Source organism: Anser cygnoides, chromosome 2 (assembly GCF_040182565.1).
Source record: "Anser cygnoides isolate HZ-2024a breed goose chromosome 2, Taihu_goose_T2T_genome, whole genome shotgun sequence".
NCBI lineage: Eukaryota > Metazoa > Chordata > Aves > Anseriformes > Anatidae > Anser > Anser cygnoides.
In genome coordinates this window covers 31,985,158-32,129,336 of record NC_089874.1, presented here as the reverse complement: position 1 = coordinate 32,129,336, position 144,179 = coordinate 31,985,158, and the positions used below count along the sequence as shown (strand labels likewise).

The 144,179-nt window shown below is 38.0% G+C and overlaps 1 protein-coding gene across 1 annotated transcript; it reads right to left on the bottom strand.

The window, feature by feature from the left end:
* Positions 1 to 73,029: 73,029 nt before the first annotated feature.
* On the bottom strand, positions 73,030 to 136,333 carry AHR (aryl hydrocarbon receptor). The gene is made up of 11 exons (XM_048068336.2): positions 136,091 to 136,333; positions 128,418 to 128,605; positions 95,845 to 95,960; positions 92,021 to 92,110; positions 89,684 to 89,807; positions 84,699 to 84,829; positions 83,580 to 83,782; positions 83,077 to 83,186; positions 81,515 to 81,656; positions 79,473 to 80,742; positions 73,030 to 75,858 (listed from the first exon to the last, which is right to left on the bottom strand). The coding sequence occupies exons 1-11, from the start codon at positions 136,144 to 136,146 to the stop codon at positions 75,703 to 75,705; spliced, it is 2,586 nt and encodes an 861-aa protein (XP_047924293.2). The 5' UTR covers positions 136,147 to 136,333; the 3' UTR covers positions 73,030 to 75,702.
* Between the last annotated feature and the right edge of the window lie 7,846 nt (positions 136,334 to 144,179).

Genomic DNA, 144,179 nt, shown 5'->3' with positions numbered 1-144,179 from the left:
TTGATAAAAGTGAACTGCTGCAGAAAGACTAATACTGAAAAGTATTATCATGTGAAAGAGCTGTAAGTTTCAAGAAAAAACTGTGTTCACTGACTAAATTTCAATGTCTTAATGCTTGCCGAGATTTAAACTTTCTCAGGGGTCTACAGAAACAAGTAATTTATGTTTATGTAAGGAGGAAAGGATTCTTTGCACAAGTACAGCAGTAATAGCTCTGGTATGTGCTTTGAGGTCTGCAAAATTGCTTTTTCTGGGGAAAGCAGTTCATGAAATTTCCATAGCTAAAGCCAGTTTGCACAATCCAAGTAAATGTCCAGGGGTATTCTCTGAGGGTTAAAGGGATGAATACACCCACAGCACCTCCTCCCACCGGCAGCAGTCACGGAGGCTGGGGGTAATAGGCGTCCTCTGTTGCACATCCTATGAAGTCATATCATGTCTGAACCCATCTTCATACCACAGTCACACAGAACTATAATTAGTAATAATTCTAGTTAGCAATATACTATTGTTCAATAACACATAGGCAAAAAGGAGAGTTATTTCCAGTGAGTCAAAGGAAAACATGCATTATATTTAGGGTGGTGGCAAGTTTTCACCCAGTGGGTGTGGACATATTTTGCAGGATTTTGCATTACTTCCCTTGCATTCAGTACACATGGGGAAAGGAGGGGAAGTATATAACTTCTGTCTCTACTGTATACTGTTAAAATACAAAGAATATCCCTCCTTTTTTTTTTTTTTTTTTTTTTGGCTTTGCATTAAGGGTTCGGCTTTCACCCTCCATATTGTCCAACAAACTGCTAAAAATTTCCAGCAGCTACATTTTTCAGTGAAGCCAAGTACAGTATGAGGTTTTCCAAAAGGTGAATGAAACAATCCATCGAAAATGTCAGTCAGAAGCCAGAGTATAATTTTATTTATTTTTTTGATCCTAGTTCAGAATTCCTATGATTAGCATGTGGCAAACTGTAAAATGAAGTGGAACAAAACAGCCTGAAATAAATTTCACCTTGACCTGATTTCCACTTGACTGAATTTGTTGTAGTAAACTGGTGACACATAGTGGATAAACAGTAACACATGTCTGCATTTGAAAAGGGAGAACAGATGGTAAACACACTGATACAAGAACTGTTACACAAGAGCTCTGTGTATAATTCAGAAAGGTCAAATCCCCTGAAAGCCGAAACAAGTTTGATAAGGGAAAGGATTCATTGACGAGAAGGAGTCAAGTGGGCACAACTGAAGAAGATATGGTTTCCTGCTCCTCAGTGGGTTTCACTCAGAAAAGACATCTGGCCACATCTGCCTCCTTTTTTAAAACAACTGTTGAAGGAGTTACTTGAAGGAGTACTTGTTCTGAAAGGCGCTTGCTCAGAGGAAAACAGTTTGCTGGTCCACTGGTTGGATTTGTGTCACTTTCCTAAAAATCACTTCCTGGGCAACAGGCAAATACATGCTTGTTACTGTTTAGCATATATTTTGACCTTCCAAAGACATTGATTTAATGGATAATGGTTTCTCCAGTGTGGATTATCTGCTTCTGTTGGTCTGCTGAGCTGCTTCCACATGACCATGAGTACTGCATTGGGTAAAGGAGTCTAAGCTGAGCTCAGGAAGGATTGGGAAGGCAGCTGTCTTTGAATGTCTTTAGTGTCTTCATGTCCATTGGGCATGTGGGAAGGTTAATGTCCTTATTTCGTATATTGGGACCAAGTAATTTGTCCAGTGGCCACCTGGAATGGAATAAAGAGTGGAATAGACATCTCCCAAGTCCTAGGTAAATTCCCTGCACTTTTGACTGTCTTCTATTGGAAGCACACTGGAAAGATTTGGTCAAGTTGGGCTGGAAAAGGAAAGGAGCTGTTCTACCTCACAGATTATTGAAGCATTCAAGGTCAATACGAGGGAAAAGGAAAGAGAATAAAAAGGTGAAAATCCAAAGAAGAGTTCATTAGCCCATGGCGGTGTTGGTGGTAGGAAGTTCCTAGATCTTTTTTCAGTAGTATGTCTAGAAATCCAAGTTAAAAAAAAAAAAAAAAAAAAAAAAAAGAAAGAAAGCTACACATATGAAAATGACATTTTCTTTACCTGTCTAGGTTTTATCTTATATGTTTCAAAATTATTAAATTTTGCTGCTCACAAATGCACCAAAATATATCTAATATAGAAGATAGATCATAAGTAATTTAGCAGAAAATAATTTCTGTAGAATATGAAGATTTTAGTTTTCAAAACTATTCAAAGAAATTTTATATAAACGTAATTAATGGTATAATAGCTCTTCTCCTTCAAAATTGGGTTGTACTGTTAAAAATATACCTAGAGAGTGTTATTCCTAAACCATGTTTTTTCAATCAATTCTTGGCAGCAGGCTATTAATTTAAAATTGAAGTTGCTCTGTTTAAGGACTCCCAGAAAACAGAGATGGAGTGAAAAATTAGGTGCTGAAGTCAGGCTTGTTGAATTTTCAGCTTGTATCTGTTTTCAAGAATTAACAATGCCAAAGTCATTTCACTTGTGACTTACTTAACAGCTGTCTGCAATTGGAGATCCAAATTTAGTCTCTTATCACATCTTTTACTCTAGGTTCTACTTATTCCCTTAAAAGAAAAGTAGTCCAAGCCAACAATTTTTTCCCAATAATACAGGATTTTCTTTTCAGCTGAGTAGAGACCTTGCTCTATCCCTGCCAAACACCAGACATCTCTCTGCCCCTCATCAATGTGTCTGAAATTTCATTAATGGCTACAGCTCCAAGGCTAAAGGGTTTGTAGTTTTGACATTTGGAGAGCCCAGGATGCATAAAGGTGCTGTTCTGTTTTCCTCCCCAGCTCCTCAAATAGTGGTAAGAAGCCCTTGATCCAGTGCTTCTGTTCCTGGCCACCATTTGGCTTTTCCCCATGGTGACTTTTGCAGGGTGCTGCAAGGATGGCCAAAATTCACAGAATTTGGCACAACTCTGTACTTCCTGAGGAATTTGCATGCTGTGCAGATCAGGAAATTACAATGTGTCTCTCTGTGCGGTTCTCATGCTGCAGCCAACCTGTCTCACCTGTGTGCCTTCCTCTGAGAGATCCTGTGGCTGACACAAGAGCTGTAGGAACTCGCGACTCTCCTCTCTATTCTAGAGCAAGTGGCGTTATTTGTTTGTGAATGATCTACTCTAGAATTAGGTCAGGATTCTTAAGACCTCATCTGTAATATATCCTTCTCTTCAAGGTTACATCTCAAACATGAGCATATTCCTCCTGTGTTTTCATTATTTATTTATATCTTACATTATTTTTCTTTATCATCTATTCGTGGATTTTTTTTTCTTTGAAAACTGTTAGTTGTTTTGCTTGTGTCCTGAGAGACTGTGGAGAAACTGCTGTTTGACTTTCCTCGACTCATTTTCATAAAAATACTTTGCTCTCAGTGCATTGAGTGGAGCTTCTCTTGGATAAAATACAGCTGTTTCACTCCACCTCAGAAAAGGGCGAAATGTAGTGAAATTTGCTCAACTAAAAAGTAGTTAGAGGTTCAATGATTTATGCTAAATCAAGATAACTGGGTAATATTTCATGTATCTATCACTACATGTGGATACATGAAATGCTTTTTCTGACCATTTTCAAAAAATTTTATACATTCTTTATCAGGAACAGTACTGGTAGTATTAGTTCCAGCTTATGGAAGGTCTCTGAAGGTTCAGTCCCACCCAATCCTATTCTTCTCTCAAAGTCCCTGTCCTACTCCTATAGAATTAGTGAATATTTCTATATTCTTCAAAACTACATTTTTTCCTCTTATTAGTTCAGCTTGTGGGAATGACTCGGCCTTTTATAATATAATAGTAGTTCTTTGACTTACTCCAGAATACCATTATTTTCCTACCTCTTCAACAGGATAATTCTGTATTTTAATGGAAATGACATCAATCCCAGAATCTGTAAATCCCTTCAAAATCTCACGAGATACTAAAAATGTCTCAATCTACATCTCCTGCTTTAGGCTGCATTTACACTAGCAAATTTTGCAGTACACTAAGGGCAGATCAGTAGAGACAGATCAGACAGTTGAAATCAAGGATCTGGTGTCCAAATTATGAGAGTTTCAAGATTTTTACCTCAGACTGGCTCTAGTCTGGTCCCAAGGAATGAATCTCTGTTAACAAGGGGAATGCATTTTGTGATCTGCTAATTAGATTCATTAGTAAGTAGTCCAGCTCATGTAACCTGAACCCATTTTTTTCTGTGAACAAAAGCATAAAAAGTGGGAAAACTGTGCAAGTCATTTAAAAAGTGCACTCCTGATCTAAACAGAGCTGAATAAACATTAGCTCTACCCTTACCTACACATCCAACCTGCAAGTGATGAATATCAAAAAGCTCACAATTTTTAGCCTGAAACACATTTGTGCAGAGAAGGTAATAAACGAGAAAATAAATATCAGTCTTTGTGAAGGATTTAGGAGCACAAGGAGTACTGACTTCCTTTGTGTTGTGTATGTGAGAAATTACTTCATTGTCATTAGCAGAGCAGTCGACATATCACAGGAATCCAAATGCCTCTTTCTGCCTCAGCTGAGAGGTCAAGGTGAGTATAATGCCTCTTTCTGCCTCAGCTGAGAGGTCAAGGTGAGTATAATGCCTCTTTCTGCCTCAGCTGAGAGGTCAAGGTGAGTATTTAGACTGTTAATGTATAAATTATACAGCGCTAATATCAACTCTAAAAACAGTTACTAAAAACTTGTCATCTGAACATCAAAACAGTGTTTTAATTTAAGGAAGAAATTAAATAGGTTTTAAGCCCTACAACAGAGAAGCATTTGCTTCAAGGTGAATGTGTGTAGAAGAGATTGCCTCTAAATTAGAGAATATAGAGGGTTTCTGGAATCACACATGCATTTAATAATTGTAATATGTCATATTTCTTTTACAGCATATTAACCTGAACATACTATTACTGTTGTACCTTTATTTTATGAACCTGGAAATACGATCTTTTTTTTTTTTTTTTTTTTTTTCATTAAATGACATTTAAAAGAAAGTATCACCAAGGTTACCTCAATGCTGCTCTTTCAGAACTACTTAATAGTTCTGTCTTTAAAGGTCATGAATAAAGGGTAAAGTTCCTATGTCTCTGCTTTTAAAATATTTTTCCCTTATTTTTACTTAATGGAGGATATTTCAAGTTTCTGTATCTCAAGATAGCAATGTAAAAAAGCATGGCAAGATAAATGGTTGTAAAGCCCACCTTGTATTTTATAGAGGTACCATGTTATCAAAGTATCGTTCAAAATGTTATCAGTGTCCCATAACAGATGTGACATTGCGTTTTTTCTCTTCAATACAGGTATATTCCATCTGTGAATCATACATTTCAATGGCTAGGTTGAATTAATTTTCATTTCAGGCATAAGCGTATAGTAGGAAATACGGCAGAATTTTTGTGTGGCCACAGGAGAACATCATTTAATTTTCAGTAGGTATCTCATCGCTAACATTTGTTGATGTATAACAGGAACCCAGTCTGGACATTGAGAGACTAAAGCTCACTTAATGTTACTTAGATGCATGCAGCTGTACCTGGTGTGCAAGACTAACAGTCCATTTGGGGTGTATCCCAGGCAAAAAGCAGAATGTAAAATAATTCTGATAAAGATTACAAAAAGTCAGGGCCAGGCAGTAAACTATGGCTTCAAAAGGAGCTAGGATAAAGTCACAAAATGATCAATAAAGTCTTTACCAGTTTCTCATATGGAAAATGCTTTTTTTGGTCATCCCCTCCCATCAAATAAAGATGATCGATAAAATTGGTTCAGGTCTCATCTATTTTTCAGATAAATTACATCCTAGTGAGGCCCCATTCAGTGAATAATTACATGCAAAGTTAATATATATGTCTTTCCATAAATGAAGAATGTAAGTAGTGATACATAGATGAAAGATGCAACAACTGATTACATGTTGGATACTCATTACATAAACAGAGCAGAACACAAAAAGATATATTATTCAAGTTGGGTATGCCCCATAGATAATTACCTTTGCAATTAGGGGACCAGAGAAAGAAGCCATTAAAATCTAGAGTCAGAATGGTAATGCTTACAACCATGTATCATCTACAGATCTTTAAAGGTTCAGGGATAATATCACTAACCACATTTACTAAGCTCAGAGCACTCTGTGTGTGAGCTGTGAATATGTAACTTGAGGTCAACTTCTGTGACAAGTTGTATTTACAGGTACCTCTAAGGGTTTTCTTCATGTCTACTAGACAAAAATCTGAAATAAAAGGTTAAAAACTGAATGCATTTGTGGAAACACCATTATGACAATTTTATGAAGTAAATATAAGAAAAAATTACATAGTCATCTTGAATCAAAATATTTGATATATTTGTAGAGCAACCTAAAAGGGCTTTGCTCTATATTACCACACCTAAGATCCTTGAAATGCTTAAGGAATGCTGATTTACATTTAAAAAATTGAATAACTTTTCTTTTTCTAACAAATTGATATTGTTTTTAAACATTAAGATATGCAGCCATCTTCTGCTCTTATCTGTATATTGCAGACACATTTATTATGAGCTATCACTGATAAAAACAAAAACAAGCAAACAAAAACAAAAAACAACAAAAGAAAAATGGTATTCAGCCTGCAGAAAGAAATATTTACTGAAAACAACTACTTTGCTCAGATGAAAATAAAACCAATCCAATATGTCATCAAGATCAACAATTATTTTTGTAACCTCTTTTTATATGAGTACACACTTTTCTTCTAGATAATGATCTGTGCCCTCAGAAGTAAATGTGTTGCCGTTAAATTTTTCACCATGATGTCTACATAAAATCTATTTAAAGAAAGCATGCTTTGCAAAAAATATACTACTATTCTAAATGGTTTCCCTCCTTCCCTTTCTCTTCCTCTCTCTTTCTCTTCTTCTGGAAGAATGCAAACAGGGAATTATGAGAGAAAAAAAAATTTGAAAAGTTTTCTTTTTAAAAGGATGTTGAAATTGTTAGCAGAATTTCTTTAATTACATTAGAACACAAAACCAGGGAGGAAATCAGTGGGACTGTATAATGACAAAAGGTGTAAAATAACGGGGATGATAAGGCCATAGCAGGGAAGCTCCCTGAGTTTTTGAATCAGACCTAAATGCTGAACACACTGGGGAGAACTCTGTATTTAATATATATATCTGTAACACACTGGTCAGAAGAGTATGAAGTGCATGTACAGGAATTATTACATGAAATAGACATTTTAGATGCCAATAGATCACCAAGGTTGGATGAAATTTTCCTGAGAACACTGAAGGAAATCAAATGTAAAATTTTATACCTCCTGACCAGATTGTATTTTCTATAATTACAAGCTGATATTGTGCCAAAAGACTGGCAAATTAATCGTGTCTTTTCCATCTACAAACAAGGCTGTGGGAGTGATCCTGGACACTGCAGAACAATGAGTCTGTTTTCCTTCCCCGATAATATGGTACCATCTATAATAGAGAAAAAGATCAAGGGACACATGAATGTAGATGAAGTACAGGCTGTTGGAAAGGAGTCAGCATGGTTTCTGCAATAGGCAATCTCACCACTTCAGCCTGTGGGTACTCTGAATGCATCGATAAGCATGTGGTAAAGAACAGTCACTGGACATGCAAAACTTGGATTTTCAAAGAGTCTTTGATGAACTTCCACACCACAGGTTCCTGAAGAGTCTTGCCACAAGGTTGGAGCAAACGTAACCTTCAGCCTAGTGTTCAGCTGCTGGTGATACATGTTTCATGCATCGCATCTGTGTGACCTTCTTAGCTCTGTTTTTTCAAGAATATTGTTGTTAAAAGTGAGAGCAGATATATGAACTGAAGGCATAAGAAAAGTAGAAACACAACATATAAGATAAGAAAAGTAGAAACACAACAAAAGAATGAGATGGTAATTGTTGAGATGGTAATTATTAGCAGCTCAAGGACTCAAGTGGAAACCCATGAAGAGGTATATTTTTTTCTAAAGAAAAATAGCTTGACTTTCAGAAAATGGTAAGATCAGCAGGGTTAAGGATTGGCACATTCCAAATTTCAGTGGAGACCTGACTGATGCCTTCTGGGCTAGTTAAGACTCACTGGGTATCTTGCTGGTGCTTAGTGTACTACTACTTAACCTAGTAGTATTTATTTATTGTGTATTTATTGGCTGGGTAAATGATTGGCATGTACTTTCAAGTTCTGTGTATCCTGTTTGCAGAATTACCTTGTGCATGCAAAAAGTTGCAAATGACAAAGTGGGCAGAATAGGAAAGGTTACAGAAGGGTTGTTTTGTGGACTGAAAAAGACTTAAAATGTAGAAAACAAATGGGGTTCTGTTGCTCACTTTTCTGAAAAGTTAATAGTGGCACAATCTTGGGATTACTACAGGGACGAGTTTCATTTAATATCTTCCTCAATAACCTGGAGGAAATACTAAGCCCTTTCGTGTAACCAGATGACATACTCATGGTGATGAACTCCAGAAATGCCTTGCAAAACGTTGTGAACAGCTGAACAAAGCATAGATGTAGATAAATGCAAGGTAATGCACCTAAGGATAGATGTACAATGCCAAATTTGGAAGTAGAAGTCACAACAGAGGTAAGAGATTTCTGAGTTACCACTGAAAACCTTCAGAAATCTTTACTCAATTTACATTGGCTGTCAAGAAACCCACCAGTGTTAAGTAATGAGATGAAGACTTGGAGAAGTAATTTTGCCTTCATATGAAAACCTGTACAACCATGTCTTGATTATTATGTGCAGCTCTGGTCTTCAAGACAGTGGGATGGTTAGGTCAAAAGGTAAAGAGTTCAACTAAAATGATCTAGGGATAAACCAGCTGCCTTCCACAGAGGGACTAGAACAGATGGGATCCCAGTCTGCAGAGCAGAAGGCTGGGGCAGGATGTGATCGAAGTTTATACAGTTGTGAACATTAGATAAACAAAATGTGGAACTATTCTTCACCAAATCTCAAAATACACAGACAAGTGTGAGTAGAATACTAGTAAAGGGAAGTGGATACCAAAAAGAAAGATAGGCATACATTATACTGATGTAGCAATTATGAATGTTGGAGGGATATGAAAAGAGTAGACCACATAAAGTGTCTGTGTTCACTTGTGTTCACTAAATAACCTTATCAGTTGCTGCTCTTTGGTGGGGTTACTGGTGTGGATAGAACATTGATTTGGCTCAGTAGGACATTTCTTACAGTCTTATTCCTCACAAAATTTCCATTAAGTTGCCTGATTCTACATTATTTTGGGTTTCTGAGGCCTAATCAGAGCAGCCATAATATTTTGCAGTAATCCAGTGTTGTGAATGCCATGACATCACTGCTGAGATATTCACACAGTGAAGTTGTGTTGATGATTCATGAGATTTCCATACTGTAGCTCTATTACATCATGGCTTACCAGGAGAAAATAAAGATGTCCAGGAGAACTGTTGTGCCGGATGTCTAACAAAGACAGTTTTTGAATACATAACACCTCCTACATTTTCTGACAAATTTAGTAGTACTGGGTGCTGTTATGGAAGCCTTCTAAATTATTGACTGCATTTTATCTTGTGTAATATTCTTCAAAAAGTCTATGTAAAAAGTTATGTGTGCATTTCTAACAGAACCACAGTAAGTTCCTCATTGTGGTTTTATCTTGATGCCTATATTCAAGACGGCAAATCAAAAAAGAAACGGAAGGAAAAAATCCTAGGCTTAAAAGCTATTTGGACAGATTTTTGAAAGATTTATTGCAACAAAACATAAAAGCCTAAGAATCATGTCTGCAGGAAATTAGCTATGCATTCCAAGAGACTTTTAAAGTGGAAATTTGGGACTGACACTTCTCTACTCTATGAAAATACAAGACTAGAAAAATTTCCTGCCTTTCGTCCAGCCCACTTAAACAGGGAAAAACAAACAAACAAACAAACAAAAAAAAACACCACTTGACAAAGAACACCTTATTTAATCTTCACGTGCAGTAAAAGTACTCTCAGTGTCTGTCAAATATCTAATTAACAGTCTGATGGCATCTTTGAGTCTTTAGGGAAGATTTACCAAGTCACTTCTTAAAGAGGGACTTCATGTGATCCACCACAGCTCTTTTTCTGTTTCTGAGGACACTTAAGTGCACTGTAATGGCTCCTGTAATATTCAGCTGGTGTTGCAGTCCTTTGCAATAAGATACATAAACAAGTGTCTTATTCCTGTGTCTATAGTTACTGAAAGGGACGCTAAATAGAGTTGGAATAAGGAAGAGAATTTATTTATGTTTGATGGAATGTCATTGGTGGAAGTAATGAAAAGGGAAAAATTGAAGGTGCTCATACTACCATAATTGTCTACCTTGGTATTCACTGACACCACCAGCCCATCTTGGCTGGGTATTTCAGAAAAGCCCTGGTCTGGGCCTTGACAGCTGGCGATACCTCAGCCGCTGCTGCTCCTGGTCCAGAGCAATGAAGGGTCTCTCTGCATACCACTCCCCACTGTGAGGCAGACCCAACACCTTCCATTGCCTACCCTTCTGGAAGGCAATCCTTTTCTTTCCCAGCGAAGTACTGTAGCATTCTACTTATGGAATCAATGGGGTCAGGAAAGGGATGAGTGTGATAGGAGGGAATTGTCATAAAGAAGTCAATTTTATATGCTGTCATGCAGCTTGCAAAGGAACCTTGCAGAAGGGCTGAACAAACCCATAAATATGATTAACAGGGCAGATCTCTGTCTCCCTCTGCGACCCTTTGAAACATCTCTCCTTTTTCTGAAACATCTCTCCTCCTCCCCAGGCCATTTTCAAAGATTTAATATTATCATAATGGATGATAGTACTGAACTACTATTTATAGATCCCAGAACCAGAGGAGACTCATATGGCAATGCACCTTAATTTTGATTACAAACTTAACTTGTCTGGCTGACTATAAAATAAAGTGATATATCCAAATCTTTATTAGTTTAAGGATCGAGGATAGCTCTCATCTTGGGGATATAAGGGTCCATCCCCATCAGAATTTTCTAATTTGTAACTTGGTAAAATCTTTCTGGATCTTATTTTCCTCTGCCCCTAGTTGTAGGTGGCACATATACTTGCATCAGTTCTGGCACCAGGACCCATAGAAATGGGAAATACTGCACCTGCATGTCAGCTCTCCATGGGCAGTACCCTGGCTCTGCCTGAAATCACAGTCAGGTATGTGGTAACCAAGGCTGAGTGCAAAAATGAGCATGTAGGAGGAGACGGAATGATTTTTTTTTTTTTGGTTTTGAACATATAACAAATAAATTTGCTTGTCATCTATTACTTTGTTAATGTTTTGCTAATTGCTAATTAGTTTGCATGATGTTGTTCTCTTAAATTCCATTAAATGATATACATGCATGCACAATCCTATTCTATTACTGGGTTTCTTTTCTTTCTTTCTTTCTTTCTTTCTTTCTTTCTTTCTTTCTTTCTTTCTTTCTTTCTTTCTTTCTTTCTTTCTTTCTCTTTTATTTTTATTTTATTTATTTATTTATTTATTTTTAAATCCCTATCAGGTAAAAAGCATTAGAGGTTCCTCAAGTACAGTGCAATGTAAACAGACTAATGGCTTCATGTTACATTTACTACAATTCATCTTTTCTCCAGTGTATTACCATAAACTATTTCCTCTGCTTTAATACTTTCCTGTTACCAGTCTCCATTAGTGTATATGCCAATGGTGTAAGTAAGATCAACATAATTCATGCAACTTGCAAAAATATTCACAGTGATCTTCAGAAACTGGACTCCCGTAGCAGTGCATTGGTTGCAAAAACAAAAGAAATGAAAACTGGTTGCCATGAATATATTAATGCAGTTTGGTATTCTCCATGGCTTGTCTAGGCTCATTTGGGGTGGTTTCAAGCAAATTCTATCCTCTTTTTAGAATTAATATATGTCTAGTCAAGACAGACTGCTAATTTGTTGTAGTCATTGTCACCAGTCTGGGGACAGAAACATAGGCTCTAAAGCAACCTTGGCATGACTTATTTGCCAGAATCCATATTTGGCAGGTTAAAATCAGAAGGTTTATATTTGCTACTGAACAAGCTTGCAAGTTAGCTACCACTAATGAAGACCATTCCTGTTAACAGTGAGGTTCCACAGATATGTCCTTAGGCAGTCTGCATGGGCTTGATGGATCCGTATAAAATGGTAGTCCAGGACTTCCTCTGCAAAGCTGACTCTTGTATGCTCACACCACACGCGTAGTAGTGGTATGTTACAAAGCACTCGCAGAGATGGGAAAAGATTGGATGAGAAGGTTTATGATATAATGCACATGATTAAATAGAGCTGGCTATCATCCAGCTTTGTATGCGACAATCAGTAGCAGGCTAGAAAGGCTGAGTAACAGATGGCTGGTATGGATGTTAGAAAGGTTTGTGTTTAGGCGCCCCATTCTAAGCCAGTTAATCTACTTCACAGATGTCCTTGCTTTTGCAGCTGTTTTCTTTAGATGTCCTTGAAAATTCAAAGTCTGGTCCTAGGCTACTCCTAGATACACCTGATATGACTTGCATTTCATGTAGCTTTCACAGATTGATAAATCCAATGTTCAATATAAGCACTGTGCAGATGAAGTTTGATGTTTGCATTTGTATAAAACTTGCCCCTAGTCCCAACATATGGCCAGGTTGTGAGCTGTATGAACAGTTTTATGAACAGGTTGTATGAAAAATCAGTTATAACTAAGATACTCTAACTAACTACTTACATCTTGAATTGGATTTTTTTTCATGTAACTTGAAAAAATAACATAAATAAAGTGATGTATTTAGTCAAACAGTGTCAGGACAGCACATATGTTGGCTAAGGCAACTGCTACTTAACATAGCATCCTGTCAGGATCTCAGGGTGTCTGGGGGAAACAGGAGATAAAGTAAGATCATAAGAAATGAGGCTAAAGTAGCAAACAACTATCGGTTCTAACCTAGATGTTGAGAACAGATAGTCTTTCTAGCACAACTCTAAAATGTTTGGACATTTCTAGATGAAAGCCCTTATCTAAACAAAGGAAAAATATCTGTAGTGTATGAAGCTTGCAGGTTCAGGTATATCTGTTGGTGCAGAAAGGTCAGTGCTTGCATTGCCAAAGACAATCTTTCTTAAAGTGGGAAGGTCCCATATGGAATGATATTTTAAGTAGTTTTATTGAAACGTTGTTGTCCAAGTACTTAGGTATTTTTGAGAAATGACATGCTGGACTGTGTCTACATGCAAACACTGGTTGATAATCATCCGTTCACAGAATAAAAAGCTGTGGAAATGGCTTCATCACTAGTGAATGAAATCTGCAGAGATTCTCATGTCAGTTAAACTTACACACAGATCTGAGAACTGTGAGGATGTACAGATCTTGGATTTGCAAAGTTCTGCTTGGAAATGTTATCTGTAATCATAGAGTTTTAACTGCCTATTAAGTATTGTGCTCCTTTTCTCTAGGTAGTTTATAGAAAACAGATTTGTGATGTATGAAATGTGTACTCTTACTTACATTTGGGCATACGCTAAAAATATCAGTCTTGTTTTCGTTCTGGAGAACCTCCAGAGAGACAAATCCAAAATTTAAGAATCTTGTAAGGCAAGGCTTCTAGGCAATTTTTAATCATTCTTTTTCTCCACTGAAAATTGGAACCGTTGCTGTATGATTTTCCAGTAAAGAGAACAAGTGTCATAAAAATTTGAATAGTAGGAACAGAATCCATTCCAGCTAGCAAATTCTGTGTAAATGGTAGTTTCTTCTAAGGGTAACACAAAGCCTGGCCTTCATTGATGACTGAAAGAAAAACTACCATGGAGCTTGAAACATACACAAAAAGGTGTTTTGGACAGGAATTCAAATACGGCAACATGAAACACTTCCAGAAAAGACTATCTGTGTATCAGTGCTTAAGTTTTCAACACTGATAATCTATAAAGTTATATATCTTTCTTTTTGTTTAAGTAGATGGTTTAAGGTGTGTCCCTTTTAGACCTGTTGAAACAAGAAATGAAGCTATGCTGGTTTTATCTTTCACCAGAACTCTTTAATTCAGCCTACATTTTAGGTAGCTGAAAGAGAAAGTTAAGGCGATGCTTCCACAAATGAAAATCCAATTATAATTCCAATTCAGATCTCTGTGGAAAGACGTTGCTTAATATTGTTTTACTTAACTCTATATGCAGAAAAAAAAGCTTGTCATTTGGACAATAGAGAAGTAGGGAAAGAAGTGAGTGTCAGAAAAGCTTGCAAAAGCTTGTGTTGTCTGGAGACAGTGGGCTTTGGGGTGGAGGTGTTGGCTGAAGGCTAAGTGTTTATTTCTTCATATGTCCAAGAGAGAAGGATTTTGTACATTTTTTCCATATGCCACAGCCTCAGAACTTGGTAGGAGGCAAGAACTTTTTCTGAAGTTCCAACCACATTAGAGGTGCATCATTTCTACTGCATTTGTGCATTCCACTCCTAGAATTTAGTAGTATTGTTTCTATTCTAACTACAGCTCCTTCAAAGGCAACCAACTCTAGCATCATTTTTTATCCTAATTGAACTATCCCAGCAAAAACTACTATTGGTTAGCCACTCTGCCTAGAAGGGCTACTGCTCTAGCTTTATCAAAACATTTTTGCATAGCATTTTTCACCATGTGCCTAGCAAACTACACACACCCTACAAAAGCTATGAAAAGGGACAGTTGCCTAAGTGTCTTTGAATAAACCAGAACAGTTGAAGAAAGCAAATCACATTAAATGTTTATTATGAGAGTTTGGATGGACAAACACATGAAACTCTAGTTTTGTGAACCAAACCACATTACAGGCTTTCTGTAAAGGAACTGTTTAGCTGACGAACAAGATCACTGCTAGCTTAGAAAGCGAGGATTCAGATCATGGAGCCTTGACTACTGATATGTCACTTCATTTCATGGGTTTATATTCCGAGGGTCACAAAATTTCTGGTCAACTCAGTATACTTTATCTACTCTCCCTTCTCTTTGCCATTACGGTTCTGGTGAAGAGAATTTACTCAGAAGTTGCAAATAGCCACAAGTGCCTTCTGATGACTGATCTGCCAGTAAGCACAGCATTGCACAGCTGTAAAGAAGTCAAACGAACCAATCACATTTTTTGCCCTGTGAAAAATGCACAAAATTCCTAAAGTCAAGAATTACTAGAATGTCAGCTTAAAATCTCCTGTGAAGAAGGGCAGTATCCGCAAGCCAAGCCAGGATAGATATAAATGAACTCCTGGAGAGGAGTTATACTAAATAGCCCTTAACAATGCTTCTTGCAGAGTGGTCATTATTCTTTCCTATTTCTCCTAGGAAATAATATAGGTAAGGATTATATCTGGGAAAGTTTTCTTCAAAAAAAGAAGAAAGCTCTAATATGAGGATGAAAGAAAGCTTAAATTCCCTTTAATTGTTTGTATCAAGGATCCACAAGAAACCCTATGGCAGAGTGGGAGGATGAATCCAGATTCCCTAACTTCTATCTAGGCCTCCAGCACCAAACCATCCTTTTTTTTTTTTTTTTTTTAAAGATATTGCCCTGCCAGAGGTAGGCTTAAAATATGAGAATCACAGGCAGAGGCAGAGGCAGTATGGCTAGTCTCAAGCAGCCTACGTAAGCAGCGTGGGGACAAGGGTGGAGTGGGATTAGTGTAAAATCTTTGGAATTTTAGGGCTAGACCAGAGGGAGCAAAATTAGTGTGGTGATACTGGGACCTATAAGCATGCCATGGTGTTAACCTGCCAGGCATAAAATGTACTTTATTGTTGGGAGTTCATAATTCCACAAAATCCCCAGCAATTTTTGGTTTAAACATCTGAAGGGACCTTGATGTTTACAGCATAGGTTTGTTCATGATCTACTGAGAAATTTCCCCCATTGAGATATGTTACTTGGCAGGTATGACCTTTTGGGGAAGCTGGTAGTCTGGCTTAACATTTTGTTTATTTCTTCTTCAAAGCTGAAAAGTAAGTAACACAGAATACATTTTGCTTTCTCAGGTATTAGAAAAGGTTGTTTTCATTCTTTGCCATTGATAGTTGATTTATTGCAACTATAACAGCATTTGTCTTACCAGCACATGTTTTCAGAAACTAATCTTTTTTGCAGCACCTGAAATGTAATGGGAAAATAATGAAGCTATTTACATATTTTTATTTTATATATATATGTATTCAGATTGAGAGAGTCAAAGTCAGTGTCCTGATTCTTTCTGCTTGCCGTACTTTGGCTAAGATTGTTTCTAGGCCTTCTGAAACTGGATGCCTTTTGGATGAAATTAAACAATGATACGCTTCAGCAGTGGAGAGGATTTGGTCCAGCAATCACTGGGCATTCAGTCTACTGAACCAGTCTACAGATAACCTGAAATAATAAGCAACAAAACATGTAGCTTGTGGGTTTCAGGTCCTTAGCAGCCACTGAGACCAATTACTCAGCAGGTCTACTCCTATTGATCTGCAATATCTCCTAATTTTGGTGTAATCAATATGTCCCTTATGAGACTCTAATGTTACCTCAAGTGATGTAGAAAAAACATGAATTCACAGCTTTTATAGAAAGAGTGACTTCCATTTTAGTTGTTTAGCAGAGTACATTTAGAATGTAGAAGGCTGAGTTTTGCTGAAACATTTCATACATAGGAAGAAAAGGTCTGGGTTTTGATAATTAATAAGTACCGGTATGTGACAAAGTCTGTGCATCAGACAGCCAGGCCATAGCACAGTAAATGGGACTATGTCTACAGCTAAGAATAAACAGTAGCTCAGGTGTTTCCATTGTCCCTTACTCTAGGAAAGTTGCTGCACCATAAAGTGGAATTGGAAGCACACTTTGAATCTGAACTGAAAATAAATCCTCTCCTTTTCCCTATGACCATCATTACATTTCCAGATCAATGTACCTTGGGGAATGATAAACTCATCATACTTTTCTCTCTTTAAGACAAAAATAGAGAATTTGACATATATACACTTACTTAATAGATATACAGCAATACACTTTTGGGAAGAAATACTGAATACAAGCTGTGTATTATTAGGGATTTTAGATCATCCAAATAGTTCCTTAGGATCTTAGTACCAATGAAAATGTTTCCTAGTATTTTAACCAAGTGTGGAGGACTTGTGCTTAAAACTTCATGCTACCTCAGCGTTTGCCTGAAGTTACAAGGTTGAGATCTGTAGAAAGTTATAGTTATAAAACATAACAACCTCCTTATCTTGTCTTTAGAAAATGGCAGAGGGTTATCTGACACAAACACTACACGTAATGTATTTCTTCAAATATACATTATGAAAAATTAAATACATTAAAATCAAATTTTCTGGTTTTGCCAGTAGTTCAATTTATCAGCCAAGAACAAGCTGTGCTTTGTGCAAAAGCTTTTCTAGTTGGGTGGTAGTAATTAATTTCTGGTGTTCCAATAATAATCAGGACACATTATTAAACAATTTCTGTATCAGTACCTTCAATCTAAATAGATCAGACAAAGAAAACAGGAAAGAAAAGAAGATCTGTTGCAGAGCTAGCAAGATTCTTGGTATTATTTTGGCAAACTGCAACCTTTACCATGCATGAAGTGTTCCTAGTGAAGCTATCAGAGACATTTCTTTTGAAAACAGTATGCTTTTAATAAAAGCAAGATAGTACAAAATAATATCTCCCTTTATTTCAAACCAAAGGTACAGCTTCCCCATGCTTAACACACACACACACAAAATAGACAAATAAACAAAAAACCCCAAACCAAAATAATCAAAAGCAAGTACTGCTGCTCATTTAAGATGTCTGTGAACAAAGTTCTGACACTCTCGTAGAGTTGTGGCTTTTTTTCTGATCACAGTTTTGCTTTGAGCTGTATGAAAGCTAACAGAATGCAAATGAAAGCATTTACACTGGTAAATTGGAATTAACTTGGAAAACTGTTTAATAAATTCTATGCAATTGTCCCTGCATAGTAGTAGCTGGAAGGAAAACAGTAATTTCTCTGTAGATACAATAAAAATAATCAGCTGAACATGATTTCAGCTCAACTCTTGTCTCTCAGGCACCTCAATCTTATGCCACATCAACATCTGCCTTAGACTAATACTCTTAAGACATAAAAGCTGTATTTAATTTTACCTAGATCTGACTCTGTACTCCCAAATTTTCTTGTAACATGTCAGGATTGCTCTATTTGTGTACAAAAGTGAGTGTTGTGTTTCGTACAACGTGAAATTACAGCATTTGAATTATATCAATAGTGACTGGTGTTCTTTGAGGGCAAACTGTTAATTTCATAATTACGCTTGTACTCACAACCTCCCATTCCACCGGTCTCTCCTTCAGGTTATGCATCCCATTGTGTGCCACCTAAAATAAATCTGCTTCCTAGAGAACCCATGTCAACCTGAGGTATTTATATATATATATATATATATATATATATATGCAGTGTGTATTTCTCTGATTTTCTTCTGGAAGCTCTGGGACAGCAGTGAACAATCAGCCAAATATTTAACAATCTGCTTTTTTTAACCAATATACCAAAAAATCAGATTTTTTTGTCAATCATTCCCAATTCATTTGGACACTGATCCTTGATTAGACATTCAGAGCTTCTCTTTTCTCCTGAGAGTTGAAAATGTAACCAGATCAGGGGTAAAAAGATTATCACTAGGCCCTTCCTTAGGGAAGAATGTTTGCAAGAACATTCAAGCAGGCACAGGACTTTGGGCACAAGTAATAATCGACCTTCAAAGCAAAGCACCAAGGGGTGATGGAGGCAGGTTTTGGCTGCTGTGACAGCTTCAGGGCCCCATTGTGGTCAGTAAGGATTTCACAGCTCCACATGTTTGTTCATGGTGATTCTATTTTTGTTCCCTTCTACTTACAAAAATAGAGCTTAAAGCTACATTTTCCAGGATAGTATCTTCTCCTTTCTTTGACACACATGGGTCATGACATGTGTGTTTATATATAATCCAAGCCTAGCCAGCAATATGTGCAAAGCAAGGAAAAAGCCACTAGAGCAGGGAGAACTATTATTAGCAAGCAATTGACTCAGCAAATGTCCCTATTTTCTTTTTGTGAGTTACCTATTGGCCCCCACTGGATGATTCCCAAACCCACAATAGTGTTTCTAATGACTGCTGCATGCCTCTGGCATGAGCACTTCAGTGAGCACATAATCCTGACAGCTTCTCATCCCATAAATAACTGCACAGATAAAATGAACATGAAGTTTCACAGGAAGAGAATGAAAAGGAACTTTCAGTCCAAATGACTCAATTGCAGCCTGTATCCAACCAAATTTCCACAACTACTTATTTATTATGTTTGCTACCTACAGAATACTAAGATAATTATACAAGAATGACACAGAACTTATTTCCTTCTACAAGAGCTGGAAAATTTTGAAGTTGAAAACGGCTATGTCTACTACTCAGAGTACTGGAAAGTACATTGGCTAATTCCCTTTTTTACTGAAGTAATGCAATTAAACGTTCTTATTATGGCTAATTATTACTAGGCATATTTTTAAAACATTTCACTGTGGTTCTTTGGCATTTGAAATGCAAAAGCTTGTGTCAATGGCAATGCTTTTATCTTATAAAGTGGTACTGGATGCAGTAGCAATGAAATATTAATGTGGAAAGCTTATTATTTCTCAGTTAAACTAAATTCCTTACTTTACTCACCTGAAAGTAAAAAGTTATTGCTCAGTTTCAGTATAGGGTACCAGTTTGGAGCTAAAGCTCTGACATCAGATCAGCATGATATTGTCTTTATTTTGTGTCTGCTTCTCCCTCTCAACTCTCTCTGTCTCTCTCTCTCCCCCACAGAATCTGGAAAATAAGAAAAAAAATATGGGGGAGCAAGGATAACAAGGATAATAAAAATAAATGCTAGCAAATGGAAGCTGTTCAACTAACCACAAATGTGGCTGATTAGAAAATTAGAGAAAAGTGTCCTACCCTCAGGAGACTTCTGTTCTTGGAAAACAGTGTGGAAGCAGGAGTCTTCAGTATGTTTTTTATTCATTGTCTCCATTAATTACATTAAAATAACTATCACATTTTTTTTTTTGTGCCTGAAGTCCAAGTGGATAGCAGAATACAGTGAATGAAACATCCAACATACAATTAAATATACAAGCCAAGTCAGCCATTAAGAGTTCACTCTCAAGCATCTGGATCCTGAACATACAGTTATACAAGTTGAATTAATATGGTTGTTTACTCACATTCTTCCGGAGCATTTTCAGCCATCAGACCTTTGCAATAATATTACACCCAGCCAGGCTGGAGTCTGGTAACTAGTTATTCTTATGCAGATCCCTAAGTGAACTCCAGAATAAAATAATAATAATAATAAAAAAAAAGTAAAATACAGTACCATTCTTCTTTCCTTGTGTCTGAGATGCAATTAATGGGATTTGAAGTCTATTTAACCTTGAGATATTTGTGTCCTTATATGTATTATATCTAATATATACATTATATATAGCAGAAATGTGGCTAATACAACAATGGTTTAAAGCATTTTGATATTTCCACAATTCTCGATCTCACGGACTTTCCTGAATACAACCAATGTTCAAAATGTTAACTTTATTTGGAAGCAAAACTGAAGCTTATTCTCCAACTGTAGAAATCAAATTATCTCAAATTCTCTCTCTCTCTCTCTCTCTCTTTTTTTTTTTTTTTTTTCCCTGGGATTCTCGAAAAAAATCTACCCTTTCAGGAGATCATGGAAGCTCTAGTCTAGCCTGATGAGTATGGTTGCGAAGACTCTATATGAAAGTTCAGTTACCAGTCCAACCTCTTTTTATCTTACTGTCTTTTTTTTTTTTTTTTTTTTTCTCCCCACAGAGATGTTTCTTCAAGGAATTTTATAATCATTCAAAAAGCTGAAAAAGTCAGGATCATGCGATTTACTTCCTAGTGGAACTTAAATCTGAGATCCATAAGGGTCATCTGAAGAACATCTATTTAAAATATCCAAAATCCATGCCATGTCAATGTCTCAGTAAGCGATTTGATATATAAAAGGAGATAAGGTTTTTAATCAGCACTGAATAGCAGCTGTCTTAATGGCCTTAAAGATAGAATAGACTATTTCAGCTATTATGTACTGTCATCTTTTAAAATATCAATATTAGGATTGGTAAGCAGTGAATGTAAGATACACAGTGTGTTATGAAGTAAAGTGAAAATATTAATCTCAATATAGAAACAAAAATATCATCTGAGATGAAGTTTGGGGATTCTGAAAATAATTTTTATTCTGACACTACTCTTTTAAAACTAATTTTTGTTATTCTCCTTTCTCATGAAGTTTTAATTTTTGAACAAAAATTCTGAAAATGTCAAAGTTTCCAGTGAGATAAAAATTCCAGATTGTGACTAGAGGTTATAGGGAGTCATGATGGACAGGCAGCTATATATCAGCTCCCACTTCAACACTGTAGGTAAGAGCAAATATGGTCAGGTAGGCAAAGAACAGTCAACTTGTTGTGGTGTAGGGAAGATTAAGACAGCAGTGCTATAACCTTGATTTTTATATATCCTATAAGACAGAGTTCAGAAAAATATTTCTTGTGAGGAACATAATGATCCTAATCTATTGATTTAGTCTGAAGCAAAGATTAACTTAGTTATGCATATTTTTGAAAATCAGATTTTAGAGTATGGGGATCTCCAATACAGTTGAAGAAATGTTAACAAGGTCCCATGACTGGAAGGGGAAGCTTGAAAAATTCAGTGATAAGGTGAAGAGCTTTGTGGCTAAGACTGGTTATTTCACTAGCAACATTTAGTTTTTTTGTTTGTTTTTTTTGCAACCGTAGTAATCTTTAAAGAAAAAATTGGAGATCTTCTTAAAAGAGATTCTGTACCCTTCAGACTTCTTGCAGACATGCTCAGGGAAAGCTGAGAGACTTTGCTATCCTGACAAAATTGATGAGGGATTTCAGATTTCAGATCACTCAGAGGATACTAGAGTGGTCACAGAAAGAATTTTTCTTCATTCAGAACTAGCTTACATTATAGTTAGCAACAACAGAAATAAAATGTTCTTCCAGTGACTTGTTCTCCAATTTTTCTCCCTAAAGGAAGAACATACATCTTTTGTCATCAAAGTTGTTCACTGGCTTCCTATGTTATTTATGGTGGGATACAAAATTTTGTTTGTTTTTCTTGAAGACTCCTAGTTTTCCCCTTCCCTCTCTCCCACTTCACATTTATTGACAGCCCATACACTTCCTCCCATCTTCTCTTTTTCTCCTCCTTCAGCTCTCTCTCTTTCTCTGTGTTTACCTTCCTACTTGAGGAAAAAAAGAAAAAAAAAAAAGAAAAAAATAAAAACAAAAAAACTTCCTGTTTGCATTCACCTTCTTCAAAGCAAACATTATGGCTAATTCTCTTTTCATGAACGGTTGCAGCTCTGCACAGTGTCATGTATTTTCATGTATTTGTTACCTACCCCAATTTCCTGAACAGAGACACACAGCAAGATTGCTTTTTAGGATACAAAGCATTATCCTAATGACATTTCTTCCCAGACTGAGAGAAAGACAGAGGGAGAGTGGGTGAATTTTCTGTTTTCCTGCTTCCAGCTTTATCTACTTTAGGATCAACTATTCAATCCAAGCTTAATGAAGTAATTAGGTCACTGCGAGTCAGTTTCCCAAGGGCAGAGCCTTTTGAAATTATGTGTTCTTTCTTAAATGCAGAGATGTTATCCAGTATAGCATAGTTCCTACAAACTCTGCTGTATAATGCAAATTAGTACCTGTGTATAACACAGCACCGCAGCAAGTCATGATTATTCAAATTAAATCTGGTAATATTTCAACATCCCTCCCATTTTTCTCTTACTTTTGGGAAACATTAAGAGTTTCTTTTTCTAGTAAGTATTCTTTTTCTGGTCTTATTACTACCAACAATTCATGGAATTTTCTCAGTGATGAGTAGATTGTGTAATGTGGCTCAGTTAAGTACTTTTCCACTAAATGAATAAATAGTGGCAGTAAATCATCATACTATTGACACAGCAGTGTGCACAAATATGTATCTATATCATATATGACAAAGCAGTTTATAAAAGCAGAATTACTCTATGTAACTAAATGTATTTTCCTATCAGTAACATGATAAAAATTTCCCACGACATTCTGTACATTACTTTTCTGATACAACTGTATAATTGTTGGGTTTTTTTTTTTTTGACATCAATAACAGTCACCTACAGTTTCTACATAAACCAGAAATGCTAGAGTGAAAAAGATACTCTTACATCAGTTTAGCTGTAAAGATTAATTGCTGGAAAGCCATAAAATACTTCTGTGCTAATCAGTTTAAGTACAATAATCTCTTTCTGGAACTAGAAATTCATTAATTAATCATCTCAACCGTAAATGTGGTCTAGGCAGAAAAATCAATAAAAAAACAACCATTCTTTTAAGGTCAGATTTTATCAACAAAAACGCTGCTATTTTACTTATGCAAGACTGCACAGCTAGTCAGAGATAAGGAAACTGCTGCTGAAAAAGATCTTTTACATGTGGGGCTGAATTTTCATACAGGTCTGAAAATAATATTTTCAGTTTTATTGAACTTGCTCGTCCTCCTTCTTCTCACACCATTAGTTTCTTACTATGCACTGCTTGCCTGTAAGCAGGGAAGTAAGATTTTCATGTAGCATAGGGCAAAAGAGCAATTTTGACCATTATTGAATCCATAGTCTTAACAGTTCTCATTCTAAGAAGGATCAGGGAGAGTACGGATATAATTTCTAGACAATGAAAAGTTTTATATATGTTCTGGAAATTCATGAATGATTGGGCAATAGATAATTGTTTCTTATAATGAAGGATGGAGTGGGGGCATTCAAAGAAAAGAGAATAGGTGCAAAACCAGCCAAAGTCTGTATTTTTCACACACCCATAATTACATTGTGGTGCTCACTAACACAAGATGCACTTGGTACTTAAACTGTTACTAGATTTACCTGAATCACAAATAGTTATCTAACAGCAGAATTTTGAAAGAAAAATCTATCCAGGACTGCTAAGCCTGCTTTGGCACGTTAAGTGCCTCAGACACAGATTGTCTGCAGATTTGTGAGACATATATTCTTGTAGTTTTCATGCATTCTTTCCCTAAATATCAGCTTCAGACCTTTGACAGAGGCAGGATCTTTGGCCTTTAGTCTGTATATAACATGAACATTTCTTATCTTCTGCCCTAGCTTTTGTATGGTATGACTCACTCGTCCGTATTTCTGTCAGCAGATGGCATTACTCAATATGACCCATGAGTGTAAACAGAACAAAAGGGAATTAATTGTTTTAGAAAAGGAAGTCTTCATCAGAGTACAATAACAAAGTAGTCTGATACATTTTCAGTTTGGAAATTTCATTCTAAATATTCAGCAAAAGCATAAAAAAATGTTGTTTTTTTTTTCTGGAAAAAATATGAATCGCAAGCAGTCGATCAACCTCAGTATTTGCCTTAAGAATCTTCCTTGAAGTGTAAAATGTAACAACATCTCTCCAGATTCCATCTTTGAGGGCCATGATTGAAGCTTCTGCTGTTGAAATGAATATGCATTGCCAAATAAAAGTGTAATACTATTTAAGGGTAATGAAGAAATCAGCTTACCAGACTAGTGACTATGACCCATTTTTGCCATTCTCACTCATGTTTCAAATGTCTTAATATATGAATACACCTGATGAAATATCTGTGCCAACTTGTCCTGCTAAAGATGTTGAGAATTTGTTCCTTGTTCAGAAATCTGCATAACCATGATTATCAATGGGGAATAGGCATGTGAAGTGGGAAAGACAATGTGTGGCTTTCATTCTCCTAAACAACGCTGATAGATGTTTTATGAATATAATGGTGTTATATAAAGATGTTTTATGAATATAATTCCCCAAAAGAAAAGACCAGGAAGTGAATGTCATCTGAATTGCATGAAAAACTGTTCAAATCAGGATTAAAACATTATGGCTCACCTTTGCCTTTGCTGGATAAACCTATTTGTGGACTTTGAGAGACAACAAAACCTTATAACTGCCCCAAACCCAAAATATTTAGGTTAGTCCCCAAGTGAAGGCTTTCAGAAACTGCTTTTTGCTGATCACGATACTCTCATAATAAACACAAATTGACTTTCAGTCCATGTTTCACCTTGTTTAAGTTGCACATTTGGGAATACTTACAAATACAGGGGATGTGATTGACATTACATGGAACACCAATGCTGTACTGTTCAAACTATTTCAAACATCGAACATTGGTACCACTTCTTCTCTCCTTTCCCCTCCTCCACCTTTCTGCCTTTGAGTACCTTTGAAAAACCAGCCCCTTCCTAGTTCATTGATACACACCTAAGCACCATGCCCAGAATTAAACAAATGCAGATGGTAAAAATACCCATTGGTGTGTAATTGCACATACAGTAGAGACAATAGAGAGCAGTCTCTTTGGGAAAATAGGCTACTAAGAATTTACACACATATGTCATGGTCAACTGAAAGAAAAAATGTTTACTGGGGGAATGTTTTCAGGCAGTTTTTTGTTTGTTTGTTTGTTTGTTTCTTATAAAAAGACCTCACTGAAAATTCGTTGAAAATCTTTTTAAAGAATTTACTTTATTTATGCTGTTTATTTTTCCAAATATTTTTGGTAAATGAGGATGTTCAACGGCATAATGATTACAAAGATTAAAAAAAAAAAAGGGAAAGAACTCCATATTCCAAATATTTAATGTACAGTCATGTTTAAAGGAAGAAAAACTCTTGCAAGTTATCTTTGTTTTTATCTGGATAACTGCAGCTAAATATATTACACTGTTCAGAATTTAATTCACATAGCCACTAAATTCCTGTGTGCAAAACTTAATGCATTTAAGAATGCATCTGGGCAGTATGATTTCAGACTTCATTTTTTCAACTCTGAAAATATTTCTAACTCCTATCTTTATTTCAGGAATTTCTTTCTGAAAGTCTTTTTTTCCTAGACTGTGTCTACATATGAGATAGAACTTTTCTTAGGTTACTATCATGGAAAGAATTGCTGCTGTAATTTTATTTTTGCTTTTGAAAAAAAAAGGTTTATTTAGATGACCATTTTAGGTAAGTTTTGATAAAAGTGGAAATGCTTTGAAAACTTTTGTTGCTCCTACTTTTGCACAGTTTTATGAACATAATTTTACAGAAAGCTTCTTCAAGAAAAAAAGAAAAGAAAAGAAAATGAATCCCATTCAAACATGTGCAGCATTTCTGTGGATTTCTATTTGGCAGATCTTGCAGGGATGATTTTCATAATGTGCTTAGCACCACCCTCAGGAAATCCTTAAGATGTCTCCCCTAAAACTGGAGAAATGTCATATCACTACTTTTTTAAATGGTTGTTTATACTTTTCTATCAGGGACAGCTAATTTTAAGCAACATATGAACAAGCATGAGAAATCATGCATGTTCCAAGTTAAAGAAACCTACAGCTCGGGCAGGAAGAAAAAAAAATAAAAAAAAAAGTATTTCCATGATGGGTAAGATGAGCAGCAGGTGAGAAAAAGATGTACGGGGGTGAAGTGCAGATTATAGCTACCCATAGCTAATTGCTGTTTAGATGAAACATATGCATCTGTTTTCAGCAATTAGTGAGAAGATCAATAGAAAACATATATATTTAATTAGACATATGGTTCAATTTACTATAATTGGAACCCCATGTCACTTCTAGCTCTCCATATGCAGTATGCTCTAAATAGTTTTCTGGGGTGTATTTGTATCATATGGAAGGTGAAGTGCAGACACCAGCTGATACTCAGATCACAGTGTCTCGTGGTTCTGTTAAATGTAGGCATGTTCAGTGACTTAATCAGACCAGAAGCCAATACAATTTTGATTTTGAGTGTCATTTAACCCTTTCGCTAATGACTGGTCACTGCATGTCTTGCAACAACAACAGCTGTTAACACCAGGTCTGTTCACCAATGTTCAAGCTTATCACTACTTGGAAGAAACTACTGTTTCCCAAATCTCGAAGAATTAAAGAGGTTCTGATTTCATACCTTCAGGAAAATAAATAAATAAGTAAATTAAATGGTACATTCAGAATAAGTAAGAATGACAGTGGAATTATGCTACTTTATTCACTGAATGCCTCTTAATCTTTTTTTTTTCAGTAACAAACAAACAAACAAATAAATAAATAAATAATATCTTCCATCAAAGTCTGAGTAGACAATCCCAACCCAGCTCCCCAAATTTACCTGTTTACATAACACTTGGTACTATGGTTACTGTTGCTCAATCTCACATATGTTATACTGTAAATTTTGCAGTGTCCATGAGCATTTATAAAAAAGAACAGAGTCTGAGAGGGAATCAATACAGCTTCTAATTCTCAGTGCCCAAACTGTCTGCTTGTATACATGTGATACAATAAATTGTGTCTCTAAACATTTTCAATGTTTAATTCCAGTATCTAACTTAGACTGTTTTATACGTTAATTTATATGTTCCAATATTGCTTACCAGATTTTTTAATTTAGCAGATATAAAATGGATTAAATAGGAAAAAAATAATTAAAATCACAGCTTTTACAGAGTTCTTGCTTGGAATACTTCACGTTGTAAACATCTGTCTGGTTCAGGCTAGTAGGTCCATTTTAATCAGAACTCTTAGACTTTAATGTTAAAGGTTCTTTGCTCAGTCTAAGAGAGGATGCAGACACCAAAAAATATGGCACTGCATGGCCTAATTTTGAGCAGACCTGACTAGGCTTTCTGGTTTGGGGGCTAGGAAGGAACGTCCAGAGAAGAAGGACATGTCTGAAAGTCAGCTTCCTGCCCAGGCACAGATGCTTCCCCCATCTGGGCCCTAGGGCCTACTTCCAAAGGTAATTGCCAACCATCTGTACTGCTAAGGTTTGCATGATGTTTCTTTGAAAGGATAAATGGGTACCTTTGACATCCTGTTAAATGAACCAGTAGGTAGAACTTATCAACAGGAACTAGGATCTTACAAACAAGAACTAGGATCTGAAGTTAGATCTTCTGTCTGGGCGAAAGTGTTCCAACACACAAGTCAGGAGACCAATTTTGCAACCAGATTTTGAGGTATTGCAGGTGAGGGAAGATTCCAGGCCTTTTGTTTTATGCTCTAATAATGTCAGGAAAGGATTGCAGTTTCATGGGGAGAGAACAGCAAGAGCACTAAAGTGCTGAGTCTTTCTTACCTTCGTATCCCTTCCTCCATATACATTTTATAGGATGGCACATTCAATGTGCATAAACAGCCTTTTTTTTTTTTTTTTTTCCCAGGGTTATGTTTCTGGAACAGGAATCTTTGAACTGAACACTCTAAATTCTGGACTCAAAATGGGATGTTTCCTACCACTGTCCTGCACTGGAATGTCTGATTGTATGTACTAGGAATGCCACTTCCCAGTCTCGTTTGAGTGTAAACTAACCACGCTTTCACTTACTGTAATGTACTGGCCTGAAAACTTCTGAAGGTGCTGAGAAGCTTTTTTGTAAAAGACAGATGGTAAAGATTTGGCATTAAGCAAGATGAATAAATTTAACCTTTCTTTCCAGTTCATAGGGAAATGCTCTAAATTGATAGTAGACACCATCACCACTACATGTTTATGAAGTCTGTCCCTGCGAGACAAGGAGGTCTGCAAATTATTTTCCTTAGGAGTTTTATATGAAGAAATCTCTCTATATCTGGGGAGAAATTAGGCAAAACACTCTTCAGAACAGGGCAAAGTTGGATTTTAAATGTCTAGAGAACATTAGAATAAAGTATTTGCAGACTTAGAGGTAGGTATATCAGGAAGATTCTAGATCACCACCTTGGCTATAGGTCCTGACACTCTCTCCATGCCTCTTTGAAACTTTAAAGTCCTTTTCTTTTTAGAATCATCCCTCTGGAATACTATGCAAGTATCCTAAGATGTTTTTGAGCTGCCTCCTCACTGTCTTTGCGCAATTCTTATTGACCTAAGAAACCTTTGGTCTTAAGGTAACAGCTGTATAAAGACACACTTGCAGTAGGCAAGTCAGCTGCATTAATTTGTTTTGTCAGCAAGTTGCTCTTTGTCTTAATTATATAAATGGGCTCAGAACAGAGCAGACAGGGAGCACGTGTTAGAAATGCCAGGGAACATCACATAGTTCCTTTCTCATGCACTGCTTCAAAGATACACTTTGTCCTGACTAATACTTTTTTTTTTTTTCCCTTCCTGACTCTTTAAAGTGAAACTGTCTAGTTCAGAAGTATTATTTTTGGACTGATGCCTATGAATATTGTCTGTAATCCCACCAGTTAATGGGGATTTTCTATGTACTCTTGTCATTGGATAAATTGCTATCACTCTCTCTATTTTACAAGGGGTAATTTCTTTCACTGTTATCTGAATTCTTGCTTGTCTCATGCTGCAGCCTTGGATGTTGTTGCTGGACAGTGGAGTACATTGAAGGCCAAAAAAAAAAAAAAAAAAAGTACCCATGTAGAAATCTATTGAGATGAAATTGTGTGTGTGAAGTTTTGCATTTGGAGCATTGACAGAAATGCAACTGGTTCGGCCAGGTGACAGGGTGATCTTTGCTGGACTCATAGGTGAGTCCTGGCTGCACAGCAGGACCCCTATTGCCCTTCCTCCCTACAGCCTGGTCACTTTGCTCAGGGAAGGAGAACACATGAGGCCTAAAGAGGAGCACTGGGTCTGCACTGCAGCTGCCAGGGGACCGCCATCTCCCATGCCCTAAAACAGCCCTGCATTGCCTTCCCTTGCTGCACACTACAGTGCCAGTTGCTGAAGACTATCAAGATACATATAGGAGAATTTGTTGCTCTTAGCTGTCTCTCAGCCACTAGCTTCTTTGTGTGCATAAAAAGCATCAGAAAGCTCTCCATGAAAACAGTGCTGCCAGCATCTGTCGCTGTTCTTGCCAGCATCCTGTGCCCTTGAACCAGGGCAAGACACAGGACTGATCCCACACCTTCTGCATGCTACCACCCACACGGAGATTATGCCTCTGTTCAGGCTGAAACGATTACTGTTAACTCAGCCTCTGTAATGGAGTAAATGTTGGCAAATATTGACTTTTTCATGTCTAGCATGCTCTTAAGAATCAAAGAGAAAAGAAACCCAATTAAAAAGCCATGACTCTGTCTTGAGCTTTTTTTTTTTCCTTTTTTTTTTTTTAATTTTGTGTGATTTTAAGATTTTATGAGGATTGATGACCCTGTCCTCTTCTTCTCTTTAAATTTTTAATCCTCTTCTTTTTCTTTAGATTTTAGTGTTCTTTTGGCATCAGAACAGTAATTGCAGAACAGGTAAATGTTTATGGTCATAAGCTGCGTTGCCTAGAGATCAGATATCCATTCTAGGAAATGCACGACTTCTACTTCCCCCTCAGTGAAAAGCCCAGTGCTCGCAGCCATCTCGCTAACAACTCCTCTAAAGATTTAGTTGCTCTGGGGAAACTGGAAAATGTCATCTCCTCCCAGACCACAATTACTTAAATGCTCCAGTGTCAACCAATATTATTCTGCTTTTATGTTTTCCTCCATTAGACAGCTGCTGGCTCTGCCTTTATGGAAAAGCCACCCTTGAAGTCACTTGACCTCTTGGTGCCTTAGTCAACACAGATGGAACATTGAATAAAACCAGGATGTTGCTAGAAATCATATGACTCATTTGAACAGGGGAGGGAGGGTATTTTGGGGAATTTTTTTTCTTTCTACTTGGGTAAATAAGAGTTTTGCTTATCTAACTATATGCAAAGGTGTACAGATTCTGTTTTGCAAATTTGTATTTTCATAGTCTGGCAGTCATCTTTAAAATGCCAACAGTTGTATAAAAAAAAATAGCACATATTTTGTTCCAAAGCAACATCCTGTGCTTCTTGTATTCCTATATGAGGATCACTGTATGGTAGGCATTGGCATATAGACGATATCTGCTTTATTTATCAAGACTTTGACTTGTTTTATATTTCTAGTTAGAAGTGTAACAGACTTCTCATTACATGCAAAAAATTAATGCATTGAATATGCATTTTTTCACTGAGAACTTTACAACCTATAGTAATGACTTTTTCAGTATCATGACCCAGCAGTCTCCCCAAAGAGCTGCCAGCAATTGCCTGGAGGTCATGAGCTTGTTTCCTTCCCTTTTTTCTGGCTTTCTGCCAAGCAGATTTGTTTGAACATTAAAACCAGCTCTGCTTGCTGTTTCAATATACCAGTAATACCTTATCTCCTGCTCCAGAAAATCGCAGAGTGGATCTACTGAAGCACCATGGGAAGCAGATCTAAAGATACGACGTTGCTTCAGAAGTGGGCTGAATATAAAAAATAGGGAGATATGTAATCAAGAATCAAGTGAGAGTGCAGGTGGAATCAGGAGAGTTTGAACCTCAAACTGGAAAAATGCTCACATTACCTATTGATTTATCAGAAGGGCAGAGTCTAACTGTTTTTTTTATGTCTATTTGGTTGATATCAGTTAGGTTCTCCATTGTAAAATATTATACCTTATTGAAAAGATGAGGCATTTAAGTACTGAAATTATTTGAAGCTGTCAAATGGTGAACACTTCCAGACCCTTTAATTTATATGCTTGTAATGCAGACTGGGATGTTCTAGAGAAGCATTATAGGAATTTTAGTGCAACCTCATTGTTATGTATTTGGATACAGGGAATCTCTGCTCACAAGCCAAGATCAAAGTGGCTTTGATCAGAATGCAGTGTTCTACCATCATTCACTACTGCAGTGCACTGCTAACCAGTGTAAGGTCAGGTCTCCTTTTGCAATCCCATAAAAAAACTGCCTTTATTTCGGTGAAAGGAGTCCCCACCTTATCACTCATGATATTATCATTTAGCTTTCACATTTGATTTCAAAATCAGAAAAGATTACATTGAAAACATGCAGTATTTACATTTTTTCTTGACTTTTGTAACCACCAATATATTGTGAAAGGTTTATGATCTTTACTGGGTCAGTTCACAATCCTGGTCTGCACTGTATTCTGTACAGGAAAAGATGGAATTAGGATGATCTCAGAATCCTAAAATGCCTCTGATGCATGCAGTGACCCTTTTAAAACTGTGACATCCATTTATTGGGAGAAATAAATTCTGTAATAATGGCTGTAAAATAAATGACTGAGCGCACAGTATGAGAAAACTGCATATACTGGATGACTTGAAAGTCTATAAAAGCAGCACAGAAGAAACAGATGTGTCAGTGAAACAGAAAACAAAGGGCAACAGTTAATTCCAGAGGAGAGGATACATGAGCAGTTTAAATGGCTGATCTGGATGGAAGTCCAAATTTTAAGAGAAAACCTTTATAGAAAGGGTGGCAGTAGTTAGCATGGCTATAAAGTAGGGACTGCATTCATTCAGTCTTGGGGGTCTACTTGCTTCTGCTCACAAAAATGTTGATGAGTCTACTGAGAAGGGAACAGCCCCCAGAGAGGGCCAAAGCACAGCCCTGTTGTTGGTACATATGCCACATTCACACCACAAGCTCAGGAGTCCTGGGAAGTATTTTCATCTCACCAAATTCCTCTAGGAAAGGTGTGGCTCAAGCTGGAGCTGTGCCTGAATAACACAATTAATCTTGGTGTTAACATGACAGATGCTCTTCAAGTTAATTGTACTCGCAACACGAATTGTATGGATAAGGCTACTTGTTATTTACAGTGTACTCCACTAAATCGCAGCTTGTCTTGTTAGTGATGGGTCCTGTTAAGTACCCTACTCATAAGGCAAATAAAGTTATATTGACCGTCATCACATGTTTGTTTCGTAACCTCTTGCCTATTGTGAAGCACTGGTATGTCTAAGTAATTCAGGGACCTCCCTCTTGACCTACTTCAGTGATAACTGCTTTTTGTTCTGTCCTTTGATAAACATTATTTCACATCTGGAAGACAGTCCCACATGTTTGTGTATCTGTAACAGATGTTTTGCATATAATTTAAAAATAGGTTTTAAGTGAAAGTTTAAAGAGCTGCTGCATATTACTTTTATTGCTGTCCTTATTGAATACAAATAATTTGTAAGTTTGCTTCCTCCACCATTGCAACAGTAGAAATGCACAGTGAATTCTAGTTGAATATAGTAGAGGTTTCTGCCCAGAAGTCACTTAATGACATTTTATTCAATTGTTTTGTTATTAACCATTAATGCAAAATCTTGATGCTTAACTGCCCCCCCAACCCTATGCTAGAAACCTTTCTTTCATACTGAATCTCATTATAAGGTGTGAGAAGGATGAGTATTCCTCACAGGTTGCAGGTAGCCAAAGGTTATTGGTTATCAGCAAATTTCATAAGTAATGCAAACTCTGATATTAATATTACAGCAAGGGTTATTTTGTTTGCAGACATCCATTCTGTAGGCATAAAACTTCCAGTAGACTTCACTTTCTGTTCTATTTTATTGATACTGTCTTTTGCTAACTTTAAAATCTAATTTTTCATGATTTCTCAGTTCCCAGGGAGGCATAACAGAAATCATTGCAGCAGATGATGTCAGTCTGTCTTTATATTTGAAATCTCCAGGAGAAACATTTGAAACATTTGAAATCTCCAGGACAGGGTAAGCATAGGAACAGTGTTATTATTACAGACCTATTTGGTTCTCCGCAAACCACAGCTGAATCACAGTAGTTCTGTTGCATCTGTTCTGTGCATTTTAAAAGCGTTTCAGTGCTCAGTCTACTCTAGATGGTACATGTCATAGGTGTGAACTCCTAAGGAAATGCATTCTCACCCAATATTTGAAGAATAAAGAAAAACCCTCCCTGTTCTGTGTTAAAAAGGGGCAAATTCTGTTACCTAAGCAAAAAATGGTTTCATTCTCTTTCCCTGCATCTATGTCATTATCCAAAAGTATGTCTGCAGAAAATAGTTACTCATAAAGTTGCTGCATTTTTCACTTAATTAGCCAAAGAGATTCAGATCTTTATTGTTAATGGGACCAAAATAGTTATTCACAATCCAAATATCCACTTCCTCAAAACATTAAGGAAAAAAAAAAATCACCATTTTGCAACAATAATAACTTGAATACATACTGGGAAGTTTATTACATTATAAATCACTGTTATAAAAGAGTTTTCTTTGGAACAGTTATACAATAAATTGATGAAAGAAGATAAATAGAATGATTCATATGTTCATGTGAACACTGCTAAGCTACTTACAAAGTGAACGAGAGTCAGTGGTCTATAAGAAGTCACTGCTTTCTTAGCTATGAAGTTTTGGTGTTTGATGGAAGAGTCTGATTGAAAATAATGACCTCATCTACTGATTTACAATTGACCATTCTGTTATTAGGGACATAATGAGACTTTCTGCTAATTAGAGCTTATTGGGGCTTATTATCTAGAGACTGACATTTCCCATAAAATGAGAGGGTATGCTGGAGCCACATATGTCTCAGCTATAGTCTGGCATTCTGGTATCATTTGAAGACTGTAATTTTGAAAAATAAATGAAGAACTCATGGACTGTGAAGAGGAGGAAGCAGACAGTATAAAGGCTGGGCATTGTGCCACTGTAAATACAGAAGTGTTTGCTATCCATCACATCACTGGTCTGGGCAATACCCAGAGTTGTGCCTCCAGGCCAAACTCAAAATCAGGTTTTGTGGCTCTCAAAAGCAATTAACTGAATCTGGTATTTGTTTAACCCTTTATCGCTTATGGAACTAATATGAAATGTGTCCATAGATCAACCAGATAAGTTGGCTGGTGTTCATGTAAACCTAAGAGAAAGTAGGGTTTAGAAAGTGTTCAGATTAAAGACCAATAATGTTGAAAAGTATTTCTTCCTAAATGTGGTATCACAGAGAGATAAGAAAAAAAACATTTGACCCTCAATTGCAATGAACCTTCTAGAATAATTATAAAAATGAAATATTTTCTGACCAATGAAGTCGGTGAGGTTTCTTAGGTCCAACAGAGGTTGAAAAGATATCTTTCTGGGCTTTGTCTTACTTCCTCTTTTGAGGGTAAACCTAGACATCTGGAATTATGAAAAATTCCTGTCAAACTACTTGTATTTTCAAACGTTTATTCTAATATTTGTAAACAATTTGCAGTTTTGGACCTTTTCCTGTTCTAATGGATGATGAGGTGTATACTTGGGGTACAATGTTATCTCTCATGGCCTCCTTCTGAGCAAAACAATGATTAACCATACATTCCTTTTCCTAACTGTATAGAATACCTTGGCAGATTTCCCACCTTCAAGTGTTTGTATGTCTCAGTGGAGGCATGCGGTCTGACAGCACCTTTTAATATTAACACAAACCTTGCCATAGCAACACAAGTGTTGCCATAAAAAGGTCACTCAAGTTACTTAGAGAAATGATTTGAATTACTATGGGGAAAAATCCAGATTAAGCCCAGCTTCCCCAAACTGTTATATGACACACAATTGTTGCTATCCCCAAATGTGGCTCAGTTTTGCATTCCCTGTACATTTGCAAGGAAACAGCTACATTTTTCATTAGATCTTAATATTAAGTAATAATACACAGGACTTTAGCTATAATTGCCAGTAATTTGTAACACTTATGAGTGATTTATGGTGAACAAAGAGAATCACCCCCCTTAACTAAGCCTTGTTAACCTAGACCCTCAGCAGATCTTTTGCTTCACCTCAGCCCTGAGGATTGAGTCACGGTAAGGGTGGCCAACCTTCTCTTCCAAGTGCCTAGGGGTTCAGTGAGAGGATGGAGGGAAGGACTCAGCCAACAGAGCCGCTCCAGTCCATAGTGGGAACCAGCTGGCTGCAATGGTCAATACTTTAGGTGGATCTAGATGGTAAGCTGTAGGACACAGAAGAGGGAATTATTATGAAATGGTAGTCACTGATAAACCTACCAGCTCAGAGCTGAGATCTGGGCCAGGCAACAGACAGTTTTTCATACCCTCTAAGTGCGCCTGACTTTCTCCTCATGTGAAAGCAGAAGGCTGACTTTCTGCCATGGGAGTCTGACCAATGTCTTCATGGCAAAAGCATCAATATTTTCTCAAGCAGCATCTCAAACAGCTGGCACAGCTGAGGTGCACAGAAGCAGAGGAGTGCCCAGGTGCATTACAAACAGTTCACATGATATTTCTCTTAATCCATCCCTTCAGTTACTTTCTGTTCTGTGAATCACCAGCACCTGATTTTCCACAGGAAAAATTTATACGCGAAACCCTTGACCTAAAGAAAATGACACTGAAACCCACCAGCTTCATGCTCATAACTCTTACACAACTCTGTGGTTCCTGAGTTCAGGCCAGAAGACAGCCATAAATACCATGAGAAGCAGTCTCTGGTTAGGCCATGCTGCCATCCCTGCATAAAACCACACCGTGACTCCACAGGCTAAGGTAAATTGTGGAGCGATATTCACTGTGCCCTTTCCTTATCTTGCCCATTAAAGCAGGAACAGAGAAGATATCAAAATACACAGGCAGAGGAGGGATCTCCAGCTGTACTCTGAACTCAGGTACCCTGACGAAACAACCTTTTTCATGCTTTTTGTCATGCCTTTCTGAGAGAACACTAAAGAAGAAGCAACAGGCTTCTGTTCTTAAATGAAATGCACCATAGATTTTAAATACTCATTTTTCAAGCTTTTTAAACTCAAATACCTCCAGAAAGATTTTTCAGAAACAAAATGTAGGCTCTTCAGAGACTCTCTACTTTGGATTGATGATAAAGGTGCAAAATCCCTTTGCCTTTTGAAGTCCACTCATCATTTGTCAAGAAAAGTACCAAAGAAAATTTGTAGGATGTATCTGGTATTTTGGGCAAACATGAAAAGATTTATCAGAAACAAAAGAAACCATAGCATTTACTTTCATCACGTGTTCAAGGATCACAAAAAATATTTCACAAGGATCAAATAGCTGGAATAGGTGTGGCTGATCTGAAGCAGCATGAAAGGACAAGAAAATTCATCTGTGCTAGGATCCTCAACTTCGGCTTGACAAATATTTTGTATGGTGATGAAACTTAATTTTGCATATCCTGAGAGAAAGTGCTACGAATAGCAGCTATGAAATGATCTTATACAGAGAATTTGTCCCCATCACTTTGGCAGCACTGTACACAAGAGTCAACTGTGAAAGTGTTATTATGTAGAAGATGTGGGAACCACTCCCTTCAAGGGACCCTGGAGTGGAAAATTGTCCCAAAGGGATCCTCAAATAGCTAAAAGAAGGCACCATCCTGGACCTGCTACATCTTAAATTCTGATCCTGAAAAAACAAGAAATATAGAAAATTACAGAGCTTTGATGAAGTTATTAAGGCTGTCAACTGAAGCATGCAAAAGGATAATCTTAACAACCCCCCTCATGTTTATATGAAGATAGGGATTTTGACTAGCTAATTTAATTGTTACCAAGACCTGCTAACTTGTTAATTGTACTGGGTGGTGATGAAAAAGCTCAGTTGAAGAAGTCCAGGTCCTGTCAGAGGAACATTCTAGTTGTAATTTGGAGGCACAAAGCCAGAGCCATCTGCATGCTCCCAGATTTCACTAAGCTTGGAGACATACAGATGCAGTCCTACAAAAGCACTACAGTCCTCAGGATCATAGGAAAAATCAAGAAAAAATAATACTCTGTTTTGACTACGGTTGGCAGCAAATATAGTTGAGGAGCTACATCCGTGGAAGACAAATATATATGTTTTCAAGTGAGAAATTGAAACACTGGGGCATATCAAAAATCTGTCTTTTAGCTAGTATTTGAAAGTTGGTAGAAGCTGAAAAGCCTTTTGCCTCCAGAAAAGACTAACAGCAAGCAGAACAAATGTGGAAATATCTGGTGAATCTCTACAGAATTTTCTCACATTTTCTAACGAGGTGAAACCCAAAGATTTCTGTAGTTAGAAGTGATCACTTTTTGTTTAATGTTACCTTTGAGCCCCATTAAAGAGGAAATTCTCAGCCTTGCTAAGAAGGTACAGAGCCACATCCATTTATTTGCTCAAACCTGCTACCTGCTAACTTTATTTTATGATCTTTTTTTTCTTGAAACAGAGACATATAACTTTATTCACTTTCCCCATGTCTCTTACAATTTTACGTCCTATACCACTCCTCAGCTGATAGGTGTCCCCTTGCAAAAACCCAGTCATCATCTACATGCTTTTGAAGGGTGTTCATGACCTTGCTTGTAAATAAGGCCCCTTAGCACCCAGTTATAGTTCTCTTCAGGCAGTTAAGCCTGTTTTCTAGGCAATCATAGATGACACAGCTCTTAAGTAGCCAGTTTGGAGGTGAGAGGAAAATGTCACTAGTTTGGCACAAGGGAACTTTTCAGACATAGATTGAAGCTGACAGAAAGCAGCCAAATTTGTGGGTCTCCTTTTTCTGTCTTCTAAACCCTCAGCTAATGTTTATATCAGAGGGAAAAGTCAAGTTAGGAAAGTTTGGAAAGATTGGTTAAACTTCTCTTTCTGTCCATTCAGTACATGTTCCTTCTTATCATTGGTGCTTACAACCTTCAGTACCTAAATTTGTTCACATTTCTGTCAAAATCTTGACATTGTCAAAAAAATAGGTGGTACCTCATGACTAAGCTCCAGAACATTGCAGAAATATTAGTATGTCTTCCCTCTTAACTGCTTTCTGGAGCCTATCAGATGCCTTTCAAGCAAAACATGCTGATAAAAATCCCATGTCTTCCCCTGTCCTTCATCACTGAGAAGTCAATATTGAGAGGGTGTAGGTTGGATGGGAACGTCCACAGTCAGTTCTTTCCTCTACCATATCTCTCTATGGGATTTAAACACAGATCCTTTAACCACAGCAAAGCTAGAGCTGGTTCAGCTCTGATATCCTCTCAGTCTTTTTCTACTGTGTAAATAATACTTAAATATTCATTGAGTTGGGACAGAGCGTAAAAAATACTATATTTAGAATCCAGCCTCTGGTCATACAGCTACTAATGTGTGTAAAGTGAAACAGCTTCAACAAACAGACTAAGACTGTGCTCAGCTTATTCTACAGTCTAAGTGTAAGGGAGCTCTCCTGGGAAGAAAGCAATTTTATATCAAAGGCTTGCTCCAAATCAGATGTAAGGAGGACATGAACATAAGGGTTAGCTGTTTCAGATGTGATGAAAATTGGTGTTTTTTTTTTTTTAAACAACATTTTTGCATTTGTCCTACTTCTGAAGATGATTCGTGGCAGTGAAGTGCATGTTTAGGGAATCCTCTGTCCCTCTAATCAAAAAAGGTGATGAACCACCTTTTAGATAAAAACTAAATCCTGCCCTTGCCTGGGAATTCCTTTTCAGCCAGCTTAAACTGCCTCACATGCATCTGGCTCTCTTTTTGGAGCCTCCTGGGCGTCAGTTGTTTAAATGCATCCTGTCAGTTGTCTGGCCCCAATTTTGCTGTTGGGGATTGCCCATTTGTACAGCTGTGACTCCATTCCCCCATACACGTTGAGGCCAGCCAGGGGGCAGGGTGATGGGTCTAGTGGTTCTTTGAAGGCTATAGGGACAGCAAGCCTCCTCAGTAGGGTAGAGCACCTGGGGAGGGGAAAAGTTTTGTGAGCCCCTAAGCCATGGTGAGGGGGCACAAGGTATGACACAGCTCACCCCACTCTCTGACAGCACCTGGAACAGAACCCATCCTCTCAACATCAGGCAATTGTGCAAAAGCTACATAGAAAACATATGGAAAGACTCAAATCAGGGAGCCTTATAAAAAGACTGCATTTGGAAAGATGAAAAACATGGAGAAGAACCTGAGAGGCTTAGCCTGAGGCAAAAGTTATAGGTTCTGCCAGTCTTTTTCCTTGCAGCTAGAAACCCTTGGCCAGGGTTTGAGGTATGAGGTGATTGTTAGCAATATTATGCCTAACCAATATCAGATTGGTACACTTGCAATATTTCCATTTTAAAAGGCTTGTTTTTAAGAAACAAGGGGAAGTTAGACTTCCAGAACATCTTGTACTTGATAAATACTAACAAAAACAGTTTGGGACCCTTGAAATTGTTATCCATGTTTTCCTTTCTTGTTCACATCCCTTCACATTCTCATATGGAAGTGCGGTCTCCTAGGCCATTTACAAAGCAGAAACTTCAGGTCACCCCAGACAAACTGTATATCCATTATGTTTGCTGTTGCTATTTCCCTTTATTTGAAAAGACAGAGAGGGATGTGGCTTGCCTCAGTGAATCTGCTCACCGTAGTTCAGCAGAAAGCTAGCAGTATTGTTGCTAAACCAGTGCAGCTCAGCTGTTCTCAAAATACTTGACTAACCCATCAGTTATGGCAGCATGCCTTGCACTCCTTATGGCAATCACAAGCAAAACAAGAGCTAGCAGAGGCATGATGTATGATGTTCATGGCACAGCCACTGCAAGGTTCCATAACTGTTTGTTTTACATGCATAATGTAAATATGAGTGAAAAAGTTTCTTTCTTGGAATACAATTGTCAGTCATCCTTCAAAGCATTAAAATGTTGTAGGTTAGAGTAAATTGTAAGCATGCAATTAATTGACTTATATTTTTGCAACTGAGCTGCCTATCAGATTACATATGTGCTTATATTGCACAGCCTTTTTTATTTTGCTTCCTGTTCTATGTTTGTTTTATGACGTGCATATATCACAGTAAGGGTATTGTCAAGTGATTCATTAAACTAGTATTTTATAATTAATAAATTAGGAATTGATTGTGGGTTGCACAAAATCTTTCTCGGAATCCAACTTAGAACTTTCAGAGTTGATAAGCATACATCACCAGTGAATGAATCTAAGAGTCATTCTCCATAAATAAATCGTTTCTCTAAAATAAGCAAATTTAATAATTTTTCCTAGATAACCAGAAAAACTAGAAGAAATTATTTATGTAAGAAAGATTACTGTTTGATAAAATACAACACACAATTTAAAAAATGGATAAAAGATCACATGTTAAAAAAAACACAGATAAAAAACCCAAACCTATTAAAATTGAAATACTTTGTTCATGCCAAAATAGATTTGAACCTCATTCTATAGTAGCCTTGAAAAGGACTGGATAATATCAACAATAAACTTTCAGCCAGTGCACCTGAAATGCAGTTAATATGTTTTGCTATTATCTGTACCTGTCTAGACTTGCTGCACTACTCCAGGGCTGCTCTCCACACTAGTATGTCTGATGTCTTTGCTTTGAAACTACAAGTCTGTGTTGTGTGAAATAAACAGTTCTGTGGCACACCTACTTTTCTTTTTTTTTTTTTTTTTTTTTTGTTATGCCTGTGTTATCAGAGAAAGAATGTACACATTGCAACCTCTCCTGTTTTCTGTTAATGGAGAATGACTATGGAATTCTTTCTGGATTACTCTGCAATCTGCAAGAACAAGCAATTACAGTAGGTACAAGATATTACCTATCAAACCCAGTGTACTTATCATGTAAGCAGAGAGTGCTTACATGATAGCCATGCTCTGTAACTTAGTTATCTAAAACCCTGCTAAATATTTTAAGGACTCTTTCACAGGGTTCCTCACCAATATCAAGAAAAGAAGGGAAGGGAAGGGAAGGGAAGGGAAGGGAAGGGAAGGGAAGGGAAGGGAAGGGAAGGGAAGGGAAGGGAAGGGAAGGGAAGGGAAGGGAAGGGAAGGGAAGGGGGAAGGGAAGGGAAGGGAAGGGAAGGGAAGGGAAGGGAAGGGAAGGGAAGGGAAGGGAAGGGAAGGGAAGGGAAGGGAAGGGAAGGGAAGAAAACAAGAAAAGAAAAGAAAAGAAAAGAAAAGAAAAGAAAAGAAAAGAAAAGAAAAGAAAAGAAAAGAAAAGAAAAGAAAAGAAAAGAAAAGAAAAGAAAAGAAAAGAAAAGAAAAGAAAAGAAAAGAAAAGAAAAGAAAAGAAAAGAAAAGAAAAGAAAAGAAAAGAAAAGAAAAGAAAAGAAAAGAAAAGAAAAGAAAAGAAAAGAAAAGAAAAGAAAAGAAAAGAAAAGAAAAGAAAAAAGATCAGCAGATGATATGTAGCAGCTGTGCCTTTAGCAGGTCTGGGCACTGAAAAGCACCAAAGATAATGGTTTATGAGACCCAGACTAATTCTTCTCATAAAGCTCTGTGGACTCAACACAGCTAAAACTAAAACTTTTGCTTCAGTAACATAATTGAAGACACCAGAAAAAATAAACCAGTTAGTCATCTAAAAAGACTGCAAGCCATCTTTGATCCTCATTTTGACAGTTCCAGGAGTACATATTTCTTTGTGATCTAAATTACATTGGGACATCTCATTTTTCACACTAGTGTGTTTTGTGCTTTTTTTTAACTCATTAAAAATAGATATTAATAATCACTTTCCCCATTGAAAGCTACTTTTTCTTGCTTTGTAGCCAAGTCCTTACCCATGATAGAATTTTACTATCTATGCTGTTGCCCTTTTTTTGAATTAATACTACCTTAATAAATTTATTTCTCAAAGGACATTATATTCTTTATAGGTGATTCAAAGATTTCTTTCAGCCACTTATTCAGTAATCATATTTTTGTACATTCACTGAGATAGTTCTGATAAACTGAGATTAATTTTCTGCATGAGGAAGACACAAAGGAGGAGTTTAACCACAGTGGTCAGGTACTAGGTGTGCATGAGAGTTCAGGGGCTCTTGTAAAATTACTTTTCAGCTCTCCTGGGAATTTCCAGGGCTTCTTCCACTCATATTTGTAACCCTTTAGAGCCTTTTGCCCACAGGGAGGACCCTCCTTTTGACACGAACCAGGCAAGAAAACATGCTCTTCCCTCTTGCAACTCCTACTGTGCTCTGGGACTGCTGGGGCTTAGGGTACAGGGAGCTGAAAGATGTTCAGACAGTGGAAAAAGAGAGTTTATTACGTTGTTACCAGCTGAAGGATAGCATGTTCTTGCTCAAGAAGTTCTGTGTCCCATATAACATACAGGCATATTATTGAATATAATGAAATAATATATAGTAATTTTGCAATGGCATATGATGTATAAAACACTTATTCTTGAGCCCCCATTGTAAAAAGCCTTCAGCTCAGCATCTTCCATGAGATAACATCTGTCCTTCATTATATTCACATTCGGGTTCTTTCTGATCTGTTTTCGAATAGCTCACTTTTTTTTTTTTTTTCTGTGATAACCCTGACATTACAGGACTCTCACTTACATTAGAAAACAAGGGTTCTTTTTGTTGAATTACAAGAACTGAGTCTTTCAGAGTTATGTTTTTAATGAAAGTTTCCATAGATGGTGGATTTTATTTGGATGGCATTGCACTTCCATAAAAATAAGTAGGTCTTTATTGTTTCCATATATACCTCTTATAGTTGTTTTTTGAGCTGGTCACAGGAAAAGCTGATGTCATGTAAAACTTCTGTGAAGGGACTTGTCCAAATTTTTTTGGATCATTATCACAGAAATAGAACAGAGTAGAAAAGTGTCTGAAAGACCAGAGAAATTTTTACTAACCCACCTTTCTCATGTTAAAGTACAAAGCTTGGATTAGCTGTGCCTGGCTATGTTTGCCCTCACTGAATCAGAAAAATCAGAGAATGTGGTGCACTTTCTACCCATGGTTCATTTTAGTGCTAGGTTTTAAGTTCACCTATTGTCTTGGCAGATATCTACACACAAAATTTCCAGACATCTATATATAATGAGTTCTACAACAGTGTATAGCACTAGCATAACAGATACAAGACCAATTAGTTTCCTATTCCCTAAACTCCATGTATCTGGAGAAGATATGAAGAAATTATTGCTTTCCAAACTTTCTGGAATTACTAAAATAGCTATGAAGAATAGTTTTGATGGTCTTAGGGAAGTGTAAGAAATTTCCAAAGTGACACAGGAGATGGGCTGGATTAATCTCCTATAATTTTAGGTCGCCTAGGCTTCTACAAGCACTAGAGAGAAATAAATACATCCACAGGGCAATTTATCTCACTTGACTTAACAGCCTTTAGGAGCCTAATATTCTTTGGATCTACACTGCCACACTTTTGGGAATAAAATTGTGGTAGGCACCCTTAAAAACATACCTGTACCAACTCTGTTTCCATAAAGCAAGGAAGTCTGCGCTTAGACATAAATGAAAGTCCATCCTTCTTGTTGACATTGATGGATGGATAGCACAATTCTCAACATGATGGAATAAGTGACACAAATGAGGCAAGAAATGAAAGAAAATTTTAAGCACAACTTCTAAGCATACCATACCCATAAAGATATATATTATATATATACTCTAGCAGAAGTGTGTATGGTACTTTGCAGGCATAAGAAAGCTCCCAGGGAATTTAGCATCTAAGCTTATTTGTCAGTGTTTTACATGAAACTACTAAACTTGGCAGAATCCATATTCTTTTCTAATATTGTGAGGGATAAAATAAGCAGCCAGGGATCCCACGGACTGAGTAATGCTAAAAGAAGGTGTTTTATACTGTAAATCTGGCACCCTCCACTTCTGTATCTTGAAAGTTGAGATGCATCTGGTCTCAAGATGGCCTGGAGTGGAAGTGGACATCATGGTCATGTATAAAATTCCTCTATCTCATCTTAAGAACTTGGCTGCTCCCAAGCCGCAGGTGGTCCTCTGCTGGGGACACTGTCTCTTGCCAGGAGCCCTTAGCTGAGATGGGAGAAAGGAAAGCTCCAGAGTTTCCTGTTTTTTTGAACTGAAGTGTCAATGACCATTATTTATTAACTGACAAAGGGGCCTTTTTTTCCTTCCTTTTAATTAGAAACTACAACAACTTGCTTTTCAAAGCTCAAAATACTTGAAATGATCCCAAGTAATATTCCAAAACCACTAGCCTAAAGCTGGCAGTTAGAAACCTAATGAAATCTGATCGACTGGCTGAGCCCCCCCTTTTCCTACACACATACTCACATGCACACATGCTCCCTTCACCCCAGCACCACAAAAAAAGACCCTAGACAAGGCGACCACATTCCTTCTGAACAGTCATCTACATTTGTTACACAGCGGACAACTTGGGATCTATCCATGAGAGATTACAAGTACTGCTTTAAGAAGCAAACGCCTTATGAAACCTCTCAAAGCAGACTAAGAAAAGCACATTCATTTTGCAGGCTATTTTTAATTCCATTCCAGCTCATCACAGGCCTTTATAATCCTCTTCTGTGAAGAATATCTTCATGGTTTGAACTCCTCTTTAGTGGGGTAGATTTAGCATTTGCTGCAGGAGGGGGAAAAGCTAAATGAAGCTGCACTGAGTTGCCACAGCTGCTCCATCGCAGGCTCTCTCCTTCCCTGGTTAGGAGGATTGCTATCCTCTAACAGGCTTCTGCAGCACACACACCGGGTCACAAGATGTGAGACAGAGGTTTTTTTTTGTTTTTTTTTTTTAACGGCAGAGTTTGACAGACACATTGCTGCTGAAGTTCAGCCAGATACAGCTGGTCAAAGCAGTGCTGCTCATTTACATCTGCCTCCCATGCACCGAATCCTGTCAGGTTTTATTTGTCATGGATGGAGTTAATTGCAAAATGCTCAATGCTGAGAAAATATGGAAGAAACAACATAAAACAAGCATCTGTTCTATAAGAAATATGCAATGCTGACACAAAGCTGGCCTAAAGCTCAAGCAGTTTAAATGGCTGCAGAGGCACCATGTGTTTGGGTGCTCCAGGATTATTTAGTCTGTCCGTCTGTCCATCTCATAACCTCCCCGCCCCCCCCCCCCATCCAGAGAGTAAGTTCCTCTGCCATAGCTTGTCCATTGTAACAGCTTCTGAGATTCTTCTGGCACTGTGGCATCTCAGAAACTGCTTGGAGGCTGTGGTAGGACACAGATGTGTAAGACCATACCACCGGGGTGTAAGCAGGGATGAAGTTTGGGTGGGTGTATGGCTGAAGGGCTTGAAGGGACCTGTGGGGATGGGGAGTGGGTAGGCTGGGATGCACCAGTCACACGGGGAAGAGACAACTTAATACTTTCTAGCTGTGAAGCAGGGAAACACTTCTTGAATTTTGCTTAAGGCATGCTCTCACTGTCTCAGGCCTATCTGGCATGGATGGCCTGTGCTCCCCTTGCACAAGAATGTTCATCTGCAATGTGTTTCCTTGAGCTGGGGTTGGTTCATCTGTACATCCTCCAGTTGCTCCTCTTCAGCAACACCAGTCATTATTAGCTGGTCACAGAGCCTTCATGACATATCTGCCATGTGGAAAATAATTAAGAGATTTTTTCAGAAAGTATTATGTTGCCCAGAAGTTTCCATAAGGCAAATATTTAATCTCCTTGAAAGCATGGAAAAAACTCTTCTCTAGTAACCTTCAGTCAACAACTGCCTCTAGGAAATAATAGTTTGTAGGAATATGTAAAACTGGCACATGGTACTTCCCACACAGTATAAAGACCTGTTCCAAAAGCACATTATCTGTTAGAAATGATGTTTCATTTCAGTCTGCATGGAGTTTTACCATTTGTTATGTTTATGCTTGATTAAGGGGGGGTTCTAGTAGATGAACTTTAAGGTCCCTTCAAACCCAAATCATTCTATGATTCTGTTGTATTATCTTTGATGACTCTGAAAGTAAATCTCAAATGAGAAGCATTCAAGAATACCCATGCTCTCTGTATTTAAAGTATACTTCTTCCTATACTAGCCTTTCTACAGGCAGAACCAATAACGGTTGCAAAATATTCACAGCACTTCACAGAATGCGTACACCAAGGCATACGCTTAAATCCTATTGATCCAAGGGGGGCTTAAGCACTCTAAGTTAAACACACACTTAAATTCTTTGCAAAACAGTGCCTTAAATACTTGCTTAAAGCCTACCTCTTTCATACCAGAGGATCAAAATAGTTTGGCGTTAGTGATGCCACTTCTGAGTACTTTGATCTGTGCAGCAAACTCTTCCTTGCTGTCTGCTGCACATCTGTTTATCTCCTCACCTCAGTTGCACTCCATGAGAGTGTGCAGGCTCTCTGAAGTCCTACTGATTTGGGTATGGTGCAGCAGAAATGCAGTGCTGACCTATCAGAAAGGCTAAAAGCATTGACGCTCTTGAGTCGGGATTTGGAAATTGTACCAAATACGAAACTGCTTACCAGCTAGTCATAGAAAACTCATTGCAGCAGTAGAAAATCCCACAAACCTCAGGAACAGAAAAAAATCTCCTAACCCATGGTATCTTTACAATCTTTCTCCAAACCAAACCTCTAGTGCTTTTAATGCCAAGCTAGAATGCTTCTTTTGTGTGTATCAGTCTTTGCAATTTTGTTTCCACAATCCCAAACCTCTAAAATATATAAGTAAATAAATAAGCAGTGACTGTGACCTCTCCCTGACTTTGTTCTGTTTTCAATAGAAATGTGGTACACGTTGATGCTTGGGCAGAATTCATAGTAATTTTAATCCTCTTGAAACAAATGTTTCACTGTCTTTGAACACTGTCTTTTATCCTGGAGCCTGAGGATAATTCTAGCAATAGAAATATGTTGTCTATATTTGTTTGCATTGTTTTCAAGATCTTTATGCCTCTGTTCTTATTTGTAGATGGTATATTTTCCTCTACCAAAAAGAGAAGATTGGAGTACCTGGGAAGTCATAGTTATCTGTGGTATATCATTAATTTGTGCTTCAGAAATTTTATTATTATTATTTTCTTTTTGTTTGTTTGTTTTCATGGAGTCGAAATCCCTCAGCAGATCACCTTCAGCATCTTCCTGAACAGAAAAGGCAACACTATTCACTAGTGTTCGATAGCGTCACTATTTCTCAATCACTGTTTTTTCCTTTGTCTTTGAAGTGTCATCATATGGAAGCACATACAAACAATAGATATTTTCTTAACTTCCTGATCCTTTTATGTCAGCAATTCTCCATCCTTTCTGTTCATATCAATTCTCTTACATCAGCAGTTCCAGGATAAGAAAATCTGCCTAGTCTGCTGAAGATATGTGAAACTGCCACATCCAGAGAAGAGTACCTTTTTCACATCAGTGAAGCCTTTGTCACATAGACACTGTGTAGACGATGTGAAAGAAGGTTGGCATTTATATCCAGAGCCCACCAAAACTGCAACCAAGCACAGGACTATGAATATTTTTCTTCCACAGCATTCGAAACTCTATTCTAAATGCAGTAGGTAACTAGCTTTGGACACTTTGCCAGGTGTTTTCCCAAGGAACTTACAGATCTGCCTGGACGAAGAGAGCTGGATTGCCAGAATACATCAATTAGTGCACACTGAAAAGCAATGTTTGGCTACATTGTGAGCGTGTGCTTGCTGGTTCCATTGTAAGGTAATGGAAGGCCAGGTCTCAGCTTGTCCAGCTGGCAAATGTCAACATTTACACTTCCTTGTCTGTGCTAGGAATTCATACCACATTAATTTAGAGCACATTAATATAGGTGCCTAATGCTTACAAATTCTTTGGGCCTACTAGCAATTTTTTGTTGTCTTTTTTTTTTTTTTTTTAAATCAGAAGAAATGATTAAAGAAATAAGAAAGAATTAATAGACTTGGAATTTTCCCATACTTTAAAGTTGAAGAAAGAGTTTTAAATGTGTAGTTGTTTTTAGGACTTGTAATACCAAGTCTGAGATCAAGCAATTTGAAGGAACAAAAAATTTATTGGAACCATGTTTAGCTTGTTCTTAAAAACCAACATTTTGACTTATAAACTCAGATAATTTTCATGGGAAATTAAAGTCTACTGCTAATAACTGGATTCAATGTCTGAGAAATTACACTAAAAACAATCTTCTGACAAACGGTTAAAGATCACTTGTGAGTTTATCACATGGTCCAGATTCAAATTTGATCAGGCTCCCTAGTGTCTTAGCATTAGTGAGAGCTAATTCTGGAACTAAGGGTCTTAGCTGTGAAATTTTTGAAGGACATAGATGGTGTTGATTATCACATGAACAAAGCCTGGGATTTTTGAAGAACTTATGGAAATTAAAGACACAGCTTGTTTTGGAATGTAGACACCTAAAGCTCATAAAACTTATTTATATTATGACTAAGAGATGTTTTGTTACAGAGCTATGTCATTCCAGAAACATCACAATAATTACTAGTTAAGTTTTGTTCAGAAAAAATAAATAAATTGTAGGCAAGAAAAATTAGATGTACATGACCCATATGTAGCACTGTCTTTCTGGGATCTGCAGCCACATTCCATTAAGAAAAATGCCATCTGTGGTGGCATAAAGCTGTAACCCGTGCCAGGGAAAGACTCCTTGTTTCACATCATGCTGTCTTAATAGATCGTGAATATGAGCAGAACAGGGACAGATGAGAAGATGCAAACTCAAGGTGATGGTTAGTGGGTGCACGTGCCAGCTTCTGCCACCACAGTCATAGTGTAGTGGACTCCAAGTCTGCTGATGGGAGAAGAGAGCATGAGATGAGTTTTCCCACTGCTGTATCATTCAACAATCTTTTTGATGTGTATGAGCTTTGCAATGCATTGTTTATGGCATTATTTTTATGTGTGAGGTTTATTAGGATGTCACATGTAAAGTAATGGGATTATTCAACAGACATTTTTCCATAAAAGGGAACTTTTCTAGCCATAACAAAAAATTGCAGAATGTTAACTTGGAGTTCCGATCCGGATCTCAAAGAGATGATTAATATAACGTTCACCAGATGAGGGCAAGTGAGCACCCATCTCCACTCAGTTACAGGCAATAGTCAGAAATTCTCAGACACATCAGTGTCATTATGTCCAGGGTGTGAATATAGGACTGGGAATAAATGCCACAGTCAAGTTGACTGGTTATTTTATGTGTCAGCTCAGGCCAGGTTGCTGTGCCAAACATCAGGGTATATTTTCTCTTGACTCAGGTTGCTAGCAGTAGCATCTTAAGATACTGTTGTGTTCTGTCTTACTGACTGCAAGAAAGAATAGGCAGAACTAATGTTTTAGACATGTTTTAGATCATGCTTTACAAAACCTGAAATGGTTAACATACACAGTCTCACTTCAGGTTATGTTTCAAATTGAACTGATAACTCTCTTTTTTTTTTTTCATTTTTCTTTAAACACAAGTAATAAATCATTGAGGTGCCTCAAATGAGCAGCTGGCTAGCTCTATTATTTTTCTTTGGATGAAGAAAAGCCACAAAACAAAATTTAATAGCCAAAACAGAACTAGTTTAGTTGCAATACAATAGACTAAATTTTTGGCTATAAACCCCATTTGTGGTGTACTGTAGAGTTAGTAATTCTTGTACCCTGTGGATAAGACAAGAATGAATACGTTTGTTCTAATGCATATACATTAAAAACAAAACAAAACAAAACAAAAAAACTTACTCAGTTTGGATATGTTTGTGCTTATCTAACCATAATGGTTAAAACTATTTTGGCAGTGTAGCAACGTATTATATAGTTTATTGGGGTTTGTTTTGGAAAATGAAAGCTGCTAAGATATTGTGGTTTGGAAGCTGTCTGCAGAGCAAGTACAGTGTTTCTTGCAAGCATACACTTTCACTGGATTTTTGTCTTGTTTACAATGGATTACAGGCATCTCTGTTAGACTTTCATGTACATTTTAAATCCCCTTAAAAATTGTAGGTAGACTCTCAGCTGGTTTAATTTGTCTCACTCCTACAATACCAAGGGAATTATACATTATATGATAATAAAATTAATAATAATGCACTATACCACCCCATGATCTGTTGTTTTTTATGCATTATTATTACAATTTGGGATTCCTTACTTAATAATTATGTCTGTATTCCTCTCAGCTTTCCTTAAATGTTTCCTTTCCATAAAAAGATAACCCTTCCTGAGATTTGCTGAATAAATGAAGGAGGATGAAATAGCAATTTTTTATTATTTTTTTTTCCAAATTTTGTATACTGTCTGATGCCAAGACACATGCAGAAGCAGTGAAGGAAGAGAGGGGTAAATAGATCAAAGGCACTTAATGACCTTTGTGTGGTGGGGGTGATTCTGTTGGGGTTGTTACCGCGACAACAAATCCTAGTTTTATAATGAGGAAGGATTGAAATGCCCATGGCAAATGGCTCAGGTTGTTTTTATAGGACATTGAATATAAAGAGAGATTTGATGAGGGCTATTGTCAAGATAGAGCTGTAAGTTACGACTTATTGGGGGTTAGGAAGGCTATGCACATATGGATGCTGGGGCCATCAGAGTTGTACCAGAATCCTGCTCAGCCTGGAGACCTGGAAGGTGCTAAGGTACCAATGAGGTGCAGGTGGGTCATATATACTTTTCTCACTGGTACTTTCAGCTCTTTCAATCCGTTTCTAATTACTTCCAGAGTCCTTAAATCACTATCTGTCTTACACTCAGCATACTGGGTGCTGGTGCTGAGATTCCTTGTCTCTTTTGCTCAAAATGAATCCAGTTGTGGTGAAATTCCAAGGATCATTGGGGGGGAAAAAAATATAGCCTATTTTTATCTAGCCTATAATAGCCTTTTCCTGCCACAGCTGCATCCAGCAGGCAGCTTGTGCCTGGCAGTGTGCTCCTCCCTGGGCACACTGGGGCAGCTGCCCTGAGGTATGGACTTGGGTTGTGACTGAGGTCGTGGCTGTGGGTGCTCCAAGGGATATTGTGGAGGTTTGAAAGCTGTCAGGTGTCCACAGGCCTGACCCCATCTTTTCCCCATGTCATCCTAGTGGCAATCCCCAATTTGGGATGCATGAATTTAATCTGAGAAATGTTTCACAGATTTCTCTGTTTCCTTTCTACACAAATAAAATGGTGAGCTCTCATTTAAGCCCGGCTCAGTGTCTTTGCCATCCTTTTTTTCCCTCCCACCCATTTAATACTACCGATGGAACAGTAGCCTGGGCAAGAAACAACTGGCAGCTTTTAAAAGGCACAAAAATGTTCTTTGTTCGCTTTTATCTCAGGACAGAAAGACTGGTGAAAGTACAACAAGGAAATAAATGACTAACTTATTAAAGTGCTTGTCAGAGAGAACGGGCTGCCATCCCACACACTCCCAACACGTGAAAGTCGAAAGGAAGCGGGAAACTATTTTTCCAGTGGAAAAATACTATCTCCAAGACAGTCATCGAAGTGAGCAGCGGCCAGCAGTGCCCAGATGCCAGTCTTTTCCTGCCACGGCCGTGTCCAGCAGGCAGCCCGTGCCTGGCAGCGAGCTCCTCCCTGGGCACACCTGGGGCGGCCGCCCTGCGGTACGGGCTTGGGGTGTGCCTGGGGTCGTGGCTGTGGGCATGCAGGGAGAGAAGGCTGGCCACAGAGAAGGCCTATTTTGAGCCTCATCGGGACACCATCAGAAGTCCAGAGCTTGAGGTGTCACTGTTTTGAGTGAGGACACAGCTTTTCAAGACTGCGACGCGTGGGGGTTGCAGACTAAATTTTGTATGTGGCTAAGTAAAGCATGTATGTAATAAGCTAATCAATTGGCTGTCGCAGTGACTGTACACAGTGATTGTGATAACACTACTTCCTCGTTGTTGCTTTCTGTTGCTGTAGCCATGCATCGACATATGATCAAGATATATGACTGTAATAAATATTAGGGTGTGGTCATCTGCAGTATGCCACCCAAGGGGGCTAAAATCAATAAAGAAGAGATTAAAAAAAGGAAATGAGTCTTAGAAGGTGAAGCTATAAATCAGCATTGTGTAAAGTGTCTGTTGTGTTTATTTGGTACTTTTTCTACAAAAATAAATAGCAATAGTAATTGGCTTGCATGGAACTTAATCATACCTTTCCCTTCACTGCCAGCATCTGTCCCTGTCAAGATAACTGTGCTCTGACACTTAGTAAAGGTCCCTTTTTCTGACACTGCTGTAGCTGCTACTACCCCCACATGGCTCCCTGGCACAGCCAGGCAAGGTGTGCTTTGCAGATGCCTCCCAGCTCATGTCCCACAGGGGATGCAGGCCAAGAAATGCTTCTCCTCAGGACACTGTGTGGCAAAGGGGCGAGCCCAGCACCCAGCTGCATGGCCTTGTCAGAAACTGGCCTGCCATAGGAACGTGCTGAGATGTGATGCCTGGTGGTGGGGAAATGCTGCAGAGAAGGAGGAAAGCATATCTGATGTCTAGGTGCCTGTGGAGTTACATGCCAGTTGTGCGGTAGTATTCAGTGTCTTTATTTTGCATTCACCACCCAAATTCTGCATGGGACCCCTAGCTTGAATGCAGGGTGCCGTTGCTGTGACTTAAAGTACATTAACTGGTCCACAGAATCAACACTGCCCTCTCTGAAATGGCTTTTCTCCTCTCTGTCAGCTTATATTCCTTTATTTCACCGCTTGTTAACTCCATCCCTTTGCCCCCTAACCTCCTCTTTTGACCTGTTCCCACCCTCGCAGGTCCCAGTCCTCTCCAGGAGGCCCTTGTCCAGACCTGGCCTTTCCTCCCAGTTTCAGGCCATGCACCACACCTGTGGCTGATCTGCCTCAAATTATTACCCAAATATGTCCTAATCTTCTCCAAGGCTTCAGTTAGGACCCCTCCATGACCTCCCAGGCCTGGTGACGTTTTCTGTACTTCCCTAGAGCTGTGGAGGAAGCCTTGGTTCCCAGAGGAAAGGGCTGATTCTACGTGGGAACTGCAGGTTTTGGGGTGGGTTTTTCTGTGAGATGTTTCCTGCCCCAAAGTCTTTCTTTGTGAAGGGATCACAGGTAATGCTTTATGGTGTATTGTGTAACTTCTTGCGATTTTGTGTCTGTGCTGGTAAACAAACGGTGTAGAACCCAGCCAGTTCCCAGATTTCATACTTTTCCCCAAATGTTTTCACAGGAGAGAATTCACATTTCACTTCCTCTGTTGTTGCAAAGGTTCAAAGCATTCATACTTAGCATATGGTTTTGTTTTATTTTAATTTTTATTTATCCATGTATTCCCCAAATATAGAAGCCACCATATCTAAGCTGTACTGTAATTCAAATACATGTTTAACTGCATAGTAAAGCAATGAAAAGCAATTTTAAACAAAAAGTAAATGAACTCAACACTAAACCACAGCATATTTCCAAATGAAACCATTACTGCCCCACAGAATCATTACATTTCCTGCTGGGTGGGATAAAATGAAAATTACCTCCATGAACATTTTTCTGCAAAATGACAATGGATATTATATGTGTACTATATATTCATATGTATATGTACATACATATGGGCTAATGTCACTTGAATTTCTCTGTATAATATCCTTGATTACACAGCTCTTACCTTTCATTTATTTCAATACAAGTGAACGAAGGATCATGCTGTACCACTTACAGGCAGTAATGCCATCAGGTCCTCAAATGTAAGCTCTGTAATGAGTGTGTTTTCCATGACTTTCTATTTCTTCTCATATTGGGATGTGTACTTTTTTTTTTTTTTAGCTCTGTTGTGATTTTTTTCTTCTTAAAAAGAAAAAAAGAAAAAAAAAAGATTCCTTTGTAAGAGGGAGGATTGAACTAAGTTGAACAGCAGTTGAAATTTTCAAAAGTAGAAACAGCATTTTTTTTCTTCCATTTTCTAGCATAGGTTCATAATAAACAGATTTTTTTTTTCTTTCTAAAATTTGTATTTTTGAATTGCTTGGAAGCAAACTATATGTTGCACAAAGGACAGACAAGATTTGAATACATAATCCTAACGTTTTATTCCACCCAAGATTCTAAAAAATCCTCTTTCTGTGAAGAAGTGAATTTCCTATATTAGGAAGATAATACATTTCTAGCTAAAATAGCTTTTGACATGGGATTTATTAGCACAGGGAGATGTCAGTCACTTGGCCTATTTGTTATTACCCCTTTGAAACAAAGTCAGTGTAGGTTAGTAGAATTCCTGTCAGTCACAATAAAACACTGTTCCATCTGAAGAAGAAAATGTTGGCAAAAACATGGGAGAGTCATAGTTAATCTCACAGAGAACAATGAGTTCTTCAATAAAAAAAGGGAGTTTCTAAAGTGCAGTAATTTTATATCCCCCATTTAAAGTGAAATGATGATCAAACAACTTGGTGTACAGATGCATTCTCATTGCATTAATTGTGGTGGGGTGAACAAGTTCTAACAATACAGTGCTTAAAATGATCATATTTCAATCCAGACTGGAAAGTTTCAATAGGTAAGTATTGTGAGACAGCATCTTTCATCTTTCTATAGCTAGCTTAAAGCAACCTAGGTCAGTGGTAACCAAATGTTTTTATTGTCCTCGATAAAGATCTTCTGAAGTCTGTTTTCTGACTAAGTGCAACGAAGCAGCGGTTTCAGTTCCACAAACCAGTAAATCTCTTACTGTCAGCAGGGGCTTTGTGGACCAGGAGTCTGGCACTTGGGACTGAGTACTTACTTCACACCTCTAGAAATATTCCCCTGGAGAGCAGGTCTGGGGAAGCTCGCTGTGGGAATGTCTGAAGGACAAACAACATTGAAGTCACCCGTGCTAAATTACCTTGTAATACCTTTTAATTACCTTGTATAAATTGTTTCAAGTCTATATAGCTTTTTATGTGACCTTTGCTGAAGACCTGCGACAGACCTGCTGACCATCTGTAGAGACTGCAGGAAATGCACTGCCACTCACATGCTGCATGATCTTCACATGAAACCTGAGGGTGTAGGGAGGCTCTTCGCTTTGTTTTTGCCTTCTGCTCTGTTTCTGTTGGCTGTTCTTTTATAACTGGGTTATATTAGCAGTCAGTGAGCAACTTACATTGTGTATTTCTGAATTTGAACCAGTCAGCAAGAAGGCAGTATTACATTTAGAGAGGAAGCTTTGCCTTCTTTCTTTATTAGTATAAATGATTTTGTGATGAGTCAATATAAACCTCAGAGCTGCAAGACTTACGGGAAATGATAAGTAGGCCTCCGCTTTGCATGTAGGAGAAATAGGCAGGAGGGAAACCCCCAATGATTTATTTGTATGAATGATTGTATTTTCTCTTTTACCATGTTGTAGAGTGCTTGAGGTAGTCCTGTTGAGGAGCTTATGTTTTGATTGTGAAAATGACATCCTGTACTAAATCTAGTATTTTAGAATCCAAACAGAACTCAAAAAAGTTTTGAAAAACAAATATATTTAAGAAATTAAGCTATATAAGTGCATAAATATTTTTGAAAGTTGATGCATGTGCTACCAAGAAAGCTGAGAAAATCAGAGTCACTTTGCACAGATGAAAGTGTCACTTCCTAGTTTGATATTGCAATTGTCTGAAGAGTTTTCACTCTGAAGACAGGAGCCAGAAAACACTTTTCTGTGGTGCCTGCAAATCAATTTAAGCTTGGAGAAGAATGAATTTGACTGTAAGAAAGCTGACTAAAAGGCAATCAAGGAAATGAAAAGGACACACACCAGAAGTGTTCATTCTGCAAATGAACCACATTTTGAACTTTAATGGATTCTGTTTTGGCTGTAGTGTGTGCAAGCTTGATTTGTAATGTTTTATGTACATGTAATGGTAGGTTAAAGTTACATGTTTATTAAAAGAAAAGCTACAGGGCTTAGCCAATATATGATCATCCTAGATAAAAGCTGATTCATTTTGGCCCAAAGGCAGAATCACTGAAATAAATCCTGGTAAGCGCTAAAATCAGAGAGAATCAAAGCTACAAGTCTGGCATGCAAGAGCTTTAATCTAGAAGCACTATATACATTGTATTATAGTTCAGATTTTAATGTAGTCATTGCTTGAGGAAAAACCATCTGCTTTATATTATGCCTGCAGTGCAGAGTACATTGATTTCATCACATCTCTGTACAGAATAACAATAAATGGACTGTGAACCACTCTTCAAATAACTTCTTTAAGAATATAACAACTGGTATAATATTTCAAGGTATGAAAACATAAAGAGAATGAAATAGAATAACTGTAAAAATGCACTTGAATACATGTTTCAGAACTGTCTCAGTCATCTTCCATTTATTTTATCCTACATTTTGACAGTTGGCTGTCTACAGGAGTCACTGAAGAAATTGATTCAAAACTTTCACTTTGTTCCTATTTCAGGGATATTGTATTACATCAGGAAGAGCTGTTGATCTTCTGCAACCCGAAAGCTGCAGGACATGTCCTCTAGTGGTTTTGTTATTCTTTGTTTGTATTACTTGTTTTTGTTTGCTTGTTTGTTTGTTTTGCAAGAAAGATACTACTTACAACATGAAAGAATAATTTAGCAAAATTTCAGATTTTCAAGAATAGATTAAGGCAAAAAATATTTGCTAAGTTTTAAAAACATCTGTGTTTGGAAAAAGTGGACGTCAGGTTGCTTCTGGAACAGGACTTCCTGAACAAAACAAAAAGCAAAGCACAATACTTGCAGATGCTTTTCAAGATAATTAACATGTTTTGACACAGAAGCAAATCTAATTACCTGGAACTTTCAGGAAAGGCAGAATAGACATGATGATGGGGATAATATTACACAAGTCGTATATCACTAGGCTGTATCATCTACAGTCTGCAGTGACATTCATGGTTATTATGGTCACCAGCCAGCACAAAGAAAGTTCAAACGATGAGGTAAAGCAGTGAAAGAAAACACAGTCACCACCACAATTTTCCACTGCTTAGATGAAGAATGCATGGTTCCTCTATGCAGTGCAAGGCAACGGTATTACAGCAGGAAACTCATCCAGAAAAAAATGTCAGCTCATAGCCTGAAACTTCTGCAGTAGTCAAAACAGTACTGAGCTGGACATAAGTAACTCAAGAGAAGCATGGTGTGAGGGGAAATCACACAGGTCTTGCTGTTCTGTCTCTGCATGGTCTGAGTTCTCCTGTCTTGGAGGATAAACAATCATTGATCAGCCAGGATTAGACCAGAAATCAGAAAATTCTTCCTAGCTAGAAAAATTCAGTGATGCTTGATAACTTGCTATGACCAGACTCCTTCAATACTGAAGGGTTAGCCTCAGTGACTCAGAAAGCCTCCCCAGGTGGAACTGGAGAGCCCTTCTGTTCACCAGAGCAGACTCCAGCCTGAATCACTCTCCAGGCTTCACTAACTGCAGACCAAGATCTTTCCTGATGGCAATAATTGTGCTACTGACACCAATCTCACATGCAGATTTCTAAAATTAGTTGTCTTTGTCTGGTGCTGACTCCCCACCCTTTCACTTTGCTCTTGTTCATGTTGCCCTTTTTGCATAGTATGAGTCAAGACAGCACTGAGTTATGACCACGCTGACTAGCTGGCACGGCTTATTCTGATTCATCCATGAATCTGTAAATCAAAAGAAGTTTCAAATGCTCAGTAAAATAGTCTCAGATGCTGAGCTCTGCACACAGAGAATATGAAAACAATTTATTTTTTGACTCCACCTTAATTAAAATAAAGGGCCTCATATTTACGTGGGGAGCTGGAGAGTAGTTACATGCTATCACTGGGGTAATCTCCAGTGCTTTAGGTCAGCCCCATTACATGACTTAGTGTTTCACAGGAGAGCAACCAGGACTGCAGGTTCCTCATTTCCATCAACTGAATCGTAATTATGGGGGGAGGTGAACTGCTCACTTTGGAATGAAATTTGCTGGCGTAAACGCAATAGAAGAAAAATACAAGCAACCTTTTCCATGGGAGCCCACTCGTTCTCCCTGCTCAGACCAGAAAGGTACAGCTCTAGCAGTTGTATGGGGTGGCTCAGTGCCTTTGCCATTTCATGTTGGTAGCACTGGCATTTCATCCTGCCGGGTTTCATGAGGTGGCATTAACAATATCTGCCTAGGCATCCTGAACAACAGAAAGTTTAGAAATAAGCAAGCAATTTTGACTCCACAAATGATACACTATAGCTGGTCTGTGCTGACTTCTTTGCAGGAGCAAACAGGTGATGGGAATAGGCAAGAATGAGGGAATGACACCTGCACACCTGAGCAAACATAGGGATTTTTCTCCCATTTTCTTCTAGTCCTCTCTTACCGCAACTGCTCAAGATCTAATCTTACTCTGGCACCCCAGCACTGCTTCTCCGGTCCTGCTGTGTATGTCTTTATAACCATTATCTCAGGTGCTTGGAAACTCAAAATTATGCCTCAATTTTGGAAGCTCTGTTGCTGCCCCATGTGTCGCAGCCCCATGCGTGCTGGCCCATGGCTGTCTGTCGTTGCTGCCCAGCAGCTTCTCAGACTGTCTGAGTCCGGCTCTGGCAAAAAAAGGACCAGAGTACTTTTGGGAACACATCAAAATGGGCTGCATTCCTCTGAATCTATTTCAAAATATTTGTGAAGAGAGAAAAAAAACAGGAAAAGTCTAGTAAAAAATGAAATATAGGAAATAGGACCCCAAACTAGTCCTGCTTTCCATTTTACTATTAGCTTGGGACTGAAAATGAGGTTGATGCAGGAGATGTTATGCCCTAGTCCCTCATTTTCCCATTTTGTGGACAAAACATACTTCTTCTATTGCAACAGGTGGAGGAAGTGGCCATGCATTTTTAGTTCCTGTTTTGGTACCTAAAAGAAGACTATGGAACTCAATGAAACTATGCTAACACTTTACCTGATGTGCCATTGTATACACTCTTTTCTTCCTCAAGGCATGCCAGTGGTCCTCAGCTGATATCTGAATCCAAATAAATATGATAAAACATGATAAACATGGATCTAAATAGAGAAGGGAATTTTTACAATGGTAATTCAGGGGATGGGGAAAGACTACTAGAGTGAGTCGAGGGGATGAAAACAAAATATTATGCAATCGTTATACTAAATGCAAAGAAGGAGTCTGAAGGCCCAACCCTATCTAGCATTTGTTGGGACCCAAATGTCAGAACATACTGGTGATGTTGACAGTCTGGCACATGTGATCAGTGGCTGCATGACTTCAAAGAACAATCATTCTGTGTGTAGGACCTCAAGGAAAATGTCGTAGAAAAACCTAAAATTTCAGGTTTTGTCGTACAAAAACCTAAAATTTACTAAAACATAACATTTCAGGAATACATATCGTTGGTATTTTGGGTAAATCAGACTACGTTGAAAAAAAAAAAGTGGTAAAGCCTTAATGAATGCCTCTGCGTTTGGCACAAAGCCAAGGAAAAATGCTGTACCACTACTTTTGAGAGAAAGTGAAGTTATTATTGATGGGTGTGGGATAATTATTACACACTTCTTTGAAGCACAAATTTTTCAAAGATAATTTAAAGCTTCAGGTAAATTACATATCTTTAAAAAAATAAAATACCTCTTATTGACAATAAAAACATTTGATCAGGAGGAAATCTATAAAAGGTATTGGTATACTGTCAGAAGTGACGGGAATGTTTTCTAAAAATCAGGAGTCTTTAAAACACTGTATGTTTTTTTGTGACTGCATCTATTTCAGCAACCTGATTTCAGTGGGAATTTGGTTCCTGCGTGTGCATGTGTGTTTTGTAAACATGTATAAAAAAAGTGCCTGATTCCCCTGTGAGACCAGACCTGAGAGGGGTAGTTGTTTCCAAGCTCTTTCCCCTAATGGGGGTGATGCAGATTATCAGTATGCTTCCTGGAACCTCTCTGCACATACTTTTATTTTATTTAGAGTATAATGTTCTCTTGGATAGATAGCCTGCATGATTTAATCACTTACAACAGGTTATACGAGAGGTTACATTGTGCATATGTCCCAGGTGAACCTTTCCACAGAGTCCTCTGAGTTTTTTGAGTCACTGATCAGCCAGAATGTAAAAAGGTGCATAATTGTTCACAGAATTTTTGGCCTGGTCAGCAAACTTGTCTTTGGCCCATTGCATCAGCTGTAAACAGAAAGACTCTTCAGAATGATAAATAGGAGATAAGAGGGGAGCAGTTATGGCAGAGCTTCTATTGGAGAAGTGGATGTATCATCTTATGGAAAACGTCCAGCACTGTTCCAGCTTGCTGATGCTACCCAGATACATGCAGAGCGTATGCTTGAGGGATCACAGCCGGGTTTAAAACACTTCGCTTCAAAAATATGTCTTCAGAAATTGCCTTACTCCCTCACCAGGCCAGAGACCTAAAGGAAGAAGAATTAACATAGAAAACTGAGCTGGGTGCCAGCAGTTCCAGCAGAGCTGAAGTGCTGGGCTTGCTCTATGTGGATTTTGCGTATGCCCAAGGCATCTTGGAACAATTGCTGCAACACCCAGTGGTACTGGCAAATGGTCTGCCCCACGTAACAGCAACAGCTTTCTGGCTGGTGCTCTCATTACCCATCACAGAGAGGGGAACAAGTTCCCAAGACAGGTCTTTTGGTCACAGGACACTTACAAGCAGCATGACACCTAGCTAACTGTGTCAGACAAATAATCAAAATGGTTTTATATTGAAGGCTGAGCAATGGAGGTAAGAACTGATGTGCTGTCATGTGGTCACATTTGGACAAAAGTGTCACAACTCTCTTTCGTAAAATGAGATTGGCAGATTAACATTTGCACATAAAAAGGTAAGTTGCTTCCAACTGCTTTGGTTACAAAATTAACTTAGTCACGCTAAAACTTTAAAAAATTTTATAAATGCAAGTCCAACATTCACCAGATAGAGCAAAAATAAAGGGCTATGACCTGGCGATGAATTGGAAAAAAAAAAAAAGATATTACTAAATTCAGTTTTGCCCTCCTAATTTCCAGGTCCATGAGATGGTAGGTAATTCAAACTGCTGGCCTATTTACATGCTAAGCATGTTGATCGTGCCAGAATGTAAAAGGCACGTAATTCTTTATTACTTTTTTCCTCCTAAGTGTTCTTCAACAATGTGAGGATGCCACAATGTGGCAGTGATTCATTTGCCTGGCTTAGGCATCTGTCTGCTCTGGCCTACCAGCTGCTGCTCTAAAAGGCTGTGAAATGCTTATGTAGATATCTTGGCTAGCCTAAAGCTTCTAAAATGGCACTAGACGCCTGTGCTTAGGTCTCTGAATATCTTCCAGTGTGTCATTCATTAATGTGGGTAGGGAGATTGAATTTACAAGTTCAGAATTTCAAGATTTATTTGTGTAACCACTAGCTATGTATACCCTGAGTAATGAAATGGTTGATCTTGATCTTATACCTTAGTCACACTTTTGATATTCTGTAAAATACAGAAGAAAGCTTCATCTAACATTACATATAGTAACAGATCCTTCCCTTTGCAACAATGAATTATTTCAAATAGTCACTCTTCATTCCTCAGAGTAAAGAGTAAAATGGATGACGACATTATCGCTGAGCAAGAAAGGATGCATGCCAGTAAGACTGTGTCAGTAGGCTGCTAATACAGCAAAGTTTTCAGTTTCTCAGCGAAGAGCAGGGACTCTGTTCTTTGAAACTTTACAGATGCTGAGTGGCTGAGAGGGAACAAAAAAAGAGAGAGAAAAGGAAAAACATAAAAGCTGATTTCTCCTTCTGTAGGAAAGATAATCTGCTAAAGGTGTTTAGAGAATGATGTACATAGTTCTTTCTATTGCATCAGCCACTTCAAGTAGTATATAATCATTGATGAGAAATATCCGTGTAATGAGACAAGTGGTGGCAGGACTGAAATGTGGAAAGAACCTTATTTTTGTTCTAATGTAATATTTTCTATCTTCTCTGCTTTGGTGACAAAAAGGTTATAGCATAGAACAGAAAATTGGAGAGGAGAGGAGAGGAGAGGAGAGGAGAGGAGAGGAGAGGAGAGGAGAGGAGAGGAGAGGAGAGGAGAGGAGAGGAGAGGAGAGGAGAGGAGAGGAGAGGAGAGGAGAGGAGAGGAGAGGAGAGGAGAGGAGAGGAGAGGAGAGGAGAGGAGAGGAGAGGAGAGGAGAGGAGAGGAGAGGAGAGGAGAGGAGAGGAGAGGAGAGGAGAGGAGAGGAGAGGAGAGGAGAGGAGAGGAGAGGAGAGGAGAGGAGAGGAGAGGAGAGGAAGAAGGGAAGGGGGAAGGGAAGGGGGAAGGGAAGGGGGAAGGGGGGGAAGGGAAGGGGGAAGGGAAGGGGGAAGGGAAGGGGGAAGGGAAGGGAAGGGGGAAGGGAAGGGAAGGGGGAAGGGGGGAAGGGAAGGGAAGGGGGGAAGGGAAGGGAAGGGAAGGGAAGGGAAGGGAAGGGAAGGGAAGGGAAGGGAAGGGAAGGGAAGGGAAGGGAAGGGGGAAGGGAAGGGAAGGGGGAAGGGAAGGGAAGGGAAGGGAAGGGAAGGGAAGGGAAGGGAAGGGAAGGGAAGGGAAGGGAAGGGAAGGGAAGGGAAGGGAAGGGAAGGGAAGGGAAGGGAAGGGAAGGGAAGGGAAGGGAAGGGAAGGGAAGGGAAGGAAGGGAAGGGAAGGGAAGGGAAGGGAAGGGAAGGGAAGGGAAGGGAAGGGAAGGGAAGGGAAGGGAAGGGAAGGGAAGGGAAGGGAAGGGGGAAGGGAAGGGAAGGGAAGGGAAGGAAGGGAAGGGAAGGGAAGGGAAGGGAAGGGAAGGGAAGGGAAGGGAAGGGGGAAGGGAAGGGAAGGGAAGGGAAGGAAGGGAAGGGAAGGGAAGGGAAGGGAAGGAAGGGAAGGGAAGGGAAGGGAAGGGAAGGGAAGGGAAGGGAAGGGAAGGGAAGAAGGAAGGAAGGGAAGGGAAGGAAGGGAAGGGAAGGGAAGGGAAGGGAAGGGAAGGGAAGGAAGGGAAGGGAAGGGAAGGGAAGGGAAGGGAAGGGGAAGGGAAGGGAAGGGAAGGGAAGGGAAGGGAAGGGAAGGAAGGGAAGGGAAGGGAAGGGAAGGGAAGGGAAGGGAAGGGAAGGGAAGGGAAGGGAAGGGAAGGGAAGGGAAGGGAAGGGAAGGGAAGGGAAGGGAAGGGAAGGGAAGGGAAGGGAAGGGAAGGGAAGGAAGGGAAGGGAAGGGAAGGGAAGGAAGGAAAGGAAAGGAAAGGAAAGGAAAGGAAAGGAAAGGAAAGGAAAGGAAAGGAAAGGAAAGGAAAGGAAAGGAAAGGAAAGGAAAGGAAAGGAAAGGAAAGGAAAGGAAAGGAAAGGAAAGGAAAGGAAAGGAAAGGAAAGGAAAGGAAAGGAAAGGAAAGGAAATCAGTATGTTTTCCAAGCTTATTCCATATTTATATATAAAATAGGCATGAGAGCTTTTCTCTGTTTTATAAGCATGACAACTGTCTTCAGCTTCAAAGGCAGCAACCATTACTGTTGGAATGGGAGCAAAATTAGGAGACCCAGAGGTAAAATTCAGAGCCAGGAACAGCCAGAGCTGTTTTAGGTGCATGTGGAGACTGCAGTTATTTTTAAAAAATTGTCTGCATTTTTCTACATGGGTAGGCAGAATTGATCTTTTTCCTGAGGCATATTGTTCCTAAGTAAGGTAGGTTACTTTTAAACTCACCTGTCACCTTTAAACAAGCTAATTTTCTTACTTTGCAGGCTGAACTAAATCCACTGTGACTGGGCCTCCGGCTGAGGAGGAACAGTCAGGGTAAGGACACTGGCAGGAATAGAGGGGAAGACAGAGCCTGTGGGTAATTCTCTTCTGTGTGCTGTGTTTTATTTTTCCCCGTAGACAAAAAGGATTCCACAAAATGTTGCCAGAAATATTTAGAAGCAGCAAATATAGGATTTACACGCAATTTTTGTAAAGATTCTCAGAAAACTTATGCTGCAGTTTGTCAAGTTCTATGAGATTAAACAATATCACGAGTAAAGGGAGATGTGTGTTCAGCTGCTATGAGAGCATCTCGATGATAGCTGTGAACACCCACTGCAGGCTGAGATATGACGCACATGGTCTGTCAGCTACAGGGTGAACACCTCCCCTTTCCAATAGTTCTGGATTGATTTTGAAACATTTTGGTGAGTTGCTTCCAAAGGTTTTGTATGATTTTCATAAATGCACAAAACCAAAAAGAAAAAGCAATTCAGCAGGCAACTAGGAGCCATTTTAAAAAGCAGACAGGCAAGTATCCACTCCTGGGCTGTACACATATGCTTTTCCCATGGAATGAAACACCCAAGTCATGGACTAAACAGTCATGAATTAAAGATGGGAGAAATCCATTAAGTCCTATAGATTGTTCCCAGAGTACAAGCTAGCTCATTCAAGGTCTGAGTGCCCAACACAACGGTACCTCCAATTGACCCCCAAGGGACCATCCCTGGATCTCCTAGTATTCCCCCAACATCCCTTAATATTTTGGTCTTTCTTCCTCAATTTTATCTGTAAACTCCCTGCTGCATTCTCTTCAGAATGCAGAACAGTTCTCCTTTCTTTTGTGTTTGTGTGTGTGTGTGTGTGTATTGTTTGGGAAACACAGGCTGTCAGCTCTTTTAGCAATCACTTACCTAAGTTTCTCTGAGTGAGCTTTCATACTCGCAAAATATGAAGAAAACAATTCTCAGTGATGGAAGGAGAGACACTGGAGAGTACATTTGACATGAGTTTGCAATGTAATGTTCAGCACAACCAAACCAACACAAATCTGGCACGCAAAAGAAATTTCCTTATATAAAGAAATGAGATTTTCCCATGTATGTATGTCTCTAATATGATGAACAATTAATTCAAGTAATGTCTCTTTGTCCAGCACTGATGTAATGGACTATATTCAGTTTCAGAGAAAAAAGAGAGAAAGAGAGAGAGAGAGAAGAAAGGAAGGAAGGAAGGAAGGAAGGAAGGAAGGAAGGAAGGAAGGAAGGAAGGAAGGAAGGAAGGAAGGAAGAAGGAAGGAAGGAAGGAAGGAAGGAAGGAAGGAAGGGAGGGAGGGAGGGAGGGAGGGAGGGAGGGAGGGAGGGAGGAGACAAAAAAACCCTCTTGATAAAATTAAAGTACTTTGGATGCACAATAATAAAAATGGGGTTGTGTTACAAGGGAAAGGATTGAAGACTTTCCTAAGGAAGGTGCTCGCTTTCTTTTCAAGAAAGAAAAAAAAAAAAAAAAAAAAAAAAAAGCAGATGTTTACTTGCCTCTTCTGCTGTATAGGTAGGTCTATTTCTTTTAACTTGTCTCTTCATACTAGCAGTTTTATTGCATGTACTATGGAAATACCAGTCACTCAGTCACTGAATACATATTGTCCAGCTACAAAATGACTGAGGGTGATAGTCAATAAATATTTTGTTGTGTGCCATGAGGTATGAATGTAAGGAGACTTGTAGGAAAAATGAAGAGCTGAAGAGAGGATGAATGGAAGGAAATCATTTTTTCCATGGAGAGCTTGTATAGGCTGTCTGCTCTAATCAGTGAAGAGGATTTACCAGAGTTGCCGTAGTCGGACAGATGAAGCTTTTGGACAAGAGTGAGGGATCCTGTTCTGTCAGCAAGGGAGAGATGATGTAAGAGGTCTTTGCATCACTCTGTGACTCACTAGTAGTATTTCTGTTTACTGATACAGTTGATTAAATTGAATCAGGTGATATACTCAAGGCCTTACTGTGAAATAGCAATTGTGAAGGTCCACAACTGATAAAGAGAGCTTACGCAGTCTTATCACAAACTATAGAAAGCCAGAGGTCATAGCTTGTTTATGCAGCTCACCAGGAAATACTCTAGCAGAATGGTGACATGGCTACATGATTGGGGTAATGAGCATGCTGTAGTTGCAATTCACAAGGCTTGACTATTTTTAGATTCTAATGTGCCTGAAAAGCAGGCTTTGAGATATTAAGAATCAGTAAAATCAGAACAGGATGCAATTCATCCTGCAAGGCCCAAAATGTTGGCCTTAAGATCTCTTTAATGTGATCTTAATGGCACTGTACTGACATTCATCTGATATGAATGATTTTATTTAGGCAGACTAACAAAAAAATATCTTAAAAGCCACAGAGCCTGCACTGTGGTTACAAATGAGCATGATCCCAGAAACAGATAAGTAGCTGATTTGCTCCCAAATGTGCAGGATCTTGAAATACGCTCATGGTGGGTGAGACTTTTTCAATCTCCAGCCAAGAGTTACTATTTTTTCTCCTTCTGCTACTAGGTAAAATGCGCCTGGACATTTTACAGTGTGTCATAAATTAAAGAACACCAAAGGGACCTTTCCTCTTTATTATAGCAATCTACACCAAAACCACAGTCTGATTTTATACTGTAAATAAAACAACTTCTCTGGTTTCTAATTCCAGCAAGCTGAGCAGCTAGTTGTTAATGTGGCTCTGAAAAAGCATTTCATGCATGATTTCAGAAGCTGAGTGTAGGTAATTGTATCTGAAATTATACTACTAAAAATACAGGATGGTGAAGGAAAGGTCAAAGACTGGCTCTTGAGGGATGGAAGGAGGCCCTCCATCATTTGTTGCATGCTATTTTTAGAGCAGTGTTTCTCAAATTTTGGGTTACAACTATGAAGTTATAAAAGGCTTCAGAGAGGTGATGGGTGGAAGCAGTATGTAGAAGCTCCACTCCTCTGAGGCAGCGGGGAACGTGAGAGGGCTGCAGCAGCCGGCTGGGTATGTTTGTCTCAGCAGGGAACCGCTGCCTACCTCATTGCTGGCTGGGGCTCGGCTCCTCCCAGGCAGAAGAAGTGACTGAGGGCTGCATGAAGGCTGCAGCTGAGACAGGCTGCTCTAAGGGAAGATGTGACTCAAAAGCAGCTGCCAAGCAGTGCTGAGCTGTCGCCTTGAGGCTGGCTCTAGGACGAGGTCCCCGTTCCTACCACACAGGCGGCAGAGGAGGAGCAGTGATGGCAGGGGACAGACCCAAGAGAAGCGCCCCACGTGCCAGCTCAGCTACAAGGCCGACAGCCCAGGCCTAAAGAAAAAGCAATCCACTGAACTGAATACAGAACTACTATGCAGAAATTTCCTATATGCTGCGAAGTAGGAAAAGCTGTTTAAGCTCCCCCACGTCAATCCATACATTAGATGCCTGTTATTTGTGTGCTACCAGAGTTGCAGTAGCAGCAAACACTCGACGAAGTGCTAAAGTGCAGTGGCAGCGAAGTGTGGCAGAGCACGAAAAAGCAGGTAACAAACACAGCAGCTGTGCAAATCGGTCACGTTACCAATGGCTTGATGAATTGGGGCTGCTACTGAAGTGATACTGCTAAGTGGACAAGAGCTGCCCCAACAGTTGCTTCATCGGAGGAAAACAGACTCTAAAATAGATTGGTATTTGCTTTAGGCATTTGGTGTTATAAATCATCCTGTTTACCCAACTTGCTGGAATTTTCCCTGTCCACCCCCCAATAAAACAACTGTTAACTGATCTGTGTTTGCAGGGAGGGAAGTCAGCTCATTTTGAGCATCGAGAAATTTCGTTACCCCACGTTCCTGGGTGGGAGCTCAACCGGTGTGCCTGCTGCTCGGCATCTGCACTCAGTCCTCGCTGCCAGCCAGGCCCCGGCAGGAAGGCTGTACCACAGCTACAAGGCTGTTGTGTAAAAGGAGTCACCAGCTTCTCAGTTCTCTCAGCCAAGCCTGGTCTCAGAGCCTGTAGCCAGCTCCGGGCTCTGCGGTGAGAGTCGCACTCCGCGATACTGATCTCCCTGCAGTGCCTGTTAAGGGGTTAAAAGCCTTGGCAGCACTTCTGAGCCCTATCTGTCCATCCCATTTCAGCTGGTGTGCAGCATCTCGGCAGGAGTCTGGTTACCTTGTTCCCCGAGGAAACGAGCAACTGCTCCAGCCACGAAGCAGCTCCTCTCGCTGCGCAGACTCCCACAGGCTATCGAAACGCCTTGCCTGCCTCTGCCATGCGGGAGCAACCTGCCAAGGCGATTTGAGCACACTCCTACAATACTTTGGCCCTTCCTGCAGAAGTCACTCAGCTGTTTTAATTAGGAAGCAGCAGAGGGCTACAAACAACACTCAGAGCATCTAAATGATATGCTTAAATTGTTCTTATTCTGTTAGCATCTGATAGACCAGATTCTATGCAAGGGTTACGTGACTCCTGAGAGTAAGCAGACAAGAGTGACCATTAATACACGAATACTCTGCATCCTAAAAATAAACAAACAAATAAAAGCCCTGAAAAACATTTCTGGGGTGCATCCACTCAGATCTGGGTCTTTTGCCACGTGTTTCAGTTTGGCCCAAATTTTATTATTAGAGAGCAACTGGCACACTGGCTTTAAACCACTTTGAACTTCCAGAGATTTGAAGTCACAGCTGAATCAGAAAATCTGCATCTTTATCACCTTTAGCAAGGAACATTTTAAATGCTGGTTTTAGATGTTCCCAAAACAGGGAGGGAATGGAACCAAGTTGATGAACAAAAAACCCATGACTTTAGAAGCATGTTAATGAAGTTTTTCCACATTCTTTTAACTGATCATTTCCATATTTCTGCTGCTTAACAGTAATATTCTTGGTCTGAAGTCCTTGCCATTGTTATTTTACCTAGTAATACTAAAATTGAAGTATTAAGTTAGCAAAAGTTTTCTTTGCTTGAGATTTTTTAATTTTTTTTTAAAAGAACTATTCAGAGACTGAAAGTAGATGTGAGCCATAAAGCTATGTACATAAAAGTTTATGTACTAATTGTAAGTCCAGGTCTGAAGCTTAATGTGGATACTTTTTTGCATTGAATGAGGTGTCACAGGCTCATATTATCTTTTCAAGGTTTAATTAGAAGCCAGTGTAATTAAAACATTCTCTAGCACAAGATCACGTGCCTTCATGCTTTGTGTATGCGTGTGTGCATATTACACAGCAATGCTACTTCCACCCACTACGGACTGCAATTTGCAGCTTTTGTAGAAACAAGTCTGACGCTGATGATTACAATGTTGATGAGAACTTGGAAAACATGCTTTAAAAAACATATACACAAGCATGGATAGCTAAAATCAAAGGGAATAACCTCTGATAAGATCACCTCTAGCATATTTCAGCTACTGCAGATGTAAAACTAAGTATGAGGTCAGGTCTTTTTTATTATTATTATTTATTTTACATTTAAATCTCCATCAAGAATTGATGACACCTCTCCCCTCAAGAGAAGGAAGATGATGATCCTGGTGAAGAGCAAAATGAGTGCCCTAATTGCTGGTCCACAGACTGTCCCAGGCACTCAGCACCTTCTGAAGAATCCTGTTGTCCCAAGCGACTGTCCTAGCATTAAACTGAAGGATACATCTCTTGCCCTCTTTCTCTCTCTCGGTTATTTGTGAACTATTTGTTTAAAGTGGAACATTTTTCACTTGAGAGTTTGTTTTATTTCAGGATATCCTATGAACCATTTTAGAGATCTTGATTTCATTCATATCCTAACTCCAGACAAGGTAGAGGAGGGAGCTGACTTGTGTGTTTTGCTTGCCAATTAGTTCATTTTGACAGAAGACTTTCTTTCTGGCTGCCTTCTTTTGGATAAATTTGTTCAGTATGTTCTGAAATCACTTACTGCTTTGGGCCCCCCAGAGATGCAGGAAACACCTGGTGTGCAACTTCTCAAGGGCTTGATAGCCAAGGAGTTCAGTGCTGCCAGGATCTGAATGGTTATAGAAGAACTGAGGTAGTTGGCAGCTGAGCAGAGACTTTGGAGGTTTAAATTTTGCTCTCAAGAAATGTGTGGCTCTCTCCACATGATTCAGAAACTAGAAAAGAATATAAATACCCTCAGATGTCTTTCAACTACATTACAGGTGGGGCCCTCCTTTTGCTTCCTGCATTTCCCTCTCTCTTTAACCCTCGCTGACTAGTGTCACAAAGTAAATTCAATAGTTTCTTCTAATTCAGCTCTTAATTTTACCAGCAAGAAGCCAAGGTCCTCTGGCTGATGCCACCTACCAGGGAACAGGTGCAAGACCAAGATGGAAGACTTTATGTCCATAGCCAGTGAACAGGGGAAAATGCAAACAAAAATGTTTTTCTTCTGTCTTTCCATAAATACAGGAGGAATTGTTATATTAAATATTATTATTATGCAGGACGAAGGACTCAATTACTCCCAATATCCCTCAGGCTTCCTCTTCTGATTTTTACATGAAAACTCATCTCATGAACTTGTTTGGATGGATCTTAGACATCCAGACAGTCATGAGCACGCAGAACCTTGCTGTAGAAAATCTGTTTAAGTTAGTGATTTCTGAATACTGCTTGTACTTCTGCTTGCAGCTCAGCTGGATTCAAGAGAAATAAGAACCTGTTGGCTTCAGCCTAAGTTATAACCATCACAGCAACTTTAGTGTTGAGGAACTTCTGTCTTCCTCAGAGACCGGCTACTTCAGAAATTAAGTTTTTTATAGCTTTGCTTAATGCCTGCCAGACCTTGATTAGAAAGTTTGTTATAAAAGATGAATCGTTTCATTATACCATAGACTGATCAAATCTTCAATTTCACATCATACGTTGAATCTTTTGATGCCTCACTGTAGCAGTCCTTCTCTACTTATCAGGAAAGTCAACTCTGAGAGAGAAAAGGATTTATTAAATGTAGGTTTACCACTAAATCAATAATGTATCAGAGCATGCTTGAGAGAGAGAACGGGTACTTTTTTATTTTATTTTTTTTATTTTTTTAAATTTTTATTTCTGGAGAGTTGGCCCAGATTCCCTGGTAAGCAATCAAAGTGAATAGTGTTCACTGGAGCATCAGAAGTGAAAGGGGAAAAGTGGACACTGGCCCATGCTCAAAATCATTTAATGTTCAGATAAAGAGGATTGTACAATGGGTAGAATTTCATGATTCAAAGGCAACTTGTATTCTGAATGTCTAAAGCTCTTTTGATCTAATGTTACTTATTTAGCACTAGTTTTCAGGAAGGACTCCTAGGACAGCAGGAAGACAGCAGGAATACAAGCTGTCAATTTAATCAGCTGACAGAACAATGTTATTAAAAGTCAAATCAGGTTTTTATTCTAGAAGGTAACTTTAACCTAATTTAATAAGCCAGCCGAGAGACCTTTCATAGGTGAACAAAGGCATCTATGAATAAAATAGCTTTTGCTTTAAATGTGTGAGTGGGAAACACGGTTCCTCACTAGGAAAATCCATCTCCAAAAGAGCTACCTGGGAAAACCTCCCTGTGACAGAGCCTCAGCTAAGGCAATGACTTTCGTCAACAAACTGCTTGGGCTTTGATGCAGGCTACTGCAGGTTATGAACCACTAAGAACTTTCACCTCAAATTAAAAATAGAAGTGGAATTCCGTAAATCAAAAAAAATGGCTTAGTACGGAAGAAAACTCCCTCTTGCAAAGAAAACTGAACAATGCATTTCTGGGAACAGGTTGACATGTGGCTTGAAGATACCCCTTTAACAAACACAACAGACTATAAAAAGGATGGCCTGTGTTGCTCATATTATTACCTGATTACTTCCAGATGTTACTTAATAGATTTGCAGCCTTGTTGAATTACTCTTGTATTTTAGCTTGTATTTTGTGCTGTTCAAGGAGAGCAAGCAAGAGGACTTACATGCAGAGTTTATAGCCTAGTACTCATTCTGAATAAGGCAGCATGTGTACATATACATTATAAGATAATAGCATATTTGAAGCCAATTAACTTCTAGTCCATCATGTCACTAAACCGAAGAACTATTTCAAGTTTGCTAAACTGCATGGGGAATTATGAAGCATCTGATTCATTATGAATTATGAAGCATCTGCTTTAGTACTGTAACTGATTTTAAAAGACTATTATCACACAAAGTCAATATACCCTACAGTAAACAGTAACATCAATAATTAGAAAAAAAAATTGTTTTTGTAACTTAAAATCAGTATTAACTAAATAGCAATGAACAGCAAATAGGTCACCAATAGCGAGCCACAGATCTCAAAGCAGAAAATGCTTACCTTATTTTTAGCAGCATCTATGCAGAGATCTATTCCTGCCTCAGTACAGCTGAATTACAAATTTACTGTTCACAAGGCAACAAATACAGAAGCCTTTCAACTGCTAGTTGTGGCTCACTGTTTACAATGTTTATTAACAAACTCATTTTCATGCGATTATCAAAGGAAAATACTAATTCCATGGGCAAATACACACTTGTTCACCACTCTAAACTATACACATTGTATTTGCATCTTATATTCAGAGAAGTGCAAAGTCCACAGTGACATAAATAACAATAGTTTTGTAAACTATCATATGACCAGTTCTCAAAAAATATTAGTAACTGTATAATAACGTATCTTTTTGTATACTGCTGAAATCAAACGTTTTGCAGTAAAAGAACATGCATTTCAGCTACATTCAAGTGATTATTTTATTACCATATATTATGTCTTACAAACTTTATTGAAGATCAGCAACAGCGCTACAAAACCATACCTTAACGCAAAAGATGTACTGCATGGTATGTGCAGGCATAGCAAATGAAAGATAAGAACTGGAAAGTAAAACAAGCTAAGAAAACTTGTACAAAAATGGATAGTAATACTGTCTAACATGGGGTTAATATCTTACTTATAACAGACCTGAAGGGCTAATGGAGATCCAATTTAGAAACATCTGTGCACTGTAGGTACAATTTGGTGCAGATCAAGAGTGCACTAATGCAGTCAATGTTGTACACATAAGATAATGCAAAAAAAATAAGCTGATATGCATATAAACAACTACTTTGTTTACAGTAAATAAGGCAGCACAATTGTAGTACTGCATCCTTGGCACTTAGTGATAGGACATGTATTTGGTTTAACTAAATTCATAAACAGTATGGTTTGTAAGATGTAAAACATACATTATCCCTTTGAACCTTCTGGTTTTACAGCATTATTTTTCTTTCCTAATTTTCAAGTTCAAATTCAAACATACACTAACTACATATGGAAGACGTTTCAGATATTGGCTTAAAACAAGACCTTACATAAAAAAATGACAGGATGACCAATTAATTCAAAAGACATTAACTGAAGCTTAGTGATGTCTTGTGTTGAAAACAAAATCTGAAACGTTTATAAAATAATAATAAAAAAGCAACCTCATATTACAACCCACAATCTCTTTATGAGCTTTTCCTGAATAGTAATTGCTTCCTTAATGTCCCTTTCAAATAATTTCACTTAGAAAAACTGAAGTCAGTCATCTGAATTGTTGTAACTGAATTAAGTTTGGCCTAGCATATTATATCACAGAATCGAAGACATGTTCTTCCTCAAAGCAAACATGTTACATCTAAGAATGAAGAATTCCAATTTGAAGTGATTGTCCTTGTATTAAACAATATTAACAACTAATTGGAGGGAGCCGATTTACTTTTGCCTGCTTTAAACTGGCTACATTGCCATTTTATATTATATATAACAAATATAATAAAATTGTTCTTAAAATGTAATGATGTAACACTTTAAAATTAACTGGTTTAAAATATGTTACAAAGACATTTTATTATATATGAACTATACAACACGCAAGAGTACAGAAATATTTTGAACATATACACATTTCTGTATTTTCATGTAGACTATTATTTTGCACCAAACATTGGTGTCTACAGTTCTAACAATCCTCTCAGATAAAAAGAAAAACAAAAACCAGAATGATGTTTTGCCTGTGTTTTTTTTTTTCTCCTGAAAATAAAGCTTATTACAAGCAGAATTTCTCTAATGACTTTTTGTTTCTTTTTCCAATTTTGTATTTTGCACAAAGCTTTTAAAATGGATTCACGTACATTAAAAGAATAACCTCTCGGTCCTTTGCAGTGCAATTTGCTAGGGATAAAGTTTAAATCAAAACTGACCCCTTCCCACTACGAACATTGAAAACTGCAGTCAAAGTGTCAATACCACTTGCTATTGAGACTCCTCTCCCCCTTATTTAAAATGCAAACCTTTTCAATATCCATTTTAGTGAAAGTATTTGCATAGAGCAGCCTTGTATTATTTCTAAAGAACATTATGAGTGTTTTAACACAAGATAAGGCACATGTTTTTCAGCATTAATAATCTAAAACTAATCCTGAGGAACTGCTCCTCCCCCTCAGCAAAATCTGCTTTTTAATATACCCTGTATTACCTGAAGAAAGCAGAAAAGCAGTATAGAATAAACCAAAACTCTTTAGCTGAACTAAGTTCAGAATATTTAATAGCTCCAGATAATAGTGTAACAAATCCACAGATAAAGAATTAAGACATACTCTAAACAAATTATCTTTAGGGAAGAAAAAAAAAGATACAGCCAGTAGCACTGTAGATGTTAGATAAAAGTTCACATAATAAAGATGACATTTATAGTGAGTTTTGCTAAAATAAGCTCCTGTCAGAAACAAGGTAGCTAACCTGTGAGGCACTTAAGGTTGACGAGAAAAGGAGGAATGCAAGGGATCTGTTTCATAGAAAACCTGAAGTTGCATATCATATCCTTGTATTAAGCCTTCTATTAAAGTGCTAGAAATGGAGACTTAAAACAAAAGGTTTTAAATATAAAATAAGTGATTAAAGAGCATAGTATGCATTAAATTAAGTGCTTTTGATTTTCATGAATTCAGAGCGTTTTAATATATATATATTTTTAAATAAAGTTTGGAAATAATCCAAGTGTGAAATCATCTTCCTTGTGCCATTGATGCTATTTGTAAAGTGCCCAATTAATTTTCTAAACAACAAAACCATTTGCCTTATCTTATGTTGTATAGCATGACATAGTCTGTAATACATATGTAATCCATACTGGAACGACACAGTCAATCTGATGGAAAACAGCACATGCATACTTTTAGTCAAGAGTTTTAATTCCACCTGTCACCCTAAGAAGTAAGGGCCTTGGATTACATAGCCACCAGCATATAGTGCAACCAACCTCAAATTTTCAAAATGTAATTTAGCTGTTGAAGTCCTATGTTCAAAGATAGATTTATCGAGCTTTTCCTCAGAGCAGCCTGATGCCCAGACAAAGTCACAGATGGAGCTCTAGATCTGAATTACATAAATCCACTAGATGCCAAATCTGAGAAGGATCTGGGTTCTGTTGGATGATGAAGAGGCTGAAGATGTGTGGCAGTTTGTGCATTACTGATCACATCTAACTGAGATGGATATGCTTCATTTACATTTCCTCCATTGAAACCGTTTTGAAACTGGTGGGAAAAAAAGACAATATAAATGGTTAATATGGGAAACTAATTCAGTTGTGTGTGTTTTGTTGTGTGTTTTTTTTTTTAAATCTGCCTAAATGCACAGCTTTGATAAGATAATCTTTAAATATAATGAGTATCTTCAATTTATTTATTTATATTTTTTTTTTTTGGGGGGGGGGTGGCTGATGAATGACGAAAACTTAATTTGTATTAAAGTAGGGTCTGAATCACCAGTGAAACAAGCCTTGCTGAAGTCAGTGAGAGTCCCACTTCAGGCCAAGGGAAAGAAACACCACCATTATCTGAAGCATAATACAGTTTCCATTTGTCGAAAGTACAGTCTGAGTACTCTTAAGTTCCACATCCAGCTGTCACATTTTAGAAGCAACCTATTTACATATTTTCATGTCTGCAATGGGATCCAGACTTTACAGCTCTTCCAGGAATGTACATTCAGTCCTATTTGTAAGTGTACTGCATTCAATCCATGAGCTGAGCTATCCTAGGGTGGGCTTTTTTAACAAATGGTCTTCATATTGACAACACCAAATAAGAGCAATGAATGGCTTTCATCAGTCTTGACATAAATTGTTCATAGGATTATTTTAACCATCTGATGTAATGCTTACTGTCATGCTCTGGAAAACTAATTTTATCTACAAAATACTCCATTCAGTCATGCAAAGAAAATAAAAACAAAATATTTTAAACATTTCCATCATCTCTTTGGGAGTAGCTTATATTGGAAGTATTCATTCATTCAAGGTTTGTCCTTAAAACATATATTATATATTCACTCATTCATCTATCAAGATATGCTGATTTTGTGGAAACATTTTTTTTTCCTGCTAGGCAAACACTGAAATTTGACAAACCATGCAGTTGTTGTTCTAAAATTCCTAATCACTACGCTACAATCATGTGAATTTGGCTTTAAATCAAAGATGCCATACTAACAACAATGGATACACGAACAAACTAGGATAAATTCTGGAAGAAGATTATTTCATTATTTTTTATAAGATGAGTGAAACGTTTTTAGTGATGGAGACTACAGTGGTTACTATCCTACCATGAATGCATGAGTTCAAAGAAAGAGTTAATTTTGGTAAAACAGATTAATTACAAGTTAGGCAGAAGGTCAAGGCAGATGATCACAACAGACCCTTCTGGCTTTCTAATCCTGCTGTCCTTTTGTGTAGAAACCGATGGGAGGTAGGAGGCTGCGGAAAGGACAGAAATCCCTGCTGGCGTAGCAGACGTCCGTCGTCTCTCCAGCCCCTGGCTGATGTCAGCACGCCAAATCCAGCCACGCAGAACGCCCTGCTTTGGTTTGGCTGTGCGACTGCAGCTCCAACAGTAACACCCAGTATCAGCTTACTCGCAGCGTTACTGAAGTTACCAGCAGCCAATAAAGTCAAACCTTAATAACTTTATTACCGTAATAGTGACACCTTCTCTCTACTTACAATAAATAAACACGTTTTATTTGCCATCATGGCTTTGGCACAGATATTTTAAAAGACTACAACTTAAGTGCAGTAGCTATACTTCTGAATTACTAATTTCTACGAGTTCACATATTTTAAAGTTCTCTTAACTACTCTGTATCTCTGCAATACAAGTATACATCATAAACACTGGGTTATCTTCCCTCCAGCAATGACATTTCTAGGCAAAATGAAAAAGTTTCTTTATATTAAAACAGTTCTCAACATAACATCTTTACTTACATAGATAGAGCCTTACTTTGCCCTCAGTCCCTAAATATGTTAATTGGCAGGTGTGAATAGAGATCAAAAGTGAGTACAGTCTGATACAAGAGGCCTTTGGTTGGTTGGTTGTGTTTTGTTCTTGTTTCAATGTGAACAGTATGCAGTAGTATAGGCTGCAAAAAGACACTGCTACTTGGTTTAGGAGCAAGCAGTCTCTTCCTCCCAGCCACCAACACTTGTTGGCAAAGTAAGTTGTGGACCCGCTAGGACTCGGAGATGGCTTTCAGCTATCTCTGATCACTCTTTTACAAAAAGGGAAGGGGCAATAAGCCTTCCTTATCAAGCAGTGTGTTGCTCTTTTAAGCTAATTTGGATAAATGTTCAGCACTTCTCTTCAGATGTAAACAGGAGCTGACAAGGAGCTAAATGATGTTACAACAGCAGTTCTGCATTACGCTTCTGCTTATGCAATGCCATCCAGATCCATTCAGCATGGGTATACCATAGCAAAAGGGCCTGAATTTGCCTCTGAACAACTTAAGTAAGGTTACATTTTCACACAGTAGCCTTTGTTCATGTTTTTATGACAACCAAGCTAAAAGCAATGTTACTATGGTAGCTCAGCATTCTCGTAAATACAAAGCAAAAGAAATTCATTTATTGCATTTGGAGATGCTGTCTTAGTCATTAGTCAAACTTTTTTACAGATATAGAAGATAAAGTAATCAAGAAAAGAACAAAAAGGGGGCATAACAAAAATGATTAAGGCAGCATAACAAAATAATCAACCGAATAAATATATTTTAAACCAACCATTAGAAAGTAGGAAATGGAATTGCTTAGGTGCTGGCTGTTCAAAACCAATGGGCCACACCAGTATAGCTTTTGGGAAAAGGACATTTCTATCCTATTACAGGAATGAACTTTGGTGATTTTGGAAATGCTTTGCATCCCTGTTATCAAGCACTATGCAGGATTACTAACACTGACCACAGCCATGCAACGAACAGCCAAGTGCTGTGCAAGCCTGTGCCTGCAGTTTGCCAAAGTAACATCATGCTATTTCAGCCCCTGGACACTTGCTGAACTGTTTTAGCTCAATTTCTGTAATTCTGCAATTATATTTTTCTACTAGCAAAACAGTTTAAAAAGATGTTTTGTACTTGTACTAAGCATACCAAAAAACTGGGTATGTTCTACTCGCATTCCTCACCTCCGGCTTGTGTAGGTTAAAATGCCAATTAATACTTTAATTCTGTAAATGCTTATGCACATGCACAAGCATTTACAGCTGGATCAGTACTTTAGAACACAAACTCACTGAAGTCCAAAAAGAATTGTGGCTCTGTGTTTGAGCATCATTAGCAGAAATAAATGGTACAATTTAAAAGACTTCAACAAAGGTTATTCAAAATCAGGAACTGCCTTAATAACTGATTTATTTTTTATTTTTAAGTTAATTTTACCTATGAAGAACTGTGCTTAAAATTGTAATCTGTGCTAGAGAAAGGCTCCCTTTTTCTACTGATATCATCCTTTTCCCCTAAAAATGTATATAAGCCAATTCCAAGCTTATGACCTAATCTGTTGTGTTTTTTGTTTTGTTTTGTTTTTTTGCTCCCACTGGGAAAATTACTGGTAGGTACAATTGCCTAGTTCACTCACTCCTGCTTTAATACTGCCGAAGAGAACTACCAGGATGTGGATATATGTACACAAAAACTTGACCAAACGCAACCCTGTTCAGTCTAATGAACAAATAAAGCAAAGACATTCACTCACTGCTAACACACCAGTTTCAAACTCAGTGATTCAAGTATGGCAAACACTGCATCCCAGTAGCCATCCAAACCCAATAAAAATGTGATTCAAGCAATATAACAATGCTGTTTACCATACCTTGTTCAACAATGTTTGTTGACTTGCCATCATAGGATCATATTGCATTTGATCCATGCAGCTGGGCTGTGCTTCTTGTGTGCACTGGTACATAGAAACAGCACCTGCATAGCACGTTTGAGGAGTTAGCATAACCGACTCAGAGTTTATCCCACAATCATGATTTTCAGGGACCTGCTGCAAACAACCGAGAAAATCCTCCAAGTTGGAAGAAGCAGGGTACGTTGATCTCTCAAAACCTGCTACAGGGAAATCCATTTGGGAAAAATCAGAAAGCTGCGGCATCATTGCTGTGGGTTGCTTGTAAGGAACAAACTCTTGCCTACATGCATAAGGTGAAGTGTTTACTTCTGATTTGTAAGAAAACTCAGGAGCTGTGGCATGCATGCCAGAGAATACATATTGCTGGGGCTGCTGCTGTGAGCAGCTAAGAGGCATGCTGGTGCCACAGTTCCAATTTGTTAGCATCCCGTTGACTTGCATATGTTTCATCTTCTGACAGAGCTGCTGCTGCTGCTGTTGCTGCTGCTGCTCCATGAGCTGCTTCTGATGCTCATGAATTTGATGCTGATCTAATTCTTGCTGTACCAAGCAATTGGCATTCTGGACCACGGGCTGCTGCTGATTACAGCCTGAATATAAGAAGTCAGACTTATTTAAGGAATCCTGAACATAAGTCAGGATTTCATCAGTTATGTCTATGTCCCCAATATCATCCATACCAGATAATTCAGTTTTAAAAAATTCCTCATCCTGCTGAATGTACTTTAGATCTTCAAAGTCAATACCAAGATTTTTCATGATGCTGTACAAATCACTGTTTTTGTTATCTTGAAAGAGTGCCGCACTGTCTTCAGGAAGCGGCACACTACTGTCCTGGGAACACTCAGTTAGTTCCTGTTTGAGGATGCTGTGATTTCCAGCAGGCAGGAAACTATCCGTCCAGTCACTGCTTACAACACTGCCCAGATCATCCCTGCTGTCTGTGAAGAAGTTCCTTTCGAAGGAAAGTTTATGTGATGCTGGAGGGCAGAGATACACAGACTCGTCTTGCCTTAACATGGCACCTAGAATGGAGTTTGGATCCACAGAATCACCGTGTAGCGTAGTTTTACCTCCTTTTGCCGTTGTGGCTTTATTCCTCGGTTGAGAGGCATCCATAAGGCTCGACATCGGGAAAGTTACCTCATATAAAACAGCCTCACCCGTGGCAAACATGAAGGGCAGTTTCATGTTACGCTTCCGTAGATGTTCTGCCCCTTCTTCGTCTCTGAAAATAAATCAATATATAGCACAATACTGCAGTACTCAACACAGTTACAGTAATCTTTTTGTCTCCTGGAATTAATAAATAAATATTGAAGGCATTTTTCAAATTCCTAGCTATTTCAGCTCAACTTGGCTGACTTAAACCGAGAGGCAGATTATGAAATAAAGAGCTTATGACTGTAATATGAACTTTACATACTACATCTGTAATTAAATCTAGATAGCATACACCATTTGCTGTGCATTAGGGGCTGAAATGAACATAAATGGGCTTTGTTCCATATGTTATGCTTTTCTTGACATGGCAAGTAATCATTTTACAAACTCTTCGGGAAAATTCATTTAACCTGTAAAATAATGCTAAATTCCATATTATATGGAACTCAGTTAAGCATCATAAATTACAAAATATATAAATTCTTTATGTTTTTGTTGTTTCCTCTATACAACTGCAGCTGGATTTCTTAATTTTTGCTAATCGGGATACTGAATTAAAAATGCATTGGATGGAATAATTTGGTGCTTGTACTCTACTCTTTATATGAAATAAAATGTCTAAAATTTCACACATAAACAAGGACTACACTAAATAAGTACCGAAATGTCAAAATGCTTTCCAATGTTTGTTAGCGAATTGAAAGAGGTTTTCTTCTTGGAGTTCAGGAGTTAAAGGGGGTTTATTTAAAAACAAAGAATTCCTTTCTGAAGGGAAACAAGAGTGATCAAAAATGCTCAATTTCTGGAGAATACTGCTTTATACAATGATGACTCACGTAAGAGGTCTTTGCGTAGCAATGATGTAATCTGGTCTTCCATTTTTGTACACAAGTCGCGCATTTGCCTGTACCCAGGCCCACCGATTTTCTTTGGTTAGAAGCCTGAAGACAGTCATTCCACTTTCACCTGTCTTCATCACTAGAGTTGAAGAGCAAACATACCATTTACTGTCAAGTGAACAAAAATAGGAAAACCTGGCTTGTCATGAGAATAATCCCATCTGTAGAGCAATTTACAATTTCATGTCCTCGTTTACCTATTTCTGTACAGCACTGATGTATTCCTAGTGCAACGGGATGATTGATCACTTTTCAAGGTATCTTTTACCGGTAAAATAAAAGCCAAAATTACAAGTAATTGTAAGATATCCACTACAGACAAGCAACATCCTATATAGAGCCTCATCTACTATTTCTGCAATAATAGAGACTATTAAATGTGTAGATGACAAAAGCCTAAATCTCTTTTACAGCTGAAAAGTGACTACTGTTTTATAAATTAGAAAACTTTGAGTTAGCCCTGTATTAGGGCTATGCTAGCCTCTCTTATATGTTAGCTCTGAATCCAATTCTTTCACATTTTGACTGGTTAATACTTCAAAATCCATTTTTCACTCCTGTTTTCACTTTACTAGCAATGCTTCATAAACATACTATTGTTTTCGTTATACATTGCTGAAACTACTGCCTTTGTAGACAGAAAAATCAAATAAAAATAGAAAAGTTCACAAATCCTAACCGAAAATATTCTTTGGTAAAAGACTATTCTTTATGTATTTATTTTTAAACTTAGCATCAGATATTGAGAAAAAACATTTCTAAGACAAAGTTTCCAAACTAAGTTTCCAACCAATCTTTGTTTTAAGGAATAAAAAATTTCCAAACAAACAAAACAAGTGAAAGGCAACAGTGACTGAGCTATCCCTGAAATACAAAATCTGCTTAATAGAGGTTAAGAATTAACCTCCTGAGGGGATTTAATTAATTGTATACATGGGGACTAAAGAAATAAAACAGTTTTCCAAGAGAAGACAGTAGAAGAGAAGCACCAAAATCTCTTGAAGATGTTTCTGTAATTTTGAAAGAGAATTATGTTACACCTAATAAAAAAGGAAAGAAAGAAGTCTACCAAATAGTTACTTATCAGTCACCTACTTCTCTCCTCATACTGTTATTTATATCAAATCAAGCTACCAGGGCTCAATAACAGAATATTTTTCTCTTTAAAATCTTACATTTCTAATGAAAGTTATCTTTGAAATAGTCCCTTTGCCCAAATGAAGTTGTTGAAATAGCAGAAGTCAGGCTGAGCACAGAAGGAAGTGAGAGAGCAAGATGTGACAGAAACTGGAATACACAACCAAAAAGGCTCTAGATAGGAATATTAAATATTTCCTTATCCAGTATAAATTTTTATAGGAAGGGAAAGATCACATAAGATGAATAGTATTCTTTTTGTTAATAACCGCAGAAGTTTAAGAGTCTTGCATAATATTTTTCAGTGTAAATATAATCTAAGCATTGATTTTTAATAGCCTTTCTTAGGGAATGGAGCTTACTTCGGACATGATTTTCAGCACAATAAAGCATATCAGCTGCATGAACAAACTGGTACCCCGTTCCTCTCATACACAGCTCTGCTTCAGTGTATCCCAGGACAATCTTTCCTCTGGAAGGTTAAAAAAAAAAAAAATTTGCAACATCGCTGATGAACCATCTCACAGAAGGAATGCCAAGCAAGTTAATTACAGCTAGAATATTTCATATGTAAATGCTAACTACATTATTTTGCAATATCAGTCATTTGTTGAAACATGAGATTTCTAATAAAAAAACACAGTTAACAAATCATAAAACTTATACTAGTCCCCCAAGTTGGCTTCAGTTACTAGAAACCATTTCCCTGAACGTACTAGCAGGGCTGAAGAGAAAAACAATAACGGATCCTAAACAATCATCAGTATTGACTGAAACAGTACCTCGCTTTAGATTTTAAATCCATGTTTGAAATGTTCCTCATCAGCATATGGATAGAGTGCTATGCAGAATAATTTATACTTACTTTGCATCACAGCCCGTAGGTGTGAAATCCAGCTTGTGTTTTGTTCTGAAGATGAAGTTTTTGGTTCGTATCTCAAGGATAGATGGTGGCTGCAGGGGAGTAGCTACTGCAAACAAAGCTAGCTGAGGAGACAAAGTAGTGCCATCCTTCCCTTTCTTGTTTTGTCCATGGAGAAACTTTAACCGTCCTTGAAAATTCATTGCCTTAAGATGATGAAAAAACTAAGTGTTAGTAACTGTTACATGTTGGAGGTATTTAAGAGTCAGATATTTTTGTTATGAAGTAAAATATACCCTTTGTTTTAAAACTGATTAGATTCAAGCTTTGTATCACGCCATACACAAAAGTTAGCTAACAAGTACTGAGTTATAACCTGTTATAACTTGTTATAACCCTGAACATATAACCTAGAGATCTAATAAGTAGTAAACTCTCTAAAAAAGAACTAATGAGAAAGCTGCTTTGTGAAATAAATATATGTAAAAGCAAATGCCAATTGGATCTTATAATATTCTAATGAACATATCATTATACATATATGCAATTAACATAACTTCTCATGAATTTCTCTCAGTCATTAGCATAAAGCGTGTAATTGTGTACAATTTGCAAAATCTTATGTAAACAATCCTGTTTGTAAGAAGTCACTTAGAGGACCATAAACACATATTATTTCTTTTAAAACCCACAACACTGCAAACAAAAAGTGTATATATATATAAAAAAAAAAAAAAAAAAGGCAAGCACAGACTTTCCCAAGTAAGGGAAAACTATAGTTCTGTTAATTACTGTAACTTACTTCAAGAAACCCAACAGAAAATAATCTTTTTAGTGTTTTTTAATCCACAAATCATACAGTACTCCACAAGGGCTTATTCATATTTCACAGAGTAAACTGAGCCATGAGAAATGAGAGAACTTGCCCCTAGTTCTAACAACACGTCAAATGGGAATCCAAGAATACAGTCCCCACTTGTCATTTAGTATCGCTAACTGAAATATGCTGGTTCAAGCACTCAGATATCAATAGAAAGTTAAATAAAGTACGTTGCTGTACATATTGTAAGCATAATGTAGATTACAGCATGTGTGGAAGTTTTTACGTAACTCCATACTCACCAGGAACCCAGATGAATTATCCAGGAGGCATCGTAACCTGCAGATGAAATTCCTTTCCATAAAGGAAGAATTCTCTGGAGGAAGTTGGTCTGGGTTATAATAGGTTGCTGGCTGTGAAAAGCCATTATCTCCTACAGGAAAGGATTATTTATAAGGATTATTTTTAGAAGAACACCTAGTGAAGGCTATCTATAACAAATCATCTTCCGCCTCATAAACAAAGCCTTAGGTCGTGACCTGAGCAAGAACAATGTAAACTGGAAACGTTCTCAGAACTTCTACCAGTTACAATGCTAGGTTAAGCATCAGTTCTTCTAATGAGATTATGTTTTACAGGTTACAGTATTTTAAAACTGCATGAAACTTTTTAAAAAATAATAATAATTATTTTAGTCAATAATCTAGATTCCGAATCAGTTGCAGAAAGCAGAACGACCAGAGAGTACAGTCCCAATGCTGCAATGGCAGGATCTTCAAAAGTGAAAAGTAGGCATTTTCAGCCATAATAACTAAGAATTGAGTATTCAAAAGGTCAGTAAGATGGTATCAAAGATGGTATATGAAACCGTTGTTGTCCAGACACCTAGGTGAAAGCCATCAGTAGCAATAAATAAAGAGAAGCATCTTTAGAGAATCTCTACAATAAATCAATCTGAGAAACTTTTTCAGTAGATGCCAAAAAATAACCAAAAAAAGCTAATATTTTACTACTAAACAGTGAAAATATCTCTTCTGAGCTGTCGATCATGAAAATGATGTAGGCTCTCTAGAGCCTCCACAACCTGGAGTACTTATGTTTAAGAAAAAAAAAAAAAAAAAAGACCCAAACTCACGACTAACAACTAGGATAGCAACCTGACAGTCTTCTACCACTTTAGAATAAGCATGTGCTGCTAAGTGGGATTTCGGAAATAGACTTAAGCGTTTAGAATATAAAGTAAAAACAGGAGGTAGATCAATAAACTGCTGATAGAATACATATGTTCTGCATGGGATCACATATACAGAGATACTAAAGCATGTCTACTTAAAGCAAATTTAGCAAAGTAATCTTGTTTACAACACATATTAAAAAACACAAAATGCTCTTTCCTAATTCATACACACAGAAATTAAGAAAAAGCAACAGTGTAAAAACATTGTTTTAGTGTGTTAAAACTCCGTAAATTTTAAAATACTCTATATACTGTAAGAGAATTACCATGTATGTACAAAAGACCACCACAGAAATAATCCAAATTGACCTTCTTGAGTTGGAGGTAGCATGCCACTTGCTTACCAGCCACATTATGTTCTCTGAAATACAATTCTGTCTTTTGGACAGCTGGAAAAACTTATGGATAGGCTAGCTGCTTTGCACAATGACAGATCAACCCCAAAGGAAAACAAATCATGACTAACTGCCAGTTCAGTTTACTCTACTATTAATTCAACGGACTGAATTGGAGTCAAATGAGATCACTGATGGCTCATCAAGAGGACATATAAATCCAACAAGAAAGCTGAGTCACCCAGCTCTTCAGACAACGGAATCAGGAGATTCCTTTTTTTCTGCTACACAAGGTCAATTTTTGATGAACAGACCTCCAGCCATGGAGAAAAAAAAAAAAAAAAAAAAGGCACTGTAGCTAATAGTGAGTATTAAAAGGGATGTGCTGAAATTACAGCCATCTGCAGAACTGCATGATAGCCAAGGCCACCATTTGGAGCTGATCCTACAGATAAAGAAATTCACATTCAGGGTGGTTGCCACCTGTCCTTGATATCAGAAAACAACAAATTCCCTTGTCATATGGGTGGTTCTCAGCAGACAAAAGCAAACTTATTTTTTATTATTTAGTTTTTATTTTTTTTTAATTGATTTGCCTAATTGCTGGAGAGGATTTTCAACACTTCTGTCTCTGAGGTGGTGCTTCTCCAAGAGATGCTGAAATGGGTTAGAAGCTTTCTGAAGAGGCAAGGATAATGAAGAAAGAGCAAAGAAACAGCTTGCAAATTCCAGTTCCTTTTTCAAAAATGCAAACTCCAACACTGCTGAGAATCCCTGCAAACCCATTAGTGGAGGTCTCCTTGAAATAGTTAACACACTGTAGATACCAATATTCACTTTCCACAAGTATTAGCACCAAGGAACCCCCTAAAATACCTTTTCTTCCAAGTATTCCCAATATTTGCATCCCTTTGCTATTGCCAGGACTTTACTCCTGCAGGGCCAGCTACAACTGAGAAAGATTCCAGCTAGTGAGGCAGAACGCCTACAATCCCTGTGAGAAACTACTATTAACAGTTGGCTACTGTCTATGTAAGAGCTGCCTGGAAGATCTAGTGGCCAGGCAGGGGCATGTTGAGAACACTGAGTAGTTTAGGGTGTCTTAAAGGCTTTGTGTTTGTTCAGCAGATTCTTTCATGGAGATTAAGGGCAACTTCTTGAAGGGGATGTAAGGAAAGACTTAAATCATCAACAGCAGGCTCCTCAAAGGGCTCTGGTAAGTCCTCTGGCTCAGAGAACTCTTCTGGCTGAGGATTGCCTACTGAGAGGAACTCTTGAATCCAAAATGCTGTGCAAGGCTTTCCATGGGAAACCTCGGCACTGCATAGGCATTTCTGCTACAGAAGCAACTCAGTGTTACTCGTTTGGTAAGTACATGGCTAGCATTTGAATGCTGATATCTCATGTGAGTTCCCTCGAGTGTCTGTCAACTCCTTCAGTACAACAGGCAGTTCCCAAGAGGGAACAAGACTTTAGTGGAAGAAGCAACTGTAGCTTGGGAGAAGAGGGGGAAGGCACTCAAAGTAGGAGTTTCTGATCCTTGTGGCAGGGAAAAGGCTTTAAGCCCAAGCCTCCTACATTTGTGAATGGAATACTGTTGCACATTTCCAGGCAGACCTGAGGCAGGGATGTCTTAGTGCCAGGATCTTGGAGAACTGATTTGCCGCAAGAAAGCGAAGAGTCTTACAGATCATTGCTTGGCAACTGGACTTTAAAAGCTAATCCAAACTTGATGCCCTGAAGGGGATATTTGGGACTGAAAAATCATAATCTTGCAAATTTCACTGGGTTAGAGCAGGGAGGCATAGGAACAGCTGAGGAAACCAGTGGTCTTGAGGCATACCAGAGCACTGAGTGGGAAGCAACCAGTCCAGGCTAACTGAAGCACAGCCACTTCCCAGACTGAGACTGGAATCTGTGATTAAGCCTGAGTACAATTATAATATATCTATAAATAACTACGTAATGCTTGCTGGATACATTACAAAGGAAATGGATTAAATTAACAAAAACAGGGGGGAGGGGGAACAGGGGAAGTTCCTTGTGATCATAGCGTTATCCTCAGTTATAAATCTGAATTCAGTTTAAAAATCCTCAACAGCCTAACATTTTACACTACTGGAGGCATGAAAATAATTTAGCAGCTTTTAGTAAGCTAGTAACACAAAACAAACATTTGTTTGTAGTGCTGCTCAGCATTTGGAATACTCCCATCACTCAGTAAAAAACGAGGCCTAGTCGGCCTAGTATTGTACTTTTCAAACACAACCTTCTGTAAATTCACATACACTTGCTTAATCTCCGGGAGCCACAGAACACTATTTCACTACGAGGTAAACAATAAGCCACCACATAAAAACAGGAATCCTAAGTGCCAACAGTTGTTTTCTAGACTGAATTTTAGTATTAATTGTGTAGCGTGTTTTCCCCTGGCTCGTGTAGATTGACCTACAGATAGCTTAAGTGTTGTCCGCTAAATGCGAAACTGAAACGCGCTGAGCTGTGAGCCAAACAAGTAATATTAGCCGGTTTCTATGATTTTTTTCTGTTAAATTACAGTGTTTGTGATTTACTACTATAAAATGTTTAATGGGAAATTGTTACGGTTTTAAATCAAGTTGCTTCATAAATGGTAAATTAAAAAATAATATGGACTTTTTTTTTTCTGGACTATAAAACAACCTACAATCAAGTAACTTACAGTAACACAGACCTTTACCTACATATTTAAAGAGCTGTTGTGTGAAATTAAGCATTACAGTTGTCTCAACAGTTTTGTCATTATTATCAGGCAGATTTACGCTTATGTTATTGCATGTAGCCATCTATAACAAGAGATCTCTCTTCCGATATTTAGGTAACATATTTCTCCTCGATAGTTTCTCAATATAGCAGGTCACATAAGCATCAGTCATGATAACTTGTGACAACGTGAAACTCTAGCCAGCATAATACTTGGTCTTAAAGGCTCATCTGTTTCATCTTTTAGTCCCATGGGGAAGTAGGGGTCTGTGCAGCAGCTTACTTAGCATACTAGCAGATGTGGAGGAGTATGTGTCTTCCACAACCAGGAATGCACTATTCCATATTAACATAATACTTTAACTAATATTCTTGGAATATATCTACCAGCCTGAAGAGTTTCATACCCAGTTGTCTGCTGGTCTTCCTAAGCTAATAAATGTGGTGTCGTGATCAGGAACAACAGATTTTAGAAATCTTTTTTTTTTTAAAAAAAAAGAAAAAAAAGAAAGCACTTTCTCATTCATACATTAATTAAAGATGAGGTATAACTGAAGATGAACACAGGAAAAACAAAACAAAACACATCTTCCTCCTTTATTATATCACCAAAAGAGACCGTCCACTTCTTACTGCCCTGTTTGCCACACAAACATGCAGGTTGCTATTTACCACAGTACATAGATCAAACATGCATAACTTTCAGTTTTTTATGCCCCAAATTAAAGTCTTCCACTTCAGAGTAAAATTAGTATGTTTATGATGCTGTCCTATGAATAGCAGTGCAACTTAAAGTGCACAAATAGCATTTCCCATTGCTGGCTAAACACATCCATTACATTTAAATAAATTTAAAATACATTATTCATTCCTTTGTTCATATAAAAGGATCTACACATTTTTTTGTTTGTTTATGTAGACTCATTAAAAAAATAATTGGACAGGCAAACATAAAAGTTAGCAGCTTTCTCACCTTGTACACTTGGTCCAGAATCTGCAGACTGAGCAGGATTTAACGCCCAATGTAGCTGACGTTGAAACTCAGGTCTGTCTTCTGTGTGAATCAGTTCAAATACACTCTGGTGTATAATATCAGACTACATACATAAAGGAAAAAAGAGGGAAAGAAAGAAGCATATAAAACTTTTCTGAGACTATGATGAGAGTTGTCTGGTTGATAGTATTGCTATTGCCATAGCAATAAAAAACATATATAGCATAAAAACATAATTTGCATGCACATGGGAAGCTTCCTGAAACAATTTTTAGCAGCACAGAGAAAGAATCAGTCACATCCATGACTGCAAACACAAAAAATAATAATAGAAAATATAGATATTACCTTCCAACCTCTCCCCTCTTTTTTATTTTTAATTTTTAAAACCACTTCTTATCTAAGCAAGCCTAGAACTATTATGCTTATGTTTTGTTTAAATCATTTCATTTTACATACTTGTAAATAAAATACTTTCCAGCTGGTACTTTGACCTGACCTATTCCAGGTGCTGCAGGAATACAAAAGAAGTCAAAGTCCCCGAACAACAGAACTTTCAAAACTAAGCCAGAGAGATTTTGAATATTGGTTTTGTTTGCCTAAAAGCCTTATCACTCCTGAAGAACGTATTAAAATCAGTAATTACTAAGCTTTCATATCATCACCACTTGCATGGTTAGGAATGTGATCTGAACGACAAAGTTACAACACCCAGGATTAAAAAAAAAAAAACAACAACACACATAAGGGGGAAAAAACACCCACAATATTCAAGAAAAGCATCAGTCAACTGAGAGAAATTAAAATGTTTACTTTCTACATAAATCTAAAACCCAATCAAAAAAATATACACAAAATATTTTTAAATAAAACACAGTTCTAAAGAAATTAAGATGAGCTAGCAAAAGCAGAAGCCTAGCTCAGATTTTGCTTTGATGAAATTCATAAAAGAATCAATGTTTTCCAGAAAAAAAAAAATGCAAGAAATGCTAATTTTTGGACCTGTAAGATTTCACTTCTGTATCATGTACTTGATTTACTGGCATTGCTATAGAATTTCTATGCACGTTTCTTTTCCATGCTTTTTTCTTCATTTCCCAACACCAAAAGAATCTGTAACTTAAGGAATAATGTTTTGTTTGGAATATTTTCTTTTACATAAACATTCCCCAACTAACTCTTATCAGTTACCTAAAATTGCAGACCAAGCAGAGTTTCTCCCTATTTTTAGACAGCATCTGAATCTATCATCATGCAGTACCCAACAAACGAAGAAACAGTTATAAATTGATAACTACAGATGTTTCTGTACAGATATTTCACCACAGAAGTGCAGTAAACAAATGTATCTTGTGGAGATGTAGCCCACAGGTGAATGTAGAGGTCATTTGTAATTTGACACTGATGTCATAGCATAAAGTACTCAGTTTATGTATTTATCATTAAACCAAATTTCACTTTGTCATCTATGCAATGCCCAGTAATTCAAGCGCAACTTCCATCTCAGTTCTACACCATACCACCCAGAGAAGGGTTGTACTGGGAAGGAGGCCCTTGGCTAGCAGAATTTCTGCATGCAGGAAGAAAAAAGTGTCAGAGGTTGCCCAAGCCAGCATCACTGGGCCATCCTTGACTCAATCTCTTTAACCAACTTTGCTCTATCTCCCATGCAGAGGTAAGAACCACCACAGTTTGTATCAACTTAACGTAAACTAATCCTGGGAGTTGCATCCCCTAGAGAACATGTGTCCTCTGGATCTTGGTCTTTGCTTTTTTGATACATGGTTTGCAAAGCCATATGTGATCTGCACCATAAATTGTAAATAACATACTTGTTTTAAAATAATAAATAAATGAGGGGGACAGGAGAGAGAACACACTAAAAAAAATCTAAAGTTACTAAAAATCTCTGAATACATTCTTAAAAAAACCTCAAGGCATATGGACTTAATTTTGTATGAAAGGTTTCCATTAAAATAATTACCTTCCCATTGAATTACGTCTAATTCAGCACCATAAACTGGGTAACACCACAGTATAAATTTCAAACAGTTGTTCCAGTAAAGACTAATTAAGTGTGAGAATTTCCTATCTTGCCTAACTCAGCTTTGGAAATCATATTCCTGTTGTGCTTGGCTTGAGATCCCATTTTGGCTACGTAAGCTGTTAGAAAAGTAATACAGTTTCAAAGTAATCCAACTCAAAATATCTGACTGCGAATTTTATAACACAATCAGATCCTAATATGAGTACTGATGCCCTCAGAAACTATTCAAAACTTATGTGAAAAAAAAAAAAAGGAAAAAATAAACTTACTTGTTGGAACCCCAGGTAGTCTTGGATAGTAGAAGAGACGTAAAAAACCAGAGCGTCTGCTGTCACAACTAATACAAAACCATTTAATGCCTGGGGAGGAAACACACCAATCTGTCAGCCTCGGAGACAAAATACCAGATAATTATTGTGGCTCTAAGTCTACCTATGCCCTAGTCTCACATAACGTGAAGCACACAAAAACATATCTTTATCTAACTGTAAACAGAAGGATTCATCATCATCTCTCCCTACAGTATACATGATACAATAAAGAAAATTGCATCTAAAGAAGAAAAATGTTTGTTTGGAAAATTCCAAGGAAGTAGTCAGGGGAGAAGCCAAAGCCTTTTGATGACTTATTTACTCTTCATCATAGGAGACGAGGGGCAGCGTTACGAAGATCTATAGATTTACCTAGTATCAACCACAATTCACAATGCTTGCGTAGCTCAAGCCTTCAGGATGTTCAAACATCTGCGGTATTAAAGGGAACAGCATCACAAACTGATTCCCAAAATCTCTTCTATTCATAGTGCAGACAGGCCTAAGTGGACAGGAAATCAAGCGATCCAGAGCCCCAAATGGTCCAACAAACATTTTATAGCTTACTTAAAATAGAAGACCTCTGCACAAGCCGACTACTGCGAGTAAACAATGTTTTCGAAGAGATTTCCCCCTCCATGAAGAAGCAGACTAAGTGGCTCCTTGTTCAAAGTCACGCAAAGGGCATTTATCTGAACTCCAAATCAATATGGTTCATGGCGATTGTTGTGATAGCAAACAGAACATTTGTGACTTGGCAGCTCATCTGAAAGGTGCTGATTTACTTCTATGGATTTCAGTCAAGATTTAACAAAAGGCTGTCTCAAGGGACGGAATTAAGTATGCTGTGCCACTTAATTTCCTCAGCTACATTCAAAGTTGAATTTGGCCAGCATGATCAAAAAACATTTTTAAAACTCTTCGTTACGCAAAATTATCGTAACTAGGAGAAAACATAAAGCAAGTGAAGGATATCCTATTTGTTACTGTAATATAATAGAAATATATTTTTTTATTGGGAAACAGCATCATTCTTCCAAAAACATTAACCCCCATAACTATGGGAACCACCATAGCTGCTTTTCCATATTTAGCCGGGATATGGTTTTACTATTTCTTGTTCTTTTATGATTATCGTCTAATTGAGACAACTTAACTATCTGATTAAACTGGTTTTAAAATTCTGTCAATTATTCCTATTTCATTTGTAGATATTTCTTACTCTATTCTCATTTATATTTGCAAGCTCTTGAAAAACCTCCATATATTAGTTTAATGAAATCTATCTGAAAACAGTATGAGCTTAAATAAAATCTGAAACAGTGTAGTCAAACCAAGAGATCTTGAGGTTCAGAGCTGTGTCTCAACAGTTACATAAAATCCTTGGTTTTGATAAAGTTCATACAAATCCCAAGAGAGTAGGAAATCTGCAATGGCAGGTGCTTGTGTCCTCTGCTGACCTACTTTGCAGTGAATTTCACATCAAATGTTTGATATAAAACTTCTGTGAACTGTACACTGTGTAATTCTGCACCACATGTTAAAATTAGTTATTCTGCTCTGTTTCATGCAAAGCCATGGAAAGATTCTTCCTTGTCCAATCTGTGACAAAGGCAAACAGCTCCTGTACCTGGAACTCAGTCACATTTTACAGTGGCTCTGCTAGGCAGTTCATTTTGAAATGGAACTGTTACTGCAGAAATTAGATACCTTCTGTAAGCCAAAAAATCTGTAAAAGACAAGATTGTTTTTGTCTAGAAATCTAAGACAAAACATTGCTAGAAGTCCCTTAAAATATGCAGGTATCCAGGATATGCCAATAAATGGGATGTTGGTTACAATCCAGGTTTTGGCAAAATCTAATCCTAAAATAATCATCTTTAAAGGTATAATGAAATTTGATAATGACTACTATTTTAGAGCATTGGGCATAATATTTTTGCTTATACAAAAGTACTCTTAATATTCCTAACACAAGGGCAATTATAAAATTGTTACTAGCAAGAACGAAGGTGTTTTAAAAATGTCTCTGAGGATGTAAATTCCATTTGCATATTTTATCATAAACTTGCTTAGACTACTACAGACTATGCATCTAAATTAAGACTCTGAAATAATTCAAGTAATTTTAAGGGAGATAAATCTTAATTTTAAGGAAGGCACAGCAATGCATTTGATCTCTACTTCTGCCATATGTTGAATTGTTAAGACAATTAGTTTTTATTTTTTTGAAACTAAAGACATCTGAATTTTGTTTGTTCTGAAATGAAAAAAAAAAGCTGATGAGTAAATACAAACAAATGAACAATACGGTATATTTTCACACCACCTTTACAAAAAAATAGAGAATAATAAGGAAATGTTCATCATCAGTTGTAGCTTATGGAAACCTGGATAACTTAAAAGACTTCTGGGTTTAGGCACAAGGCAAGATGGGTACTGCTATATACATCTTAATGTTATTTAATATGTTCTAGATAATTCCCATTTTCATCATTTATCTTTTTACATTCCCTGAGAAAAGTCTACCTGTTTATATATTTTCATAAATTAGTTTCTTTTAATATTTTTCTTTTACAAATGAAGAAATTCCATTAATTTTCCTCGCTTCTCAAGGGGCTAGAATTTACAGTAATAAATATGCAATCTATTTTGTTTTCATATTGGAAAGCCATTTGCTACAGCAGTTTCATCATAGATAGAACTTGGTAATCAAGTAAAGTAACTGAATTTCATATCAAACAATTAGATGTCTCCAATACAAACACATACTGTACCTTTTAAAATAATTTCCATTTAAAAGAAGGCTGCTTATCTCTAACAACCCTGTTACAGTTCTGTCATACTTTATCGAGGTTAGAAAAGTACACTCGTGTCCTAGTTTTTTCAGTTGGTTGGGAAACAATTTTCCACTAGCATTAATTTACAGTAATTGTTTTGTGGGATTCTTAGAAGCTGTTTTCATTTCTGCCCTTTGAACAGTCAAATTTATTTTGTTCTAAGCAAAGCACTGCCTCTGACTGACCTAATAATTTGACACTTCTGGTATGTCAGTTTGAAGAATGCACATATAAAATAGATTATGAACGTATTTCAAACGGAGTTGAAGGTCACAGTGAAATATATTTCATGAAACTAATTAGAACGTTGGAATGCTTATATTAGTCATTTCTTGAATTTAATCTGGACCTAATATTGTATCATATTTCATATGTTTTGACATTCTAGGATATTAAAATAAACTAAATAATTTTTAAAAATACTATTTTTCATTAATTCTTTCCAGTAGCTCATATTGCTAAGTTAATGGAAATGCTTTAACATTTCTCCTGAACCTACGCAACAAACTCTAGGTTCTTTCAAACCACTAAGAACTCAAAATATCCCAGCAAGCTTAAGGTCTTTTAAAGAGATTTTTTTTTCTAGACAGTCATCAGACTTGCAGTACATGACTAACCTATCTACCAATATTTGTAATAAAGGTCAATAAAGATATATTTAAAAAAAAAAAAAAAAGATGCAAAGAGATGGAAAAATACAACACTAAGACTTGACTTAAAGCAAGAGTTAATAGATCCCTGCAGTCTAACAACCACTCTTCAAAGTCGTTAGGACCTTCAGCAAAAAGTGCAAGAAAGACATAATATTAACCTAAAGAAAATGACTAAGTAATTTGACAACAGGAAAACTTCCTTTTTTAAACTCATCACTGCATAACTAGTATGTCTCTTATTATCACTTGAATTTAAATGGTCATGTAACAGATTCACTTCAAAACATACCTGCAGTAAGAGTTCCCCTTCAAGGATCTGCATCCCCTCTCCAAGTTTTGCTGTTCTACAGTTTTCCTGAATGCCATTTCTTTCTGGTCTTGTAGAGTTTGAAGATTTTAATGCAACTACAAAAAAGAAAGAAAGAAAGAAAGAAGATGAGTGATCTTTGAAAGGCTCACTAGAAACTCATGTGACATTGTGTTGCTTTGTGTAAGAAAAAATGTTTATGAAGTCAGTCAAATGGAAGATCTCAGTTTCAATGTCAGTCTTTTTTCCTTACCTTTAAAGATAACCCATCTTGTTTCTATGACACTTTCACAACAGAATCAGTATTACTGAAATCAATCCAAATCTGTTTTGTTCCTTTTCTTTACTATAAGGCACAGTTTTAGCTCAACACTTTTCTTTAATAAAGGGTATTTTTGTTTCCACACAACCTCATATATTATAACAATCCTGCTTTAAGGTATAACAACTACATTTATTTTTATCCCATCTACATTCAGACATCTAGGTACCTTAGATAAGAGCCTGCTCTAGAGCTAAAGCTTCCTTCAGAGAGAGCAAGGAAACACAAAGGAACTCTAAATGAGTATTATACATTAAAAAAAAACATGAAGAAAAGAAAGCCATTTCAAATAAACAGGGTTTTTTATTTTCGGCCATTTAACTATTTAAACAATTAACTTTCCAATTTCAGCTAAACTACTGTAACCATGAATGATCATTATCCACGTCACAAAAAAACAAACTCAGTGAATAAGGGATGAAGAATCACACCACACTGCTACAAAGAACCTTAAACGTATCCTATCCTATCTCTGTACTGTGTGCTCTCATAAACAGGACACTATCAAGTAAAATTAGATACTAAAAGATTCTCCATAATTCAGAATTTATCTACTTTCCATCTTCCAAAAAGAAAAAAAAATAAAAGAAAAATAAAAACTGTTTTCAAATCTGAAATTATTCTGACTGGATCTGTAATGTGCAAATAACTTAAAATTACATGAGTAATTTCACACGCCTTAAGCCTTTACCGTAAAGTTAAAGGAAAAATATACATGAAAAAAAAAAATCTGTAAGTTGCAAGACATAGGAAATCTATAAAAGCAACAATGCTGCTGTAAAATACCAACAGTTTAGCTCAAAGATGAGATATTTACCCTAAACTCAGAACGATTTCTCAGTCTGTTTAAAGCCTTCATTTTCAGCTGCTCAGAACTTTAGTCAAGAATCCTAAGGACCTCCCGTTCACTCGCTTTTCAACTATGTTAAATGATATTCTACACTAAGTATGTTAACTGAAGGATAAATTATGCCTTTCATTTATTTTTTTAAGCTTTCACCACAGCTAACAACTTTCAAGCCAGACAGTTTTCATTAAAATAATTAAAATATCCCTCAAAGGCACCGCAGAGGAAAAATATGTTCTAAAAATAAAAACTAAAAATTAACTGATTAACGAGTCAGGAATTTATATTTCAAATTAAAACCTTAATGCTCTTCTTCCTTCCAGATAGTCAAAAAGTCCTGTAATAGGTCACATGGAGCTACAATCGCTAATTCATTTTCAATTCAAGTAGCTGGAAGATACAGTAATATTTTTTCCTATGCATTATTTTAAAAGGAAATCTAGAACATTTACTAAAAAACCCCAAAGTTCCCTGGCAGGAGGAGAAAACCTATTATCCTTTTAATTTCTATTGTATACTTATTGAGAAGACCCATATTCAGCTTTCAAAGTTGCAAATAAATATACATAATCATGAGCGCCATTCTGAAAAACACCATACAGTTCTGTATATATATTTTATATTGTGCAAATAATAAACGAGGGGGAGGAATTATACAAGGTTGTCTACTAAATGATGTTCTGTTCTTCATCCATCAATTCACAGAGCTATAGAGCCTATATGCAACACAGCCTACACACTGGTATGGCTATATTCCTCACTACTGGCAAAGCATGCACAGGTAGCTACACATGAACTTACATGCTTTGCTGAACTAAAACCTAAGGCTTTTGAAGAAATCAGAAGATGGATGAAAGCAAGCTGTTGTAATTTAAGATGGATGGAAAACTGCTGACAATCCAGGATAGAAAAAAGAAGATAGAGTGGAAAATGTATAGATCATCAGTAGTGCATATCTCCTGATAAACCCCATCCCTTTACCTTGCTTTGACAGATGAAGGGTGAAGACACTGCATTACAGCGAACTTCACATTTTGAGACTTTGAAGATATATCACTAAGCTACAGCTCTAAAACACCCGCACTTTCAAAGACTAAGTCTGAAGAAGGTTAACTCATGTATGGAAAGTTTTTATCATCCTGATCTAAATTAATAAAGGGTCATCAAAACTGAAGTGCAAGTGTTGCATAGGAAGGAGTACTCTTCACTTGTTTTCATTACTTTAATACCTATAGTATAAAAACTAATGCCATTTACTGGAAGAAAAAAAAAAAGTTTAGCTGGTACTAGAAAAAAGCCACTTTCAGAAAAAATAAAAAATAAAAGCAAAGCCAGCTAGGAGAAACAAAAATCTGAATGACAGGTATTATCCATTCACTTTCACTATTTCGCAAAACAACAACAAAAAAACAACCCCCAACATTTTAAAATTGAAAAAGAAACATTCCTGAAAAAAAAAAAATATCTAGATTAGAAAAGAACGAAGGCAAACAAAGCAGGACAGACTATCAAACTTTACCCCTAGCAGGGATTTAGAAATGCCAAAATCCCCAAGATGACACTCATCACAATTCCTCTATCTAGAATAATGCAGCAAAAGCTGCATTCTATACCAAGACTTCTTCCTTCTTTACACAACCTGTAGCCATGTGTAAGATGTATACTTCTGAAGTTATTACTTACTGATGACTAATTTTTTTAATAGAAATAGTCCATAATAATAACTAATTAGGAATATTTAATACAAATTAGGAATAGATTTTTTTTTTTTTTTTTAAAAAAAAAAGAGCCAAAGCTCTCATGTCCATCAGGAGAAGAATGAAGAAAGTCTGAGGAGAACACCGGAAAGAAAAGAAACACCAGCAACCCTAGAACTGGTTTCTTCTTCGGTGGAAATTATAAAAATATAAATTATATAGAAAAAACAGGAAAGATGACTGCGTATTTCTATTCAATACTTTTGAAAATAACAAGTGAGATGCTCGCTTCTGTGACAAAAGCCCTTTTACTCTAACAGAGCTACACAGAGGTGACCGAATATGGGTATTTTAGATCAAAAAGACTTGATAAATTTTAGTCAGTATTTCAAAAACAGCTTGTTGAATTTCCTCCTGAGGAGACAAGACAACAGAGTGGATAATACAGACCTCCAAATAACAAATATTTAAAAGAAGGTAGCATCCAAAAAAAAAGTATTCACAGGAAGTGCACATTTCAAAGTAAATATAAAAATTATTTTAATTTTTTTTTGAATGACTTCATAAATGTGTCTTGTAAAGGACGATACTTGTATAATTAAGATAATTACCAGCCATCCGTGATTAAACTTTTTAATCAATAATCTTTACGCAAACACACAACAAATCTAGCAATATTTCAAGCTGCCATAAATACTATGACAGTAATGAACAGAAACAAGAGGGCTCCCTGACACTGAGCAACCCAGGCTACCTGGATGCAAACCTCCAATGTGGGGCTCCAAACAAACTGAAGTCTCCACAATGTGCAAGTCTAAGGCCACAACCCTGGCCTTACAGTACGGGGGAGGCTCTCCTGAAAAGCAGTAATTCTGAAAAGGCTCAAGGGTCACAGCAGACAATGCTGTAGCCTCAAACACATCGACTAGAGATCTAGTAACAGACAATACTAGATAGGGACAACTAAAAATATTTCAAGTCATCAGTCATTAAGCGGCCATATTGCATGCTGGCAGATAAGAGAGAGATGCTGGATCAATGAAGTTGTATGTGTAATCATGTGAACGATTAAAACATGCCATATAATGGAAAAACAAACAAACACCCTTCCATTTAAACTGAGAGAAAACTTGCGTTCTCACAGGAATCCAGGCCATAATATTTAAAAATTCATTTGACAAACATGTAACAAGATTCACTAGCTCAATGAGTGCATTTGTAAAGTAGCAGAGCAGTGAGGATAGCAAACATGTAAGGTAACTTATCCAAAGGTAACATTACAGTGAACATAATCTACCAGTTATTTTAATCCAGATCAAGTACAACAGCCTTGAAACCTATCCCCTCTAATTTTCAGCCTCAGGAAACGTAAACATGAATACTCCCATAGAGTAAATAGAAAATACTGTAGATCATAATATCTCTGTATATACTCTCAAAGACATGAAAGAGTGGGTTACTTCTTTGAATTTCACATTAATAACTTTAAAACAACAAAAAATAAAGCACAGCTGTTTATACCTGTAAAAACAAATTATTTTTTGCTACACGTTTTTAGCAAGAGGGCTAAACTGTAAGCTTCAAGCTTTTCACATAGGTTAATGATTGTCACTTAATCCAGTGTCCATATAGAAGCATCATTTCCATTGCCTGGACTTTTCTGATTTAAAGTGAAAACTAAATCCCAGAGATAAACCTAGAGAGTGGCCTAATTGGCTTTCTAGCCACAGAACAGCGGTATGGTTTCTTTTACATTTGTTTTACAGTTGTGAAATGCTTTAGCATTCAAAACAGAAAATGTACAAGATCCTAAGTCAGTCTTACATTGTCTCTAGAAAGACAAATAACAATGGTAATAACATCAGCGTTTACCAGCTTCTTATCTCTGGTTCTAACTGTTGAACTCAAGTGGTGAGAGACTTGTACAGAGCTTTAGAGTACTTTATTAGACAGACAATGTCTGGAAAAGAAAATTCTCTGCCACAACTGCTTCTTCAGGTCTGAAACAGAATTCAAGCAACTCAGTTTTAACTACTGCCAAAAGCCGTCTTTCATTTTAAAAACACCTAATTATTTAAGAGGAGCAAATATTAAGCAGTCTTCCTTCTTTCCAGAAGAATAACATCCAGCAGAGAAACTGCTTTGGGACATATCCTACAGTGCATGAGTTATAAGGAGTGTGCTGAATCAACTGGTAATTTATGACAGAAGGATGAATTTCCAGATCCGTTGAGAGATTCAGAAATTAATCTCTTTGTTACGATGCAGACAACCAGCATGCTTTTAAGCTTCTAGAATTTTAGAAATAACAACACATCTAGGTCCTAACTGGTCTTTTAAATTGCATTTCCCTCAGTGTGAGCCCTTTCACTTTCACCTTTCCTGGGAAAAAAAAAAAACAACTCTCAGTGTTCTTCTCTGCAAACCAGGCCCTTGAACTAAGACGCATTTAACATCAGCTGTGTTTATTCAATGGATCCATTCGGAAACAATACCTTCGAGTCCCCAGAAGCTGTGAGCAGCGACCAACAAATTAACAGAGAATTTTACGCAATACAACAATCTTAACTCCTAGCAACAGGAGCATAGTAAAGAACATGAGACCGATGATTAAAAAAAAAAAAAAAAAGTTTATCTACAACCTCAATTCATCTCGATGATGTCCATTCTTCAACAGAGGCCTTTTCATCTTTTTCTAGTGCTTTTTTTCTGCCTTTAAACACTTGATCTCTAGGGTTTCTATGTGGCAGATAAAATTCCCCAAAGTGCAACCCACAACTGGTATCCTCTTCCTTCCAGGCTGCCACTCCTGTTCTCAGAGAGAACCCTTGCTGTTACTTCCTCGCTTGAGAGCCAGCTGCTTTGAAGTCCCATCTCCAGTATTATACTGAGTTCAGTTTAGAAAAACCAAAGACCATGCAGTCCTCTGTAGCCAATACCCCCATACGTGAGCAACTTCAGCAGGAATCCTAGAAATAGTGACTCCTTGCTCTGTTTACACAAAGTTACAACAGCAGATTGAAGTTTTGTCACAGAGCAAGTGCAAATACATCCTATGGACATACTTAACGCAGCACTACCCGTACCAACAACACCGTCTGACAGAATACTCTGTTGTCTGGCTGTGGATTGAGAGATGAGGATCCCCAGCAATGTGTATCATAGCACTGGAAACACTAAATTCAGCCAGACCATGAGCTATTTCACTATTTTCCTCAAATCTTGAAAATATTCAATTTAAAAAAAAAGTGTTTTTTTGCAAAGCGTCAAAAAGAAAAATAGACAATACTAGTTTGTTTTGTTTTGTTTTTAAAAAAGGGAATTATTTCTGTGTTGAGTGAATAAAGAAGGTTTTCCTGATATAAATGATAAAAGTACATTGCTCTTACCAGTGCTCAGCTGTGGAGTCTGCAGAGATTATCTCAACTGAAACCTGAGTATTTCCATACCCAATGTCTATTACTATTATTAAATCAGTGAAGAAATGTATGACTACACAGACTCCAACTCAAAATTTGCCTGAACCAGCCATGTCTTATAAGAGTGCTGAAACAAACTGATTCAGTGATTGCTGGCTGAAAAGCTTCGTGGCAATCACAGAAAGCTACTCTGTTACCTTTTCATTCCCAAAGAAAAGGCAGAGCAAAAAGCTGTTGAAGAGCCAGGCTAGCTCATTGCAGGGAGGTGCAAAGACAGGGATACCGAGACATGAAATTTTAACTGGGCCTTCTGAAACCACATTGAGATGCAATCACTTAAATCCGAGCGGCTATCATTTTACTTTTAGGTGAATGATCTGTTCAAGCCTAAAACTGTATCGAAGGAACACTTGCCTAATATCACAAGTATACCATTAGTACATCAGTTATGCAGTCCTGGAATTTAATCTTAAAGAGCTTCCCAGAACTGCTTTATATCAAATTTTGGCACCATTCCCACAATTCGGCCAAACAGGTCAAAGTTTACAGTCAGAGCCAATTTAGACTGTTTCATAACCTCTTCAGTAGAATTATAAATTCAACTAGTCTGTTCTAGATTACTTTAACAAACAACAGTTCTCATGAAGGGGGTGGTCTTACTTGTGTCAGTCACAAATACTAACCCCCAGCACAAAGTTCACCAACCAAAACAAGACATTTCTAAAGGCCAGGAGAGCACTATTGAGAAAACCAAGTTTAATATTAAACTCCTGCCTAAATCATTAACATATGCTAAACTGCTTATACTGGCAGAAGATCCATTTTAAGTGGAAGAAAATATTCTATATCCATGTATCTGTACACAATCTTAGCTATATCCATTACTTAAGATTATATGGAATATTTTGTATCCACTATCTCTGAGACTCTAAAGGGAAAAATATTTACAGGTTATTAAGCAACCCAATTAAAAAAATATACGTAACTAAGATATTCTTTTTTGAAAGATATATAAAACGTGCGCTGACTGTGTAATTTGTACACAGGTACACTTGCACTAGAAAGTATAAACTGCAGATTACTAAAACTAATGCATTAAGGATTGCTCTGTACTTATAAATCCAAGAGAAAAACACAATTCAGAATTATCATACTTGCATCCCTGAAGTTTTAGTTATGTTACGCAAAGAGGTAGAATTGACTTCTGTGTAGGCTGCAGACACAAGTAAACTTTAGAAGATATACGTTATTTAGAAGAAAAAAAGTTTTCAGTATATTGCATACTTAAATTTTGTACTTCCTACCTGTTAATTTATAAATTCTGAGTAATTTTCAAGCTAGCTTTATAGTGTTTATTTATATCCTGCTAACAGCTGACCAGGTATTTAACTCATAGAACTGAAAAAAGAAAAAAATGGCAACATATGGTAAACAATTTCTCTCACTTTGTTCACAGAAATTCTGATAACTGTCAATTAAATTTATAATTATTCTACAAATTTATCAAAATTGTGTCATTTATTTGGTAAGCTAGCTCTTGCTCTGTACAATGAGTTTCCAAACAATCAGGTTTTTACACAGCATCCTCGTTTAGAATATTTCCAAATACTGAGTATTGAAGAAATCCAGACTTCCATTTCCAATTCCAATACCTTGGCCTCCAATTATTCTTTTATCTATTAAAAATGAAAGTTTTGATGTGTATCATGATTTTCATTTCTTATATGCCTCAAGAGGAAACAATTTAAGGGCAGTCTTCCTTGTAAGTTGCGTTACAATACACAGTCCAGCTTGTAAATTACATTAAACTGTGGATGGATGTATAACAACATCTATTTCCCATTAGCAACGAAACAGTAATACATGAATACATTAATAAAAATGTAAAAGAAAAATATAAAATAAAATCATTATTCTGACACAAGCAAGGCCAGTACATGCAGGAAACAATTTATAAAAGTAGCCATGAAAGCTGAATGACCAAATTTTGTAAACATAACCAAAATGAGGCTGAAATTGCACATTTGGTAGTAACTGGTGACAAAGGACTTCTTTTTCTTCTTAAGCATGGGAATGACTAAACGTGTCAGATTATGACAATAATGGGCTCATTTTTTAAAGAATATATCTTAAAACAGGAACATACCAATAAAAGATATTCAGGATCTGTAATTTTGGATATTTCCAAAAAGTCCAAATTAAGGTTAAAAAATTGGTGACAGACAATTCTCAAATTCAGAGGACGTCGCTTTGATTCCTGAGCTTATTTTAAGCTGATGTTAAGACATATAAAGATGTCTACACTTTTAGACTAAGCAATTGAAAGAACCTATGAGCCATGGGAGACAGGTGTTTCTTCACTTGGCCTCCAGGAAATTATTCCTGGTTCAAGAGAGAGGAAACACCATGAGGCAGCTGTCACATGACTATAAACCATATCACCGTGAATACTTTCAAAGAAGCATTACTAGGCTACAGCTGGTGAAGGAAAAGAGACTGAGGGACACTAACACTTGTACCAGAACAAGTTTTAACAAGAGAGATGGGAAAAAAAAACCTGAAAAAGTATTTCCACTAATAATTAAAAAAAAAAAAAAAAAAGAGAAAAGAACAAGGGCAAAAAGTGGCCAGACTGAGAATTTCCTGTGTCTTTGAGAGTTTACAATTTAACTGCTGCACAGACTTCCTACTGATGCATACAAATCTCTAGAAATCAGCAATTTCTAGCTTGCAATTTAGATTTTGTGCTGGTGACTCACACTGGGGTTCCTCGGTGCCACAGGCCAGCAGTTAAAATGATGCCAGTTCTACACGTGCACTCCTGAATTTTCAGTCATCAAGAGCTTTCTAGTTTAACCCAAATCCAAACCAAAAATTTTAGAGAACACAGATGAAAACAAACACACAAAACAGAAATTAAACAGTAAATATTTTGCCAATATTGCACTGAAATTACTTAAGGTACAACTACAGAACTAATCAAAGGTCCACTGTACCTAGACTTCAGACACTTTCATGCACATTTTACACTCAACAATAGAAAAGAGAAAAAGCAGTACACATTACATCAATTGCTGCAGGAGTCTAAAATATTCTCTTTATCATAAGCAATATATAATCAATATATACTTAGAATAAAAACAGCATCTAACATTTTTTTCAAGACCAAGTATTATAGTTGTCAGGCATGTGATAGTTCAGATTTACCTAACAAATCCCATCTACTTTTAAAATGACCTTAGGTTCCCCATGTTATAAAAGCAAAGATCCAAAATGCAAAATACTATTTTCCATTTATGATCTTAAATCATTTATCACAAAAGCTATTTTCAACGTAAGGAAGTCTGTTGCTTGCCCTTTCAAAATTGACAAGTCTGCGAGCTCAGACCAGTGCTACTAGGTTACCAGGACTATTACAAAGATACATTTCTAATGTTCAGAGCTATAAATCATAAGGCAGACAAAAACTTGGCAGGATTATCTTTTTTTTTTTTTCTGTCTAAATTTAAATCAAATTTCACTGTCCAAAACTCAAAGGGGGCCATGAATTTCCCAGAAATTACAGTTCTGAATCACGAGATTATTTATGAGACAGTGAGTTTCCTGTTTTACTACTGTGTATATATATATATATATAATATATCTAAATCTAATATTGATGCTTGATAAAATTTTCCAACACAAACAACAAACAAAAGCAGAAGAACTTTTCTAAGGGTTTAAAAAACCTGTACACCCTTTGGTGATAAACCTTCTTATCCTGGAATAACGTTACATTATAATTTTATTTCCCCTTTTTTAGTCTTGTTTTGATATGTTGTACTTGAATACAGTATGCACTCTAATGTATATCTTATGTAAAGAAGATTTTCATTTAAATGTGTTATTTTTTATTGCATTACATATCTGTAGAAAGAATTCATACAAATGCTTAACAAAATTTTAAATAAAAGGTCAAAATTGCAGAAGATGAACCAACAAGTCAGTAACTTATTTGCTGTTTTACTGCAAGTTAACTTACATGTTTAATGAACCACAATTTCAACCATAAAACTCATTGAAAATAGTAGTAGATCTGTTTTAATAGTTGGTTGCACTGAGAAGGCATTGTTCTGCCAAGTGCATAACTGCATAGGTAAACACTAAACAGGAAGAACAAAACAATAAACCCCTGCTTTCTAACACCTGAAATACAGGCAAACCTCTATTGAAAAGCTTCTGCTCTCCCTGGTGTTCTTTTTTTACCTGCAGAAAGCCTATTAGAAGTGAACTTTAACCTCCCTCTCCTACAGAAAGCTGAACAGGTAATGGCAGGCAGCTGGGGCAGGAAGCATACCTTACCTAACGAGTGCATTTGGGATGAGTTAAACATATCGCAGCTTCCCAAACTAGAATGATGATGACAAGATGCTGGATTTCCACTGCTACACCAGAGAAACACCACGGACTTTAGAAGATATCTCCCTTTAACTAACTGCAATAGAAAGGTGCAGTCTCCAAAACTGACAGCTGTCTTTTCCAACCTTATGACAGCATTTCAAGACAGCATAAGTATGTATCCAAAAATGAAAAAGGCAATAAACAGTAGAAAAATGTATTGCTTTATACAGGTTTTCATCTTTGGTACATTTTTCTCATAACACACGCTGTTATACTGTAGGATTATTATGCTATAATTCTGTATAATAGGATTATAAACTACACTACATCATATACATGGGGCTGGTGTGTGTGTGAGTGAGACAGAGAGGCCGAAGACAAAGCAGAAGTTAACAAAAGTACATATAAAATTTGAGAGGATGGATGGTTTTGTGGTTCTGACAGAGTCTTCCTGTGCAATGTGGTGGAAGGCGCCGTATGCTTCATTTCCTTAACTATCAAACAGGAATCACCTCCAACTCCAGCAGCACTGCAAGGATTAATGCAGGAAAGACCCAGAAGGTCAGATTCTATAACTGGGAACCTTGGAGAGAGATTTTAGTGCCTCACATGAAAATTATATTTGATAACACATAGTTTGAAGCTTGTGGTTTCATGGTATTTCAGTATCATCTTTCCTGGTAACTTTGGTTTGTTAAACTGAACAGTAAAGTCATCGGATTAAAGATCTAAGAACACTTAAAGTCCAAACCTAACAAACAAGGTAAAGACTTCAATAGCTTTCTACATACAGAGATGAAAAATGGAAAAAAGAAAAGGCTAGACTGAATTTCAGCCCTTGCACTTTACTGAGGACGCTGCTTAGGAGTTTTCACAGGACAGAAGCCTGCATTTTTTGATCAAGCACTACAGAGCTTGTTAAGGGTTAGACTGTGATGCAGCAGAAAACTATATCCTATTCATCACAGAAGAGGGAAGGAGAAAGAGGTGAGGAGCCCTTTGAGGAAGGACACCTGGAACAAACAGGCCAAACTACAGAAAGAGGAGCTGAGGGAAATGGGAACCTTCATCTCCTGTCACCTCATCCCCACAGGGATGCGGGGCCTGCCTTGGGTTGTCCAAGAGTGGATCGGTGAACATCTCAGTTCTCAGGCAGAAGTGTTCTGATAAAAGAAAAACCACAGCCAAACCACAGCTAAGAGTTTTGCAAAGCTTCTTCATAAATTCTAACACCAGAGGTTGTTGTGTGCAGCTTTTGTTATTTTACTAAATATTAAAATATACCTTAGAAGTATCATACTTTGAGTATTAACACACACTTACTGCCATACAACTCATTTACCAGTCTTTCAGAAAAGTAATTGGTGAATTGAGCAGGAAGTGTGTAAATACAGCCACAGTAAAGATAAAGCAAAAGTTTGATTCGTGAATTACCAGACACTTGTCTAGTTCCAACAGAAAGAACCCTTTTTTGCCTTTAAAATATTTTAAAAACATTTTTACCCACTGAGTCACATAAGCAAAGCTCCTGCCTTAGTAGATTGCCTTGAAGGGCAACCACACAAAAACCAAGGATGAGAGACAGCATCTCAGACTTCTAAAATAGGATTTCAGTTTCTTGTCTTAGTTTCACTCTTTGTAAGAGCTATATAACTTGCGTGGACTTGCAGAGGGGTTTGTTTTATTTTGTTTTAAACAAACTATTTAGCAATACAACCTACTGTGAGAATCTGACAGCACAACAGACATTTCTAGAATTGCACCTCGCCATGGAGATAAGGTACCTGCGCTGTACTGCTGCAGCATATTGCATACCTGGAGCTGTCAGCTCTGTGTTTCAAATTAGAAGGCATTTCCATCCACCTCCACAAAACTTTATTCCATAGACTTACAGAATATATGGGCATTTGCTCACATATGATGAAATAAATTTCCAATTTCATTGTCTATTCATTTCAAGCATAATCTTAAGAACCATTAGTTCCTCCTCTTTTTTTTCTGAGATTATAGTAAGGCTTATTTCCCTATTAAGAACCTTCAAATTATCAACAAAAATTTTATCATGCCCAGCTTATTCCTGTGCCTTCCTGTGACTACCTTTGCTTATTAAGTATTTCTGCTCGCTCCTCAGTGTTATCCTACCTGGTATGTTCACAGACAGCAATCATAGCCCCCCAACCTTCATTTTGCCAAGTGAAACATGAGACACTGAGCCACCTCTTGTAATATCCGCTCTCCAGGACTTCTCTGCACCTGTTCCAACTACATTCATAAGACCCTAATTTGATTTTATGAACTGAATTTTCTCAGATCATCTAGATTCTCAGTTTTAAACTGAATTTGATCATTTGATCACTGGAGTAACCATGCAACTTTTTTTTTTCTTTTTTTAAAAATATATGTACATGTGTGGAGAAAGTTATGTAGCCCATTTTTACAGTATTAATATAAGCTAGACCCAAGTTTCATATCCTCTTCTACTACAGATGATTCCCAACCCCTTCTTTCACTTCAGTGAAAATATGTCAAAGCTGGGGGCAGAGGTAACACCCATCCTTCCCATTGAGCTTTCTGTCACACTGAAGAATAAAAAAAGGTTTCCTAAACCTGAAAGTTGAAAATCAGGAGGCGAGTTCCCAGCTGGGACACTAACCAGAGAGGACAAGACCAGGCGCAGATCCAGTCCCCACTGAAAGAGCCATTCAACTATGTTATGGAATGGCTGTTTTATGTGAAACACATAAGCTAAATGAGAAAACTCAGTTTTGAAAGGACTCCAGATTCAGTAAGCTAATTAAGAGAAATCAGAAGTCATTTAACAGGGAACACAGTGAATTAATTTTGACAGCACATTTCTTACACTGTAAGAAGTGTTCTTTATAAGGTTACGACATCGGTAAGGATTTATATCCACTGAGTAGAGACTGTAACGGAGAATTAGCATTCGCTGATTTGGGCCTCCACAAAGAAAAGAAAAACAGAAACAAGGTAAGAGCCAAAATTTCATGGCAGCTTTATTTTATTACAAATGTAATAATGTGCATACATTTGTTTGTGAACACCTGCATGATATTAAATTTGTTTTTACAGTTACATAGATTGTCCAGGATCTTACTAAGATAAATGTATTTTGGTTTCTTTACTTTAAATTTTCAGTTAGAAGTTCGTGCCATGCCTTTATCAACAATATTACAATATTTAGATTCTTATAAGAGTAAGCACAAATCAACTCATATTTTAATGGTGCCATCTGTCTTTTTTTTTTTTTTTGTAATCTTTTGCCAATAGAGCAAAAGATCAAATGAAATAAAATCTAAACATGAGGTTTCACTTATGCTGCCACAAGGAATAGTGTTCAAGGTGGCAAAGACAGATCTGTTTGATAATTATGTATTTTCTGCTAAATTGTTCCATATGCTTGGATTGTTTGGGATTTAGCCAGAAAGAAAAGCAAAAACAATTCTGGTAGTTTCTCCCCCAAATGTGCATCAAGATATCTTTAAGGAATTGCTCCTTAGGTAAAAAGATTTGGACTAACTATTTCTGTCTACTATGTTGGACAGGAAAAAAAGAAATGCAATTCAAGAAATGTAGGCATTTAGATTTAACAATTTAAAATACAGAGATAATAAAACATGCAAAAACACTGAAATATTCTGTTGACAATCTCATGGTTTCGTCTGCTTTATAAGGGCTTTTGAATACATTTATAAATATATTCTTTTAAGAACTGTCATTAATGAGAAAATATATTTTGTATGAAAGTTACAAGTATTCACTTTGTTTAATCTGTTAATAGGAAATAAGTTTTACTCCCATGTTTAAAATTTAAGACTTTTCTTTGTGTTCTAAAATTAATGTATCTAACTAAGGATTAGTTTTGATAAAACAGCGTGACAAGCTATTATTAGTCTTAACATGTTAGTGAGGAAAATGCTCAGATGACAGAGTACAAGATGATGCTGAGCTCTCAGGGGCTCAGAGGCTGAGCATTAATGATAACAACACCACTTCCTTCCTGCATTCCAGGCCTTTGTTCAGCAGGATTCCAAACTCATCAAGACTGTTTTAATAAGTGGTTATAACCTACATCATATTCTGATAATACTACCTCCCCCCCCAACATCCTGCTGCTATGAGGTGTTTTGTAGAAGTTCGTACCAGCTGATTCTGAGCACAGCAAATGCTGCAGCTTTACGTTATCACCCTGTCCTTACAGTACAGTCCAAGCAAGGACCAGCCATGTGAGACTTTTCAGAGAGAGCTATACACCTCTCCCTTGCTGTCTCTTACATCACCATTTTGGAAGAAAAAAAAAGACAAAAAAAGACAACAATGACAATCAAAATTCAAGGAATGAATTTTACTTTTTCAGTTAATACCTCATCTAAGTTTACAGAAGGAAATAGAAGAATGTATCTATTTCACCAACAGAGACGAAATTGTTCTTTGAAGAGTTTGGTAACATTTACATACAAATAGATTTCTTATGTAGTTTAATAAGTCTGCAGCAGTGTTATATATATATGTATATATATATATATGTATGTTCAAGAGCTCTAAGAATTAAAAAAACTTTTTTTTTTTTTTCGTCTGCACATGTGACATGGTACCTTTGTATAACAGCCTGCCATTAGGGACAATGTTGGTATATAACACTAAAGGAAACAAATCTTGTATTCTATTACCTTTACTAAGCTTACTCTAAGATTTTTACAAATCATTTTCATATGCTTGAATTCATTTATTCTGTTCACATGTTGTCTTTGCTAAAATAGGAAAAAAAATGTATCTAAAAGAAATGGAATGTTTTATAATTCCAACTTCTACCGCTGATGTAGAATACGGTATTAGAAAGCAAGAATAAGCCTTAGAAATACAGCCCAATTAAACACTGAAAATGATTACAGTTCAGTTTGATTTATCTGCATTCCAAATCCATACAAAGTTAAGTAAATCTCATTCTTTTAGTATAGTGACACAAGAAATAAGGGAAGAATAAATGCAACGGCCCAAAGGACTGAAAGGTTTGACTTGTGAAGATAAGAAAGCCCTCAAACACTACCCTCAGCTTTCTTTCCCACCTGGAAGTGGATATTACTAGCTCTGCAGCCCGGGTAGCTTTAGTGAGAGACGTATTTGCCTTTAAGCTATGATAGTTCATAGCATATGGTGTTCATGTAAAGCAAAAACAATAGCACTTCCTTAATATTGTCAGCAGTAGACTTCTGCAACTCGACATTCACAGCCACCCAAGCTTCAGCCATTTTTGCAAAGCTCAACTGCTAATGCAAGCCAGAAGCCTGAATAAAGTTTAGTAGAACATATTTAGCAATATAACTGCAGTCTCCCAGTTTTGCAAGCCCTCCTCTGTGTACGTTAAATGATTGTTGCAAATTTGATGGCCAAATATTAAATATCCCTGCATTCAACATTTATCAAAAAGATAACTACTATTTTTTCCGTACAAAATCTTAATATTTCATACACAGCTCAATTTTTTTTTTACCCTCTATGATGCAAACATTCAATTTTTAAAAAATAGGCTCTGTAAAGCAGTGAGAAAAGTTGGTGATTCATATGGTTTTACCAATTTAGGAAAGGTGAAAATGATTATCGTCTCCAGTTTTGTGGTACATATATGTATCAACTATCCAGTCAGCTGAAAAAAAAATTGCCCTGCTGAAGTTATGACTTTCGAATGCTCTCCCAGGTAAGTTGTTCAAGTGCAAAAGTTCAAATGTAAAAGGGAAGTAAAAAGGCATATTGCTGATGATGACTATATAAATGTGTGAGCAGAGAAAGGTACTGACCTGTACAAACCAAAAACAGCAGATGGGATAACCATGGTCTATTTTTCACAAAGCATATCCAGAATGTTTAAGATGGAAAAAATATTATTCAGTCTCATTTTAAAAAAATAATAATAAATTTCCAGGCATTCCTTTTTCAGGAGAGTTTGGTTTTCTACGGCAGATTAAGAGAGGTTACTATATTGCTATGAACTTTCTTTGCATACTTCTAGCTTTAGCAACAGAAGAAGTTATTAAAAGTAGTGTCTATAATATCAGATTTGTTTTCCCGCTCTTCATGGATGAAAGGTTGTGAAAAAAACAATACTTGCTTCTCCTCAAACATAACACTATTTAACTTAACTTGGCAATTTAACTTGGATTAATCTAAGGGTGAATTATAAACAAATTAGATAGAGTTCAATAATGTATTTCTTTAAGAATCAGAATGGAACTATGGGTGTTTAGTCAGGTTAGTACTGTAGTAATTTACAACTTTTTGCTTTTATGTGCCAAACGGTACTTCTATCCTTAGATCCTACTGCCAAAAAAACTATTATTACATTCCAAACATTTAGGAGTAGTACACCAACTATGAATACATAAATACAAAGCTGCCAGCTTTGCAGAATATATTCAAGTGACAAAATTCTTGACATCCTGGAAGCACCTTACCCTGCAAGCAGCACAGTAAAAAGTTTCTACTATAAACAATTCATCCTGTTCATAAAACTAAAAAACCTTGGGTATAACACTGGATTACCATTATTATTATTTCAGGACATAAAAATAATTTAAAAATCAGATTTTATAATATTTATTTTTTGCATCTGCTAGGTACACTTATCTTATGTAATTTGCCCCTACAGAGTGTTTAAGTGGGATACCATTTAAATTCATTTTTTTAATTAAATCCATAGTACACAGTCCATTATCACATTTTTAGAAAAGAGACAATGACATTTAATTTTGGAGAAATGTATGTGCAAGGTGATAGTGTAGCAGTGCTATTTTCAAAGTTACTGCCCTGGCTGATAATTTACCAGGTTTTGAGAATTGGTTTTGAATTACTGGAAAACAAGCAAATATAAATTAAGAGTAAATACGTTATGAATGTTATAAATGTCCTTAGAGGAAAAGGGTTCACTTTGTGGCCTTAGTATGTATCTAAACATAGTAAATACCCCTTACAAAATATATTTTATTTTTCTTGGTTGATTTTTGATAAAAAAGTAGCATTTGGTGAAGTGTCATTATAGTTTTAGTGCTTTGGTTACTACTGATTACAATAATGAAATCACAAACAAAATCATAAAGCTATTAAAATATGGAACAAGTAATTCCCTAGACATCTCACAGATGCTGTCAAATGAGCTACACCCTGTGTTAAGCATTAAGTTTCTAATTAAGGGAGATGTAATCCTCCTGTGTCATTTCATGGTGGTTAACATTGAAAGTGATAATCTTGACTGCTTATCTTCCCAAAGAACCTTCCATGTATCGGTAGGTCTGAAGGATGCCCACGAATACCGTGATATAATCTACATCTTAAGTCTCTCAGAGCTGGCGTTCAAATTCTCGTTGCTAGGAAAGGTCCTCACAGCATTTACCGAGTCCTTCCATTGGAGAAAGTAAACAAGGAGAAATTCTGGTCATGAGATTTGAAGTCAGTAAACACCTCTGTACAGACTGGAATTCCCTCCAGGGGAAAATCATGAAGCCCTAGAAGGATGCCTGTTAGGCAGGTCATAAAGCACAGTAGTAACAGGCATATCTTGGAGGAGGAAGGGAAAAAGAAGAATTTAAGGCAATTCCTCAAAAAGTCTCTTGAACCTTCTGTTTAGTTTAATATGGCTCTAGTTTGAGGTTTAATATGACTGTGGGCATGGCATTGGCTAATGCTGCCAAAGAATCTTCTGAATACTTGAAAGATACCTCAAGTATGGAAATATTTATATACAGTGTAAATTCCCATGTTTTATTTTCATCCTGAAAGCAATGTGACCCACTTTACGAAAGATAGCAACTGTAGGCTTGGGGGTCGTTACCAAATTAGAGGGAGACAGATCCTTTCCCAAATGATTTCACGCAAAGGACATGCCGTAAAGTCTCCAGCAGCACATGACTTTGTACAACACTGAAAGAATCTGAAAAGGCCATTTTCTCTGAAATGTGTTTAAAGCAGTAACAATTTCTGAACGATTCAACCTAATTATGTTTTTCTTGAAACTATCAACTGGTATATCACTTGAATCTGCCTCCTTTCACCTCCTCTACCTGCTACCTGTTCATTTCCATTTATGACCCTTAACCAGACAAGTCCTCTCTGGGAGATAATTTACAGATGTGTTCACCGGGAGAGAAGAGGTAAAAATCAACACGACTATATTCCCTCTGAGCTTAGAGTGGGAAGGTAAGGTGAAAGGCTAAATATGAGGGAGTCTCAGCTCTTTATCACCAGGCTGGCTGGTGACCGTCAGGTACCTGACCTCAGCCAGAGGAAGGCACAAAACTGGCATCCAGCAGACATCAGATAATCTGTCCCCGCTCTTGTACATCAGATAGGGTCTCTATTAAAAGACAGAATAAAGCTACAGATAAAATGTAATGGCCTTCCCAAAACCACATCTGCATATATAGATATAGCAGCCTCGTCTGAGCCACCCTGTTCCAGAGTCGAGATGCATTTCACAACGTGAGCCACTCCTCAGCACTGCTGCTACAACTGACGAATGCAAATCTAAGTACATGGCAGCACCAGAAACACATCACCTCCTTTGCACTTAGCACATGGGGACTAGAATGCATGTTGCAGGTGACATAAAATGAAATGACAGCAAAGTAATTTGAAGTTGGGAGGTGTGGAATAGAAACTCTTGTTAATCTTCCCCTCTAACACAGCTATGTTACCCCGTATGCTTCCCTGTTTTTTTTTTTTTTTTTTTTTTGTTTTTTTTTTTAAATTCTCTTTTGATATATTGAGATGGACTCAATTCCTGCAAGAAAGGAGTTTATAAGAATCCTTAAGTGTTCTGGAACACAAGGCAGGTAGAATCTGATAAGGCTATTTTTACAAGTTTGCTTGTTCAAGCACTTCTGTCATTATTATCTGCTAATGCTTTCTTCCCATAAGCTAGAGAAGTTAGGTGTGACACTTGCTACATTTGGCACATTATTTGTAATCCAACTCTTTGCTCTAATTCATTTTTCCTACATCGTTTATAATACTCACTACACTATTTCACCATTCCATCTTTTCCCAGGGTATTGTTTAATATAAAACGTTCTTCTTTGCTAGTCTATGCTTTTAAAATTCTCATTTGTATACACAGATTTTTATAGCTTTCTCTCTCTCCCTCTCACCAGGTGTCTTTCCTACTTGATTCTCTAGCCAAGAACTCAAATGATTTTGCAGAAATGTCCTCTGCTTTTATCAAGTCTTGGCTCTATTTCAGTGGTTTATGTTATTTTTTTTCTCCAGTCTATATTTTACTGGACAAGCATCTGCTAAAAAAGTCAGAAATAAAACGACTACTTTGCACATTAAACACTTCTTAAAACCTTGCTCTAACTTTTCATGCTGAACATACACTAAGTCACATTTTATGAACAGGCAGCTCAGATACATTTGATGAAAGATGTTCTACTTGCTCATGTGTGCACACACTTTCTCCCTACTTTTATTTTCTTTACAAAAGAGGCTTTTTATTACTTAAAAAAAAATACCCATTAGTTACCCTGTACAGCAAAGTAAGATTTATTTTTTTAATTTTATTTTTTTAAGCCTGTTCTACCACGAGCACTTTCAATTAATCAAGCAGAAGTTGTCTGAGAAGGAAACCACCTTGCATGACAGTACTAAAAAGTCCAAGCAATCTGCCAAGCAATTAGCCACAGCTTTTTTTTTTTCTTTTAAAAATAAATAAAAATCAGTGCTTCTTGCTGTATCATTAATACAAAATGTTAAAAGCAACAACGGAAACATGACAACTTATCACAAACTGAAACTGCCTAATAAACTTTTATTCTGCTGTTCTTTGAGAGAAGCAAGTGTCTATTTTGCTCTTTAGATCTGAAGTGAGTTCAATATTTAAGTGCTGCTTTTAAAATATTTTCAAATTATACAAATCAGACTAAATACAAGTGGAAAGCATATTGACACATTATGACCAAAAGTAATGATTTTTTTCCTTCAGATTTGTAGGACTAATTCCATTTTTACTACCTTGCATGATATTCTGTTCCTCTATTTGAGGCATTGAAAAAGGGACAGTGAATCAAGTTAGCTTCCATCTGCCTTTTACATGGCAGATGATGTTAATCAACCCAGCTGGCTTATACAAAGATGCCTGCTGTGGCCATAGAGCAAAATGCTTTGCAAAATGTAACTTGCAGAGTAATTGCATTACTTTTCCGTACAATGTCACGGCCACATAGAGTAAATGTTTCTTTTAAAAGCATTAACAGTAGCTTTGCATTCTTAAACACGGCTGAAGTTTCAACATTGAAGAAACACGTTTTCTGATCTTAAAAGCACTTTACAGCATGGTGACTATAGATTTTACAAGACTTTCCTAAGAAATATACCATAAAGATATTAAAAGCCGTTTTAAAACACTCCCATAACCCATGAACTTGAAGTTTAACCTGATTCTCTATGTAATTTTCCTCAACTTTCTTAGGATTCTTTCTTCCATAGCATTCTCAAAATGGAGTTCAGAAAGCCAAGAACTGTTGAAGATGGGGTTTTCCTCTTTAAACTGCTACAAAGTATAAAAAATAAAATAATAATAAAAACTCTGTCAAGGATCTGAAAAAAACAGTATTGTATGGCAGCAAATTGCTCACAACATTGAGTATAACCAGCTCAAACTCTCCTACATGGGACTGCTATTTTTTTTTTTTTTAAATATTCCTGTTTTTCTATGTTGCTTTTTAAAGAATGAGCAACCATATTATTCAACGTGGAATGTTAAGTGTTTATGCAGAAGTCTCCCTTACAAGGCGAGGACGTATTTTCAGTTGCCACAAAGTGGTACTTAACACACTGCTATGTTTTCTTAAGTAGGAGGAAAAACCAACAACGAAGTTGTATATTTTTTTTCTTAAGTGACTAACTGAGTGATGCTGAACTTAGTTCATAGAGTGCTAATTAATCACTCCAGAAACATCACACTAAGTCAACACGTGTCTACCTCCAAAAATGAGAGTTCAGTAATTGCTTTTGGAAGACTTAGTCTTTGTTCACAAAAACAATTGCACTATCTAAAGCTAACATTCCCAAACTATGGTATGCAAGGCACTTCAAAGTTATTTTACGTGTGTGGTAGGCATCAGTAGCAACAGATCCTGATCTGGGCAAAAAAGCCAGGAGCTGCTGCAACTACCACACGGTAAAATCTTATCACCTTAAAGCCTATAAGCATGTGCGCGCTTCTCACTCAGAATACCTACATCACGCTCCCAAACTGGGATACAGAATGAGATTTAAATGAGAGATGAAAGGCAAGCAGCCGTTTCTGAGGAGCAGTAAGAAGGTAGAGAGGTTACAGTACCATGAAGTGTAGGATTAGGGATAAATTATTACAGTCTTTGTCCAAGAGGGTAATTGGTATCTAAATGTTGGCTGGGAATTTCTAAGCCTCTCATGAATCAGCAGTCAACTTAAATTAGAGCCTGAGCAAATGAAGGAGCTAAGAAACCAAAACAAAACAAAACAACAACAAAAAACTTTCAAGAATGTCTACAAAAGATATTTCCATTAAGCAGCAGAACAGTGATTAGTGTCCAGTGCTTTTATGGCTAGCCAATTGCACCTGGTCACCCGATGTCAGACTTTTAGTCTGACTTTTTCTGGGTGTTTATTAAAAAACATCAACTGGGAATAGAACTTTCAACTTTTGCTTTTATCATTTACTTTAAAACAGAACAGTACATTGCAGGAAACATGCAGTTGTTCAAATCTGTCAACTCTCACTTGGGCTTTGGAGCAACTTAACCACATACCAAACCGTACACTGCTTGTGGTTTCAAGACTTGGAGGCAATGAACTCTTGTTCCATAACTATCACAAAGAAGAGAGTCACCTGCTGAATCACCAAAACCATATCCTGGTACACACACATTTCTTCTGAGGTATTTCCCATTCAACATCTCCTCTGTACATCTTCCACGTCTATAGAGAAAAAAAGCCAGCTAGAGATGCAATATGCCCACAAATTGTAACTTACCATCAGACCTATTAATATGACGCTGGTTTAGACAAAAAAAAGGAAAACAAAAGAATCATCGGATCATTCAGGCTGGAAAAGACCTCTAAGATAATGTAGTCCAACCTTTAGCCTAGTAAGAAGTTAGATAAATAAAGAAGTTAGCTAAAAAGATAAAAAAAAAAAAAAGAAGTTAGCTAAACTGTTAGATGTGAGTAATGAAGAATCAACAAAGAAAACGCAGTAATTTACTTCCTTCTGGAATGAGATGTAAGTTCAGCCTAGATGCCCAGAGGTACCTGTCTATCATGTTTTTGTGGTTTTTTGTTTGTTTATTTGTTTTTTTTTCACCCTTAAATCTTAACACAGAGTTTCTTTTTCCTATCAATTAATTCTTACACAGTTTGGAGCAATACAGAGTTTATAACCATAAAGCTAATCAGGCATTATATTGTGTTTAAAAATCATCATCCATTTGTTATATTTTTGATATCTTACTTCTAAGTAGAAAATGACCATTAGCAGCACAGATTTATTTATTTTTAATAAATTCTGAAACAAATGCTTGAAGCCTTGGCTAAAGAAGTCTTTTTGAAGTACTACTTTCTCAGTTTTGTACACTAATAATCGTTTTTCATTATAAGGCTGAGGAATCTGAAATGATTTTCAAATTTCACTTACAGTTCACAGTTATTTTATTGTCTATTGATTTCAGAGACAAACTAATCTCACTCAGACTTGAACCGGGCACTCAATGTTTAACTCAAATCCATATTTTTATTTTTTAACTATTAAATATAAAAAGAATGCCTTAACTTTGGCTTCACACAATTAATGGCTCAATAGAAACCTCACAGACTTTTGCCTGGGGAATTTCTGTATGCTTTCAACTGAACAAAAGGAAATGGTCAATTACATTTCATATCATAGTACGTAACCAGACAGCTCAATTATTCTACTAACAAAATATGATGTTGAATTTTGCCACGATTGTAGTCAGAAGGGTGTGGAGATAAATCTGGGAGGTTGTTTTACAAGACCATTCAAGTCCAACCCTTGCTTTACATGGATGTTAGTGATTAAGCAATTTCTAACGGCAATACCTCATTTAAATTGAAGCAAAAACATAATTTCATCTCTTTTGGTGGAATGTATGTTTTTGTGCCAATTCAAAACTCTTCAGCAACTTAACAGAGCACCTTCTGGAATTCTTGAAGCACGGCAGGGAAGTCAAGTGAGCTTCTGGAAGTGTGCTTCCCTTCCAGACCAAGATTGTCTTCTACTTGGGATATGGGACTTATTCCCTGCTTATATCACTGTCAAGGCCCAAGGACCTATTCTGTTAAGGAGGACATTCACAGTGCTGGCTGCAATACTGAACCCTGAGGAACACTGCAAGTAACAGGCCACCAGCTGGACTTTATACTGCTACTCACAACCCTTTAAGCCTGCTGTTCCAGGCAGGTTTCCATTGCCACTAGAGTCCATCTACCCAAACCATAACTCACCGGTTTGGCAATAATAAAAGAATGAGAGATGATACTGAAGACCTTGCTAAAGTTGAGGTGAACATTATCCACTGCTCTCCCTTGTTCACAGAACCAGGCATTCCTCTTAAAAGGTAGTCAGGTCCACCATGCTTGATTCAACCTTAGTTTACAGATTAATGAGACCACCATTCTCACATTATAAAAATTGAGGATGAACTACTTAAGCCAGTAGCCATTTCAGAGTAGTAGATCCACACAGAAAGAAACACTGAGGACCTCGGGGCAGCTGACCCTCGTAAGTACTGAGGTAAGCAGTTGAAAGTGTTCCAGCAGAGGGTCCACAGCCAGCTAACAAAGACAGCATGGGGCTCGCAGAGGAAAGGGGGACACCTGAGAAGTACAGAGGCTGATGCATTCCTAAAAACTCTTATAGCCGTGGGGCTCAGACTTCTTGCAGAAGGGCACAATCATTGCACTCTACCTTCAAAAGCTGATGGGTTGCACAAGAATGAGCATTTTTTTCCTTCCACAATACTAGGTATAACACATTAACATTTACGCCATCTGTTTAGCATACTGAATGAGAATTCCTGTTTGCATTGTTATCCTTTTCAAGAATCAGACACACATACACACACACACAAAAAAACACAACATATAATCGGTTCTACCTATCTACAAAGTTTCCCACTTAATAGGTCAAGAAAGACTATCCAAAAAAAGTATCAGACCAGTATCAGTGGTCTAGATACATGTCCTATCATTGTCTGATAAAGCACACCGAACAACAGATGGTATAGCAAGAAGTAGATGGGGAGATACCATTATCTTTTCCTCTAAATATAAACAAATATTTATGTGGCACATTTTAAATCAATATAGGAAAGGCGTCATCCTTCAGCTGGCAACTCAAATGCAGACATCGAGAAGCAAAAAATAATTCAGAGACTGAATATTTCAGCATGAAAAGTTCATACCTTGTGTTTGCCCACGGGAATCATAACACTGAACACATGACAACGGAGTCTGATGGTGGAAGTCAAGAATGTTTGACCAGTCAGACCACGGACTTACTCCAGTAAATTCCTGCTTTGTGCAATCAGCTAGAATTTGTCTTAAGGGCCCATACATGCACAACTTTCAGCTTAGTATACGTCATAGGATGCCATGCGTAAAGTGTGCAATACAGAGCAATTCAAATGGCACATGGGTTGAATTTCAAGCGGAATTATTCTGTGGAAAAAAATGAGCATCTCTGTTCAATTAAAAACAGAGTTCAGCATGCACCACCAAAGGTGACCAATTCCTATTTGTGTGTACCCTTTAATGTCCACAGCAGGCAAATGGCAAAACTACATTTTCTTAAAGTAGTTTCAGATAAGTGGTCTGGTTCTTACAGTTTACTTCATTTAAGTTTCTAGAATAACTACAATCAGTTTTATCATTAATATAATATCTTGTTAAAATATACAGCTTTGACAGTCCATCATTGCAGAGGTACAAGAAATCCTATGAGGTTTTCCCCAGGAAACATTTTTCAGTACTTCATCTGAAGCTCTCAAAAGCACTTGAAATTGGCTATTTCTCTTACCATTTTTATATCCTCTTAAAGAGAAGTTATAAATTAATCCATTACAACAAGCTCTGGTAACTAGAATGAACTTCTAGTTATGTAGTTAGATTTCCAAAACAATTCACAAAGCAATCATTCATTAACTATTAATTTATCAAACCATTTACGGAGCCAAAACTGTTTTAACGTAGCTAAAGCTTTTCATTTACTTAAGAAAAATAAACTGTTATAACTGGCTAGAACTGTACAAGTCTACAGAGCTCAATCATACAAGCAAGTCTTATTTCCTTATCAGAATACAGATAAAGTCAAACAGGAAAAGCTAGGGCATTTCTCCTATCAACAAGCACACACAGGAGTAAAACTGCTGAGTCATAATGGCTCACAGCATTAAAAGCTGTTTTGGAGTTCATAGATTATTTGTACGCTTTTTTTTAAAGAGTATTTGTACTGAAGTGTTAAATTACCAGGACATAAGGTCACAGTCAAACAAATAGTACTCATGCAAAATCAAACTGGTGAATTGTGAAGCCCATGGAACACAGATGTTGAAAGCCTGATGCTACCTCTAATTACACTTCCTTAATTACACTTTCACCTTTAGAGGATGGATCAACTTTTACTGTAGTTTGTACAACAAAACTCCAGATCTTATCATCTTCATGTGCTTGAGTACAGTAATAAAAATATTAGCAAAAATCACAAGATTTGGAATATATAGATTCAGAGAAGTCGTAGTACCTCCTGAGGTTGACGCACTTGGTATCCTGCTACCCACTCTGGTTCTGAATGTCAGACTAACCATCATATCAATCTCAAGAACATTTATACAGTTTGCACTGAACAGATTTTAGGCTCTGATCTTGCAAACAAGGCAGAATATTCACTGCAATAGCCAGAACAAAGCACAGAACAGTATACGTAAAACTAATCTCCCTATTTAAAAGGGCTACAGAGTAAAGCCAAATACTATTCATACTGAAACTGGGTTTTCAAGAACTGTTACAACAGCTTGGTGGAACGTAAGAGGCTCCTACACAGACTTTCCATGTATTTTTGATCAAGTAATAAACATAGCACAGAGATGAAGAGATAACCTTTTATTCTTCCCTGCAACAGGAGCTCTAACAATGACTAACATCAACCACTGAAATAATACACTGCAACAGTCCTGGAAAAGAAAAAAATGAAGATGAGATTAACTATCATTATTTGCACACAATTCTCCTTTTTACCCTACAAACATATTGATAGGGTAAGCTTTTCCCTTCTGATAAGAAAAGAATTTGCAGTTTTATATGTTCTGTATGAGGTATATTCAATGTAAGTTGTATCAGTCCGTAGCAGTATAGGTCTGTGCAGCTGCATTACTTGCCTAGTGACACAGCACTCCTAAAAATAAAACGTTTCTGGTCAAGTTAAGAATAAGAACGAGCATGTAACAATGAAAACATACACAATTGGAGATTTAAGGTGATGTCACAGCTACATGGCTCCAATCAGCATTTGTGAGGATCAGAATTTAGGACTTCAAAGCCTAAATCCCTACTTATGTTCTGTTATGTAAAATACAGGCTAAAATAGCCTGTAGCAGACAAGCCACAAATGCTTAGTCTAACTCTGGGCTGGGAAGGGGAGGGGTGAATAAAAAAAGACAAGTATGGCAGCACGGATTAGGAAATAACTTGAACGGTACGACAGGCTGATACTTCAATACCAAGGTACACATTCTGTAATGACTCTGGATGGGGTGGGGGAGAAAACATTATGAGAGGAAATAAAAGAATTTTTTCCCTTTTTCCTCCAAACCTCCAACAGAATGTAAAACAGCCCATTCAAAAATTTAAATATGAATTGATACCTATGGTAGAAATACAGAATGCAGAAAAGCCATCTGATTAGACAGAGAACTGTGTAACTTCTAAGGCCAGAAACCAAACAAACTGGAATCTGAATAATATTTTAACAGAAGGATACAACTGCTAGAAGCAAGACGTGGTGGATTCTCCATTTAACTTCGTCACGTCAAAATCAGATGGCACTCCACCAAAACCACACTCAAACAGTCTCTCTCAAACTATGGGGTGTTTTTCCACCTTGGGAGTACAAAAATGCCTCATAATGCAATGATGAATTAAGTAAGATGAGTCAAACCCACAAGAAGCTGCTGGCATCAACATAAACACCTGCAAGCAGTAACTGCAGCCTGACTGCACCGCTCTGTCCTGGAGGGCTTTAGCTTCTCCTGGCTTGGGAGGCGAGTGTCTAAGTGTAGAGCAGGAAGAGCAGGGAAAGAGGGCAAACACGAAAAGGAAGTTGCCCATTTGAAAATACATGAGGAAAGCTGCTTTAGACAAACAAGCCAGGTAAATACAATCACCTGAAATAAAAGTGAGTCAGGCCGTATTATCCTGGCCTTAGAAGGCTGAGCTTTAATCGGTTGTTTTGTAAATAGGTTTCTGTTTCACAGCAAAATTTAAAACTTGGCTAAAAAAAAAAAAAACACATTATTTGTATCTGCTAGATTGTAGGTATATTGTAACCATTCTTAATGAGACAGAATAAACACAGTCTCCCGTTTTACCTGTCTTTACCATCTGTACTGTACGTCTTATCCTAAGCTGCACTCCTCAGAGCAGAAACCTCATGCAGTCTGTTCTCTCGAACATGCAGTACAATAGAACAGCAGGCATCACAAGAAAAACACATTATATCAAAGAATATATTTTACGTGATGACAATGGATGCATTGCAAATTTAAGCTATGTTATGCCAAAGAATGCATGTTAATTATATTACAAAGTAAAATTAGGCAATGCAAACTTACTGGAAAAAATTCTTAATTATTCTGTTATTGCTGTGCTTGCCAGAATCACTTGCATACAACATAAGAAACCAATTCTGAACTAATTTTGAACAGAAACTTTCTTCTGTAATTGCAGAACTGTCCAATAAGCAAGAGAAAAAAATATATACTTTAAACCACAGGAATTCTTAGCGAAATGGATAAAAGAATAATTAATAAGCAACACATTCAATTTTGTTTCTAATGTATTGATACACATACACAGCACAGCTACCTCATTTCAGTTTCTGCAAACCTCTCCTTAATTCTAAGTATACCTTAGAAAAAAACCATGCCTGGACATGTTAAAAAAAGTTATCATGCTAATTCTGTTTTTATTCCCATTTATCCCTTTAATCCAACTGCTTCACCAAAACCCTGAGAAGACTCATTATAAGTGTTCTTTCTTGCTGTGGTATTTAAATAGTTGTCAATTTGTCACATAAGGACCAGAGCTAGAGGCAAAAGGACTTTTTCATTTTAGCATGCACAGGGAACACAGGCTATGCCTAAATGACTGTCCAGTTGTGCTCCAGATGCTGAACTCACACTAACCTGCATCCACACAAAGAACTGTTGTCCCATACCCTACTTCTATACACTTTTCACCGCTGAATGCACACATGTATTGGCACTTCACATCAAAACAGAGTGAAATAATACAAAGAGAACATACCAAGTCATTCTTTACCATCAGCAGACACCTGCCTGATTTATCCCAGTCTCTTAAAAATAACAAGCTTGCCTTAAGCCACTTTCAGAAAGTATCTTACACACACAAACCAAATACTCCAGCGGTGATTTAAACTCACCTGCTTGACTTTGAGGACTGCTGATCTATGTCAGTACATGCAGGTATCAGCACACAGCTGAAAAGCAACACTACCTCAAATCATTTCTTAGCTTTGACTGACCACACGAGAACTTTGGCTTCATAACAAAGCAGACTCAAGAGACATTATTTTAAGCCACTACTGAAACGTCTTTCTTGACTACAGAACTTCACGTTCCAATTCTAGCATATACAAGAACACGCCAGAGTGCCTGACGTGGATACGGAAAGCCTTCTGCCACCGTGCTGACTTGAGTAACCTGACCACACAGACAGCTACGGCATCACTGACTCGCGTAGCTGAAGGGCAGCCATACAGGATTGCTTAACAGCAGCCACTGGGGAACTTCAACAACAAACTACAACAATCAAAAGCAAGTGCTCAACACACTATAATCAGTTACGGACAGAGAAAAGGAAGATGTTTAAAGGTTATGGAAAAGAAAAAGACGTACAACAATTTCCCAGAATCTGGACTGTGTTAAGTGTGTTAAAGCCTACTGCATTTCTAACTTGACACTATGGAAAAACTCATCTGTCTTTAACTCTAGGGAAAATTCAGTACCGTCTTAATGATTTGGGAGGGAAGACTTTTTTTTTTTTTAATACTTAGCTTTTAAAGTAGCAACTAGACATCTAAGTGAGGAACATTTATTTAAATGGACACAACTTCTTGAGATGTCTTTCATAAAACAGTTCTTCCCCGCCCCTCCCAGACTTCCGCCTTCAGAAAACAGACATCCACTCTGGATTATTTAAACTTGGAAAAATGCAAGTGTTTTCTTTGAAAAAATATCTATTGTTACAGCAAAAACTTGGGTTTCCTTTCAAGCAAGATCATATGATTACGCGTTTATATTTTACTTTCCGCAGGAATTTACACACCCCCCATTTGCATCCTGTTATTCATTTAGCGTTTCCCTTTACTTCAGCATGCTGTGTTAATAACATGGACCTGCTGGCTCAGGCCAGGCACTCAAGGTGACAATCGATGATCACTCTTGCGTTTATCAGATTAGTTCTACAGGGCTTTCCTCATTATTTAACTACAGAAAACATTCCTTCAAAAATCAGTTCCGTGAGAAGCACTGTATGGGCAGATCATGAAACCAACTAACCTAGGGTGGTGGGGTTCTTTATTTCTGTTGCTGTTGGTATTTATTCGCTAACTAGGTACTTTAAAGCACTTATTTCTCCTTTGGAGGGTCAGTTTCAACTGAAATACATTTCATGCTATTTAAGTACATTAAAATAGCAAAAATAATTTTCCTCTTTGCAATACTGGATCTACCATAGTCTTAGATTGCGTTATCTTGTTTATCTTTAATCACCTACGTTCGCTCTTAAACACCTTCAGATTGATATTGATTACTAACCTGATTTGTAGTCCTACCTCTAAAGAAATAGCAAGAAGCCTCTTTCCAGGAAAAAAAAGACCAGATAGCTTCTATGAAGGTAAATGTTACACTTGCTTTATCTTAAATAATATGATGTTATTTTGACTTTTTGAACAATGTATCTTTTCACATATACCAGGCTATTTTATTTTATAGAAATTAAAGGAAAAATATTCTGTTGTAATGTACCCAGTATATACACTCACTCATTGTTTGAAAAATACTTTACAGTTCCTTTCAGGCAAATTAAAACTCTGCTACTTAATTCATTATGACACAATAACCGGTATTCCACAGCTCTGGTCCAGTATTATAGCCATAGTAGCTGCATGTATCTGTATGATGTGGATACCATTGGAACAGTACGTTGTTACTGAGTTGCAACACAGTTTAAGTGTGCTTCAACAGTATTTAAATTGCATCTTGAGATGGATATACAACTTCCTTGCTGCTGAATGGCTGAAAGCTACCTTCGTGTTCAAATTAGAAACAAGCAACTGATGTAAATTTTGGTGTAGAGTGATTATAGGCTTTTCCATCCTCTTTTACATCACAAAACTGGGTGAAGCCATGATTTTTTTTTCCTATACAGAAATAATAGCACTAACCCCTTTATTGCAAAACCTTCAAGTGCAAGTTGTCAGAACAAAATAAAACAAAAATCAAGCACTTCCACTGCATGAGAAATAGAGATCAGTCCATATGAACTGAAACACTAAATTTTTAGCTGGTAAGGACAGAGGCTATTTTTGTGTCCAAACAACTCTGTCAAAAAAAAAAAAAAGAGACTGATCAGCTGCAGATGCTGAGGAATGCAATTCTATCTCTTCAGTATAGTGTCATAAAACTTCTGATTGATAAAAAAAAAAAAGTACAATTTTATTTAAATACCAGCTCTTTGCTTTATTCCAGCAATGTAAAGGACCAGACTATTTCTGCCTTTGAAGAAACTGGCATGCAGACAACCACCACATTTCACACTACAGAACAACTCAGGTAATGAAGGAGAGGGGTCGAAACTCCTTTGCTACCCTGACACAGTACGGGAGGACACGTGCTGCTGGCCTAATTACTACTCTGAGCACTGCTGTGTTACCTTCTCCCAGGCTGGGGTCAGCGAATACCTGCCCACACAATTGGAAAACCTCAGCTGTCATCTTAATGCCTCATACGCTGCTTTAATCAGGGCTTGAAGACAGAAAAGACGTTGCCTCTATTTCTTTAGAAGTCACCTTCATGATAAACTATAGGAAGGAGTACTAACAGTTACCCTATGTAAGTCTTTTAACCTATATGAAGTCCTAACCTATTTAAAGTCTTAAACCCTATATGAAGTCTTTTCCATGCATCAATAAGCAAAGCATACAGCTGATGGGAACTCATATGACATGTATTGAACTGTAATGGCTTTAGGAAGGCTATTTTCAGAGGAGGAAAAAATAAATCTCATCTCTTCTCCTCTTTGAAAGTCTAAGAAAAAGGACTGGAAGACTCATAAAAGGTGATATTATTTCCAAATGCAAAGCTTTGAAAGACTGGTGATTTAAGTGAAATATAAGTAGTTACATTTGGTTTTCAAGAAACTGGAAAGCTTACTTTATACAGTTACATTGTACATATCCATGCAACTGGATGTTCCATTAAAATACAGATAAATTTAACAAGTTTAAGTACTTAAACAGCTGAAATCAGCCTACAGTATGAACAGAATTTTACAAGCAGGCCAAAAACAAATAAATTCCCAATCCTTACCGTCAAAAAAACTTTTGGCTCTCAGGTAACTGACGCTAAGCCTAAGCACAGACAACTTATCCAATTTGGCGATAACATCTTGAGGGAAAGGCAGAAGGCTAGCCAAGCGATCCAGCTCTGCATTCAGACGATCCCTGTGTCTCTTGGATGGATTGGACTTGACTCCTTCAGCTGGGGATGGCTTTACTCTGTGGCAAAGAAACAAACAAAATATAAACAAAAGTTCCTTTCCAAAATGAAGGTAAGTATTTGCCAAACCTAACATTACAAATAGCCTTTTAAACTGTAACATGCAAAATGTTTTTCCCAAGTGACTTCTGTTTCCCACGGAAAAAAAATAGAATTAATCTAAGATCATTTAACTCCCCCCCAATACACCCACTATTAAATGAAGCAGTAAGAGCTGCGATGGCTATCTGACGACGTAATGAACATTTGAAACCTTAAGAGATTTAGCATTTATTAAAACCCTCCTATGGTTTCACTTAAATGTCACTTCAGTTCTTCCAAACACTTGTATTAAGAATAATTCAGTTAATATTTATTAATATTTGTGCACAAATTATTTGATAGCCTACTTTTAACTCAAATTACAGTTTTTCCACAGGTGTCCTTCATTCTTCATCAATGTTTGGAACAGGTTATTGTCAAGTGAACACAACAAAAGGCTTAGGAACTTGCTAGAAAACAAGGCATTCAAAACTGCACAAGAAAAGAGATACAGCTCAGTCAGCAAGTAAAATCTCCCTCGCTCACACTATTGAACTTCTCCTGTAAATCAGCTCTTAGCTGATGGCATTCCACTTGAGTATGGCATGACAAAGGCATGCCTTTGTAGCTCACATAGTACAATGTAAAAAGCTTTCTGTTATGAAGTAGATAATAAACTTTTGTAAACCTGCTGTTTTCTATTCATATTTGCCCTGAGCTGCAACTCCAGATACCTGAATATGAATACTCATACCTCTTCATACATGCAGTAGTCTAAAAACAGATTTACAACCCCCTACTCACTTGAATTATATTTAGCCATTCCAAGTCAACACTAAAACCAATTAACTTATCTGTGCGAGCCATAATACATTTTAGAACATGTATCACAGTTTCCTAACTAAAAAGTGATTAATTCTCACTTTTCCCACATCGCAGTTGTATTTGAGAGCTGCAGCCATTACTGATTTCTTACAATTTGGCTGCTTTCATAGGGATGTTGGCTCTGCAAGGTGTATCGTTTGTGAAAATAATGAACATAAAGACTTCATCAGTTAAGTTCTTCAGTATTTTTTTTAGTCTGCTTCCAAGTTTTGTCTCTAAATCATTTTTAAGATGAGAAACTGCAAAAGCTCCAACAGTCATTTTTGCCACTGCTGAAAGTGACCCATACTGAAAAACAATCTCATCTTGTGCTTCCAGTCAAAAAGGTAGTGATAGAGTGGACATTCATTTTCTTAGCTCGTTGTTCTTCTTTCTCCCCCTCCTTTTTTGTTTCAATTACACTTGTTGGTTTAAATTCAAACCATTCTTTTTACAGGCATTGTTTATTTTTGAAACTTGTCAAAAACTTGCGCTTACACCTGGCTCCATGGCCACTGGCTCTGCAGCTGCCCTTCTGTACATTAAAGAGGGGCATGCTTTTTATGTAGAGCCTGGTAACTTGAAGGTGCCATAATATAAAATGTTAGTGAACGGATAAAATACATTAGCAGCAACAACTTACTCCTTAAGTTAACCTTGCAACAGACTAAGCACTGCCTAGGACACAGTTCTAGCACAACTCTATACTACAAACATTGGAAAAGTGGGAAAAAGAGATGAATCAAGAGGGTAAATGAAAATTATTCTTCTTAAAATACTATCTTAAAATAATTTAGTAAAGCTTTCTACGCATTCTCTTATTCTGGCAGGATATTCACTTGCACAAGATTAACACAACTTAAATATAACCCTAACAAAATAAGGTTCAATAACACCAAACATCACCAGCAACATTCAAAGTTGCTTCATAAATATTTTTGTGTATTAAACAGCCATAAATAAAAGCACAGAATAATAAATACCAAACCTTTAGCAGGTAACAGCTGCATAACAACCGGTGAAGAGCTCACTACTATCAAATCAAATGTGCTTGTAAAAAGCAAAGGTCCCCATGAAAACAGTTCACCATATGCCATCTTTTCCAAAAAAAAATAAAAGCACTAAATGCTACCTTCCTATTTTCACAGCTGTCCTCCTGCCTTGCTTAAAACTTCTATAAGCAGTTTAGCAAGTTATGTTGAAACTATATGCAACTGTGCAGTCACCTTGTCAAATTGCTCGTTGGATCTAATTGTTTTTGCTTTACTTTCAAGTAATTTTTCTTTCTTACTTCTAAGTAGTCCAAAGCATAAGGATTTCGTAAACATAGTATTCATTTCTGAATACCAGGTTAGCAGTATTTGCAATATAAATCTTACCAGCTCCTCTCCTTCCAAAGGAACCACTGATTTTCCCTACATTTATTCTCTATGACCCAACTAAAATCCATGATATAGACAGAACAACTATCTTCAGTGACAAAAGAAATTAGGGTGTAAACGAAGGGGGAATAAGTAGTGACTTGAACCATTTTCCATTCACTTACGTAAACCCTTGATGCTAAGGGCAGCCCTAGCAGCGTTGCAGAAAGTTATCTTCAAGGAAAATGGAATGCTACATCAAGATTAAATCCATGCATATTTTATTTATAAAGGAAAAAAAAAAAAAAAAAAAAGACTAAAGAAGGGAACAGATTTTAAGCTGACCTTTTGGTTCTTGATCTTTTACCTTACTTACAGGAAGTTTGAATTCTGTAATCAATCAAAGGCCAGAGGTCTTTGTGCACTCAGTATCTCTTAACTGAACTAAGTCCTTATCGCCCAACAGCTGCAAAACAAGCAAGGACAGCTAATTCTAGTTTTAACGTTAGAAGAGATTTGCCATCATAACATTAGTTGACTACTATTTTCAGAGGTCTGTTACAAACAACTTAAACAGAACTTTTAATTACACGTTTACCACGTGTGCACTCACAGACATTAATAACACTACGTTATTAAAAAGTGCATGAGTATCTGAGTCTTCTTATTAAGAGGCCAAAATAAATCTCAGTATTTATATGCTAAGTTGTATTTTTAAAGGGAAATTCATGCAGTTCTTTTCTTTGAGAAAATGAAAACTACACACAGATTTATTTTGTTCAACAAAGAATTATTTTGTTCAACAACCAATTCTTTAAAACAGACAAATGCATAAGCACTGAAAAGCATGATACCTTATTCACAAGACCAAAGTGTGAAATGAACTCAGGAAATAAAATGATGTGCAAGAATAGCATTAAAGAAACAGAAAATTATGTTTAAAAACTAATTAAGAAGTTCATCAGAATGGCTTTATCACTTAGAAAAAACGGCATGAAAGAGAATACACGTCATCTAACTGACGGATTTAATCTTTTCAGCTGTATGTATTTTTCATCTCATCTTTAAGATTTCATGAAATAACATTCTTCTGTATGTTATTCAACTAACTGCAGCTCAGGTATATGAAACACATCAGTTACCACTAAGCATGTGCTACATAGGTGACATCTCCCCAAATTCTCTGTTTACTTTAAAAACTGAAAAAGACTCCTATGCATGTACACTCATTTCCCACTCCGAATTTACCATCAATGAATGATCAGGGATGATTCCTTTGGAAGCAACAGATACAAGACAAACTACTTCTTTGATCAAAAGCTGTTGTTAACCTACCCTGAAGGGGCAAGATACACTTTCCAACGGTTCCTTCAGCAGGCAATGAAGCCAACAAAGGTTTAGGAATAAGGTTGTTTTTACAAAAAAAAAAAAAAAAAAAAAGAAAAACCACACTCCAACCAGCGGTGTGCTGCTCATCGGATGCTCTACTGTTTGTCCTGCAGGACCAAACAGTCTCAGTTTGCTCAGGTTGTCTTGGTGTCGGAACAACCCTGGCAGAGCGATGGAGACAGCCGAACACCAGCCAGGAGCGAAAGCTTCTTGCTCAGTTCTAACATACTGCAATACTGTTTCAGATCACAAGCCAGGCCTATTCAGAAAGAGAAAAAAAAGCATGCTCTTCACTGCTGGCCATAGTATCTACGTTTGACTACATTCATTTGTGGCAGATTTTCTTTCCAAAAAGTATATTTTTGCAAGACGCATTGCCAAAAAAAATAAATAAATAAAACACAACAAAAACAAACAAAGAAACCACCACCACCAAAAAATCAAAGAACAAAACCCACACCAACCAAACCTTAGAAACAGTCACTTTCAAGTAGCAATCTACATGTAACATACAGGTACACCAAGACTGGCAGGGTTATCATTTCTAAGTTTATTCTACTTATGACAAACAGCTTTAATGTCTCCCTTTCAGATGAAAGGTGTAAACTGTTGTATGTATGATACTGCTTTAAACAAAGCAATATTTTAACGATTATTTTTCTTTACTGACGAAGTTGCATTTTGAAGGCTTGTTCTGGCGCTTCTCGTTTGTTTGTCTTGAAAGAAAACATAAACAGTCATGTGTTTTTTTTTTTTTTTTAAATTAAAAGTATCTCTGCACTGCTTTCAGACATTATTGTCTTAATTTGTAGTCTTAATTAAGGATCAACCAGTCAAACATTTTTCTCTGGAATATTTAGTATCATGAATACTTTTAAACTAACTCAGAACAAAAGCGTATCATTTCTTATTTAGTCTGCTCTTTCAAGAAACACGCTGTTACACTTTTTGTGTCTGCACAGTATGAAACATTTAGATCCCCCCACCCCATTCCTTGTCTATTACATTCATTTAGTTACGAAAAACAATTCCTATCCAAATACTAAAAAAAAAAAAAAGGGCAAATCACAGTTAGATAGAGGCAGAAAAATATCAAAATAGAAGAACTGCAAGGTGGAGCGATAGTAATAGATCCTAACATGATCTGAAAGACGTTATATCTCCAGTAAACCCCACCTCAATAAAACTTTGCATTTTATCCTCCTAGCACGCAAAGTCAGCGGTTCAGCTACCAATCGCTTGAGAAAAGGAATACAAAGCCTTCAAAAATAAGCAAAGAAGAAGGAAAAAGCAGGGGCCATGCCCTGCTCGCCAAGCCCCCGGGCACGCAGCACCGCCACGGGCTGCGGCCACCAGGGGGACCCGCCCGGCTCCGACGGGAGGAACCCGGCGGAGGGCTCCGAGGCTCCCAGCGAGTGGTTTCTGCAGCACATTACATTTTACTGGAATGCAGATTGTTTACTAGGCGCTTTTTTTTTTTTTTCCTTTCTTCAGATGACAAGATAACAAGATGAAGTGCAGGAGCAGTTGCCATTGTTGCTTTTCTTTTCCAGCCGCAGTACTGTAGCTCCCTGCTGAATCCGAGAAGCGCTTTTCAACGCTTGGCACTGTCGGGCAGCTCCCTGCCAGGTTCAGTCCTTTACACGGCACATAAAGACAGGGTGGTTGCAGGAGAAGCTTCCTCAATCGGTTTTGAGTTATCATCATGACTTTAATGAGTTATCTGCACCTGGAGCAAGACATATTTCTTCTTCATTTTTTCCCTATGTACGGTAAGGCACTGTGTGAATACCTTCTTCCAGTTCTGTAAACTAGCTGCCTATTGTTGCAGGTTAACAATTATCAGGATCCTTTCAAAGGTATATATATGGCAAATGAAACATTTAAAGAACTATCTACTGAAGCAATCTTTATAAAAGGTACTACTCCCAGTAATACATCACTTCTTTAATTTTGCAACTTTTTTGGAACAACTCTGAGCTCTGCTGGGGACACGAAATTTCAAGTTCAAAGAAACTTGGATCACGGCAGCATCAAACTGTAAGCGCAAGGAAACAGCGTTGGGACTATTCTCCCCTCCTTCCCCCCAGTCAGTTGCAAAAGCTTAGCATCTCCCTGTGGTTTATGGCCCAAAGGTACGTTCTGTACTAGGTGACATGAGAAATCAGAGCTCTCTGACCCACCAGCAGTGATCCGTAAGGTTGGTCTAACAGCACAAGGAACCAAAATGCATAGCTGTTAGGAGAAGAAAAAGCGATGCATGCCAGATAAATTCATCTTGCACACAAATAATTTCTGGTAACCCAAACAAGGTAGGTTAATAGTCATGCCTCCTCTTCTACGGACAGGTGAGCATACAACTTTAATATCAATACCTTTACTTTAAGAGGAAACACTTACTTCTCCCTTTGGTTTTAGAGGGCAAAACTCCTCAACAGAGATATGATTCCCATTAGGAATAAAAGAAGCTTCAAGTTCAACTAATAAGACAAGCGCGGCCAAATTATATAAAGAGAATATCTACGCAGAAAGAGATGATTTACATAGCTACTGTGGTAACACACACACAAAAAAAAAAAAAAGAGTTTCACATCCTCTAATCCAGCCTTAGAATTTAATAGTAAGCCAGACATAAACCAATCTTACCAAAAAGGCAGCACACCTCACCCTTTCGCAATCAGAACGTAAGAATTATTTGCCTTCAGCAACTAATAGTTGACAAACACTACCAATGCCTTTTTACTTCTTCATGAAAAAGCAACACTAATTTCACTCTTGAAATCCAGATCTGTAGAGCAAGTCTAATTCAGCACCTCTGTTTGGAAATGAGTGATCAAAAGAAAAAAAGCAAACACTGCTGTTCACATTATGACTGTACCTTCCACCAAGGGCTTTAAAAAAAGCCATGTTTAGACTTCTTGTCTAATTTGTAGACCGAGAATCTGGATATGTGTACGTATTCACTCTAACAGCTCCAACCGTAAAGACGCAAGCACCCCAGTTAATTCCCCTCCCCCGAGACAGTTGTCTGCTCTAAGTCTAAAACCATACCACTTACATGAGAATTTCATTAAATATTTGTCCTTCTCTTCTTTAACGCTTTTGGAGTTTCGGCAATTACCTTCCACAGGAGCGCTCCTCCAAAATACAGAGGGCATTTTTTTGAGCTTTGTATCACGGTTATCTTCGCTGCAGCCCAGTAGTTCAGCTTTACTACTTTTTACGACCTATAGGTACTCGACTTCCAGTCGAAAGTGCAAGTTCAACATCTCCTGTGTCCTGCTCACCGCCGGCCAGCCGCTCAGCGCAGCGCCCGGTCCTGCGGCAGGTGCACAACGTGCCACTGCCCAGGTGGCGAGCCGTTCCTCCCCGAAGTTTAGAAATAAAAACCGCGGCCAGACTTCTTTTTTCTGGCCTCTTTCGACCTTAAAAGAGACCCGCAGGGGTGCCGGAGGCGGGCTGTGACCGCTGCGGTGGGGCGGCGAGGCCGGGCCAGCGCCGGGAAGGGGCCGAGCGCCCGGCGCTGTCACCTCAGGTGCCTCCCGAGCCGGGGCGGCCGCGCTCCCTGCTGCCGCCTCCGCCTGCCTGGTGGCGGGGGACGCTCGCTTCTTTAATTATTATTAATCGAGCGAAATGAAACGAGATCACCGGCCCCAGGACACGGCGTGGGGCGGGCACGGCTCGGTACAGCAGCCACCTTCCCTCTCCCTCCCCGGGAAGAGGGGCGAGGGCAGGGCCGCGCAGCCGGCGGGCAGCCCCCCGCCGCGGTGCCCCGGCGGGACGGGGCAGGGAAGCCGCTTCCCCGTCCCCCCCCGTCCCCTTCTTCCCAGCCCGCCGAGAGCCGCTTACATTTTCTGCACAGGTTTCCGCCGCTTGCGACTGGCGTAGATGACATTGGCGTTCATCCTGCCGCCGCTCCAGGGCCGCCGCCCTCCTGCCCGCCTCGCTCCGGCTGCCGGGAGGGGGCGAGCCCCAGCGGCGCCGCAGCCCCGGCCTCGCCCGCGGGCCCCGGCCCCGCCGCCCAGCCCGCAGCGCGCTCGGCTCCCCCGGCGCGGCGAGCTCGGGAGGCGGAGGCGCCACGGGGCGGGGATCCCAGGTGATCGGCGGCGGCGGCGGCGACACCCACTGGCCGCCCCCGCGGGGCACAGGTGTGGGGGCGGCCGGGGCTTTCCAGCGCCGCGTCCCCCCCCGCCCCGCGCCGAGGCGACACCGAGCACCCGGCCGGTCCCGCGGTCTCCGCGCCCCGGCGCGGCCGCCGTCTGCTGGCCGAGCGCCTGTCAGTGTGCGCGGCGCCGGGCCGGGCCGCGCCTCCCCGCCCAGCCCAGCCCAGCCCGGCCCGGCCCGGCCCGGCCCGGCCCCGCGCCCGCTCCTCCCGCACGGCGCTGCCGGGTCCCGGTCCCGCCCCGCCCGGCTGACAGCGCCGCCGCCCCCTCGCCCCCCGGGGGAGGCCCCTCGCGGCGGCCGCGCTGAGGGAGGAGGGGGCGGCTGCGCCGCCATGTTGGGAAGGGCGGGCGAGGGGAGAGGAGGGCGGCCGGGGGGGTCGGGGTTGGGGGGGAAGGTGGGCTGCGGGCACCGGCAACGTGAAAATAAAATAATAAAATAATAAATGAAATAAAGTCACGGTTGCGAAAGGAAGCCGAGCCCGCCTCGGTTGCAAGATGAGGCTTGTGTCGGTCACCTGCCGGCACCGAGGCCTGCAGCCTCCTCAGCTTCCCGCTTCCCCGAGGCTGAAAAAAACCGCCCAGGCCGCAGGTCACCCAGTAAACAAGCCCAAAATAAGGCGCTACCACCAAAACGAGGGGCTGGGAGGGAGCCCCAGGTAGGAGTGCTCATGGGTGGACAAGTGGAAATGCGCGGGGCTCCTCCGCAGACAAGGACGAGAGGACGCTTGGGGGAAGTCGCCTGGGGCAACGCCGCAACTTCCTAAGCACCAGAAGGACCGAAGGGGGTTATTAGCCCAGGATGTGGTTAATATCTCATTAGGGGGTAAATCCGTGAGTTATTATGCTGACATTTTAAACTAAACACTTATTTTAAAGGAAAGCAGTAGCATCACAAAAAAGTAAAAGGTGCTGCCAAACTGCTGACAAATAAAACCGTTTAAGAAGCCTCCTAATGCATTTGTGACCCGCCACTGCTTCGTCTTCCTGTATTCTTCCTCTGTTTCCTCTCACAAGAGCAGAGCTCTTCACCCGGAATAAAGACAATAAATTTTGTCTCTGCACTAAACTTGGGAGACGGGGAGTCGCCCTGTGTAAACACAGGCTATACACAACTGTGACTGCGACAAGAGCCTGGCTGACCCATGCTGAGAATGAGGAAGAGCTCCCTTCTGCTCCCATTGAAGCCCACAAAACTCCGGCCGCTTCCCGAAGCACATGGCTGAGTCCAGCCCAAGCGATGCACCCACAGCCTTGGCCCCTCTGCTGCTCAAAACTCAGGCTGCTGCCTTTAGCACAGGTCCTTGCCTTTTGCCTTCTCCTGGTTCTCCCTGCCTGGCTGCGAGAAGGCTGAGGCAGTGTCCTTGGTGCTGGCTTGCATCTGCCTGCAGAAGCTGGCCAGGCTGCAGGAATTAAAACAGCAGCTAAGAGCACTTTCACATTCCCTCTCTGGCTGTTGAAACCAATACTGTGGTTATGCAAGTACTCCTGCTCCGGTATGCTGACAGAGGTTATTAGCTGTGGCCCAGGTATTACCATATGGCAGCTGCTGGGAAAATAGAGCACTGCGGTTGTGCAAACCCCAGCACAGCCAGTCTCCTGGCTCAGGGGCAGCTGCGCCGTGCCGAAATGCAGCAGCTTTGCTGAGGAGTCCCGGCTGCAGCCATGCTCTGGTTCCAGCATCCTGTGCATCCCGCGGTGGCATGGGCCTCGTCCTCAGAAGCTCACAGCGTGAATTAGACAGCATAACACACGCTTGTTTACCAGCTTAATTGCTCGAGTTTAATTGCCTGGGAAGCTATCCCAGATGCAGAGTATGCTGAAGCCACAATATTCAGATTAAATTAATTTAACTAAATCTTAAAAACGCTAGCATGCAAGTAATTGATCAAATACTGTTTTGAAAAGTATATCTTCAGCAAAGAAAAATTATTGAAATCCATTGAAAAAAACATATAGCAAAGGAACTGTACTCGTTAAAAGGTCGGTGCATTGCATTTGCATTCCTGCCACATTCCTGGCCAAACACCTTGGCAGAGGATGTCAGCTATTTGCTGCTATCTGTCGCTCTGCAGTCCCTTTCCTCTTTATTGTCTTCTCTCTTCACTAGATGTTGCCAGCATCCAGATAGGCAGTAATGTGTGCCATATCCTACTTCCTTCTCTTCTCCAGACCCTTTTTTTGATTTTAGAACTAAAACTGCAAATTAATGCCATTTACTCTCTCCAGATCCATCCATCTAGCCAAACACTCTATTTCTTCCCGCTTAAACTTCCCAGTCCCTTTCACTACTCTTTTCACCCCTAACCTCTTCCTGCTCACTGGTTTCTTCCTCTGTCAACACAAGTGTGCTGTGATCACTCCATACACAATACAAATTGCTGCTCTGCTTTCATTCTTCTCTTTAACTACATTACCTTTGTGTTGAAAACCTACAGACATTGTTTAAAGCTCCTCTTCTTCCAATTTTTGATCATTTTCAGTCTGAGTTTCCTCACTGCGACTGAACAAAGTCTGCAGCAACTTCTTATTCTCTAATGAAAATCCACTGAGATCTGTCTCCACTGAAAGATCCTCGAGATCTCAACGTGTTTCTTGACCTTTTGTGCTGCTTAGATACTGTCAGACACACCCATACTTTGCAGAACCACAGCATGGTTGAGGTTGGAAGGGACCTCTGGAGCCCATCTGCTCCAGCCCCCCTGCTCGAGCAGCGCCACCAAGAGCAGCTTGCCCATGACCACATCCAGACAGCCTTTAAGGATCTCCAAGGAGGGAGATTCCACTACATCTCTGGGCAACCTGTGCAAGTACTCATGCTGATTCATCTATCAGGTCCAAATGTACTGGAGGCCACATGAAGAAGGAGGTAGGCTTTAGCCTCCTCTGGTAGATGTCATCTCCCAGTTAGTTCCTTTCTGGGGCCATGGGAATTTACATGGTACCAGTGGAGTTCTGTGGTTGCACTTCAACTCCCAGATTTGGAAGCAGAGAGTAAGGAAAACTTGCTGCTAGGCAGAAACTACATCTTCTGTACATCCATCCATACAGAGCAATCCTTTTCACTGCCTGCAATTGGAAATCCACTCCTATGGGTCAGACCCTTTTTTAACAACAGATAGGACATGCCAGATGTTCAGAACACAGACAATCATAAGATGCATGGAGAATTCCTATTTGTGTCATTTAAGCTTTTTACACAGAGTTACCTAAAAAAAATTTAAAAAAAAAAAAGGAAAAAAAAACACACTTGATATCAGGTTATCTACGGCTCTATGATTCTATGATTTTGCAAATCTGTCCTCTCCTGGCATTCTTGCTGTCTCTTTGCCCAATACGTCATCTCAGTATTTTCTTTTCTGATTGCTTATTTGGTTACAGTAGAGATCTTGCTTCATATTCAGTGTAAAATGGACAAAAACTATACAACTATGATTCAGCTATCTTACAGCCTCCTTTACAGCACACGGTTGCTTTGTTTGTTTGTTTCTTTAATTTTACTCTTTTTTAATGGTAATATTTGGTCAGATTTAACGTTTGGTCTTGCAAATGAAAACTGTGGCTGATGTTATGTGGACAATTAAAGGGTTTAATACCTATGCAGATCGTTTTCATGTATATAGTAGTACAACTGACCAACTTCTTATTTTATCTCTAGGCTAATACCCAGCTGACTTACTAGGTCTAAACTAAAGATCACATTGTCCCTTAATAACTTCTCTAGAACCATCAACAGTCACTTTTCTCCTCATTACTCAAATCCAGCATTTCCATCTTTAAAGTCATGAATTGTAATTCTATCCAACAATGAGATTTGTAAGAGAAGCGTGTCTGTGTATCTCATGAAACATGCCTTTCCTATCCCTAGCATGTGGTGAGGTGCCATATTAGCTAAAAGGCTCTTCCATATCTAGTATACTGCATAATTATGATCCTCTGAAGCTTCCAGAGCTCTTGCTTGTCAGCAGTCACATCTGCTGTCCTGGCTCCAAAATGAGCAATTATCTTCTGACCCAAACATCAGTTCTGCCCCGTTTCTGCTTCTCCTGCCCCGCACAGACCCCTCGCTCATTTCAAGAGGTGGGCAGCTGCTTGGAGGAGAGGACTTTTACTAAACAGACAGAAATTCCTGAGTGGGATGGAGTTTCACAGGATCACCACGAGACCAGCAAAAATCTTGTCACTTGGGAGGAATTTATAAGAATTATAAACACTGCTTGCTATCTTAGGGTCATCTCTGACTCATTTCTATCCTTTATCCTACTCTGTCTGTCTATGGCCAAAACTTTACTTCCCTCAGATAATTCTGTGTGTTGACTTGTTCTGGTTGTCTTCAGTGCAAATAACACGGAAGAAATCGGGTTTTATTATTTGTGATTTCTTTTCTGCCTCCCTGGAGATGAGAAAAGAGAACTGTGGTTTAAAATTGTAATTTGTGCAGCTCAAGTCTTGGGGATATGCAGAACTGCCACTTGTTTAGGAATTATTTGCCATTGCGCTTTTGTTCTGCTGAGAAAGGATATCTGTGGTGACTCAGATAACTCTCTTCTTACTCAATTCAGGGAACTAATCATCTAGGGAAGTTCACTTGTAACTGAATATCCTATATATTGATTCTTTAGTGACTGGGAAAGTCACACAAATGGTTTATTGTGAGGAACCAGGTTTATTGAAGAAAATTCTTGCTTGCCTTTTTGGAACTTAAATGGAAACAATTCTATCTAGAAAAATAAAAGCTCTGAAATGTGACTGACAGCACTTTATGACAATTGTTTTTTACAGAAGCCTTATTTTCAGGTACTAGTTGAACTGTAGGTAGTTTTGATGAGAATTAGATTAACAAGAAGCTTTTTTCCTGCTATTTGTATTTGTGTCAATATGGGAAAGAATCAGTGCATTCCTTTTTTCTTCCTCCCTACTTCCATTACTTCTGTGGGAGCTTCTGATATGCCGGTGTTTAAAATTACACCCAGTTTTCCATTAGGTATTCAACCTGAGGAGCATTTCTAGAAGCTGAAGAGTCATACAAAGCACAAAAGATTTGAAACATAATTAATATTTGGGCAAGTTGCCTCTGATCCTGATAAAATTGTTCATGCTGAAACATTTTGGTTAATAATAGTATGTTAATTACTTTAAATTAATTGAATTGCACTAATCCAATGAAATCTATAATCTCAATTGTCAAGACAGAGGCCACAAAAAATCCTGAGTAGAACAGAAACACAATTAGAGACAGCATTCAAGACTATTCCACTTCCAGAAAACTTGAGAAATTAATAAGCATCATCTGTGAGACTGTATCATGATTCTCCCCAGATCGTATAATGTGGAAAACAAGAACCATGTTTCACCCATAAGTACAAGAAAATTAAGGAGTAAAGGAACAATATTATTACATAGTAAGTGTAAAAATCAGCACACTGCTTACTTTTCTCACATTTTCTCTGATATACAGAAATGAGCAGACTGGAACAAGTTTATAAAGAAACAGCCTTACAGTTAAAGAGAACGGGTGCTGACATGATGGAGAGCAGCTCTGCAGAGAGGACCTGGGAGTCCTGGTGGACAGCAGGCTGTGACCATGAGCCAGCAATGTGCCCTTGTGGCCAAGAAGGCCAACGGTATCCGGGGCTGCATTTGGAAGAGTGTTGCCAGCAGGCCAGGGGAGGTGATCCTGCCCCTCTACTCAGCCCTGGTGAGGCCACACCTGGAGTATTGTGTCCAGTTCTGGGCTCCCCAGTAGAAGAGGGACATGGAGCTACTGGAGCGGGTCCAGAGGAGGGCTACAAAGATGATGAGAGGACTGGAGCACCTGTCATGTGAGGACAGGCTGAGAGAGCTGGGCCTGCTTAGCCTGTAAAAGAGAAGACAGAAGGGAGACCTCATCAGTGTGTGTAAATATCTGAGGGGAGGGTGTCAAGAGGATGGAGCCAGTCTCTTTTCAGTTGTTCCCAGTGACAGGACAAGAGGCAACAGGCACAAACTGAAGCATAGGAGGCTCTGGCTGAATATGAGCGGGCACTTCTTTACTGTCAGGGTGATAGAGCACTGGCACAGGCTGCCCAGAGGGGCTGTGGAGTCTCCTTCTCTGGAGATATTCAAAACCTGACTGGATACAATCCTGCACAATGTGCTGTAGGTGATCCTGCTCAGCATGGTGCTTGGACTGGGTGATCTTCAGAGGTCCCTTCCAACCTCAGCCATTCTGTGATTCTGTAACTACTTTTTTTTTTTTTTTTCCAACCCTCTTCTCCTACAAGCATTACAAATACATTTTATTATATGGTTAGAATAGTTTTTATGTTGTCATTCCAAATGAAATTCATGTTTTTGCCATGGAAAGCAGAGAGCCACCCTTTATTTTAATCCAGGCTAATCCACTCCCAATCAGGTACTGAGAGCCATAACAGCAGTAACAGGTCAGCCCTTCCCATGGTCAAATAGATGGACCCAACAGAGCCCACCCTCCTAACCAAGACTCCAGCAGCTGGATGCCTGTATGACCTCCACTTCTTCCTTCTCCCCTCCCTGTCAGTGGAGTGAGTTTATGTTTGTTATGTCCATAAACAAGGAGTTGTCTGTAACTACAAAACCCATTTAAAGAAAAATGCCATTTCTACATACATTGTACAACGTTCATCTTTCTGACAGTCAGATTTTTGGGATCAACAAATACCTTCTGTTCCTTTCTGGCCGCTGAGGCTCACTGGCACAGAGTGTAACAGACACATACTATTATATTTTCTTGGTTTCCTTGCTACGGTGGCTGCATACAAAATGCAAATTGCAAATGTTCACAGGCATGTGTTAACCCCTAAACTGTTCCTGGGAATTATGTGAGAACACACTAAAGCCATGTAAAGGACCATTCTAACAATTTTGAACTACCAATGATTTTTAATGTCTAGGACGTTGTCATGGTGCTGGCAAGTTCACTAGTACAGGTATAACTCTAGAGTGTATTTCTGATGTTTTTGGCCATACAGTTAAACAAATAGCTTACACTTATTGTAAGCTATTTGTATGCAGAGGCAGGAAAGTTTGGGTCACAACAGTAAATCACCATGACGATCAGCAAATGTGGGCAACACATGATCCAGCTGCACCAGCGTATGATCTTGCTGCACCAAGACGTTCTGTGCTGTTACACTCAGAACAAATACATGAAGAGCTGCCCTTTTTTACTTCTGCTTTAAAATGCTGTTGAACTATATTTATTAACAGGGCTTTGCCACTAAATTGGCTTATAATATTAACAAAACCTGTGGCTTGGGAGGGCCCGAAACAAGCTTAAAATGATGATGTCTAACTCAGTAGGCTGCAAGTTCTCTTTCTGCTCTCATTAAGAGGAAAGGGTATACACAAAGTAAGACTAATGAGTAAAAAAAAATGATCTAAATTAGAAGCGACAATACAGTTACTGTGCCAGAGCTCAATTTCTCTACCAACAAACCTGAGCTAATTTTAACAAGTATAGCTAGTTGTCATAAATTTTAATTGAGCCTTATAAAACCTTTCTGTGACTAAGACAAGCTACAGGTATTGCATTAATGGCTTTGTATTCTCTCTTTTTATTGGGATTTCCTATCAATTCTAGAAGGTATACATAGAGAAGAATATGAAAAAATAAACAGATATGCCAATATCTGAATGCCAAAGGTCAAGACTAAAACCAATTTGTAATTTGTGGAAATTTCTCACGTAGAGAGCTCTCCATGAACATACTGCATAATTAATAACAAAAAAAGAACAAGCAAAGAAGAAAGCCAAAACAC

What these genes read in the sequence shown, in the direction of transcription:
- AHR (XM_048068336.2), bottom strand. Translation starts at nt 136,146, where the DNA reads ATGAACGCCAATGTCATCTACGCCAGTCGCAAGCGGCGGAAACCTGTG. An exon ending in CGGAAACCTGTGCAGAAAAT is followed by an intron (nt 128,606 to 136,090) that starts GTAAGCGGCTCT and finishes TCTTTGCCACAG; the next exon opens with AGTAAAGCCATCCCCAGCTG. An exon ending in TGCTGAAAATCATGTCCGAA is followed by an intron (nt 81,657 to 83,076) that starts GTAAGCTCCATT and finishes CTTCAACTCTAG; the next exon opens with TGATGAAGACAGGTGAAAGT.